Source organism: Zingiber officinale, chromosome 7A (genome assembly GCF_018446385.1).
Source record: "Zingiber officinale cultivar Zhangliang chromosome 7A, Zo_v1.1, whole genome shotgun sequence".
NCBI classification, from domain to species: Eukaryota; Viridiplantae; Streptophyta; class Magnoliopsida; order Zingiberales; family Zingiberaceae; genus Zingiber; species Zingiber officinale.
This window is the reverse complement of record NC_055998.1, coordinates 70697754-70841932: the sequence shown is the minus strand read 5'-3', so window position 1 is coordinate 70841932 and position 144179 is coordinate 70697754.

Here is a 144179-nt window from a genome sequence, read left to right as displayed (position 1 = left end):
GACCTCAGCCTTCCGCCAGCTCTGTCAAATTGAAAACATACGGTATATCTCAAATACTTGCAACCTAAACCCTGCGTAAGAAAGCTCAAGTTGCTAAACCTTATTTCGGAAGCCCTAACGAGGAAACCTTCGTCTCTGTTGCCTAAGACTCCAAATCGGAAGCCCTAACGAGGGGGAACGGAGAGGACTGAAATGAAGGGGAAGGAAGAGGAGGTCCAACGTAACAACTCAATTTCGGCAGAGGGAAGCCCTAACCTAAGAAAATGAAAAAGTGGGGGGAAATAAAAGTGGTCTCAAAATAAAAGTTAACTCTTGTACTATTACTTCGGAGTAAACACTAAAAATTGTATTCACGACGTTACTACTTCGGTATTTAACAACTTTCCGAAGTAATATCTTATTTCAGTTTAAAGCGAAGCCCGTGTTTTTAAATCTGCGAAGTCTATATTTGTATATACTTCGTCGATTTTTTCAACGAAGTTTCTTATACACTTTTACTTCGTATATTTAAATTGACGAAGTAAATTGTGGCGAAGTAAAAAGTCATTTTTCACATAGTGTTTGGACTACCCAGGGTAATTGTTAGTGATCAAGGGTCCCATTTCCACAATAGACATATGAAGACTTTGCTTAACAAGTACGGTGTAGTGCACAAAATATCTACTCTCTGTCATCCTCAAACAAATGGATAAGCAGAGGTTTCAAATAGGGAGATTAAGCAAATCTTAGAGAAAATAGTGAGACCAAACAGGAAGGATTGTAGCAAAAGACTAGAAGATGCTTTGTGGGCTTATAGGACTACTTATAAAACACCCATAGGAATGTCAGCATTCAGGATTATTTTTGGTAAGTCATGTCATTTACTAGTAGAAATAGAACATTAGGTATATTGGGCGGTTAAAACATGTAATTTAGACATGGATCAAGTTGGGATTGAAAGGAAGTTACAGTTGCAAGAGTTGGACGAACTTTGGTTAGAAGCCTATGAGAACTCCCAGATTTACAAGGAGAAGACCAAAATTTTCCATGATAATCACATTTTAAGGAAGGAGTTTCAAGTAGGTGACAAGGTTTTGTTGTATAACTCTAGACTCAAATTGTTTTCTAGTAAGTTGAGATCAAGGTGGGAAGGTCCTTTTTGCGTTTCTCACATGTTTCCCTATGGTGTGATTGAGTTACATGAAAAATTTGGGAAAAATACTTTCAAGGTAAATGGACATCATCTCAAGATATTTCGTAAATGAGTAGAAGAGAGGATGGAGGAGAGGATGAAGCTTGATGTGCATAGATTATATATACTTTTATGCATGCTTTAACGCACATTCATGTATTTTATTTGCACTTGATCTGTACATTTCTATAGCTCTTATTATATTTTTAGCATAATTACTCTTCTCTATCGGAGATCTGCTCTTTGTGTATTTTTCTATTGACAGGAGCCACTTTTGGGATGAAAATGATGCTCGTAGACGATTCAGAGAACAAACAAAGACAAAGGGCTTGGTCGCGTGAAGTTCACACAGCCGTGCCACTTTACCAGAGGTGGAGAAGACTCTAGCCGTGTAATTCCACACGGCCATACCAAGAAGCAGAGAAGGAGATGGCCCCGGCCGTGTGGATCCACACGATCGTGTGGCCTTCTAGAGGAGGAGCAAACTTTGGCCGAGTTGAATCCACACGACAATGTGGATCGTCCAGAGACCAAACAGAACATGGCCGTGTGAATCTACATGGTCGTTCCAACTGACCATAGGCCAAGTTGAGGGTGGTCGTGTGGATGCCACACAACCATGGTATGGGCCGTGGCAGGATAGTGCCCAACACTATTTAAGGAATTTCTTCCCCTTTCCAAATTTAGGAAGGTTCTCCCTTCGGGAGATCCATCTTGGTACCGATCTACATTCTCCCCACTCTCCATTAGATGATCCAAGGCTGTTTTCATCATCTCATCGACTCTGGAAGTAAAAGATTGGATCTGAACATCACTCAATGCAATCGGATAAACTTCTTCTCCCTTCCTCTTCTAGTTGGGTTTTGATGCTTTCAATTCTTATGTATTTGGATTCTCCCCTTCGTGCCATGGAGTAGATCTATTTTTCTAAGATTAAGGGAGTAATTGTGATGTGGATTAATGTAAGAACTCATGGATATGACAATTTCCTATCTATATGACATTATCATGCCTTGTATCAATTTGATCTTATGTGTATGTATTGTGTTTAAGCTTAATTCTCATGTTTGATTAAATGTTTGTGTATAATTGTTGATCCCCTTGGGGGAATGCTCTAGATTGTATGACCGAGGGGTCCTAGTGACAGGGGTAACCTGTTTTCAGACATCCAGGGCATTATCTTGAAAGGAGAGCAATTCCCCATGAGGAAGTAGGGAATTGGATGTAATTGTTATCTCTATATCTATGGTTATTGAGTATAAGTGCATTCTTGTGATTTATGACCAAGGGGGCCTAGTGATAGGGGTGACTCATTACCGTACTTCATAAGAATCATTTCCATTTAATAGCATGGGATATAGATCCAAATAGCATTTCAACTTGACCACTGCAGGAAAGAGCCGATAATGAATCTTACTTCCCACAAGTGTATGGGAATTGAGGATGGACAATTGGTGAACCATAATACACTAATAAACATCACAATAAAATCTCTGTACAAAGCTCTGCAACCCCACATACACGACTTGAAAGGGAATTTTGTTCTTTGTTTTTTTATTTTCACTTCATACTTTTCATTATTTCTACACTTTTCTCTCATAGTTTGCTTTACACTTTGCATTTTGTTGGTTCATATTTCATTTTGTTTTGAATAAATAACTCCCTATGCATTCCTTCATAATTCTTTGAGAGTCATAAAAAAATTTGACAGTTGATTTTTGGGGATATTTTTTTTTTCATGAGTGAGTCTCTTACTTGCATTTGGTTGTGTGTGGTGATGGATTCTATCTTGATTGATTGAATGTGATAGATAAAATTACCTAGTGAGGACCATTTTCATGCCTATTAGTGATATTTTCTTTTGTGTGATGACACTCATAGCAATTAAAACTCTAGAACTTGCTTTGCTTCTTCTTGAAACCATAGTAACATATGCATGCATGAAAATGATGAAGGATATTTTTCAGTCTCGTTTCCTCATAATTTCCAATTTCTTTCCCCACAATTTTCTTGAAATAATTTAATCTAGCATTTTCATCTTCTACCACCCTTGCTTTGCCTTAATTCGATTGAGAGTTTGGTTGATAACTTGATGAGTTAGATTGCCTTGGATGGATGAGAAGTTTTAAGTGCGGGGGAGGATTGCTTATGGTTGAGGTCATGGAGTTCCCTAATACAAGTTGATTGAAATTTTAGAATTGTGAAATCAATTCATTGTTTCATGAGTGCTGAATTTTGGTTTGGAAAATGATCTATTGATGTTTGATACTTGTTCAGCTGCAAGACAATGCATTGAATGAAAATAAAAAAATTCTTAACAGAGTGGCTTTATTTGTGATCAGAACATAAATTAAACTCTATATGAATTTGGGACTGTTGTGTACCAAGTTCTATTGTAATCTTTTGCAAAAGATGACATCTAGAGTAGTTCATACCCTTTCAATATCATTTGGTGTTAATTTCTCTTCAATCTTCTCATGATTGGAAACCTGAAAAGTCTTGGAGCTAACTTTACTTGAGCGTGGAGTTTAGATTTGCATCTTTATTGACATTTGATGTGGTTACTACATATGGGAAGAATCAAAACAAGAGAAGAAAAGGAAAAGAGTTGCTTAATTAGTTGAATGGTGTGAAGTCTGAAAGGAATGATCTGAAGTTGAAGTAACAACTATGTGCCAAATCTTTATGTTGTTTCTTACTAATAACAACTTGAATTTGAGCTCCTGTTTAACTTTTACTAGTTCATTGCCAATTGGTTTCTTTCCTCTTCTTCATGAAGCTTGGCCTTAAATAATTCAGATTCATGAGTCAAAGCCAAATTATCTTAGAATCTGAGTTCTGGAACTTAAGCTTGAAAAGGAATGTTGGATATCTGATTTAAATCTGTTGTGAGAAGAAGATTTTGGTGTTTGATTAGAATGTTTAAAGCTACTGAATCAAAGCGTTGTGTGACCAGATAAACTAAGTTGTTTTTCACTAATTAGCAGTGATGATCTCTGCAATAGAGGTGTAGGACATGATATGCAGAAGTGAGTAGAAGATGAGGAGAGTGGTGCATTAAGAGAGATACTTGAACTCAATTTCGTCCCTGTTAAGGAAATTTTGGAACTCTATGAAGCTTGGAACCTAATTCTGATTGCCGAATAGTGAATCTGAGGTTATGAATATGGACTCATCTTCTACATCTGATATAGCTAAAGAATGCAGAGTTGAATAAGCTTGTGTCTAATGGGCTAATGATGTGACACCAAACTTGTTTGCCTCTCCACCCAAATCAAAATGAGTGTATCTTCTTAGATTATCAGGGAATAAGTACTATATATAAATTGAGAAAACATATTTAAAGAAGGGATTCAGGAATCTGGAAATTGAAAAAAAATATTGAAACTGTAAAAAGCTATGGAGCCAGAAAGTGTCCATTTATGAGGAATTAATTCTAAATTGCTGCAGCAAACTTTGTTGGTTCTCAAGCAATGCAATATGGATACATCTCTCAAGCTGAGAGGCATTGAGTGTTAGCTGCAGGGAAAAAAAAGAAAAGAGAAGAACTCGAGGAAGGGTTTCAGAAATGCAGAAATGTGAAATCTGCAGTGAGGAACTGCAATTATGTATCAGTTTTGTGCCAAAATTTTGTTGCAGTTCTTACCAGTAAATATTTCAATTGAAGCTCCTATCATTTCATTGCTAATTGGTATCATCTTCTCTGCAAAACTCTTTGTGACACAGGTTGATATTTGTAAACCCTTTAAATCTGAATTCCGGAGGCTGACACTCTCGAATGGATTGCTGGAACTAAATTATGAAGCTGATTTCTAAAAAAAAAATCGAAGCCATCTATATCAAGTTAATACTACTCTCAAGTTATCCATAGAGTGAAAATGTTCTGCAAGGTAAAAAGAAAGGTTGTCTTCCACACCGATCCAATCTCTGAACCACCCAAGGATGTTTGCAATTTATTAAAGAGAGAATTCTGATTACAATCAGACAGGGAATTGCAGGATCATTTGGGGCTAGTAAAGAGTAAATTTTCTTGAGATGTTGAACAAATGGTGTTAACAATTAATTATGGAATGTTGAACAAAGAGAGAAGTAGAACATTCTCCATTGGTGGTAAAATAGGTCCAAAAATTAGTTGCAACTTACTTATCAGGTTTATTCTTCCAATATTCTCACTCACTCATTGTTTCTTTCTTCTCATACTCATTTTGTTTCCTTCACTCAGTTTCTCTTTGATTTCATTTCAATTCCTAATAAATCATTTTGATTCATGTATACTATGTATTTACAGTGGTAGAGAATAGATAATAAGCAAACTTATAGTAGTGAAATGTTGTGAGTAGCCTTTGAGTGAAACTCCATTTTACACATACTTTTGATCTTTTCATGCTTAGTCTACTCAAGTAGCTTGATATGACCATGCTTGTTTGACTGGTCTGAGTTTGGATTCATGAATGCTTTGATCCTTGTAAATTTGATGGTCCTAGGTAATTATCTTATACTTTCTTCAAGGTATTGCAAGGAATTTGTTTGGGAATCATTGGTTATTTCTTAGCTTTGTTTGCTTGCTCGAGATGCAAAAGAATAAGTGTAGGGGAATTGATAAATCATCATGTTGATCTAGTGTTTATAATTCAACTTGCAAATTTTAATTCTTTTAAAGGACTAAATCATGGGTATTAATATGTTTTGCAAGTGAGACTTGATTTTTGGACTAGAATTAAATTCTTTCTATATTTGTGGATTTATATTAAATTGGTGCGAATCTGATTTTGTAGGTGCTCGGTTCGAGCTAAATTAGAATGAAGGAGAGTGTAGTTCTGGTGTGATCCGAGCCTTTAATTTTGATCAAGAATAATCCAATCAAAAGGGATCAGATCTGTCGAATCCTAGCCGTTCAATTCAAAAGAGGCTTGATTTGAACAATTTGAGTCAGATAAAGATAATCCAGACCATGCATTCAGAGCGAAAATCTCAACCCTTGCTCCAGATCGAATTGATCTGAATCACTCATCCGGATATAATCTCATCCGTGTAGGATCGTTGTGTGCTAGAGGAGGGGGGTGAATAACGCTCGTGGCTTTTACATTTATTTTAAAAATAATCGGAGAGGTAAAAGGCAGCGGAATAAAGACAAAAAGAAAATAAGACAATGTTAACACTTTGATTTACTTGGTTCGGAGCCTGTGACGATTCCTACTTCAAGGATTGCACGTGAGAGTGCTTTTGATAGACAAATACTATTAATTCGAACAAGTTACAAATGCAAATAAGTAATTAAGTACAAGTAACTTGACACTTAAACAATACTGATAACTTTAGAAACAAATCTTGAATGTAGTTACCATCGGAGCAGCTTTTAGGTGTCAAAGAGGCATTTTCTAAGTAGCACGCAGAAGCATAAGTTGTTTGGAATGCTGTGTTTTAGCGTCTCGTTGAAGCCTCCTTATATAGTCCATTTCGAGTGCCTGGACCACCCTTGGGCACCCAGACCGTGACGTAGACCCATCCAATCAGCATGCTCTAGCTTGGCAACCAGATAAACTTTGGCGTTCCGGGTGCTCGGACCAGTTTCGGGTGCCTAGACCGCAAAGGCGCTCGCTTAAGCGCCTCGCCCGGGTGAAAGCTTCCCGAGCGCCCAGACTCCCTCTGGGCACTCGGACCACCAATTTCTACTACTTCAATTTTCTACAAAATAAGGTTAGTCCAGGTAGTAATATATAACAAAATATATGTTTTAACAGTCTTCAAACTGTCCGGTCCTAATTTTGAGTTTCGTTGAAACTCTAGGTTGGACTAACGCCTACTATTCCCTCTTCGGGGAACGCATCCTCACCTACTTCTCTCAAGAGAAATTACCTTTTGCCAGATCAGTTCTCCAGACTGTCTGGACTTCTGCTTAGCATCCGAAGCTTTAGGACTTTTCCACTGGTCGTCCGATCCTCAACCCATCCAATTTTCCACCTCGTGTCCGCATCCCCCAAAACTTCCACCTAGAATCATCGATCCTAGGATTTTTCCTAATGCCCTCAACCTACTAAGACTTCACCCAGTTCTCTAGACCAGGACTTCAGTGCCTAACTGCAACTAGGACTTTTCATAACCTAGGGTAACCTCCCACTAGGATCTAGGGTTACCTCCTCCTAGGGTTTATCACCTGCCTAGAATCCACTAGGACTTTTTCCTAAGAACACTTAGGATTTTCCTGCAAGCTCATTCATACTTGTTCGACAATAAGTAACCTTAACTTTGAACCCTTTACCATTATCAAAATACTGGTTCGATCATTTGGTGCTCCTTGCACCAACAATCCGTTGTCTCAGATCTAGGGAAACAACCACTAAGGACTGGGGGAGAAGTAGTGGATTTTACCAGCGATTCTTATTGTCTATGGTGGAATTCGTCAAGGAAGGAAGATTGTCAGAGGGGGTAACTCTTTCTACTTTCCAATTCCAAGATTCTCCCGTTGATCATTCCATCCATCATTGCTAATTTCTGGCAGTGCTATGCATTTCCGCCAATTCTGCATTTCTGTTCTGATCTGCTTTCATCTCGTAGCTAGGAGAAATCAAGGGAGTTCTTAGTCATCTCTTAGCTACATATCAAATGCCTTCCAAATCTGGTCGATCACTTCTTTCATCAACACAGATCGCTTCCTGTTCATTAGATGCATCATACTAGAAGAATTTGTATTGTTTAGTGAGCATTTCTTCCTCATTGAACCTCTTTATGCACTAATTTGGTGTGAATTGATCTACAGAGGTCCTTATGTTTAAATTGGAGTCTAATTCCCGTGATACAACTTTTATATGTGCTATTACTATTGTAGCTTGTGCCAGGATTTTGATGGACGTTACTAGAGTTAGCTTGTTGTTTCCAATTGCTTTCTGCATTGCAATCAAATTCAGTTAAGTGATCTTTATAGTATCATTGATTTAGATTTATTCCTAGTATAGAATTAAAGATCTATGTTCCCTGATCTTGTCCGAAATCTGAGTCAGATGAAGGCTGGATGAGCTGTTGTTGGCCTTAACGGAGAGGCTACTAGGACATCCTTCTAGTATGTGCTCGCAAGAACGGACCCCCACGTCGCGCTGACGGACAACGATGACTGAGCCGGCGGTACTTGAGCTCTGCGCACACTCAGACAGGCACCCAGAACATTAGAGGCCAGAAACTAGGAAAAAAGTCCCTGGAGTAGGTCCTCCGACGCTCAATTCAGGTACTTTTTCCCCAGAAGAAAAGATGCACGAAGGAAAAAGAACAGTAGAGAACGAAAGCAGAAGTGCTCGCGTACATGCTTAAGGGCGAGGACCTCCCTTTTTATATGATCGTGCGTATCTCTGGAGCTTGACCAATGTCAGAGAATGTCGGGTGTCAGGACTTGTAGGGTAATGGAGGACGCGTGGTATCCTTCTATGGGACGGAAGAAGGTTCCACTCGCAGATGATAACCGACACTTGGAATATTCCCTGACATATAGCAATTATTTTCTCACAGACAGTTACGATTCCCTGACCTTGTTGTCGCCTAGTGCCTTTTGTCCCGCCCAGGTATGATTAGGGTCAACTTGGGATGATCTATCAGGCATGATGCCTGACTTGAGTCTTGAGGGGCAGGGAGAGCTGTGGTGATATCACTCAAGAGCTGACTGGGAGTTGGCCTACTGAGAGAACCAGACCTGGATATAACTGAGTTATGAAAACCTGACCAGTCGAAGCACATCAGGCATCACCCCTATTGCACATCCTGATTAGGATCTAGGATCCTGATATGTAAGCACCTGACCGGGCATCATGCGGCTGATGACACCAGGCGGTCCTATCGCTTCTTTCCCTAATTGTTGACTATTACGTCCTCCTGACTGTTATCTGTCACTTCTCCTTGACTTTTGACTACCACGTCTCCTTGACTTCCGACGGCTAGGCCCTACCATTATGCACCGTATCACAATCCTTCCCCCAAGTCTAGTCGAAGGAGGCTCAGGTCCGACTGACTAGACTCAGACCCTGGTTTCATTTATTTCGCCATTATGTCCTTAAATGTTGCTCATTTTCCTAGATCCTCAATCGTATAACTTGTTTAACTACTCAATCAACCTAGGAAGAAGGGTCATTTTAACATCTCATAAGTTGCTTTCCCCTTCTCCTCTTGTTTAAAAGGAGGCCAATCACCATCCATAGAGTCATACTTTCTTTCTACTGACACCCCTTACCCATGGATGTGAATTCCAAGTCGAATGAACTGAGTGTCTCCATCAATAATTGGATCAGACGACTCAACTGCTTACCCAAAGGGGTACTGCCTTAGCCGAGATGACACAGGATAGAGATCTTCAATCTTCTCTTCGCCAAGAAATTGAGGAACTTTGGTTAGCTGCTAAATCCCGGGCCCGGGCTGAAGTAGCGTTGAAACAGAAAGCTTATTCAGACCTGGAGAGCCAAGCCCAATTCCTGATCTATTTGAAAGAGAAACATGCCTCTTCCATAGCCCTTCTTCAAGAAGAAATCCGGCACAAAGAGGAAACCATTTCTCAGTAACGTTGCATTATTCAGTCCACCAAGGCGGAGCTGATTCATGCTAGAGATTATCTGGAGCAAGTAGGTCAAGCGGGACACTTTTTCCCTTGGTGCCAACTGGCTGTTCATACTAGAAGAGAACTATGATCGCTTAGAAGTCCTAAATGCAAAAATGATCATTTGAGGAGTGTTTCCTGTATTTTATCAAATAAATGCAAATCTGGTTGGGCTTTGGTATTCGTTCATGTTTCCTTTTTCCTTGCCTTCCTGACACTTCCTTACTTTATGCAGACCCTGAGGGGGGTTAGTGAAGGCTTTGCTTGCTGATAACTCACTCGGGAACAAGACTGTAGAAAGCTGACCCATGAGTTGTTAAGTGCAGGAGTATGCTTGCGTATAACTCATGCTAGGGCAAGAGTCTAAAATCCTAACCGAGAGGTCATTGGCCGTGAGAGCATGCTCACTTCTAACTTGCGCTGGGGTGAGAGTTGGGAGGCTTGAGAGCATTCACACTTATAACTCACACGGGGGTGAGAGTCTGGAATCTCGACCGAGAGGTTGTTGGTTGTGAGAGCATGCTCACTTATAACTCGCGCTGGGGCGAGAGTCTGGAGGCATGCGAGCATGCTCACTTATAACTCACGCTGGGGTGAGAGTCTAGAGGCGTGAGAGAATGCTCACTTATAACTCGCGCTGGGGCGAGAATCTGGAATCTCGACCAAGAGGTGATTGGTCGTAAGACAGGCTCACTTATAACTTGCGTTGGGGTGAGAGTCTGGAGGCGTGAGAGAATGCTCACTCATAACTCATGCTGGGGTGAGAGTCTGGAATCCTGACCGAGAGGTCGTTGGTTGTGAGAGCATGCTCACTTATAACTCGCGCTAGGGTGAGAGTCTGGAGGCGTGAGAGCATGCTCACTTATAACTCGTGCTAGGGTGAGAGTTTGGAGGAGTGAGAGCATGCTCACTTATCACTCGTGCTAGGACGAGAGTTTAGAATCCCAACCGAGATGTCGTTGGTCATGAGAGCAGGCTCACTTATAGCTTGCACTAGGGCGAGAGTCTGGAGGCATGAGAGCATACTCACTTATAACTCACACTGGGGTGAGAGTATGGAATCCCGATCTAGAGGTAGTTGGTCGTGAGAGCATGCTAACTTATAACTCACGCTGGGGTGAGAGTCTGGAGGCATGAGAGAATGCTCACTTATAACTAGCACTAGAGCGAGAGTCTAGAAGAGTGATAGCATGCTCACTTATAACTCGCGCTAGGGCATGAGTCTGGAGGCGTGAGAGCTTGCTCACTTATAACTTGCGCTTGGGCGAGAGTCTGGAATCTCGACCGAGAGGTCATTGGTCATGAGAGCATACTCACTTATAACTCGCGCTGGGGCAGGAGTCTGGAGGTGTGGAGCATGCTCACTTATAACTCGCGTTGGGGCGAGAGTTTGGAGGCATGAGAGCATGCTCACTTATAACTTGGGCTGGGGAGATTGTCTGGAGGAGTGAGAGTAGGCTCACTTAAAACTCATGCTGAGGCAAGAGTCTGGACTCCCGACCGAGCGGTCGTTGGTTGTGAGAGCAAGCTCACTTATAACTCATGCTGGGGTGAGAATCTGGAGGCGTGAGAGTATGCTCACTTATAACTCGCGCTGGGGCAAGAGTCTGGAATCCCGACCGAGAGGTTGTTGGTCATGAGAGTAGGCTCACATATAACTCGCTCTAGGGCGAGAGTCTAGAGGCGTGAGAGCATGCTCACTTATAACTCGCGCTGGGGTGAGGGTCTGGAATTCTGACCGAGAATTGGTTTGGAATGTTGATCGGGAATTGGCCTGGAAGCCTGATCGAGAATTGGTCTGGAAGCCTAACTAGGAATTAGTCTGGAAGCCTGATCGGGAATTGGTATGGAAGCTTGACCAGGAATTGGTCTGGTAGCCTGACCAGGAATTGACTTGGAAGGGCAGCTTATGGCTCGGAAGGAGTTGGGCTAGTGGACTTAGCCTAATGCTCCTACGATCACAAAGTGCATTACATAAGACTTTAGTCAAATTTGAACCTTACTCTAATTTCGAGGATGGGTGGAGACGTCAAATTTTGATCAATGTTTCCTGCTGTCTCTTGCTTAATTTCCCAAGGCCGCCCCTTGGAATCTTCGGTCCTCGAGGCATGGTCGTCATGAGGTAGGGTGCTACTATTTGCATATCACCTCCATGATTTCTCTGTCATGTCCATCATAAATGCCCTTTCATAGGGAGATGACACGTGCCCCCTGACACACACTTTCTGCACACGACCCCATGGCGCTTCTATCCCTTGATCTGATGGTCATAGTATGCTCTGCCGTTTCGATTGTTTGTTTCGACTCCCGATGCTCCTTAAGAGTTTTAGTTTAAAAACCCTAAAGGCCTCTTGTAGTGGCTCACTAGCGTATCGTCTTCCTCCTATCTCTCTTCCCTTGCTCATTTCTGCTTGCTAACCTTCCCTTTCGTGTAAGTACTTCTCCTTCTTCCTTCATTACACCTTCGTTTGTTGATTAGATAATGGCCGGAGATATGATAATGCCTTGGTATGCCTATTTTCATTCAGATTTGGACAGGAGTGACATTAAATTTGTATGATTCATCATGAGGCTATCTGAAGTATATCAACTACAACTCCCTGGGCCTGATGACCATCCATATCCTTCCCCCACCGACTTCATGACCTTCTTCAAAGATCAACTTCTTGGCGGTCTATGATTTCCCATTCCTTCCTTCTTCTCATCCTTGAGTCAGTATTTCGGTATCCCTTTGTCCCAATTTGCTCCCAATGCCTTTCGCGCCATGTGTGGAATAGTGATTCTTTGTCTCTTATATCATGTTCTTTTGACTCCTCAACTTTTCCACCACTTCTAGTGTTCTGAACCCGACGTCTTCATGGTGCAATTTAGGACTGGGTATAAGTTTTTTGAGGGCATGCCTTCTTTTAATAAAGGCTGGAAGTCCCACCTTTTCTACGTCCAATTGCCTGACGCCGTGACCTGGCATGCCGAATGACGCCTCTATCTTCCTTCTCCCTTTGAGTTGTGGGATCATCAACACCAACCTGCTTGCTTGACCGCCTCCAAAAAACTGGAAGGAGTGTAATTACGGCTCCCTTCTTTGCTATGGGAGAGTGTGCTATATACCTTTGGGCTAAGCCCCATCCAGACATCCTTGAGCGCACCTTTTTGATTTCGTGACTCTATTTATACATATCCACTAACTGAGGTATTCTATTTTGCTTGCAGAAGTCGTCATGTTTCGAGCCTTCACTCTTGACTCTTTTGCGATGCCCAACGACATCTTGCAGAAACGGGGTCGAGAGATTTTGGTAGGCTAGGATGTTCCTCAGGCCCCTTAGGCTAGCGCCTCAACAGGCTTCTTTGCATCAATCTAGAGAGCCCAAGGCCCCTATAATTAAATCCCTCCCTACCGGGGCCACTGCTGGAGAGAGGGCTCCTTCTCCAGCTCCCAAGTAGCATTTATGCCTTCAGCGCAAAAGGCGACGTGTTACCCCTGTTAGGATGTATACTAAAAGCCCAGCTTTTGGTATAAACATTTATCTAGAAATAAGAATCACATTGGTCAAATGTCAACATTTATGATAAATGTAATTGTTTAATTAATTTATATTGTAGATAACATGGTATGTGGTGTTACACACAGAAGATCATGTTATCGGTTCCTTATAAATTATAAACAGTAGCTCACGACCAAGATGGAAAGGAACAAACCATTGGAAGGTTGTAGTGTAATTAGGTATTAGTTTATCTTAACTATATAATTACACTAGTACACTTAGAGTGTATTGAGTAGGACCATTTGAGGTCGTTTCTTTTATACTAACTTTATAAAGGAACAAAGACCTCAGTTATTATGGAAGTGTGTGCTCTTAATCCTAATATAATAACAAGCACATATATTTGATATTCATTTCTTTAATTTATCAATGGGTGAGATTTATTCGATAAATCAATAAGCCCGATAAGTTGGGAAATGATATCACTTATAGTGTGTGTTGTTGATTATAGAAGGAAACTATGTCCTAGTGATCTAGGTTGAAAATGTCCCCAAGAGGAGCTCATAAGGATTGTCATGTTAAACCCTGCAGGTGGACTTAGTCCGACATGACGATGAAGTTGAGTGGTACTGCTCTTGGAGCTAGATATTAATTAAGTGAGTTGTCAGTAACTTACTTAATTAGTGGGCATTCGACATCTTAAACACAGGGAGACTAACACACTCATAATAAGAAGGAACCCAAAATATAATTTGGGATTGGTGCGGTAGTTCAATAATAGTTCTCTAGTGAAATGAATTATTATTGATAAAATTAAGTTGTGTGTTCGGGGCGAATACGGGATACTTAATTTTATCGGGAGACCAAAACCAATTCCTCCTCTCGGTCCCTATCGTAGCCTCTTAATTATAGAGTACTATACCCACCTATTCCCACCTTCTTACCCATCCCATAGGGGCCGGCCAAGCTAGCTTGGAGACCAAGCTAGGGCCGATCAAAGTTTGGTTCATGGGTGCTTCAAGGTGGCCGACCCTAGCTTGGGTTCAAGCTTGGTGTGACCGGCCCAAATTTAAAGGATTTTTATTTTTAAAATTTTTCTTATGTGGATAACATGATTTAAAAGAGAGTTTAAAAATTTAAATCTTTCCTTTTATAAAATTCTACAAAAGATTAAGAGAAGAGCTAAATCTCTTTCCTTATTTGTAGATTAAAAGGTTGATTTTAATTTTGATAAAAACTTTCCTATTAATCATGTTTATTATTTAAAAGAAAGTTTAAAAATTAAAAATTCTCTTTTATTAGTTTCTACAAAAGATTAAGAAAAGATTTAATATCTTTCCTTATTTGTAGATTAAAAGAGATTTTAATTTTTAGAGATAACTTTCTTTTTATCCACATGTTAAAAGAAAGATTTTAATTTATAAAATTTACTTTTTATTTACCAATCATGAAGGGAAAAATTATTGGAGAAATTTTTTATAAATTTCCGGAAGCAAATAAGGAAGTTTTAATTTGTGTTTAAAATTTTATTTGCTTGGAAATTTTATGGTGTGGCCGGGCATTGTAAATTGAAAAGAAAAAATTATTTTTAATTAAATAAATTTTCCTTTTCAATGGCAAAAGAATTAAGGAAGTTTTTATTAAATTTTCCTTATTTGCCAAGACCAAGGATTATAAAAGAGGGGGTAGAGAAGGCTTCATGGTGAACAACTCTATTATATTTTCTCCCTCTTTTTCTTCCTTGGTGTGGCCGGCCATCCTCTCCTCCTCTCTTCTCTTTGATGGCCGAACCTCATCCTTCTTGTGGAGATTCATATGGTGGCCAGATCAAGTTTAGAGAAGAAGATGAAGAAGGAGAGAAAGAAAGTTTTGTTTCTAGCATCCCTTGGAGCATGGTGGTGGTGGCCGAACCTCTTCATCCTAGGAGAAGTTTTGATGGCCGAAACTTGTAAGGAAGAAGAAGGTGCTTGGTGGTTCTCATCTCGGAAGATCGTTGCCCACACAACGTCCGAGTTTAGAAGAGGAATATGGTAGAAGATCAAGAGGTCTTTCTAAAAGGTATAACTAGTATTTTTCCTTTCCGCATCATACTAGTTATTTTTGAAAATAATACCAAATATAAGAGGAATGCGATTCTAGTATTTCGAATTTATTTTTGATGTTGTGTTCTTTTATTTTTTTTCTTGTGATTTGATTATTTTTTTCGGTTGACCTAAAGTTTTTTAAGGAAATTAAATATTAGTTTTCCTTAAAAGGCTTTGTCTAGTCGGTGGTGGTTGCTCCCGTATCCAAGAAGGCCATGTGCCTCGCCACGTCAGTACTGGAAGCCAATTTTGAAAATTAATATTTAATAGAATTAATAACCTAGGTGATTTGGATCGAAAGTGTTAAGTTCGACACTACAACAAAAACCCTCATAGACATCGGTTTTCCGCCGGTGTCTATTTCATTTTCGACCGATGTCTATGAAGCCGATGTTAAAAGTCTGCCATTTTAGACATCGGGTTAAAACCGATGTAGTATCACTTAACGACACCGGTCTTCGAATCAGTTATTAACCGGTGTAGTATCACTTAACGACACCGTTTCATCAACGGTGTAAAACCGATGTAATATTGTATGTTAATAACACCAGTTTTTGCAGCGGTAAATGACCGATATAATATTAGTTAATAACACCGGTTTTGCAGCGGTGGAAAATCGATGTAATATGTATATTTTTTAACTACACAAATTTGATTTCCGAAACAATGAAAAACCGACAATATTAAAAAAAAAATACACAAATATTCACAAATTATACAAATATTCTTCATTCAACAATATCCATAAAATACACAAATATTCACAAATTATATAAATAATCTTCTTACAATAGTATCCATAAAATACCCAAACATTCTTTTTACATCAAAAGCTAGCTAATAGATATCAAAATCAAGGTAGAACATTCTTTTAACACATCAAGGTAGAACCGCACTTCAAATGTAATCTAACAGACATTCAACCCACTCGAACCGCACTTCATCAATTTCAACTCTGGAGTACTTGAGATTTGTAAACTGTAAAAACACATAAATAATATATTAGTAAATCAAGACCAAAAATCATAGTTGAAAAAGCAGTAAGAGCACTAGGTAACAAGATGAGTAATTGGAATGCTTAAAAAGAGAAACATTCATCAATTATCTCAACCACAAATAAATAGAAAGAAGAATCATAGATGTAAGATACTGATATAGTCCAACACCGGCACATATTCAAAGAAGAGATTACCTATCTTTGTAAGCTGAAGCCAAATTTGCATGGGCTTCAGGCATAGTTAGTCTGATATTCACAGCACGTATATAATCCTGAATTGCTTCAGTAACTCTACCAATCTCCTTAAATGTGTTCCCTCTATTGACAAGACCATCAGTAGCAGTCTGCGAAGAACTAGCAGAAACCAGCAATTCTCATGATTGAATATCCACACAGGAAGCAAAGGTTGAACTAGTTGTGTAGGTGCTGCCTAGTATCTACCAAATTAACAAAATTAGCCGAAGTATCTTGCCAATATAAACAGACAAAAATCTCATGATTGAATAAGGAAGAAATAAAAGCGAGAAGTGATTTTTACAAAAATTCCACATAGTAAACTGGAATTCATATCCCTAAGAAAAGTTTGATCCAATAAAATATTTTAAATTGTATTTGTCAAAGCCAATGCAGATGCTTCCCCACTAAAATGAGAGGTAGTTGCACTAAATGGTCAACGACCATCCATCACTGATGATCCTTCTCACTTCAATCTCATAGTAGTCTAGATGGCATTCTAACTGTATCCTGTTAAAACATAAACGTGTTGTAGCCAACTTTTTGACAAAAAACCAAGCATGATTGCGAGGGCGTGATGGCAATGAACATGTTGTTAGTACATGATTGCAATGAAAAAGACAGATATAGTACTCTACCTGTTGCTTGTATATAATAGCCAAGTTGTTGAAGGGCACAAATATCGCTGTTGTAACTGCTAAAGTTGCCTTATAGAATGATGCAGGAACACTCATCATGTTGCTGCATGAAGAGAAGTTTCATTAAGGAACAAAAATAAACTATTCGCACAGTTGCCATCAAACATTTCTAAAGCTTACCAATCCATGTATATGCTGCCAAGGCTTGACAATGCTTGTGGATGGTTAGGTTGTAAAGCAAAGCATGACTTGGGACAAATTATTAAAATGAAGTTATTCAACAAGGAAAAAAAACTTAAGAGAATAAAAATCTCCAAATTAAAAAGTCACCCTATAATGTCCAACGTCTTTGAGAGCATGTCCAGCGTCTTTGAGAGCATTCCCCTTTTAATGTGCAAGAAAGTTGATCATTAACTAACCTGGCTCACCATCAAGAAGGATACCACATTTTGACATATTAGACCATTATCAACTTACCAGATTATTGTAAGCTTCAATAAAGGTAGAATCACAGTTGATAGCTTGCTTGTAATGCAGAATTGCCATGTCAAGTTGACTTTGTTCATAATAGATGCCAGCAAGGTTTCCTGCGTCCAGATATCCCCAATGCATAGTTGACATAATAAACTCTCTTCAGAGCATAGTTTGCATCAAAGTTATCCACAAAATCAAAAAGAGATTAACAGTCCAGTGGAAAAATAGGAGTTATTGAATCACGTAGCATATTCCAGTGAAAGTATTTTGCAACAGTAATGTTATGAAGAACCTGAAATAAATAGAAAATGATTAAGAGTTCACACAAACAAGAACTACACATAGTAAATAAACTTCTCTTCTTTTGTCTGCAAGTCAATAACAAATCATCATGTACTTCAAAAATCTACAATATCCACAGTTAACAACAAATTAACCATGCTTTTTTAGCGCATAACTTGTGGCAGAGAACAATACCACACAGCATCCTACCAAAAACTATTATATGATTCCTCAAGTCAAAGATGTCACAATAGTTCATATTTATACTCTATCAACCTGCATCCACAAGACCTACTAAAACAATGAAGAATGGCAATAAACCATTTGTCTTCCAAAAAAGAAGCAACTCAATCAAGACTTCAAACATCGAGGCCTTGTTCAGACTCCCAACATCATTAGCAGCTAACCGAATCACATCAATCAAAGCTAACCGAATCACAGTGTTAATGCTAGTAGAACAATTATCAGTTGGTTCGCAAGAAGTGAAGGCTGTTGCAGCCCATGAACTCCGATTAATGGCAAAAACCGGGAAGGAGAATAGGTCTTTCATTGCAGAGGGTGGAACAATCCCAGCTCTCTACCGGCTTTTCCGGTCTACAAATCCAGTTGCTCAAGAGAATGCCCTGACTGCAATATTGAACATATCTATTCATGATGAAAACAAGAGAAAGATTATGGAGGAGAATGGTTGTTTGGAATTAATAGTATATGTTCTGAGATATGGGTTAACTACTGAGGCAAGGGAGAATGCAGTTGCTACATTGTTCAGCCTCTCTGCTGTCCATGACTTCAAGAAGATGATTGTGGATGAGCATGGTGCTGTTGCAGCACTAGCTGATTTGCTGATGCAGGTAAGCCCAAGGGGAAAGAAATGGGCTGATTGTCTCAAGCAAGAGAGCAATGCATCCTCGGTAATTCTCCAACCAAAAGTAAGATTAATTCACAAATTGTGCATAACACACAAAAAAAAAGTATTGCAGAACATCTGGAAGCTCACTACTCTGAAAGTTATGTAGTGTGGTCAATAATAATGAAAATCCAGTGGCATCTCCAAATACACGTTGTGCTGCATTATTTGCTCCAAGGACACACCAAAGTGAACCTAACATATCACATTTCGCATCATTTTGAAGTTTGTATTGAGATCCAGAAACACTTGTTATCATATCACTCTTGAGAATCTCAATTAGTGCGCCTAGCTCTTCTGGATGAACCTGGTAAGATATAAACTTCAACTTATGAGATGAAAGAATCAATTTGGGTAATATTCCAAACTTCTGTAAAGAATAGGGTAATTAAGTTCCACATGGAAACATTCATCCTTTTAAGAAGAATCAGATACTAATACATACCTGAAGAACATCTTCAATGATCAAACAAGATAACAGCTGAAGAACACCAGCTCGGTGGTGATCAGATATCAGGAATGGTAGAATGATGCTGACCCCATTAGATGCTCGAAATGCTTGTTGGTTGGCTTCAGCTTTCCTCAACAAAGAAAAAAGACAATCTCATGCTATCAATATCGTACTCTCATCTTCAAATATAGAATATTTTCATGAACCAGAACCTACCGGTTTTGGTGAAGAAAGAATAAGATCTTTGTTGTCAACATGTTTCTTGAAGTTTGCAGTATTTGAGTTGGTCCCTAAGCCACTAGAAACCGTGTTTTGCTGCTCTGGACCAGAAAAATACCTATCCTTGATGAGCTGGATCACGGGGAAGAAGAGGAGGTTCTCGTAGACTCCGTCGAAGATGACGTAGCAGCAGAGGCGCATGTCGCCGCGGACCTTGGAGGCGAGCAAGGCGAGCTCGACGTTGAATCCCATGGGAAACTTGAGGAAGCCGTAGGGGCTGGAGGGGTTGTCGGGAGGGCGAGGGTCCTCCTCCTACTTTCCATCGGCGAAGAGGGATCCGTACTCGATGTCGGGGTCCTCTCCGCAGTCGAAGGGGTCGAGCCAAGGGTTCTTCTTCTTCTTCACGGCGGTGGCGACGAATCGGAGCCGTCCTCGCTGAGGATGGTACGCCGAGGAAGAGGATAGGGCATGGGTGTGGATTGGGGAAGGGAATGTGTGGGAGATGGGGAAGGAAAAGCTACAGAATGAGAAGAAGGTCTCCTCTTCTCACCGGAGTTGGAGGAGATGCGGTGTGGTTGGATGGAGAAGGAAGGGGCGTCGGGGAAGAGGGAGATGAGGTTGAGAGAGATGGTCAGTTTAGGTTTAGGTTTAGGCTGAGAGAGATGGTCGGAGGAAGAGGCACGATATAGGTTTAGGTTTGGAGGGAACTTTGTGTAGTGTTGCAAATTTTGGCTAGTGGAAAAATTAAAATATTTTATTTTGGTTCATTAACACCGGATTTTAAAAACCGCTGTTAAAACTGGTGTCTATTAACGAAAAAAATGGCGCTCATAGACATCGGCTAAAAAACCGATGTCTATGAGCAAAAATCTGCGCTGATAGACACCGATTTTTGGAAAAACCGATGTAAAATACTCAAAGACATCGATTTTTGCTTAAAACTGTTGTTGTTCCACCGATGTCTATGAGGGTTTCTCTTGTAGTGTTCCGCAGGAGATCCAAGTCTAAACTTAAAAGAACAAATAAATTAAATTTTGGATCAAACGTGTTAAGTTCCGCAGGCGATCCAAGTTTAATTTAAAAGAACACATGGTAGCTAGGAAAAAGGTTCTGACCTTTGTACAAAATTTTTGTACAGTGGAACCATTAGGTTTTCCGAGTAGCAACCAACAATTGGTATCAGAGCTAGGGTTTTGCCTCTGTGTATTTGGTATTAGTTTAATTATGCACATGTCATACATAATTTAGGCAGGTTAATAGTAGGATGTGCTAACTTTGTGGATGCAAGATCCAACTATTATGGCTTATAGTTATTATGTGTGTGATTGGACCCTTGGACATGTCAAGGGCATTTTATTGTGTGTGCATGATTATATTATAAAATACAGCAAGAGCTGTATTTAGTTTTATTAGGATTTTATTTTTTGATCTAGTTACATGTACATTCCTTTTATGGAATATAGGATCGATGGATGTAAATTTTATTTTATGTTCGATCTATTTTACATGTACATTCCTTCGAGGAATATAGGATCGAAAAATATAAAATTCTATTTATGTCGCGGATCGAATCTTGCAAGGCGTGGATCCTTTTGAGGACCAGAGGCGCAGCGGAACAAGGAGCAAGATGGATGCAACAACTAGACCCGGTGGCAGTGGCCAAAGATGGCAGCAGCTAGTGTTGGCGACGCACGGAGGACAGCAATAGATAAAAGCGATAATAGTTGAAAATTAGTTTTTCTGTTTATTGCTTTTTATGTTGTGCTGTGTGTGCTTGTTAGTATGCATGTTAAGTAGGCTAGCATAGTCAAAATTCCTCACTTTAAATAACTAAGTGTGAGAGGGATTTATTTTTTAAATAAATTTCACGGTCTTCATTACTGGTTTATAAGTGATGCAACAAGCTTGCGCGTTGGCTCTGAGTGCCTTCCTCCATATCGGATGAGTTGTTTGCAGATCACTAGATTAAACTTCCATTTTGGATGACTATAGGAAGTTAATTAAGAGCGTGTGATCTTCCCCTTCGGAAGGGGCACAATCTTATTAATGGACTTAGTGTCAAGTAATGGTATACACTTAGGCATGTCTAATAGTATCCTCCCCATCGGAGTCACTGCTATTATTTGTGTGACCGAAGAAAACCAACTATTGATTTGTCAAATAAATAAGTTGACAAGATAATAAAATTAAAAAAACCCCTCTTACAAATGTTTGATTTTGTATACGTCCACACTATCGTGGCATACAAAATTCACGGTGTTTGAGGTAATTTTATTTGTCATAAAGATTTATTGACAAGATAATTAATGGGTAAACCCCTCCTCTTACAAATGTTTAATTTTGTATACGTCCACACTATCGTGGCATGCAAAATTCACGGTGTTTGAGGTGTTGGTGAATTTAAATAATATTGCTTGAGGAATCAATGTTATTTTAAATTCAAAAGTTTTGACCAAATATTTGATCAAAGAAAGATTAACTATTAATTTTATTCGTCATAAAGTAAAGTTGACGAGATAATAAAATTAATGGATAAAATCTCTTCTTTGATTTTGTATACGTCCACACTATCGTGGCATACAAAATCATGGGGATTTTAAGGAATTGATCTTGACCAAATATTTTTGTGATTCTTAGGATTTAAAATGTTTGTCAATTCCCTAGTTGTTATACTATAGAAAAGACTTAGTAGTCCCGATTGTAAAAATTGGAAATAGGACTTGGACATTAAGGTAGTCTGTCTTTTTAGAACTAAAGAACAAAATAGGTGTATTTAATTCATTAGTTGAAACATGTTTAGTGGTGTTATCTATCAGAACCTGGAGTGTAGATACAGATGCCATTAATCATGTTCGTAATTCATTGCAGGGTTCCAGGAAACCCGACAAGTAAATGAAAATAAAAACACCGTCCACATGGGCACTGCTGTAAAAGTGGCAGCTGTTGCAGGGGGAGATGTTTATCCTTTAATTTGGATTATTAGGAATTGTCTTTACGTACTAAGTTTAGAAAGAACCTTATTTTAGTTTCTAAACTATTATAGAATAGATATTGTGTCTATTTTGATAACAAAGCTGTTATCAAGAAAAATAGAGAAGTTATCTATTCTGGTATGTTGGTTGACAATTTATAATCCAATAACTCCCACGATGCAATAAATGGAAATTATAACACATCTTCTAACTTTAAGAGAAAGCAACCTTCAGAAATGAACCAATTATATCTTTGGCATCTAAGGCTAGGTTATATTAACTTGAGTAGGATTCATTGGTAGCTGATGAACTTTCGGGTTCATTGATAGTGGAAATCTTTCCAACCTGCGAGTCTTACTTGGAAGGAAAAATAACCAAGAAGCTTTTAAGTCTAAGGGGTATGAAGCCAAAGATATGTTGGAACTGTTTCATTCTGATTTGTGTGATCCTATGACTATCCAGACAATAGGTAGTATCGAATATTTCATCTATTTTATAGACAACTATTCAAGATACAAATACATTTACTTAATGTGCCGCAAGACTAAGTGCTTTGATTAGTTCAAAGAGTACAAGGCTGATGCGGAGAAACATCAAAGTAAAAGTATCAAGACACTACGGTGAGATCGTAGTGGCAAGTACCTCTTGGGAGAATTTAGGAGTCACTTATCAAAAGTAGGGATTCAATCCCAACTAACTGCACCTGGTACACCCCTACAGAATGGTGTAGAAAAAGGAAGGTATAGGACTCTTATGAAAATAAGTAGATTGATGATGAGTTATTTGGAAAATTACCAAATTCATTTTAAGGATATACTCTGGAAACGGAAGTGAACATAGTACCTTCTAAAGTCAGAACTCTCTACTCATATAGAATTGCTAAATAGGCATAAGCCTATTTTGAAGCATATTCGGATTCGGGTAGTCCAGCACATATGCTGAAGAGAGACAATGATAAGTTGGACAGGAATTCACTTGTTTGTAAGTTATCATAGAGAAATGAAAGTAGGTTTATAGTCTTAAAAATCAGAAGGTCATTGTTAGCATCAATGATCGATTTTTAGAAAAGGACTATGTAATAAACCACAAACCCATAAGTAAATTTGTTCTTAAAGAAATTATAAAGGACATGTCTAATCTAGTACCAACTGTACAAGATGAAATATCACAAGAAACTGCGACACGTATCACAATTGATACACAATTATAGACAGTACATCATCGTAGTGGGAGGGTTGTCAAACAACCAAAATGATCCATGTTTTGGGAGAGTTTTTGGACTTGATCCCAAATGAACATGAGTCTGATCCCGGAAATATGATGAAACACTCCAAAATAAAGATGCAGCATCTTGGCAAAGAGCAATGAATACAGAATTAGAATATATGTATTCTAATCAAATCTGGAAGCTTGTAGAACCACCAGATGGTGTAAAAGCCATTAGGTGACAATATGTCTACAATAGGAAAAGATAGATAGACAAGAAGGTGGAAACTTTCAAAGCAAGGCTTGATGAAAAAGGAAACTTTTTCACTGGTAGTCATGCTTAAGTCTAACCGGATTCTTTTATCTATTTAGCAAGTGGATGTCAAGACAACATTCCTTAATGGAAGTCTTAAAAAAAAAAGCATCCATACAAAGCAACCAGAAGGGTTCATTGCAAAGGGCAAAGAGCATCTTGTGTGCAAGCTCAATCAGTCTATGGACTGAGGTAAAGCTTCAAGGTCTTGGAACATCCGGTTTGTCAAAATAATCCAGACCCATGGATTTATTTAGTAATCGGATAAGTCTTGTGTATACAAAAAGTGTGATGGAAACGTGGTGGTATTTCTTGTACTATACGTAGATAACATTTTTGGTAGTTGGAAACAATATCAAAATGTTGTCAGAAGTAAGGGTATGGTTGTCCAAACAATTCGATATGAAGGACTTGGGAGAATGTTTATATTCTTGGGATCAAAGTAATAAGGGATCGCAAGAAAAGAATATTTTACTTATCTCAAGCTTCATATATTGAAAAAAAAATCCTTGCTCGTTTTAAGCATGCAACACTCCAAGAAAGGTTTCTTACCTTTTTAGCATGGAGTAACTTTATCTAAAGAAATGTCTCTGTAGACATCAAAGGAGATAGAGGAAATGAAGGCGGTTCTTTATGCTTCGGCTGTTGGAAGCCTAATGTATGCTATGCACGAGATCAGAAATCTATTTTCCAAGGGCATAGTTAGAAGATATTAAAGTAACCCTGGACAAGGACAATGGACTGCAGTAAAGCATATATTGAAGTACCTTAGAGGCACTAGAGATTATATGCTAGCTTACAAGGTAGTTAATTTGGTCCCTGTAGGTTGCACGGATTTTGACTTCCAATCGGATAGGGATAATAGTAAGTCAACCTCGGGATTTTGTGTTTTCTTTAGGAGGTAAAGTCATAACTATGGAAGAGCGATAAGCATAGGTGTTTTTCTGGACTCTACCATAGAAGTTTAGTATATGACAAGCCTCTGAGGTAGCCATAAAAGTTGAATGACTCAATAACTTCAAGATAGACTTAGATATGATTTCTGGTTTGTCCAAAGATTATTACAATTTATTGTAATAATATTGGTGCAGTAGCAAACTCGAAGAAACCATAAGTCTATAAGGCAAGTAAACACAATAGAGCGCAAGTACCACCCAATACGAGAAATTGTATAAACGAGGAGAAGTTGTTGCTGCCTAGATTACATTAGAAGATGACCTATAGATCTTTTCACTAAGGGCTTTAAGGCAAGAGCTTTTGATGAGCATGTTGAAGAGTTGGGAATCAGATGTATGGCAGCAGATATAGCAGCATAGTCTTTTAGTATAAGTGGGAGATTGTTAGGATGTATACTAAAAGCCTAGCTTTTGGTATAAACATTTATCTAGAAATAAGAATCATATTGGTCAAATATCTACATTTATGATAAATGTAATTGTTCAATTAATTTATATTGTAGATAACATGGTGTGTGGTGTCACACACAGAAGATCATGTTATCGGTTCCTTATAAATTATAAACAATAGCTCACGACCAAGATGGAAAGGAACAAATCATTGGAAGGTTGTAGTGTAATTAGGTATTAGTTTATCTTAACTATATAATTACACTAGCACACTTAGAGTGTATTGAGTAGGACCATTTGAGGTCGTTTCTTTTATACTGACTTTATGAAGGAACAAAGACCTCAGTTATTATGGAAGTGTGTGTTCTTAATCCTAATATAATAACAAGCACATATATTTGATATTTATTTCTTTAATTTATCAATGGGTGAGATTTAGTTCGATAAATCAATAAGTCCGATAAGTTGGGAAATAATATCACTTATAGTGTGTGTTGTTGATTATAGAAGGAAACTGTGTCCTAGTGATCTAGGTTGAAAATGTCCCCAAGAGGAGTTTATAAGGATTGTCATGTAACCCTGCAGGTGGACTTAGTCCGACATGACGATGAAGTTGAGTGGTACTACTCTTGAAGCTAGATATTAATTAAGTGAGTTGTCAGTAACTTACTTAATTAGTGGACATTCGACATCTTAAACACAGGGAGACTAACACACTCATAATAAGAAGGAGCCCAAAATGTAATTTGGGATTGGTGCGGTAGTTCAATAATAGTTCTCTAGTGGAATGAATTATTATTGATAAAATTAAGTTGTGTGTTCGGGGTGAACACGGGATGCTTAATTTTATTGGAAGACCAAAACCAATTCCTCCTCTCGGTCCCTATCGTAGCCTCTTAATTATAGAGTACTATACCCACCAATATCCACCTTCTTACCCATCCCATAGGGGCCGGCCAAGCTAGCTTGGAGACCAAGCTAGGGCTGGCCAAAGTTTGGTTCATGGGTGCTTCAAGGTGGCCGACCCTAGCTTGGGTTCAAGCTTGGTGTGGCCGACCCAAATTTAAAGGATTTTTATTTTTTAAATTTTCTTATGTGGATAACATGATTTAAAAGAGAGTTTAAAAATTTAAATCTTTCCTTTTATAAGATTCTACAAAAGATTAAGAGAAGAGCTAAATCTCTTTCCTTATTTGTAGATTAAAAGGTTGATTTTAATTTTGGTAAAAACTTTCCTATTAATCATGTTTATTATTTAAAAGAAAGTTTAAAAATTAAAAATTCTCTTTTATTAGTTTCTACAAAAGATTAAGAAAAGATTTAATATCTTTCCTTATTTGTAGATTAAAAGAGATTTTAATTTTTAGAGATAACTTTCTTTTTATCCACATATTAAAAGAAAGATTTTAATTTATAAAATTTACTTTTTATTAACCAATCATGAAGGGAAAAATTATTGGAGAAATTTTTTATAAATTTCCGGAAGCAAATAAGGAAGTTTTAATTTGTGTTTAAAATTTTATTTGCTTGGAAATTTTATGGTGTGGCCGGCCATTGTAAATTGAAAAGAAAAAAATGTTTTTAATTAAATAAATTTTCCTTTTCAATGGCAAAAGAATTAAGGAAGTTTTTATTAAATTTTCCTTATTTGCCAAGACCAAGGATTATAAAAGAGGGGGTAGAGAAGGCTTCATGGTGAACAACTCTATTCTATTTTCTCCCTCTTTTTCTTCCTTGGTGTGGTCGACCATCCTCTCCTCCTCTCTTCTCTTTGATGGCCGAACCTCATCCTTCTTGTGGAGATTCATATGGTGGCCGGATCAAGTTTAGAGAAGAAGAAGAAGAAGGAGAGAACGAAAGTTTTGTTTCTAGCATCCCTTGGAGCATGGTGGTGGTGGCCGAACCTCTTCATCCTAGAAGAAGTTTTGATGGCCGAAACTTGTAAGGAAGAAGAAGGTGCTTGGTGGTTCTCATCTCGGAAGATCGTTGCCCACACAATGTCCGAGGTTAGAAGAGGAATACGGTAGAAGATCAAGAGGTCTTTCTAAAAGGTATAATTAGTATTTTTCCTTTCCGGATCAAACTAGTTATTTTTGGAAATAATACCAAATACAAGAGGTATGCGATTCTAGTATTTCAAATTTATTTTCGATGTTGTGTTCTTTTATTTTTTTTCCTTGTGATTTGATTATTTTTTTCGGTTGACCTAAAGTTTTTTTTAAGGAAATTAAATATTAGTTTTCCTTAAAAGACTTTGTCTAGTCGGTGGTGGTTGCTCCCATATCCAAGAAGGCCATGTGCCTCGCCACGTCAGTACTGGAAGCCAATTTTGGAAATTAATATTTAATAGAATTAATAACCTAGGTGATTTGGATCGAAAGTGTTAAGTTCCGCAGGAGATCCAAGTCTAAACCTAAAAGAACAAATAAATTAAATTTTGGATCAAACGTGTTAAGTTCCGCAGGCGATCCAAGTTTAATTTAAAAGAACACATGGTAGCTAGGAAAAAGGTTCAGACCTTTGTACAAAATTTTTGTACAGTGGAACCATTAGATTTTCCGAGTAGCAACCAATAACCTCGTCAGTCCAATCTTCACCCTAGAGGCTACCAGACTCTCTGGCCTCCTCCAAAGCCAAAACTCCTGCCTGTGTGAACACTCCCCCTGCAATAGAGGTTGCGGTCTCTTCTCCTATTCCAGTCCTCATCCCAAAGTATACTATCTCCCGAGCGGGAGACTAGCCCGAGGCTTCTACGCCTTCCGCTCTGCCATCCTCGAGCCAGCTACCCGCTTCGACTTCTTCTCCTTCTCATCCTAATTAGCGGTTTAAGAGTCGGTACACCTTCACCTCTGCCTTACAACTACCCTCCTTACAGGTGTTGGGCTCCATTCCCTCTACTAGTATGTCTCCCAATTGTGGTTAGGTGCAACTCCATGGGGCTCTAGATGACTCATGGAAAAGCACCACCGACCAAGTTTTGGAATGCCCTCGACTAGAGTTGGCCGACCTATTCTCTCAACGGCTAGTGTCGTTGAGTTGTATCTATTCCTTTCTCATGTCTTTGAAATAATGCTAATCCTCCTTCCACTCTTGACAAACTTGTGCCATGGGGCTAAGCTGTTGGATCAAAAGCTCTAGAGGGGGGGGGGGGGGGGGGGGGTTGAATAGCGCTCGTGGCTTTCACTTACGTTTCAGAAGATTAAGAGTAAAATGCAGTGAAAATATATAAGATAATTACAAACACGTAAACACTAAGTTTTTTACTTGGTTCGGAGCCTGGGGCGACTCCTACTCCAAGGCCCACGCTCATTGAGCGTTTACTTTGGGCAATCACTATAAGTTCACAAAAGTTACATTTTAGAGTACAATAATTAAGTACAGTAAGAAAATATACCAACAACTTAAGAATAGGAAATTCAAAGTTTCAGGTCGTCGGTGTCTTGCTACAGCTTTATTGGATGGTTCTTTGAGCAGTGCACGAAAGATGGATCGTGTTTTTATTGTTGTTCCAAGTTGTTGCTCGAGATTGCCTTATAAGGCCCGTGGATGAGCTCCAACCAAATCGCTTCCTATCCACTTGAGGGCACCTCCAAGCCCATGGAGGGCACCCTCATGCCAGGTCCAGGGCACCCTCAAGCTCCATGAGGGCACCCTCGCGCCTTGCTGCGAGGTCATCTCTGTATGCGACCCGAGGTGCCTCCAAGCTCCATGGAGGGCACCTTGGGTACTGTTCATCCGAGGCAAGGATGTCTAATTCACTTCTTACAAAATACGTTAGTATAACAAACCAACATACCCTGCAAAACAAAGTTAGAATAATATAGACATGTAAAATAAAGTATTTGATAGTCATCGGACTGCCCAGTTCTGACTTCAGATTCCCGTCCAGAAATCCTAGGTCGAACCGACGCCTACTGATCCCTCACCGGGAACACGTCTGATGTGCGTAGATTGTATACACTTGTTTAGCATGTTTTGACGCACATTCACATATTTTGTGCATGCTTTATCTATGCATTTTCATACTTCCAACTTTGCTTTTAGTATATTTACTCTTTTTGTTAGGAGATATGCTTTTGTGCATTTTCTGTATGCAGGAGTCGTATTTGGAGAAAAATTTATGATCGAGGCCAAATATGTAAGCTAACGAAAGGAGGAAGACACCATCTTGGAGTGCCACACGACCATGTCTGGGAGAGTGACCTAGGCCGTGTGGTGATGCTCACCCATGCAGCATTGGTAGAGTAGGGCAGTGTCTAGGTCGTGTGGTGATGATCACCTGTGTATCTTCTACAAAAAAGAAAAAGGCCACGGTCGTGTGTGCATCACAAGACCGTGCCAATTTTGAAGCCTTCAAGAGCCAAAGCAGTACACGGCCGTGCAATTTTCCCAGAAGCCAAACAAGCCCTGGCTGTGTCCCTGACACGGGCGTGCATGAGTTCTAGAGCTGGAGGCAGCACAGGTCGTGTAGATCTACACGGCCGTGCAAGGATGGCAGTGGCTGAACATGTCACGGCCGTGTGCATCGCACGACCGTGTGAGATGGGTAGTGAAGAGAATGACCTAGGTCGTGTCTCACACATGGCCAGGTCTCGGGGTCGTGTGGCACCCAAAATCTCTGCTCTATATAAGGGTTTCTTTCACCATTTGAAGAGGGAGTTCCCCCTTTTCAGAGAAAACAAGATTTGGGGTGATTCCCTACCTTCTTGGAGGGATTTTTCGGCGATCTAAGGGCAGATCTTCAATGAATCAACTCCTAGAACGAGGATTGGATCCGAAGATCGTTCTTCATCGTAGATAAGCTTTTCTTCCCTTTCTCTTCATGGATTTTGGGATCAAGATGCTTGCGATCTTCTTGTCTTTGGGTTTCTTTTCTTGTTTTATGGATTAGATCTCCTTGTTCTAGGATGGAGGGAGTATTTGTAATATGATTTGTGTAAACTCTTGTGGATTTGCCAATTTCCAATTTCTATGATTTTGTCCTGTTTGTAACTATTTGATCTTGTGTGAATTGTTGTGATTAGACTTAATTACCATACTTGATTAAACGTTTGAGTATCTTGTGAATCTTGTTGAGGTAATTCCTCATTCGATTATCCGAGGGACGTACGTGACATACAAGCCCGTGTAAGGACGATTGAGGGATAATCTTGAAGGTGAAATAAGGTCATTCAAGGGGATAGGATAGATTGTATGCATTAATCCTTTATATCTCGATATGGCTGAGAAGTAATGAATTTCTATATTGATTATCCGAGGGGAGCACGTGACAGGCAAGCCCGTGTAAGGACATCATAGGAATCATTCCTAATTGATCACATTAGATATAGATTTTAGTCCTAGGTCGATTGTCTATTGCAAGAGAGAATCGACAATCTTCTACAAATGATGGACAATTGAGGATTAAGATTTGGTATATCATTTACATTGAACAACATTACAAAGAAACCAAAACTCCTAGAACAACTAATTATCATTGCCCTTATTCTTGTTTCTACGCTTTTACTTCTAAGCGTTACTTTTCATAGTTGCACTTAGTTTTATAAATCAATTGATTAGTTGTTTAGCTAATTTATGTTGAGATATCTTTAGTGGTTATAACCAGTCCCTGTGGATACGATATCTTCCTTTATTACTGACGACGTATCCGTACACTTGCGGAACGTTAACAAGTTTTTGGTGCTGTTGCCGATGACTGCGTTTATAACATTAGAGATTATCAATTGAGTTAGATTAAACATAACTTTTCTTTTCTTTTCATTAGCATAGTTGTAATTAATCTTTAGAATTTGCTTTAATAATTTTATTTTGTATACCTATTACTTTTTCTTTGTAATTACAATTTGTATCTCCTAATATTCTTCTTTTGCAACTTAAACATGGTATTTAGATCCTTAGAAGATTATACATTTTTCTTTCTCTTTTTGCATTTCCTTTCTTGTTTCCATTATGCATTTTATTCCTTGTCTTTAATTTTTCTTTTTTAGTTTTTCTTGTAATTTTGTTTAGATATCTTGAGCACTAACATGTCAAGCAGGGCTTCAAGAGAATTTTTCACACCCATGAGCGCAAGAGCAAGATCTTCCATTGATGAATATAATGATTCAAATGACTATGAATTTGAATTCCTTTGTGGAGTGTGTGGTAGCACATCTCATCCAACCGCTATTTGCCACTTTTTCCAAAAATCTACTAATACGCTGGAACTTCAGTATTTGTTTCAATCTCAACATCAAAATATATATGAGCAAGTTCCTAATACTTATGGCTTTGACTGGGAAGATCATCAAATTCAGAACCTTCAACCCCAGCTAATTCTAGAGCAGAGTGAGCAGTCATTATTCCTGCAGCAGATCTCTGACCCGCCTCAACATTACAATCAATTTAGGATGGACTATCAAAATTTAGACTTTGATTGCATACAAAATATTGAGCATACTTCCCATATATATCAGAGTCCGTCAGAGTTTTAGGATGATTTTTCATTAGATGGACCACATCATTCACTACAAGATGAGTCGACTGACTTGGAGGACTCCCAAGACTCAAATGTTCCTGCTGCAAGTCAGATGAAGACCACAATACATGATTCTGAAGAGCTAATGGTGCAACGGGGGATCCTAGCTCTACGGTTATTACTACAAATTTCTAATGAAGCTATTGATCCTTCTATTGATGATATTGATGTTAGTAGATTCTTCACTACTTATGGTGATGATGTGGTGGATAAAAGTGTAGGGACATGCATTATGGAGGAAATGTCCCAAGAATCACTTCCTTTGGTCATACAACCAATTGATATAATGGAATTGGTTGATGATAAATGTGTATGGACTTATGCAATGGAAGCAAAGTCCCAAGAATCACCACTTTTAGAGCCATTTCTATCTGAGTCAGAGCTAGAACCAATTCTTAATTCTGAAGAAGTTACATCCGATTGTTTAGAACTTTCAGGTACATCTCAATAATGCAAGGTAAGTATTTCTAGTGATCTTTTAGAAAATTTCATAAAGATACTTATAATTGATTTTGTTGGATGTGATTCAATTTTTAATACATATTCAGTCAATACTAATACAGTTCTAGTCTCTTCTTATATTACATGCTTGTGGGAGGTTTGCCTTTCTTTTGGGCGTGTAGGTTTTCAAGAGGCCAATAATTGGAAGCTCATACTGAACCGTCTTCGACCACCTGAAAGAACTTCAAAGAAGATGAAGATGGAGAGAGCGATACTTCACTTTATATCTCATATATTGAAAGCTCCCTCCATAATAAAAGCCCTTGGTAGGAGGGTGTTGAAATATCTTACCCCTCCAAGAGCGAGATTTTGATGAATTTAATGAGGTGGTCGAGTTAATGACCTTAAATAAACGCTTCTTGGGAGGCAACCCAATTAAGTTCATTCATGTCTTTAATTCTTTCTAGTTTTATTTCTTTCGTTATAATAAACTTGTATTCTCTACTGAATTTTTGTTGTCTATCTTCTTTTATAGGATTCTAAGGTAAGGAGGAGTGCAACTACATAATGGAAAAGTTATTAACATGGGCATTTGACATGCGTCATTTGGTAACTTCTCTTACTTTTAATCTCCTCTGCATTATTTTAGTTTTCATTGGGACAATGAAAAGCTTAAGTCTGGGGGGATGCATTAGATGCATTTGATTTGCTTTGTTTGTTTTTGTTTTTGCTTATGTCTTGCATTTTGTTTTGATTTTTCATGGCATACATCTTGAGAATATCAAACTTCACTTATATGCTTTCTTGTCTTTTAGTAAAAATGTTAGCACATTTATTATCTTGATTCATGATGTTTTGAATGATGCTAGTAGTTTGCTTAGTGTATTTCTTTTCTCTATCTTGAGTAGCATGAAATAAGCTAAGTATCATATGGAGATAAGTTTGAAATTTGGCTTGACTTTAAGGATCTTACCTTCATTATACTTGAGCTTGGATAGTTGATATCATTGAAATAGTCATTGTTCATCTTGTTTGTTTAGTACTTGGTTTCCATGGTGATTTCTCAAACTTCATTTTGGTTACTGGATGATGTTCAAATCATGTAAGCTCATTTGGAAAAATCAAAATATCTCAACATTTGTGCTAAAAGTACATTTGTAAATAAGTTTTGCATAATGTAAATTCTTATATATATATATATAAAGTTAATAAGGGATATAAAAAATAATTGTCGTGAGTGGAATCTAGTAAATCACCACTTTGAGACTGAGTTAGGTTACTGGGGAAATGACTGCTTAGCTTCTCTTGAGATTGAGCATGCCTTTGAGACCCTAGGTTGGTTGAGAAATATGAACAAAGTGTGTGGCAGGTAAGTGCCTATCACTGGAAACATTAGGAACTCATCTAGATGATGACTTGACTAGGACATAGATTGAAACTTGAAAAGTTTAGGTCATTTTTTGCACTGTGCACAAGAGACTTATGCTTGAGCCATACTTGACTTGTTTCCATGATCATGCTTGTTAATGAAACTTTTTGATAGAGTTAGGAAAATACACAAAAAATTATGAATGCATTATAGAGCATGTAAATTAAGATTGCGACATTTTTGCTTTAGGGCAAGCAAAAGTCTAAGTCTGGGGGTGTGATGTGCGTAGATTGTATACACTTGTTTAGCATGTTTTGACGCACATTCACATATTTTGCGCATGCTTTATCTATGCATTTTCGTACTTCCATCTTTACTTTAAGCATATTTACTCTTTTTATTCGGAGATATGCTTTTGTGCATTTTCTGTACGCAAGAGTCGTATTTGGAAAAGAATTTATGATCGAGGCCAAATCTGCAAGCTAATGAAAGGAGGAAGACACCATCTTGGAATGCCACACGACCATGTCTGGGAGAGTGACCTAGGTCATGTGGTGATGCTCACCCATGCAGCATTGGCAGAGCAGGGCAGTGTCCAGGCCGTGTGGTGATGATCACCCATGTAGCTTCCGAAGAAAAGGAAAAGGCCACGACCGTGTGTGCATCACATGACCGTGCCAATTTTGAAGCCTTCCAACGCCAAAGTAGTACACGACCGTGTATATATACACGACCGTGCAATTTTCCCAAAAGACAAACAAGCCCTGGGCGTGTCCTAGACACGATCGTGCATGAGTTCCAGAGCTAGAGGCAGCACAGGACATGCAGATCTACACGGCCGTGCATGGATGGCAGTTGCAGAACATGTCACGACCGTGTGCATCACACGGTCGTGTGAGATGGGCAGTGAAGAGAATGACCTAGGCTGTGTCTCACACACAGCCAGGTCTCGGGGCCATGTGGCACCCAAAATCTCTGCTCTATATAAGGGTTTCTTTCACCATTTGAAGGGGGAGTTCTCCCTTTTGGGAGAAAACAAGATTTAGGGTGATTCTCTACCTTCTTGGAGGGATTTTCTGATGATCTAAGGGCAGATCTTCAACGAATCGACTCCGAGAATGAGAATTGGGTCTGAAGACCATTCTTCATCGTAGATAAGCTTTTCTTCCCTTTCTCTTCTTGAATTTTGGGATCAAGATTCTTGCGATCTTCTTGTCTTTGGGTTTCTTTTCTTGTTCTATGTATTAGATCTCCTTGTTCTAGGATGGAGGGAGTATTTGTAATATGATTTGATGTAAACTCTTGTGGATTTGCTAATTTCCTATTTCTATGATTTTGTCCTGTTTATATCTATTTGATCTTGCGTGGATTGCTGTGATTGGACTTAATTACTATACTTGATTAAATGTTTGAGTATCTTATGTGTCTTGTAGAGGTAATTCCTCATTCGATTATCCGAGGGACATACGTGACAGACAAGCCCATGTAAGGACGATTGAGGGATAATCTTAAAGGTGAAATAAGGTCATTCAAGGGGATAGGATAGATTGTATGCATTAATCTTTTATATCTCTATATGGTTGAGAAGTAATGAATTTCTATGTTGATTATCCGAGGGGCGCACGTGACAGGCAAGCCCGTGTAAGGACATTATAGGAATCATTCCTAATTGACCACATTAGATATAGATTTTAGTCCTAGGTCGATTGTCTATTGCAAGAGAGAATTGTCAATCTTCTACAAATGATGGACAATTGAGGAATAAGATTTGATTGATTATTTACATTGAACAACATTACAAAGAAATCAAAACTCCTAGAACATCTAATTATCATATCATAGCCCTTATTCTTGTTTCTACGCTTTTACTTCTAAGCTTTACTTTTCATAGTTGCACTTAGTTTTATAAATCAATTGATTAGTTGTTTAGCTAATTCGTGTTGAGATATCTTTAGTGGTTATAACCAGCCCCTTGGATATGATATCTTTCTTTATTACTGATGACGTATCTGTACACTTGCGGAACGTTAACAATGTCCTCACCTACTCCACTCAGGAGAGTATACCTGTTGCCAGACCGATCCTCTAGACCGACTGGACTTTTGCTCAGCGCCCGAGGCACTAGGACTTTCTGCTTGACGTTCGCTCCATGACCCATCCAGTCTTACACGTAGTTCGTGATACTAGGACTTTCCACCTAGGGTTACCACCTCCTAGGACTTTTGCCCGAATCGCTTGATCCGCCAAGACTTTCCACCTAGGGTTACCACCCCCTAGGACCATGGGTTACCGCCCCCTAGGATTTTACCTTTGCATAACCGCAGCTAGGACTTTTCCACACTTTGGGTTACCACCCCCTAGGACCTAGGGTTACCACCCCTACGATTTTCCACCTGCCTAATCGTAGCTAGGACTTTTGCCTAAGTACACTTAGGACTTTCCTGCAATCTCAACAAACTTGTTAGATAACAAAACAACTTTACTTTGGACCCTTTACCATAATCAAAACACAGGTTTGACTGTCAGATGCTTCCTGCACCAATAATCTCTCCTTTTTTGATTATGGTAACACGGTTCAAAGTTAAGTAAAATATAACAATAAAATGAAGGAATTTAAGTATAAGTATCATGAGTAAAAATAAAAAAAAATTGTGCTCCCCCTTAGTTATGCTCCCCCTTTTATAAAAATTATGTTTGAATTCTTAACTTTCTTAACTTTGACTTCTCTCCCCCTTTGACATAAATCAAAAAATCATACTAAGTAGAGAGAGGATTGTAAATAATTTATTCTTTTTAACTTTAAGCTCCCTCTGAAGAGTAGCATTCAGCGAAATTTAGCTTTGAAAATAATTTCTATTAAAAAAGGTTAGATAAACGTAAGTTCTGAAACTGTCATAGGATTTCCAAAGAAAACTTAGCTAAATTTTTAGTTTTTAAAATACTTAGATTAAAAAATACTTTGATAAATTTAGTAGTTAGCTTTCAAAACTTAGCTTTTAAAAAGACTTTGATAAATTTAGTATTTAGCTTTCAAAACTTAGCCTTTTAAAAAGACTTTGATAAATTTAGTACTTAGCTTTAAAAATAAAGGGTTTGAAAAAAAACTTAGTTATAAGTACTTGATATGCGTAGATTGTATACACTTATTAGCATGTTTTGATGCACATTCACATACTTTGAGCATGCTTGATCTATGCATTTTCGTACTTTCAGCTTTCCTTTTTAGCATATTTACTCTCTTTATTCGGAGATATGCTTTTGTGCATTTTTTGTACGCAGGAGTCGAATCTGGTGAAAGATGTGTGTTCAAGGCCAAATCTGCAAGCAAAGCGATGGAGGAAGCCATAACACCTGAACCCTACACGGCCCTGCCATGGGGGGTTGCCTAGGCCGTGTAAGGATAAGAGGTCGTGTAGCTGCACCAGAGAAGGAAGATGGCATGGCCGTATGAACCTCACACGGCCGTGCCAAGTTTTGAAGCCCAAGGAAGCCTGGGTCGTGTACACCACACGACCATGTCAATTTTCCAGAGAGCAGGAGAGTGTTGGCCGTGTGCACCACACGACCGTGCCAGGTTTCCAGAGGTGAAGGCAGTGCAGGCCGTGTGGATCTACACGGCCGTGAAAAGGGGGTGTTGATAGAGGCAAGCCACGACCGTGTGAGGTTAGCAGAGAAGAGAGTGGAGCAGGCCGTGTGAATCTCACACGACCGTGCCTCGGGGCCGTGTGGCGCCCAAACCCCTCTTCTATATAAGGCCTCCTTCAAGATTTGAAAGGGGATCTTCTCCCCTTTGGGAGAAAGGAAGATTTGGGCGATTCCTTCCATTCTTGGGTGGATTTCTGGGCGATCTAAGGAAAGTTCTTCACCGATTCGACTCCGGAAGTGTGGATTGGATCCGAAGATTGTCTTCTTTCTAGATAAGTTTTCTTCTTTCCTCTTCTTGTATTGGGGGATCATGAATGCTTGTGATTTGTATTTCTTTGGGCTTTTCTCTATGAGTCATGGAGTAGATCTTTTTGTTCTAGGATGGAGGGAGTATTTGTAAGAATTTCTTGATGTAAACTCTTGTGGATTTGCCAATTCCCTATTTCTATGATTTTGCCCTATTTGTATCAATTAAATCTTGGATGTATTGTTGTGATTTGGACCTAATTCACATTCTTGATTGATTGTTTGATTGTCTTGTGGATCTTGTAGAGATTATCTCTCACTCAATTTTCCGAGGGAAGCACGCGAAAGGTGCAAGCCCGTGTAAGGACGTTTGAGGGATGAGCTTTAGGGGGGAGATAGGATAATTCAAGAGGGTAGGATAGATTTATGCATTAATCTTTATATCTTATGGGTTGAGAGGTAATGATTTCTATATTGATTTTCTGAGGGATCTTCGTGACAGGAACATGCCCATGTAAGGACAACATAGGCTCATATCTAATTGATCGCATTTAGATATAGATTTCAGTCCTAGGTCGGTTGTCTATTGCAAGAGAGAATCGGCAACCTTCTACAAATGGTAGACAATTGAGAAATAAGATTTGGTAGATCATTTACATTGAAGAACCTTACAAAGAAACCAAAACTCCTAGAACATCCCTTATCATTGCCCTATTCCTTGTTTCCTATTCTTTTATTTCTTTGTTACTTTTCATAGTTACACTTAGACTTTGTCAATCTATTGATTTGTTGTCTAGCTAATTCGTTTTGAGACATTCTTAGTGTTTATTCCAATCCCTGTGGATACGATAATCTTTTATATTACTTGCGATATTTTCATACACTTACCGAGGTCAACAGTACTCAACTTTAAAAAAGATTTTGATAAAAGCTTAGTTTTTTTAAAATTTTAATAAAAGCTTAACTTTAAAAATATTTTCTTGTAAAAATACTTGGAAATATTTTAGAAGATACTTAGTTTCTATCAAAGATAATTCATTTTTACAAAAAATTGAACTTCCTTTTAAGAAATATTAACTTTGAAAATCAATGTTTTAAGAAAATAAAGATAAAAATTAATGTCTTAAATTTCTTTACACTACCCCTTAATTAATGCCAAAACAAATTTTTAGGGTCCTAGAGTCCATGCAAGTAAATAAAAAAACATAAAAGTTACTATTTATTTTCCTAATTTTCTATCTCACACATTCTAGGTTATCAAGCATGTTCAGCTTATGAGTGTGTGTGAGTCAAAGTTAATTTTAAAAAAATATTGAAATTTAGATTTAAAATATAAGTTTGAATTTTCAATGAGTTTGAATTTCAAGTTTTAAAATATAAGTAAACATTTTAAAATTTTGAAGATTTTTAAAATATATTAAAAGTTAATTAAGTTTAAAATTATAATCTTATATATTAAATATGATTTGAAAATTAATTATCATTTAGAAATAATTATGATTTTGGAAATAATTTGAAATTTAATTATGATTTAAAGATTAATAAAAAAAATTTATTAAAATTAATTATGATTTTGAAATTATGATTTTGAAAATAATGATTTTGAAATTAATCATAATTTTAAAATAATTATAGTTTAATTATGATTTGAAAATAATTAACTTTTTAAATTTAAAATTAACACTTGACAATAATTAAAATTTTGAAAATCTAGGAGTTAATAATTTGAAATTTAATTATAATTAATGATCAAATAATTGAGATGTTTGAAATTCATTATGATTTAAAAATAATTATAATTTACCATTTTGAGTTTAATTATATTTGAAATTAAAAATTTTATAATTAATTATATTTTAAAATTAATCATGATTTTAGAATTAATTATGAATTTTAATTGAGTTAGCTTTAATTTAATTCATTCAGGTTTGGTTAACTACTTTAAGCCTAGGTTCATCTCACCCTTTTCTAAATTTTCAATCAAGGAACCTTATATGTTTTTGTGAGATGGTTAAATTAATCTTTGATTTAGGTTATTATCTAAGCATTAATTTACATTTGAGTTAGACTTAGGTTTTTCAATTAGTCAATTAAATATTTATTTCAAAGATTAACTTTCAGGCTGTGGTGAGGCACTAGGCCTTCTTGGGTATGGTATCATCTACCACTTCTAGACAAAGCCTCTCAACGAAATTGGATATTTAATTTTCCTTTTGAAACCCTTAGGTCTAACTGGTTAAGTGTAAATTACGCCTTGGTCCTTATCTAGCCTAATCTAAGCATGTATAATAAAGGCAAGAAAAATAAGCATCAAACAGTTCTATTTATTAATAAAAATAGTCTTTCTATTGGCTCTCCCTAGATCATAACCTCGATAAGGTCTATCAAGGTAATGAACCTGATCCTTGGGGATCCAATATTGACCAAGTCCAACTTGATTAATCAAGTTTGAGTTGGGGACCCATGCATGGACTAAGTTTCTATTTGAGCATTTTAATATAGAAAAATAAGATCTATATTTTTGTTTGGCCTTAAATCCAAGTCTGGATCTATTGAAAACGGCTCTCTGTTTTCCAAGAATTAGATCAAGATTCTTGGAACCCTTAGTAAACCATTCCAACGTGTCATTTAGTTCCTTGACTTGATTTTTCAGGTTAGAATTCTCTTCTTCAAGCTTTTAGACTTGAGTTAAGGTTTTAGTTTGAATGGGATCAGTCAAGGAGCTAGGGTTAGTCACTTCTTTAAGGGATGTTACCTCCTTTTGAAGTGATTTGACTCAAAAATTTGATTTAGCTAACTTACGCATTAAATAATTAATTAAATTGTAAAGTTTATCTATTTGACAAGTACTTACAGTGGGTTTAGGCCCTTCGGAAATGGATATGGATCCGTGGCTTCGTTCCGACTCAGCTTCCGATTCGCTCTCGGTTTCTGATTCATCGACTTGTTCCCGGGTTGTCAGTGCAAGAAAGCTTGTCTACTTGAGCTCTTCGTCGGAATCTTCTGACGAGGATTCATCCTAAGTTGCTTGCAGTGCTTTCTTTTTCCTCTGTTTCTTTGCTTCCTTTTGGTTTGGACAGTTGCCTTTTACGTGTCCCTTTTGGTTGCAGCCATAACAAGTTACTTCGAACTTGGCTCTTGGACTGGCTTGCACCATCTTGGATTGAATCGCCATTTTAATGTCCTTCTTTGTGAATCCCTTCTTTCTATAGAGCTTGCATACTAGGTTGATGAGTTCGGCCGCAATCTCATCGTCGTCATCTTCTGAGTCCGGTTCTTCTTCTGACTCTGGTTCAGTTTTACACATTGTTTTTGCTTCTCTGGTTCTGCTTGTACCTGCAATCAAGGCAATACCCTTCTTGGCTGAGTCTGCATTAGTTTGTTCATGAAATTCAAATTCGAAAAAAAGTTCGTCTAACTTATATAAAGAAAGATCCTTAGATACCTTGTAAGCATCTACCATGGATGCCCACAAGGTATTCCATGGAAAAGCGTTTAACACATAGCTAATTATGTTGAGATTCTCCACCTTCTATCCGATGGCATGGAGGCCATTGAGGAGGTCTTGTATACGAGCATGAAGTTGGCTCGCTGACTCACCTTCCTACATTTTCATATTAGACAATTTATTCAAAAGCAAATCACGTTTGCTTACCTTTGTATCAGAAGTGCCCTCGTGCAGCTCGATTAGTTTTTCCCATACCTCTTTCATGCTTGAGAACGGGCCAACTCGGTTTAACTTTTCCTTTGTCAGTCCGCATTGATGAGTGCATGTTGCTTTGGAGTTGGCTTCAATCTTCTTTATTATGCTTGCATCCCAATTCTCACATGAAACTAGTTTTCCCATGCCATCGAGTGGGAGTGTAATTCCAGTTTTGATGATCATCCATATCTTGAATTGGGTTTGAAGGTACGACTCCATTTGAACTTTCCAGTAGTCAAAATCCTCACCAGTGAAGAGCGAAGGTTGGGCTGACCATCTTAAAATAGAAAAATAACTTGCACACAATGAAACAAGGAAACTTGTTCCAAGACTTGGTCTTAGATTAGTAGTGCAGGAAAAAAAGAATAAAGATGCGAACTCGAGTGGTGTTGCACCAACATCGAGAGTAAAACTTGATTGTGATAAAAATAGATCGAAAGATGGCAATTTTACCGATTTTGATCGACTCCAAAAAATTGAAAACTACCACGAAAAATTGTTTGAATGGTGGATTCACCAATTCAAAATGACTTCGCTCTGATACTAATTGTTGGATTGAAAGTGCTAGATGGGGGAGGGGGGGGGGTGAATTGTAACGCCCAGCAATTTCATATGAATTTCTTTTAAGAATAAGAGAAAATGGAACCAAAAAGAAAAGAAAAAAAAAGGAAAAGAAAAGAAGAGTTGTCAAGGCTTGAACCTTGAACCTCTTAACAAGTGGCAAGTTTTAAGTAGTATGGGATAACCAATAGCCCAGGAGAAAGTATTGGTAGGAAGGAAAGGGGAATTATAGTTAAAGGTAGGGATGGTAAAGGGACACCTTTCCCCCTTCACTTAGAAGAAAAGTTTATCTTTTCTTTCTCAACTTCATTTAGCATGAAGAGTTCATTTTCCCTTCTCCCTTCATTTAGAATAAATGAAGAGAAGAATGAAAAGGTGTTTTCCCTTCACCCTTTCATGGAGAATAAATAGAAGAAAGGGAAAGAAAAGCTATTATTTTCCTTCTTCCTCCTTCTTCTTCATTCACCGAAAATCCAAATTTACCCTCTCCCATTTTTGAACCCAAGCTAAAGGTTTCCTTCCTAGGAAAACTTCACAAGGAGAGGTCCTTAAAACACACTTCTTCTTGCAAGAAAAATAAGGAAAAGGGAGTTCTAGAGGCGAAAAGGCTTTCTTCTTCTTCTTCACCAAGGGTATTTTCTTAGAAAACCAAGCAAGAGGATGTAAGTATTCCCCTCACCTGCAGTACAAGTAGTTTTTCTTTGTTGTGGTTTTTATGTTGCTTAACAAAAACCTAGGAATCTACTCTTGAAGTTTCGGCCAAGAAGGATTAAAAGGTCTAGAGAAGTTTACTCGAATTTGTCTAGCTTATGTTTTCTCTCATGATACCTAATATGTGATATGATGTTATTAAGATGTTATTCAGGATTTATGTAGCTCAAAACCCTAGAGTCATGCCTTGAAGTTTCGGCCAAGAAGGATTAAAAGGCCTAGAGAAGTTTAAACTCGAATTTGTCTAGCTTATGTTTTCCCTCATGATACCTAATATGTGATATGATGTTATTAAGATGTTATTCATGATTTATGTAGCCCAAAAAACCCTAGAGTCATGCTTGAAGTTTCGGCCAAGAAGGATTAAAAGCCCTAGAGAAGTTTAAACTCGAATTTGTTTAGCTTATGTTTTCTCTCATGATACCTAATATGGGATATGATGTTATTAAGATGTTATTCATGATTTATGTAGCTCAAAACCCTAGAGTCATGCCTTGAAGTTTCGGCCAAGATGAATTAAAAGGCCTAGAGAAGTTTAAACTCAAATTTGTCTAGCTTATGTTTTCTCTCATGATACCTAATATGTGATGTGATGTTATCAAAATGTTATTCATGATTTATGTAGCTTAAAACCCTAGAAACATGTCTTGAAGTTTCGGCCAAGAAGGATTAAAAGGCCTAGAGAAGTTTAAACTCAAATTTGTCTAGCTTATGTTTTCTCTCATGATACCCAATATGTGATATGATGTTATTAAGATGTTAGTCATGATTTATGTAGCTCAAAAACCCTAGAGTCATGCTTGAAGTTTCGGCCAAGATGAATTAAAAGGCCTAGAGAAGTTTAAACTCAAATTTTTCTAGCTTATATTTTCTCTCATGATACCTAATATGTGATGTGATGCTATCAAAATGTTATTCATGATTTATGTAGCTTAAAACCCTAGAAACAAGCCTTGTAAGTTTCAGACAAGAAGAAAATGAAAAGGCTTAGGGAAGTTGAACTCCAACTAGACGTGCTTAGGTTTCCTTCTATGTCATGCTATGTATCATATGATATTAGTTTAAAGTTCATGCTTGAAGTTGCTTAGAAGAAAACCCTAGATTCATGCTTATAGGTTTCAGCCAAGACTTGGAATTAGGGTTGGAAATTTCATGTATGCTTGCTAAGAGTCTCACTTGCTATGCCATGTACCATGTGATACTAGTTCAAAGTTTCATGCTTAATGTGCTTAAAAGAAACCTAGATTCATGCTCTATAGGTTTCGGCCAAGACTTGGAATTAGGGTTGGAAATTTCATGTATGCTTGTTATGTTAAGAGTCTCACTTGTTATGCCATGTATCATGCGATATTAATTTAATGTTTCATGCTTAAAGTTGCTTAAAAAACCCCTAGAATCATGCTTATAGGTTTCGGCCAAGATATGGAATTAGGGTTTGTAGAAAGATCAAGACCCCAATTATGCATGATAATGACTCTTCATGATATGTTATGTGATATGTGAACTTTATGCTACCATGTTATGCTTATGCAAGGCCTATGTATGAGAAAATGCCTAAGAGTTGCTTCCCTATAAGTTGGGATTAAGAACACTCTTCATGATATGACAAGTAATATAAGACCTAAGAGATGCTTCCCTATAAGTTGAGATTAAGAGCACTTTTCATGATATGACAAGAAACATGATATGCTATTTTACTTTTGTATGGCTTGTACCGGACCCTAAGAATGGTCCATGGGATGGGCTCCTAAGTTGCCCCTAGGTCGAAGCACGGCCCCTAAATTTTTATATGCATGGATGCTAGCATGTTCACATGTCTTGTTTATATGATTAAGTCTTAAGTGTTTTTTTCTTCCGCTGCAATGATTGCATATGCATGTATGTATGTTCGCGTGGCGCCGCCCTTGCTATCAGTAGGGGAAGGGCGGGCGTTACATGAATAGCGCTCGTGGCTTTCACTTACATTTTGAAAGATTAAGAGTAAAACGCAGTGGAAATATATAAGATAATTGCAAACACGCAAACGCCAAGTTTTTTACTTAGTTTGGAGCCTGGGGCGACTCCTACTCCAAGGCCCATACTCGTTGAGCGTTTACTTTGGGCAATCACTATAAGTTCGCAAAAGTTATAGTTTAGAGTACAACAATTAAGTACAGTAAGAAAATATAACAACAACTTAAGAATAGGAAATTTGAAGTTTCAGGTCGTCGGTGTCTTGCTACAGCTTTATCGGATGGTTCTTTGAGTAGTGCATGGAAGATGGATCGCGTTATCATTATTGTTCCAAGCTACTGCTTGAGACTGTCTTATAAGGCCCATGGAGGGTGCCTCCAACACCCTGGAGGGTGCCCTCATCCTCACCGAATCCGCAGCGTGGATGAGCTCCAACCAAGTCGCTGCCTATCCACTTAAGGGCGCCTCCAAGCCCATGGAGGGCACCCTTGCGCCAGGTCCAGGGCGCCCTCAAGCTTCATGAGGGCACCCTCGCGCCTTGTTGTGAGGTTATCTTTGTATGCGACCCTAGGCACCTCCAAGCTCCATGGGAGGACACCTCAAGTACTATTCATCCGAGGCAAGGATGTGCAATTCACTTCCTACAAAATATGTTAGTCTAACAAACTAACATACCCTACAAAACAAAGTTAGCACAATATAGACATGTAAAATAAAGTATTTGACAGTCATTGGACTGTCCGGTTCTGACTTCAGATTCCCGTCCGAAAATCCTAGGTCACACCGACGCCTATTGCTCCGTCACCAGGGAACATGTCCTCACCTACTCCACTCAGGAGAGTATACTTGTTGCTAGATCGATCCTCCAGATTGACTGGACTTTTGCTCAGTACCTGAAACTCCAAGACTTTCTGCTAGACGTTCACTCCATGACCCGTCCAGTCTTCCACCTGGTTCGTGACACCAGGACTTTCCACATAGGGATATCACCCCCTAGGACTTTTGCCCAAATCCCTTAACCCGCCAAGACTTTTCGCCTAGGGTTACCACCCCCTAGGACCATGGGTTACCACCCCCTAGGATTTTACCTTTGCCTAATCGCAGCTAGGATTTTTCCTCACCTAGGGTTGCCACCCCCTAGGACCTAGGGTTACCGCCCCCTAGGGTTTTCCACTTGCCTAACCGCTGCTAGGACTTTTACCTAAGTACACTTAGGGCTTTCCTGCAATCTCATCAAACTTGTTAGATAACTAAACAACTTGGCTTTGGACCCTTTTCCATAATCAAAACACAGGTTCGACTGTCGGATACTTCTTGCACCAACATAAGCCTCTCACAATACGTGGTCAGTTTGCATCAAGAGAATGAGTCTCTGTGGGCTCGCCTTTGGGAGATGGAATCTCCTAAGACCTCCCGCCGTGTTTTTGACCTGACCACCACTGACAGCCTGATCCAATCCTATTTATAAACTATTGAGGAGAATACCCAAGCCTCTAGAGGCATGGCCCATGCGGAGTTAGAGAAAATACAGACCCTGTATATCGCCCTGAAGACTAGCGCGTCCAAACTCAATTTTGAGGGCTTGCGGCGTGCCGAGATCTTATCTGACCTAGAGGATGTTGGGACTTTCGGGCCGCAAAAACCGCTTTTTGTGTTGCGGAAACCCCGAAGTCTTGCCGCGGATCCGTGCGAAGATATAAAAATTTACATGTACATGTTTCCTATCCTAGATCTACACTAGATCTACAAGAAAGTGAGATATACCTTTGAAGCGGAGCCCTTCGCAAATCCCGCTCGTCCAAGGTCTGTCAGATCTCAAGTGTGTTCAAGTGTACACACCTCTAGAAGTATTCATATGAACAAGAGATGGAGAGGAAACCTTAGAGTGTGCTAGCACCCCAAGGAGTCTCAACAATGGAGGAAGAGTGGGAGAGCAAGAGAGGAGAGGAGGAAGAAGAAGATAGCTTGAATGCACACTAATGTGATCACTTAATGTGGTCGGCCACACATGGAGGTTTTTAAACCTCCATGTAATACCAAGAGTCATGACTCTTGGTCTCTCTCATGAAGTGGCACACCTTGATGATGTGAAACATCATCATTGGCCGGCCCATGCCAAGTGGCATTTGGTCAAGTCAAACTTGACCAATGAAGTGGCATTTGGTCAAGTCAAACTTGACCCTTCATCTTCCTTCTCAAGTCAAGTCAAACTTGACCACTTATCTCCGATGATTGATCAAATCTATCCATTTAATTCAAACGAATTTAATTTAATGAATCTATATTCATTGAATTAAATCGACTCAATGAATCCAAGTCTAAATTAGACTCATTCGAGACATGAATCAAATTGAATCAAACTCAATTAATTTATTTTGGATTACTCTTAATCCAATTTGGTTCATCACATGAACCTAATACTCTTGGTCCATCATATGAACCTAATCTCCATCTAATTGCCCTTTGTGTGTGACCCTATAGGTTCTTGTAACGTTGGCAATGTTCCTAAACCCATTTAGAAACATAAGTAATGAGCGGTATCTTGCAACACATCATTACTACCCAAGTTACAAGAATGTTGAGATCCAACATCACCTTGTGACTACTAATTGTGACCCTCACAATATATGATAATGTCCTTCTATCCTTGACATCTAGATTGATTAAATTGAGGCATAGACCGTGTCATCCTCTAATCAATCTATATCTTGAACTCCAAATAGACTCACTCTAAACAAATGAGCTCAATATCTTATATTGACTCATTTGGGCATGACCTTGCACTTGGTGGTCTCACTCTATCAAGAATGATGATGTCTCTCCCATCATATAGGAGGGATAGATCCCATATACATCACTCACATCCCTCCGCATAATTTGTTACAAACCCAGTAATCGCCTTTATAGTCCACCCTGTTACGGGTGATGTTTGACGAAGCCAAAGTATGCAACTCCTTATGTAGGGAATCATGGTGACTTCAGGTCCAAGGACTGATAGTCATACTAATAGTCAAATGAGAAAGTATATGACACTTATATACTGATCCATGATACATTCTCATGGCGGGTCATTCAGTATACATTCTCCAATGCATACCCATGTGTCAACTTGATATCTATATATCCATGACTTGTGAGTTCAAGTCATCGAGTTGACCTACATGCTAGTCTCATCGCATTAACATTGCCCTTGAATGTTAATACTTGACTAGGAATGATTAAGAGTAGAGTTCTCTATATCATCTCACTATCGATTCAACCAATCGATTGATATAGATAAGAACCTTCTACTCAAGGACGCTATTATACTTAGTTATTTGGCACCAATACAAGTATGTATAATAACCATAAATAAAATGCCTTTATAAACATATAGGAATATGATACATCAAGTCCATACAACAATCGTCACATGATTGGCTCTAGGGCTCTAACTAACAATCTCCCACTAGCACTAGTGTCAATCAGTGTAGGCTCTAAGGCCCAATGACCTAGTGTGACCATCATGCTTTCTCTGTGCCAAAACCTTGGTTAAGGGATCTGCGATGTTAGCCTCTGTAGGTACTATGCAAATCTTCACATCTCCTCTATCGATAATCTCTCGAATGAGATGGAAGCGCCATAGTATGTGTTTGGTCCGCTGGTGTTAGCGAGGTTCCTTAGTCTGTGCAATTGCTCCATTGTTGTCACAATAGAGCTCTATAGGATTAGCTATGTTAGGAACCACCCCAAGCTCAGTAATGAACTTGCGGATCTAAACTGGCTCCTTTACCGCTTCTGATGGAGCAATATACTCGGCCTCTGTTGTATAATCAGCAACTGTGTCCTGCTTCAAACTCTTGCAGCTCACAACACCACCATTTAAGCAAAACATGAACCCAAACTGCGATCTATAATCATCCTGGTTAGTTTGGAAGATGACATCATTGTAACCATTTAAAGCAAGCTCGTCATCGCCTCTGTTGGAGTGTATACTGAAAACCTAAGCTTTGTAAACATTCATTATGAATAAAGAATCACATTTGGTCAAATTGTCTACATTTAGTTGTAGTTGTTCAATTAATTTATACTATAGATAACATAGTATGTGGTGCCACATGCAGAAGATGATGTTATCAGTACCTTATAAATTATAAACAGTAGCTCACGACCAAAATGGAAAGGAACAAACCATTAGAAGGTCATAGTGTAATTAGGTATCAGTTTATCTTGACTGTATAATTACACTAGTACACTTAGAGTGTATTGAGTAGGACCATTTGAGGTCATTTCTTTTATACTGATTTTATAAAGAAACAAAGACCTCAGTTATTATGGAAGTGTGTGCTCTTAATCCTGATATAATAACAAGCACATATATTTGATATTTATTTCTTTAATTTATTAATGGGTGAGATTTAGTTCGATGAATCAATAAGCCTGATAAGTTGGGAAATGGTATCACTTATAGTGTGTGTTGTTGATTATAGAAGGAAACTTTGTCCTAGAGATACTAGGTTGATAATGTCCCCAAGAGGAGCTCATAAGGATTGTCATGTTAAACCCTGCAGGTGGATTTAGTCCGACATGACGATAAGGTTGAGTGATACTACTCTTGGACTAAGATATTAATTAAATGAGTTGTCAGTAACACACTTAATTAGTGGGCATTCGATATCTTAAACACAGGGAGACGAACACACTCATAATAAGAAGGAGCCCAAAAATGTAATTTGGGATTGGTGCGGTAGTTCAATAATAGTTCTCTAGTGGAATGAATTATTATTGATAAAATTAAGTTGTGTGTTCGGGGCGAACACGGGATGCTTAATTTTATCGGGAGACCAAAACCAATTCCTCCTCTCGGTCCCTATCGTAGCCTCTTATTTATAGAGTACTATACCCACCTATACCCACCTTCTATACCCACCAATAGGGGGCCGGCCAAGCTAGCTTGGGAACCAAGCTAGGGCCGGCCTAGGTATAAGATTGGGTGGCCCAAGCTAGTGGGGGCCGGCTAAATTAAATTAAAAAGAAATTTAATTTTAATTTTTATTATGTGGAAGATATAATTTATTAAAGAGAATTAAAATTAAAATATCTCTCTTGTAAAAGATCTACAATAGATTAAAGAAAGAGATTAGATCTCTTTCCTTATTTGTAGATTCGTGAGATATTTTATTTTCTCTTTAAAAATTATTCACATGTTGTAAAATTAAAATTATGGAAATTTCTTTTTATCAACCATGAAGAGATTTTTGAAGAGAAATTTTAATTTTAAAATTTCTGGAAACAAATTAGGAAGTTTTAATTGTTGATTGAAACTTGTCCAATTTGTTCTTCAAGATGTGGCCAGCCACTTGAATTTAATTGGGGAAATTTTATTTTATTTTTCTCAATTAAATCATGTCAAGGAAATTAAGAAAATTTTATTGTAATTAAATTTCCTAATTTGCCTAGGCCAAAGAATATAAAAGAAGGGGTGAGGGTGCCTTCATGAGATACAACCTCTATTATTTCTCTCCCTCTTTTGTTCCTTGGTGTGGCCGGCCATCCTTTCCCTCTCTTCCTCTTGTGGTGGCCGAACCCCTCTCTTTCCTTGGAGCTCTTGTGGTGGCCGGATACTACTTGGAGAAGAAGAAGAAGAAGAAGGAGAGGAAGCGAGCATCTCTTGGAGCTTGGTTAGTGTTTTGATTTTCTTCCTTGGTGAAGCTTCTTTCTTTGTGGCCGAACATAGCTAGGAGGAGAAGAAGGTGGTTGGTGGTTTCTCATCTCGGAAGATCGTTGCCCACACAACGTTCGAGGTTAGAAGAGGAATACGATAGAAGATCAAGAGGTCTTTCTAGAAGGTATAACTAGTAGTTTTTCCTTTTCCGCATCATACTAGTTATTTATGGAAATAATACCAAATACAAGAGGCTTACGATTCTAGAATTTCGAATATGTTTTTTGATGTTGTGTTCTTTTGTTTTTTCTTTTCCTTGTGATTTGATTGTTCTTTTCGGTTAACCTAAAGTTATTTTAGGAAATTAAATATTAGCTTTCTATAAAAGGTTTTGTCTAGTCGGTGGTGGTTGCTCCCATATCCAAGAAGGCCATGTGCCTCGCCACGTCAGTACTGGGAACCGATTATAGAAATTAATATTTAATGGAATTAATAACTTATGGTGATTTGGGTCGAACGTGTTAAGTTCCGCAGGAGACCCAAGTCAAAACCTAAAAGAACGAATAGAATAAGTTTTGGATCAAACGTGTTAAGTTCCGCAGGCGATCCAAAATTTAATTTAAAAGAACACATGGTAGCTAGGAAAAGGTTCGGAAAATTTTTGCACGGTGGAACCTCTAGGTTTTCCGAGTAGCAACCATCAATTGGTATCAGAGCTTTTGCCTCCGTATTTGGTATTAGTTTAATTATGCACATGCCATACATAATTTAGGCAGGATAATAGTAGGATGTGCTAACTTTGTGGATGCAGGATCCAACTATTATGGCTTTTAGTTATTATGTGTGTGATTGGACCCTTGGACATGTCAAGGGCATTTATATGTGTGCATGATTGTATTATAAAATACAGCAGGCTGTATTTAGTTTTATTAGGATTTTATTTTGATCTAGATACATGTACATTCCTTTTATGGAATATAGGATCAAAATGTAAATTCTATTTATGTCGCAGATCGAATCTTGCAAAGCGTGGAACCTTCTAAGGACCAGAGGCGCGCGGAACTAGGAGCAAGATGGATGCGACAGCTAGACCCATGGCAGCAGCTTGGGATGACAACACACGGAGGACAACTAGAGATAAAAGCCATAATAGTTGAAAATTAGATTTTCTATTTATTGCTTTTATATTGTGCTGTGTGTGCATGTTAGTTTACATATTTAGTAGGCTAGCATAGTTAAAATTCCTCATTTATAAATAACTAAGTGGGAGAGGGATTTTTAAGTAAATCCCATGGTCTCCATTACTAGTTTGTAAGTGATGCAAACAAGCTTGCGCGTTGGCTCTGAGTGCCTTCCTCCATAACGGATGAGCTTGTTTGTGGATCACTAGAACAGACTACCATTTTTGGATGACTATAGGAAGTTAATTAAGAGCGTGTGATCTTCCCCAACGGAAGGGGCATAATCTTATTAATGGACTTAGTTGTTGGTTGCTACTCGGAAAGCCTAGAGGTTCCACTGTACAAAAATTTTGTACAAAGGTCTGAACCTTTTCCTAGCTACCATGTGTTCTTTTAAATTAAATTTTGGATCGCCTGCGGAACTTAACACGTTTGATCCAAAACTTAATCTAGTCGTTCTTTTAGGTTTTAACTTGGGTCTCCTGCGGAACTTAACACATTCGACCCAAATCACCTTAAGTTATTAATTCCATTAAATATTAATTTCCATAATTGGTTCCCAGTACTGACGTGGCGAGGCACACGGCCTTCTTGGATATGGGAGCAACCACCACCGACTAGACAAAACCTTTTATGGAAAGCTAATATTTAATTTCCTAAAATAACTTTAGGTTAACCGAAAAGAACAATCAAATCACAAGGGAAAGAAAAACAAAAGAACACTATATTGAAAACAAATTCGAAACTCTAGAATCGTAAGCCTCTTGTATTTGGTATTATTTCCAAAAATAACTAGTATGATGCGGAAAGAAAAAAATACTAGTTATACCTTCTAGAAAGACCTCTTGATCTTCTACCGTATTCCTCTTCTAACCTCGGACGTTGTGTGGGCAACGATCTTCCGAGATGAGAAACACCAAGCACCTTCTTCTTCCTTCTAGGTTTCGGCCACCAAAATTCTCCAAGAGAAGTAGAGGTCCGGCCACCACCACCAAGCTCCAAGGGATGCAAGAAACAAAACCTCCTTTCTCTCTTTTTTTCTCCTTGCTAGAACCGGCCAAGATTGCCGCCGGCCACAAGAAGAAGAGAAGAGAAAGAAGCTAGGGCCGGCCACCAAGGAGGAAAAGAGAGGAAGAATAGAATAGAGTTGTTCACCATGAAGCCTTCTCTACCCCCTCTTTTATAATCCTTGGTCTTGGCAAATAAGGAAATTTAATTAAAAACTTCCTTAATTATTTTGCCATGAGAAAGAAAATTTTATTTAATTAAAAATAATTTCCTTTTTACAAATACAATGGCCGGCCACACCATTCCACAAATCAAGGAAATTTTAATTCACACAAGAATTAAAACTTCCTAATTTGCTTTTGGAAATTTATAAAAATTTCTCAAATAATTTTTCCCCTTATGGTGGTTAATAAAAAGGAAATTTTATAAATTAAAATATTTCTTTTAAACATGTGGATAAAAAGAAAGTTATCTCTAAATATTAAAATTTCTTTTAATCTACAAATAAGGAAAGATATCAAATCTTTTCTTAATCTTTTGTAGAAACTTATAAAAGAGAATATTTAATTTTAAACTCTCTTTTAAATCATGAACATGATTAAAATTGAATGTTTTCTTAAAATTTAAAATCCTCCTTTAATCAACAAATAAGGAAAGATTTCAAATTTTAAACTCTCTTTTAAACATGTAGATGATGTACAAATAAGGAAAGTTTTTACCAAAAATTAAAACCATCCTTTTAATCTACAAATAAGGAAAGAGATTAATCTCTTCTCTTAATCTTTTGTAGAAAGTTATAAAAGGAAATTTTTAATTTTTTAAACTCTCTTTTAAAATCATGATATCCACATAAGAAATAATTTTAATAAAAATCCTTTTTAATATTCTAGTGGCCGGCCACCTAAGCTTGGGACCCAAGCTTTGGCCGGCCACCTTCATGGCTCATCCACTTGGACTTGGCCGGCCCTAGCTTGGGTTCCAAGTTAGCTTGGTCGGCCCCATTGGATGGGTAAGAAGGTGGGTATGCGGTGGGTATAAATCTCTATATACTTGAGGCTACGATAGGGACCGAGAGGAGGAATTGGTTTTGGTCTCCCGATGAAATTAAGCATCCCGTGTTCGCCCCGAACACACAACTTAATTTCATCAATAATAATTCATTCCACTAAAGAACTATTATTGAACTACCGCATCAATCCCAAATTACATTTTTGGGCTCCTTCTTATTATGAGTGTGTTAGTCTCTGTGTTTAAGATAACAATGTCCACTAATTAAGTTACTGACAACTCACTTAATTAATATCTAGCTCCAAGAGTAGTACCACTCAACTTCATCGTCGTGTCGGACTAAGTCCACTGCAGGGTTTAACATGACAATCCTTATGAGCTCCTCTTGGGACATTCTCAACCTAGATCACTAGGACACGCTTCCTTCTATAATCAACAACACACACTATAAGTGATATCATTTCCCAACTTATCGGGCTTATTGATTCATCGAACTAAATCTCACCCATTGATAAATTAAAGAAATATAAATATCAAATATATGTGCTTGTTATTATATTAGGATTAAGAGCACACACTTCCATAATAACTGAGATCTTTGTTTCTTTATAAAGTCAGTATAAAAGAAACGACCTCTAATGGTCCTACTCAATACACTCTAAGTGTACTAGTGTAATTATATAGTTAAGATAAACTAATACCTAATTACACTACGACCTTCCAATGGTTTGTTCCTTTCCATTATGGTCGTGAGCTACTGTTTATAATTTATAAGGTACTGATAACATGATCTTCTGTGTGTGACACCACACACCATGTTATCTACAATATAAATTAATTGAACAACTACATTTATCATAAATGTAGACATTTGACCAATGTGATTCTTATTTCTAGATAAATGTTTATACCAAAAGCTAGGCTTTTAGTATACACTCTAACAATCTCCCACTTATACTAAAAGACTAAGTCGCCATATTGCTGCCATACATCTGATTCCCAACCCTTCAACATGCCCATCAAAAGCTCTTGCCTTAAGGACCTTAGTGAAAGGATCTATAGGTCATCACCGATGCAATCTGGGCGGCAACAACTTCTCCTCGTTTATACTATTTCTCGTATTGGGTGGTACTTGCGCTCTATTGTGTTTACTTGCCTTATAGACTTATGGTTTCTTTGAGTTTGCTACTGCACCAACATTATTACAATAAATTGTAATAATCTTTGGACAAACCAGAAATCATATCTAAGTCTATCTTGAGAGTCATTCAGCTTTTATGGCTGCCTCAGAGGCTTGTCATATACTAAACTTCTATGGTGGAGTCCAGAAAAACACCTATGCTTATCACTCTTCCATAGTTATGACTTTACCTCCTAAAGTAAACACAAAACCCCGAGGTTGACTTATTATTGTCCCTATCCGATTGGAAATCAAAATCCATGTAACCCACAAGGACCAAATTAACTGCCTTGTAAGCTAGCATATAATCTCTAGTACCTCTAAGGTACTTCAATATATGCTTTACTGCAGTCCACTGTCCTTGTCTAGAGTTACTTTGATATCTGCTAACTATGCCCTTGGCAAAACAGATTTCTGATCTCGTGCATAGCATACATTAGGCTTCTGTCAGCCGAAGCATAAAGAACTGCCTTTATTTCCTTTATCTCCTTTGATGTCTACAGAGACATCTTTAGATAAAGTTACTCTATCCTGAAAAGGTAAGAAACCTTTCTTGGAGTTTTGTATGCTTAAAACGAGCAAGGATTTTTTCGATGTATGAAGCTTGGGATAAGTAAAATATTCTTTTCTTGCAATCCCTTATTACTTTGATCTCAAGAATATTTACATTCCTTCATATCGAATTGTTTGGACGACCATACCCTTACTTCTGACAACACTTTGATATTGTTTTCAACTACCAAAAATGTTATCTACGTATAGTACAAGAAATACCACCACGTTTCTATCACGCCTTTTGTATACACAAGACTTATCCGGTTACTAAATCCATAGATCTGGATTACTTTGATAAACCGGATGTTTCAAGACCTTGAAGCTTTGCCTTAGTCCATAGACTAATTGAGCTTACACAAGATGCTCTTAGCCCTCTGTAATGAACCCTTCTGGTTGCTTTATATGGATGCTTTCTTCAAGACTTCCATTAAGGAATGCTGTCTTGACATCCACTTGCCAAATAGATAAAAGAATCCGGATAGATTTTAGCATGGCTACCAGTGAAAAAAGTTTCCTTTTTCATCAAGCCTTGCTTTGAAGGTTTCTACCTTCCTGTCTATCCTTCTTTTCCTATTATGGACATTTTACACCCAAAGGCTTTTACACCACTTGGTGGTTTTACAAGCTTCCAGATTTTATTAGAATACATATATTCTAATTTTATTATTCATTACTCTTTGCCAAGATGCTGCATATTTATCTTGGAGTGCTTCGTCATATGTCCGGAGATCAGGTTCATGTCCTTCAGGGATCGAGTCCAAAAACTCTCCCAAAACATGAATCTTTTAAGGTTGCTTAACAACCCTCCCACTATGACAAGACATTTTCTGCAATTGTGTATCATTTGTGATACGTGTTGCAGTTTTTCTTGTGGTATCTCATCTTGTACAGTTGGTACTAGATTAGACATGTCTTTTATTATTTCCTTAAGAACAAATTTACTTATGAGCACGTGGTTCATTATATAGTCCTTTTCTAAAAAACAGTCAATGACCTTCTGATTTTTAAGACTATAAACTTACTTTTGTTTATCTAGGATAACTTACAAACAAGTGAACTCCTATCCAACTTATCATTATCTCTCATATGTGCTGGATTACCCGAATCTGAATATGCTTCAAAATAGGCTTACGCCTATTCAGCAACTCTATATGAGTAGAGAGTTATGACTTTGGAAGGTACTACGTTTACTTCCATTTCCAGAGCATATCCTTAAAACAAATTTGGTAATTTTCTGAATAACTCATCATCTATCTAATTATTCCATAAGAGTCCTATACCTTCTTTCTACTACACCATTCTGTTGGGGTGTACCAGATGCAGTTAGTTGGGATTGAAATCCAACTTTTGATAAGTGACTCCTAAATTCTCCCAAGAGGTACTTGCCACTACGATCTTACCATAGTGACTTTTACTTTAACATTTCTCCGCATCAGCCTTGTACTTTTTGAACTAATCAAAGTACTTAGTCTTGCGGCACATTAAGTAAATTTATTTGTATCTTGAATAGTTGTCTATAAAATAGACAAAATATTCAATACTACCTCTTGTCTGGATAGTCATAGGATCACACAAATCAGAATGAACCAATTTCAACATATCTTTGACTCCATACTCTTTAAAAGCTTCTTGGTTATTTTCCTTTTAAGTAAGACTCGCAGGTTGGAAAGATTTCCACTACCAATGAACCCAAAAGTTCATCAGCTACCAATGAATCCTACTCAAGTATAACCTAGCTTTTAGATGCCAAAGATATAATTGGTTCTTTCCTGAAGGTTGCTTTCTCTTAAAATTAGAAGATGTGTTACTAATTTCCATTTGTTGCATCGTGGGAGTTATTGGATTATAAATTGTCAACCATCATACCAGAATAGATAACTTCCCTATTTTTCTTGATAACAACTTTGTTATCAAAATAGACACAATATCTATAATAGTTTAGAAACTGAAATCAGGTTCTTTCTAAACTTGGTATGTAAAGACAATTACTTAAAATCCATATTTTATTCTTATCAAAGGATAAACATCTCCCACTGTAACAGCTACCACTTTTACAGTAGTGCCCATGTGGACGGTGATTTATTTAGTTGTCGAGTTTCTTGGAACCCTGCAATGAATTGCAGACATGATTAATGGCATCTTGTATCTACACTCCAGGTTCTGGTAGATAATACCACTAGACATGTTTCAACTAATGAATTAAATACACCTAAATTGTTCTTAGTTCTAAGAAGACAGTCTACCTTAATGTCCAAGTCCTATTTCTAATCATTACAATTGGGACTACTAAGTCTTTTTCTATAGTATGACTATAGGGATTGACAAACATCCTAAGAATCACAAAAATATTTGGTCAAGATCAACTCCTTAAAATCTCCATGAATTTTGTGTATACAAAATCGAAGAGGAGATTTTATTCATTAATTTTATTATCTCGTCAACTTTACTTTATGACGAATAAAATTAATAGTTGATCTGTCTTTGATCAAATATTTGGTCAAAACTCTTTGAATTTAAAATAACATTGATTCCTCAAACAATATTATTTAAATTCACCAACACCTCAAACACCGTGAATTTTGCATGCCACGTTAGTGTGGACGTATACAAAATTTAAACATTTGTAAGAGGAGGGTTTTACCCATTAATTATCTTGTCAATAAATCTTTATGACAAATAAAATTACCTCAAACACCGTGAATTTTGTATGCCACGTTAGTGTGGACGTATACAAAATCAAACATTTTTAAGAGGGGTTTTTAATTTTATTATCTTGTCAACCTATTTATTTGACAAATTAATAGTTGGTTTTCTTCAGTCACACAAATAATAGCAGTGACTCCGATGGGGAGGATACTATTAGACGTGCCTAAGTGTATACCATTACTTGACACTAAGTCCATTAATAAGATTATGCCCCTTCCGTTGGGGAAGATCACACGCTCTTAATTAACTTCCTATAGTCATCCAAAATTGGAAGTCTGTTCTAGTGATCCAAAAACAAGCTCATCCGTTATGGAGGAAGGCACTCAGAGCCAACGCGCAAGCTTGTTTGCATCACTTACAAACCAGTAATGGAGACCATGGGATTTATTTAAAAATCCCTCTCCCACTTAGTTATTTATAAATGAGGAATTTTAACTATGCTAGCCTACGTAAACTAACATGCACACACAGCACAATATAAAAGCAATAAATAGAAAATCTAATTTTCAACTATTATAGCTTTTATCTCTAGTTGTCATCCCAAGCTGCTGCCATATTTGGCCACCGCCACCGGGTCTAGCTGTCGCATCCATCTTGCTCCTTGTTCCGCTGCGCCTCTGGTCCTTAGAAAGTTCCACGCTTTGCAAGATTCGATCCGCGACATAAATAGAATTTTATAATTTAGATCCTATATTCCATAAAAGGAATGTACATGTATCTAGATCAAAAATAAAATCCTAATAAAACTAAATATAGCTCCTGCTGTATTTTATAATACAATCATGCACACACATATAAATGCCCTTGACATGTCCAAGGGTCCAATCACACACATAAAACTATAAGCCATAATAGTTGGATCCTGCATCCACAAAGTTAGCACATCCTACTATTATCCTGCCTAAATTATGTATGACATGTGCATAATTAAACTAATACCAAATACACAGAGGCAAAACCCTAGCTCTGATACCAATTGTTGGTTGCTACTCGGAAAGCCTAGAGGTTCCACTGTACAAAAATTTTGTACAAAGGTCTGAACCTTTTCCTAGCTACCATGTGTTCTTTTAAATTAAATTTTGGATCGCCTGCGGAACTTAACACGTTTGATCCAAAACTTAATCTAGTCGTTCTTTTAGGTTTTGACTTGGGTCTCCTGCGGAACTTAACACATTCGACCCAAATCACCTTAAGTTATTAATTCCATTAAATATTAATTTCCATAATTGGTTCCCAGTACTGACGTGGCGAGGCACACGACCTTCTTGGATATGGGAGCAACCACCACCGACTAGACAAAACCTTTTATGAAAAGCTAATATTTAATTTCCTAAAATAACTTTAGGTTAACCGAAAAGAACAATCAAATCACAAGGGAAAGAAAAAGAAAAGAACACTATATCGAAAACAAATTCAAAACTCTAGAATCGTAAGCCTCTTGTATTTGGTATTATTTCCAAAAATAACTAGTATGATGCGGAAAGAAAAAATACTAGTTATACCTTCTAGAAAGACCTCTTGATCTTCTACCGTATTCCTCTTCTAACCTCGGACGTTGTGTGGGCAACGATCTTCCGAGATGAGAACCACCAAGCACCTTCTTCTTCCTTCTAGGTTTCGGCCACCAAAATTCTCCAAGAGAAGTAGAGGTCCGGCCACCACCACCAAGCTCCAAGGGATGCAAGAAACGAAACCTCCTTTCTCTCTTTTTTTCTCCTAGCTAGAACCGGCCACCATCAAGAGCTCCAAGAGGGATTGCCGCCGGCCACAAGAAGAAGAGAAGAGAAAGAAGCTAGGGCCGGCCACCAAGGAGGAAAAGAGAGGAAGAATAGAATAGAGTTGTTCACCATGAAGCCTTCTCTACCCCCTCTTTTATAATCCTTGGTCTTGGCAAATAAGGAAATTTAATTAAAAACTTCCTTAATTATTTTGCCATGAGAAAGAAAATTTTATTTAATTAAAAATAATTTCCTTTTTACAAATACAATGGCCGGCCACACCATTCCACAAATCAAGGAAATTTTAATTCACACAAGAATTAAAACTTCCTAATTTGCTTTCGGAAATTTATAAAAATTTCTCAAATAATTTTTCCCTTTATGGTGGTTAATAAAAAGGAAATTTTATAAATTAAAATATTTCTTTTAAACATGTGGATAAAAAGAAAGTTATCTCTAAATATTAAAATCTCTTTTAATCTACAAATAAGGAAAGATATCAAATCTTTTCTTAATCTTTTGTAGAAACTTATAAAAGAGAATATTTAATTTTAAACTCTCTTTTAAATCATGAACATGATTAAAATTGAAAGTTTTCTTAAAATTTAAAATCCTCCTTTAATCAACAAATAAGGAAAGATTTCAAATTTTAAACTCTCTTTTAAACATGTAGATGATTTACAAATAAGGAAAGTTTTTACCAAAATTAAAACCATCCTTTTAATCTACAAATAAGGAAAGAGATTAATCTCTTCTCTTAATCTTTTGTAGAAAGTTATAAAAGGAAATTTTTAATTTTTAAACTCTCTTTAAAATCATGATATCCACATAAGAAATAATTTTAATAAAAATCCTTTTTAATATTCTAGTGGTCGACCACCCAAGCTTGGGACCCAAGCTTTGGCGGCCACCTTCATGGCTCATCCACTTGGACTTGGCCGCCCTAGCTTGGGTTCCAAGCTGGCTTGGTCGGCCCCATTGGATGGGTAAGAAGGTGGTATGGTGGATATAAATCTCTATATACTAGAGGCTACGATAGGGACCGAGAGGAGGAATTGTTTGGTCTCCCGATGAAATTAAGCATCCCGTGTTCGCCCCAACACACAACTTAATTTCATCAATAATATTCATTCCACTAAAGAACTATTATTGAACTACCGCACCAATCCCAAATTACATTTTGGGCTCCTTCTTATTATGAGTGTGTTAGTCTCCCTGTGTTTAAGATAACAAATGTCCACTAATTAAGTAAGTTACTGACAACTCACTTAATTAATATCTAGCTCCAAGAGTAGTACCACTCAACTTCATCGTCATGTCGGACTAAGTCCACCTGCAGGGTTTAACATGACAATCCTTATGAGCTCCTCTTGGGGACATTCTCAACCTAGATCACTAGGACACAGTTTCCTTCTATAATCAACAACACACACTATAAGTGATATCATTTCCCAACTTATTGGGCTTATTGATTCATCGAACTAAATCTCACCCATTGATAAATTAAAGAAATATAAATATCAAATATATGTGCTTGTTATTATATTAGGATTAAGAGCACACACTTCCATAATAACTGAGGTCTTTGTTTCTTTATAAAGTCAGTATAAAAGAAACGACCTCTAATGGTCCTACTCAATACACTCTAAGTGTACTAGTGTAATTATATAGTTAAGATAAACTAATACCTAATTACACTACGACCTTCCAATGGTTTGTTCCTTTCCATTATGGTCGTGAGCTACTGTTTATAATTTATAAGGTACTGATAACATGATCTTCTGTGTGTGACACCACACACCATGTTATCTACAATATAAATTAATTGAACAACTACATTTATCATAAATGTAGACATTTGACCAATGTGATTCTTATTTCTAGATAAATGTTTATACCAAAAGCTAGGCTTTTAGTATACACTCTAACATTAGTGTCAAGTAATGGTATACACTTAGACACATTTAATAGTATCCTCCCCAACGGAGTCACTACTATCACTTGTGTGACCAAAGGGAAACCAACTATTGATTTGTCATAAAACTAGATTGGCAATATAATAAAATTAATAAACCCCTCTTACAAATGTTTGAATTTGTATACGTCCACACTAACGTGGCATACAAGATTCATGGTATTTGAGGTAATTTTATTTGTCAAAAAGTTATATTGACAAGATAGTCAATGGGTAAAACCCTCCTCTTACAAATGGTGAATTTGTATACGTCCACACTAACGTGGCATGCAAAATTCACGGTGTTTGAGGTGTTGGTGAATTTAAATAATATTGTTTGAGGAATCAATGTTATTTTAAATTCAAAGAGTTTTGACCAAATATTTGATCAAAGACAGATCAACTATTAATTTTATTCGTCATAAAGTAAAGTTGACGAGATAATAAAATTAATGAATAAAATCTCCTCTTCGATTTTGTATACACAAAATTCATGGAGATTTTAAGGAGTTGATCTTGACCAAATATTTTTGTGATTCTTAGGATGTTTGTCAATCCCCTAGTAGTCATGCTATAGAAAAGGCTTAGTAGTCCCAATTGTAATGATTGGAAATAGGACTTGGACATTAAGGTAGACTGTCTTCTTAAAACTAAGAACAACATAGGTGTATTTAATTCATTAGTTGAAACATGTTTAGTGGTGTTATCTACCAGAACCTGGAGTGTAGATACAGATGCCATTAATCATGTCCGTAATTCATTGCAGGGTTCCAGGAAACCCGACAACTAAATGAAAATTAAAACACCGTCTACATGGGCACGACTGTAAAAATGGTAACTGTTGCAGTGGGAGATGTTTATTTTTTGATAAGAATAAAACATGGATTTTTGAGTAATTGTGTTTACACACCAAGTTTAGAAAGAACTAGTTTTCAGTTTCTAAACTATTCAAAGAACTTGATATTCTGCCTCTTTTAAATAACAAAGTTGTTATTAAGAAAAAGAGGGAAGTTATCTGTTCTGGTACGTTGGTTGGCAATTTATAAATCCAATAACTCTCACGATGCAACAAATGGAAATTAGTAACACATCTTCTAACTTTAAGAGAAAGTAACCTTCGAAAATGAACCAATTATATCTTTAGCTTCTAAGGCTAGGTTATATTAACTTGAGTAGGATTCATTGGTAGCTGATGAACTTTTGGGTTCATTAGTAGTGGAAATCTTTCCAACCTGTGAGTCTTACTTGGAAGGAAAATAACCAAGAATTTTTTAAGTCTAAGGGGTATGGAGTCAAAGATATGTTGAAAACGGTTCATTCTGATTTGTGTGATCCTATGACTATCCAGACAAGAGGTAGTATTGAATATTTTGTCTATTTTATAGACAACTATTCAAGATACAAATAAATTTACTTAATGTACCGCAAGACTAAGTACTTTGATTAGTTCAAAGAGTACAAGGTTGATGCAGAGAAATGTTAAAGTAAAAAGTCACTATTGAAGATCGTAGTGGCAAGTACCTCTTGAGAGATTTTAGGAGTCACTTATCAGTAGTTGGATTTCAATCCTAACTAACTGCATCTGGTACACCCCAACAGAATGGTGTAGTAGAAAGAAGGTAAAGGACTCTTATGGAATAATTAGATAGATGATGAGTTATTTAGAAAATTACCAAATTTGTTTTAAGGATAAACTCTGAAAACGAAAGTGAACATAGTACCTTCCAAGTTAGAACTCTCTACTCATATAGAATTGCATAATAGGTGAAAACCTATTTTGAAGCATATTCGGATTCGGGAAATCTAGCACATATGTTATAGAGAGACAATGATAAGTTGGATAGGAGTTTACTTGTTTGTAAGTTATCCTAGATAAACAAAAGTAGGTTTATAGTCTTAAAAATCAGAAGGTCATTGTTAGCATCAATGACTGATTTTTAGAAAAGGACTATATAATGAACCACGTGCTCATAAGTAAATTTGTTCTTAAGGAAATAATAAAGGACATGTCTAACCTAGTACCAACTGTACAAGATGAGATACCACAAGAAAACTGCAACACGTATCACAAATGATACACAATTGCAGAAAGTGCCTTATCGTAGTGGGAGGGTTGTTAGGCAACCTAAATAGGTTCATGTTTTGGGAGAGGTTTTGGATTCGATCCCTGGAGGACATGAACCTGATCTCCGGTCATATGATAAAGTACTCCAAGATAAAGATGCAAGCATCTTGGCAAAGAGTAATGAATAACAGAATTAGAATATATGTATTCTAATAAAATCTGGAAGATTGTAGAACCACCAAATGGTGTAAAAGTCTTTGGGTGTAAAAAGGTCAATAATATGAAAAGAGGGATAGAAAGGAAGGTAGTAACTTTCAAAGCAAGGCTTGATGAAAAAGGAAACTTTTTCACTGGTAGCCATGCTTAAATCTATCCGGATTCTTTTATCTATTTGGCAAGTGGATGTCAAGACAGCATTCCTTAATGGAAGTATTGATGAAAGCATCCATACAAAGCAACCAGAAGGGCTCAATAAGGGTTCATTGCAAAGGGCTAAGAGCATCTTGTGTGCATGCTCAATCAGTCTATGGACTGAGGCAAAGCTTCAAGGTCTTGGAACATCCGGTTTATCAAAGTAATCCAGACCTATGGATTTATTGAGTAAACGGATAAGTTTTGTGCATACAAAAGGTGTGATGGAAACGTGGTGGTATTTCTTGTACCATACGTAGATAACATTTTTGGTAGTTGGAAACAATATCAAAATGTTGTCAGAAGTTAGGGTATGGTTGTCCAGATAATTCGATATAAAGGACTTGGGAGAATGTATATATTTTTGAGATCAAAGTAATAAGGGATCGAAAGAAAAAAAATATATTTTACTTATCCCAAGCTTGATACATCAGAAAATCCTTGCTCGTTTTAAGCATGCAAAACTCCTCGACAGGTTTCTTACCTTTTAAGCATGGAGTGTCTTTATCTAAAGAGATGTCTCAGATGACATCAAAGGAGATTGAGGACATGTAGGGAGTTCTTTATGCTTCGACAGTTAGACAACCTAATGTATGCTATGCACGAGATCAGAAATCTGTTTTGCCAAGGGCATAGTTAGCAGATATCAAAGTAACCCTAGACAAGGACATTGGATTGCAGTAAAGCATATATTAAAGTACCTTAGAGGCGCTAGAGATTATATGCTAGCTTACAATGCAGTTAATTTGGTCCCTGTGGGTTACACAGATTTTGACTTCCAATCAGATAAGGACAATAATAAGTCAACCTCGGGGTTTTGTGTTTACTTTAGGAGGTAAAGTCATAACTATGGAAGAGCGATAAGCATAGGTGTTTTTCTGGACTCTACCATAGAAGTTTAGTATATGACAAGCCTCTGAGGTAGCCATAAAAGCTGAATGACTCAATAACCTCAAGATAGACTTAGATATGATTTCTGGTTTGTCCAAAGATTATTACAATCTATTGTAATAATGTTGGTGCAGTAGCAAACTCAAAGAAACCATAAGTCTATAAGGCAAGTAAACACAATAGAGCGCAAGTACCACCCAATAAGAGATATCGTATAAACGAGGAGATGTTGTTGCCGCCTAGATTGCATCAGGTAATGACCTATAGATCCTTTCACTAAGGTCCTTAAGGAAAGAGCTTTTGATGGGTATGTTGAAGGGTTGAGAATCAGATGTATGGCAGCAGATATGTTTTAGTATAAGTGGGAGATTGTTGGAGTGTATACTGAAAGCCTAAGCTTTGTAAACATTCATTATGAATAAAGAATCACATTTGGTCAAATTGTCTACATTTAGTTGTAGTTGTTCAATTAATTTATACTGTAGATAACATAGGATGTGGTGCCACATGCAGAAAATGATGTTATCAGTACCTTATAAATTATAAACAGTAGCTCACGACCAAAATGGAAAGGAACAAACCATTAGAAGGTCGTAGTGTAATTAGGTATCAGTTTATCTAGACTGTATAATTACACTAGTACACTTAGAGTGTATTGAGTAGGACCATTTGAGGTCATTTCTTTTATACTGATTTTATAAAGAAACAAAGACCTCGGTTATTATGGAAGTGTGTGCTCTTAATCCTAATATAATAACAAGCACATATATTTGATATTTATTTCTTTAATTTATCAATGGGTGAGATTTAGTTCGATGAATCAATAAGCCCGATAAGTTGGGAAATGATATCACTTATAGTGTGTGTTGTTGATTATAGAAGGAAACTGTGTCCTAGAGATACTAGGTTGATAATGTCCCCAAGAGGAGCTCATAAGGATTGTCATGTTAAACCCTGCAGGTGGACTTAGTCCGACATGACGATAAGGTTGAGTGGTACTACTCTTGGACTAAGATATTAATTAAATGAGTTGTCAGTAACTCACTTAATTAGTGGACATTCGATATCTTAAACACAGGGAGACTAACACACACATAATAAGAAGGTGCCCAAAAATGTAATTTGGGATTGGTGCGGTAGTTCAATAATAGTTCTCTAGTGGAATGAATTATTATTGATAAAATTAAGTTGTGTGTTCGGGGCGAACACGGGATGCTTAATTTTATCGGGAGACCAAAACCAATTCATCCTCTCGGTCCCTATCGTAGCCTCTTATTTATAGAGTACTATACCCACCTATACCCACCTTCTATACCCACCAATAGGGGGCCGGCCAAGCTAGCTTGGGAACCAAGCTAGGGCCGGCCTAGGTATAAGATTGGGTGGCCGGCCCTAGCTTGAACCCAAGCTAGTGGGGGCCGGCCAAATTAAATTAAAAAGAAATTTAATTTTAATTTATATTATGTGGAAGATATAATTTATTAAAGAGAATTAAAATTAAAATATCTCTCTTTTAAAAGATCTACAATAGATTAAAGAAAGAGATTAGATCTCTTTCCTTATTTGTAGATTGGTGAGATATTTTATTTTCTCTTTAAAAATTATTCACATGTTGTAAAATTAAAATTATGGAAATTTCTTTTTATCAACCATGAAGAGATTTTTGAAGAGAAATTTTAATTTTAAAATTTCCGGAAACAAATTAGGAAGTTTTAATTGTTGATTGAAACTTGTCCAATTTGTTCTTCATGATGTGGCCGGCCACTTGAATTTAATTGGGAAAATTTTATTTTATTTTTCTCAATTAAATCATGTCAAGGAAATTAAGGAAATTTTATTGTAATTAAATTTCCTAATTTTCCAAGGCCAAGGAATATAAAAGAAGGGATGAGGGTGCCTTCATGAGATAACCTCTATTTTATTTCTCTCCCTCTTTTGTTCCTTGGTGTAGCCGGCCATCCTTTCCCTCTCTTCTTCTTGTGGTGGCCGAACCCCTCTCTTTCCTTGGAGCTCTTGTGGTGGCCGGATACTACTTGGAGAAGAAGAAGAAGAAGGAGAGGAAGCGAGCATCTCTTGGTGCTTGGTTAGTGTTTTGATTTTCTTCCTTGGTGAAGCTTCTTTCTTGTGGCCGAACCTAGCTAGGAGGAGAAGAAGGTGGTTGGTGGTTTCTCATCTCGGAAGATCGTTGCCCACAAAACGTCCGAGGTTAGAAGAGGAATACGATAGAAGATCAAGAGGTCTTTCTAGAAGGTATAACTAGTAGTTTTTCCTTTTCCGCATCATACTAGTTATTTATGGAAATAATACCAAATACAAGAGGCTTACGATTCTAGAATTTCGAATATGTTTTTCGATGTTGTGTTCTTTTGTTTTTTCTTTTCCTTGTGATTTGATTGTTCTTTTCGGTTAACCTAAAGTTATTTTAGGAAATTAAATATTAGCTTTCTATAAAAGGTTTTGTCTAGTCGGTGGTGGTTGCTCCCATATCCAAGAAGGCCATGTGCCTTGCCACGTAAGTACTGGGAACCGATTATGGAAATTAATATTTAATGGAATTAATAACTTAAGGTGATTTGGGTCGAACGTGTTAAGTTCCACAGGAGACCCAAGTCAAAACCTAAAAGAACGAATAGATTAAGTTTTGGATCAAACGTGTTAAGTTCCGCAGGCGATCCAAAATTTAATTTAAAAGAACACATGGTAGCTAGGAAAAGGTTCAGACCTTTGTACAAAATTTTTGTACAGTGGAACCTCTAGGTTTTCCGAGTAGCAACCATCAGCCTCCATATATCAAGAAATATTTTTTAGTCCTTCTCAAGTACTTAAGAATATTCTTGACCACTATCCAGTGACCTTCACCTGGATATGACTGGAATCTGCTCGTCATGCTCAAAGCATACGAAACATCAGGACGAGTACATAGCATGGCGTACATAATTGATCCTATGGCTTAAGTATAAGAGATCTTATCCAGGCGGTCTCTCTCTCCTCTCTAGAAGAGGGACCTTGAGTTTTCGAAAGATTCATACCATGTGACATCGGTAGAAATCTTTTCTTGGAATTCTGCATGGCAAACCGTAGTAATACCTTGTCAATATATGTACTCTGACTTAGGCCAAGCAATCTCTTAGATCTATCTCTATAAATCTTTATGCCTAGAATACGGGCTGCTTCACCTAAGTCCTTCATTGAGAAACAATTCCTTTGTCAAGTCTTTACAGACTGCAGTAAAGGGATGTCATTCCCAATGTGTAGTATGTCATCCTCATACAATACATGGAAGACAACTGTGTTCCCTACAACCTTCTTGTAGACACAGGGTTCATCATCATTCTTGATGAAACCAAACTATTTGATTGCATCATCGAATAGAAGATTCCAGCTCCGAGAAACTTGCTTTAGTCCATAAATGGACTTATGTAGCTTGCATACTCTGCCAGCATGCTGTGGATCTACAAAACCCTCAGGTTGTGTCATGTACACATCCTCGAGACAGTTTTCATTCAGAAACATGATTTTGACATCCATCTGTCAGATCTCATAATCGTGGTATGCTGCAATAGCAAGCATGATCCAAATTGATTTAAACATCGCTACTAGAGAAAAAGTTTAATCATAGTCAATACCATGAATTTGCTTGAAACCTTTAGTTACCAGACGCCCCTTATATATAAGTTCATCCATGTCAGTCTTTCTTTTAAAGACCCACTTACACCCAATGGGTTTGACCCCTTCAGGTGGATCAACCAAAGTCTATACTTGGTTGGTGTACATGGATTCCATCTCAAATCTCGGGGCCTCTAGCCATTTCTCATAATCTGGTCTCATCACAGCTTCCTGATAGGAGGTAGGCTCATTCTCAATGAGCATAACGTCATCATGGTCAGACAAGAAAAATGAGTATCTCTCAAGCTGACGATGTACCCTATCAGACCTGCGAAGAGGTATGTCTACTTGAATTGGCAGTTGTTCCTCAACTCCTTGTGGAACAATCTCATCATCCACAACACTTTGTGGTTCCAGTTCAACTTCTATCAAGGCTTCAGTGCTATGGTCCATATCTTGAACTTCTTCAAGATTGAACGTACTCCCACTAGTTTTTCTAGAAACAAAGTCCCTTTCTAGAAATACCCCAGTCTTAGCAACAACTACTTTGTGTTGACTGGGAATGTAGAAGTAATATCCCTTCGTTTCCTTGGGATATCCAATAAAATAACACTTATCGGATTTGGGTCCCAGTTTGTCCGAGACCTGACGTCGAACGTAAGCCTCACAACCCCAAATCCTCATAAAAGACACCTGGGCATCTCTCCCAGTCCATATCCTATATGGTGTCCTTATCACAGCCTTGGATGGAACACGGTAAAGTATGAAGGATGCTGTGTCAAGAGCGTAGCCCCAAAGAGATATAGGAAGATCTGTGTGACTCATCATAGATCGTACCATATCTAATATGGTACGATTTCTCCTTTCAGATACACCATTACACTATGGTGTTACAGGAGGAGTGAGTTGGGATAGAATCCCACACTTAGCCAGATAGTCACGAAACTCATGGCTAAGGTATTCACCCCCTCGATCTGATCGAAGTATCTTAATACTTTTGCCAAGCTGGTTTTGTACTTCATTCTTGAATGCTTTGAACTTTTCAAAGATTCAGACTTATGTGTCATCAAATACACATAAACATATCTACTGAAGTCATCAGTAAATGTAATGAAGTACCTATAATCACCTCTGGCAGTGACATTGAAAGGGCCACATACATCACTATGTATAAGTCCTAACAAGTTAGTCGCTCTTTCGCTGTGTCCACTAAAGGGAGTCTTGGTCATCTTGCCCAGTAGGCATCACTCGCATGTCTCATAAGATTCAAAATCAAATGAGTCCAGCAAACCATCTTTATGGAGTTGGGATAAGCGTCTGCCATTTATATGACCTAAGCGACAATGCCAGAGATAGGGTTAGTTCATTTCATTTGACTTGAACCTTTTGGTATTTATGTTATAGATGGGGTTCTCTAAGTCTAGAATATAGAGTCCGTTCATGAGAGGTGCACTACAATAGAACATATCGTTTAAATAGAAGGAACAACATTTGTTCTTTATGATAAACGAAAAACCTTTCTTATCCAAACAAGAAACTGAAATAATGTTCTTAGTAAGAGCAGACACATAACAACATTCATCTACTTCTAGTACAAGCCTAGAGGGTAGAGATAGATAGTAAGTCCCTACAGCAACAGCAGCAACCCGTGCTCCATTGCATACACGTAGGTCCACCTCGCCCTTTGTCAATGCCCTGCTATTTCTCAGCGTCTGCACATTAGTAGAAATGTGAGAATCATCCGGTATCTAATACCCATGATGCAGAAATAGAGAGATTGACTTTTATAACATATATACCTGAAGTAGAAGTCTCACTTATCTTCTTCTTGAGATCTTCCAGGTAAACTTTGCAGTTCCTCTTCCAGTGCTCGGTCTGACCGCAGTGGAAGTAGGTAGCATCCTTTGCAACCCCTCCTTTGGGTTTCAGTGCCTCGCCTTTGCCCTTGGCTTGAGACTTTCCTTTGCCTTTAGGCTTACCCTTGCCCTTATGCTTTTGTACCATCAAAATGGAGTTGGGCTTAACCTTCTTAAGGTTGAGCTCAGCAGTTACAACATGCTAAGTAGCTCGGGTAGTGGCTTATCAATATCGTTCATGTTGTAGTTCATGACGAATTCATTGAGCTCTCTAGCAAGGATTGCAAGATCAAATCAGTGGCCAGCTCTTGGCCAAGTGGGAATCCCAACCTCTGTAGGTTTTCTATGTACCCAATTATCTTGAGCACATATGGTCCTACGGGAGTCCCATCTTGAATCTTGCACTGAAATAGTGCCTTGGAGATCTCGAATCTCTCGTGCCTCACTTGTCCTTGATATAGTTGACGAAGATGTTCAACCATATCATAAGCACCCATCAACTCATATTGCTTCTGAATCTCAGAGTTCATGGTTGCGAGCATGAGACATGACACATCTAATGCGTCGTCTTGATGCTTCTTATAAGCATCTCGGTCAGCTCGCGTGGCAGTGGCAGGAGGTGCCTCGGGAATGGGCTACTCCAGGATGTACAATTTTCGTTCTTGTGTGAGAACAATTCTCAGATTCCTATACCAATCTAGGAAATTAGCTCCATTGAGCTTGTCCTTATCAAGGACATGTTGGGACTTTCGGGCCGCAAAAACCGCTTTTTGGGTTGCTGAAACCCCGAAGTTCCATGCCACCGGATCTGTGCGAAGATTAAAATTTTTCGTGTACATGTTTTCTAACCTAGATCTACTCTAGATCTACATGGTAGGGATTTATACCTTTGATGCAAAGCCCTTCGCTTATCCCGCTCGTCCAAAGTTTTCGGATCTCGAGAGTGTTCAAGTGGACACTCCTCTATATGTATCCACACGAACAAAATAGATGGAGAAGAAACCTTAGAGTGTGCTAGCACTCTTGGAGGTTTCGGCCAAGGAGGAGGAGAGGGTGAAAGATGAGAGGAGGAAGAAGATGGAGTTACACAAGCACACCAATTGCACACATAAGTGGCCGACCACTTAATGGAGGAGTTTTTATCTCTATGGTATACCATGGGTCACAACTCTTGGTCTCCCTCATGAGGTGGCACACACCCATGTAACCTTTGATGATGTGGCACATCATCATTGGTCGGCCCTATGCCAAGTCACAATGACATGGCATTTAGTCAAGTCAAGGTTAAGTCAAACTTGACTCTTCATCTTCCCTCTCAAGTCAAGTCAAACTTAACTTAAATTCTCCCATGGTTGATCAAATCTAACCTTTGATTCAAGTCAATTTAATTTAGTGAATCTCTATCCATTAAATTAAATTGATTCAATGAGTCATAATCTAAATTAGACTCATTGGACACATGAATCAAATTGAGTCCAACTCAATTAGTCTAATTTCGATTACTCTTAATCCAATTTGGTTCATCATATGAACCTATTCTCCATCTAATTGCCCTTTGTGTGTGACCCTATACGTTCTTGTAACGTTGGCAATGCTACTAAACCCATTTAGAAGTATAAGTAATTAGAGGTATCTAGCAACACATCATTACTACCCAAGTTACAAAAATGTTGAGATCCAACATCACCTTGTGACTACAAATTGTGACTTTTCACAATATATGACAATGTCCTTCTATCCTTGACATCTAGATTGATCAATGTGAGGCATAGACCATGTCATCCTCTAATCAATCTAAATCTTGAACTCCAAGTAGACTCACTATAATCAAATGAGCTCAATATCTCATATTGACTCATTTGGGCATCGCCATGCACTTAGTGGTCTCACTCTACCAAGAATAATGATGTCACTCCTGTCATATAGTAGAGATAGATCTCATCTACATCACTCACAACCCTCCGCATAATTTGTTACATACCCAGTAATCGCCTTTATATTCCACCCAGTTACTGGTGACGTTTGACAAAGCCAATGTATGCAACTCCTTATGTAGGGAACCATGGTCACTTTTGGTCCAAGGACTAATAGTCATACTAATAGCCACATGAGAAAGTATATGACATTCATATAACGATCCATGATACTTTCTCATGGCGGGGCATTCAGTATACATTCTCCAATGCATACCCATGTGTCAACTTGATATCTCTATATCCATGACTTGTGAGATCAAGTCATCGAGTTGACCTACATGCTAGTCTCATCGCATTAACATTATCCCTGAATGTTAATACTTGACTAGGAATGATTAAGAGTAGTGTTCTCTATATCATCTCACTATCGATTCAACCAATCGATTGATATAGATAAGAACCTTTTACTCAAGGACGCTATTATACTTAGTTATTTGGCACCAATACAAGTAAGTATAATAACCAAAACAAATGCCTTTATACGCATAGGAATATGATACAACGAGTTCATACAATAATCATCATATGATTGGCTCTAGGGCTCTAACTAACAATCTCTCACTAGCACTAGTGCCAATAAGTGTAGGCTCTAAGGCCCAATGACCTAGTGTGACCATCATGATTTCTCTAAGCCAAAGCCTTGGTCAAAGGATCTGTGATGTTAGCTTTTATTGGTACTCTGTAAATCTTCACATCTCCTCTATCGATGATCTCTCGAATGAGATGGAAGCACCGTAGTATGTGTTTGGTCCGCTGGTGTGAGCAAGGTTCCTTAGCCTGTGCAATTGCTCCATTGTTGTCACAATAGAGCTCTATGGGATCGGCTATGCTAGGAACCACCCCAAGCTGAGTAATGAACTTGCGGATCCAAACTACCTCCTTTGCTGCTTCTGATGCAGCAATATGCACGACCTCTGTTGTTGAATCAGCGACTGTGTCTTGCTTCAAACTCTTCCAGCTCACAGCACCACCATTTATGCAAAACACGAACCCAGACTGCGATCGATAATCATCCTGGTCAGTTTGGAAGCTAGCATCACTGTAACCCTTTATAGCTAGCTCGTCATCGCCTCCATATATCAAGAAATATTCTTTAGTCCTTCTCAAGTACTTAAGAATATTCTTGACCGCTATCCAGTGACTTTCACATGGATCTGACTGGTGTCTGCTCGTCATGCTCAAAGCATACAAGACTTCAGGACGAGTACATGGCATGGCGTACATGATAGATCCTATGGCTGAAGCATAAGGGATCTGATCCATGCAGTCTCTCTCCTCTCTCGAAGAGGGACTTTGAGTTTTTTAAAGACTCACACCATGTGACATCGGCAGAAATCCTTTCTTGGAATTCTGCATGGCAAACTGTAGTAATACCTTGTCAATATATGTACTATGACTTAGGCCAAGCAATCTCTTAGATCTATCTCTATAGATCTTTATTCCTAGAATGTTGGCTGCTTCACCTAAGTCATTCATTGAGAAATAATTCCCCAGCCAAGTCTTGACAGACTGTAGAAAAGGAATATCGTTCCCAATGAGTAGTATGTCATCCACATACAATACAAGGAAGACAACTGTGTTCTCAACCACCTTCTTGTAGTCACAGGGTTCATCTTCATTCTTGATGAAACCAAACTATTTGATCACATCATCGAATCAAAGATTCCTGCTCTGAGAAGCTTGCTTTAGTCTATAAATGGACTTATGCAGCTTGCATACCCTGCCAGTATGCTGTGGATCTAGAAAACCCTCAGGTTGTATCATGTACACATCCTCGAGCAAGTTTCCATTCAGAAACACGGTTTTGACATCCATCTGCCAGATCTCATAATCGTGGTATGCTACAATAGCAAGCATGATCCAAATGGACTTAAACATTGCTATTGGAGAAAAGGTTTCATCATAGTCAATACCATGAATTTTCTTGAAACCTTTTGCTACCAAACGACCCTTATATATAAGTCCATCCATGTCAGTCTTTCTCGTAAAGACCTACTTACACCCAATGGGTTCGACACCTTCAGGTTGATTAACCAAAGTTCATACTATTAGCTAGAGCCCTAGAGCCAATCATTTGATGATTGTATTTTGGACTTATTGTATAATTTCTATATAAGTAAAGGCATTTGGATTTTGGTTATTATACTTACTTGTATTGGTGCCAAATAAACTAAGTATAATAATGTCCTTGAGTAGACGGTTCTCACCTTTATCAATCGGTTAGTTGAACCGATAGTGAGATGATATAGGGAACACTACTCTTAATCATTGCTAGTCGAGTATTAACATTCAGGGACACTGTTAATGCAATAAGACTAGCATGTAGGTCAACTCGATGACTTGATCTCACAAGTCATGGATATAGAGATATCAAGTTGACACATGGGTATACATTAGAGAATGTATACTGAATGACCCGTCATGAGAAAGTATCATGGATCGTTATATGAGTGTCATATACTTTCTCATGTGGCTATTAGTATAACTACTAGTACTTAGACCTGAAGTCACCATAGATCCCTACATAAGGAGTTATGTACTTTGGTTTCGTCAAACGTCACCCGTAACTGGGTGGACTATAAATGTGATTACTGGGTATATAACAAATTATGCAGAGGGATGTGAGTGATGTAGATGAGATCTATCCCGCCTATATGACGGGAGAGACATCGGTATTCTTGATAAAGTGAGACCACGAAGTGCATGGCCATGCCCAAATGAGTCAATATAGGATATTGAGCTCATTTGATTTAGTGAGTCTATCCCTCCTATAGGATATTATGCAGAGGGATGTGAGTGATGTAGATGGGATCTATCCCTCCTATATGACGGGAGAGACATCGGTATTCTTGATAGAGTGAGACCACGAAGTGCATGGCCATGCCCAAATGAGTCAATATAGGATATTGAGCTCATTTGATTTAGTGAGTCTACTTGGAGTTCAAGATTTAGATTGGTCAGAGGATGACACGGTCTATGCCTCACATTGACCAATCTAGATGTCTAGGATAGAAGGACACTTGTCATATATTGTGAGGAGTCACAATTAGTAGTCACAAGGTGATGTTGGATCTCAACATTCTTGTAACTTGGGTAGTAATGATGTGTTGCTAGATACCGCTCATTACTTATGCTCCTAAATGGGTTTAGGGCATTGCCAACGTTACAAGAACCTATAGGGTCACACACTAAGGACAATTAGATGGAGATTAGGTTCATATGATGAACCAAGAGGATTAGATTCATTTGATGAATCAAATTGGATTAAGAGTAATCCTAATTGGGCTAACTTGAGTTGGACTCAAGTGGATTCATGTATTCAACGAGTCTAATTTAGATTATGACTCATTAAATTAACTTAATTTAATGAATTAGATTCATTATATTAAGTTGGCTTGAATCAAATGGTTAGATTAGATCAACCATGGAAGAGATTTGGTCAAGTTTGACTTGACTTGAGAGGAAGATTAAAAGTCAAGTTTGACTTGACTTTATGCCACCTCATTGGTGAGTTGGCATTGATGTGGACCAATGATGTTACTCCACATCATCATGGGTGCCACCTCATGGAAGTTACAAAGCCATTTTCTTTAATAGCTTCACATTAATTGCACTTAATGGAAATTTTTGGGAGTTACACTTTGAATTGGCCGGCCACTTTTGAATGCGAAAGGAATTGATTTTCCTCATTCAAGTGCATTATTCCTTCTTCTTCCACTTGGAGCTCTCTCCCTCTCCCTCTCCTCCTCAACTTGGCCGAACCACACATAGGTCCTAGCACACCTTTTTGTGTGGTTTTCTCCACCTACGTGTTCGTGTGGATACTTCTATAGGAGTATCTATCTTGATACTCTTGAGATCCGGCACCGTTTGGACGAGCGGGAACGCGAAGGGCTTCGCTTCAAAGGTATAACTTTTTCATGTAGATTTAGAAGTAGATCTAAGTAGAAACTCGTACTTGTAATTTTGTTTTGAAATCTTTTCTTTGCACGAGATCCAGTGGCATGGGTGATTCGGGGTTTCCACGACGCGAAAAAGCGGTTTTCGCGGCCAAAAAAACCCAACAGTGGTATCAGAGCCACGTGCGAAGCTTGTACGAGTTTAGTTTTTGTTTTTATGAAAAAAATTCAATTCTGTGATATTCTGTAATTTTATGGTTTTTAGAGTTTTATGGGTATTTTTCTCGTAGAAGCGAAGCACAAGTGTTTCGGCACTTGTAGGCTTCGACTACCGAGAAGAATTTTTCCAAAACGGCAAAGTTTCGCCCCAAAATTTTTTGGGACAGTGGGCTAAGGCACTCTTGGATCACTTAGGAACAACTCGCGATGGTTAGATCGCGGGTAGGGGTACTGCCCCTAACCCCGCAAGGGGATTTGCTCCGCGATTGCGCCCGAAATCGCTAATCGGGACCGCCGGAAAAAATTTACTCATAAAATCTGTAAAATTATGAAAAAGTACAAAAAATTATGAAACATATATAATTTTGAATTATATATTAATTTTGTGATAGTCATGGCCCAAATGACCCAAATTGGATTTGGAAATGTGTTGTAATTCATAATACGGCCTACGTGTCGTTATGTGATGTGAGTGTTGTATCTTATTTTTATTTATTTTATTTTTCGCTACTTGCGTGTCATGCCTTCCTTTTATTCTGGTTGTAAATTAGATTTAGACTCGAATGTAACTCGAGTTTCAAAATTGTAATGTAATTTTGAAGCGGTGGAAGGTCCACACGAGACGGAGTTACGAGGAGGGCGCGAGCAACACAAGGTGGTCAAAGGAAGAAGCTTGAGAAGCTGTTGACCTTAGGTTGACCATCCGATCTTCTCATTGGCTTGAGAAGATCGTAGTAGGGCCATGACACAATCACAAAATAATTTAATTAATTGCTTATATGTATGTGATGCATGTTTAATTAAGTAGTTAATTAGTGCCTAGCGATTAGATAAGATCTAAATCGTGCACATGATGCACCCCACGATTAGATTAGATCTAAATCAAGTATTTGATACGCATCATCATTTAGATTAGATCTAAATCAAAACAACTCTAATGCCTACTGTGCCGTGATACCTACTACTACCTCGATCGCATGTAGTTGTTGAATATGCCAAAGCAGAGCAAACATACTATCTTGGTAGGGTACGGAGGGACAATCTTGGTCCCGCCTATCAACGCATGGGTGAGTACAACTCAATTAGATTGGGTATTCCTAGTTAACTCGGTTGGATCGAGTATAACTATAGGCATTCTTCCAACGGTTGGAAAGTTAGGTCAAAATCACATATATATTAACTCTCGGGCATATTAGCCAAAGCTAACTCGAGTTTTAATATAAATGCGGATTTTTGATTCTATAAACAAGAGTTGCATAGAGATGTAATTGGTAATCGTTACCTACCGATCATACTAAGTCTTGGGCGTATTAGCCAAAGCTAACTCAAGGGTTAGTATGATGTGGATCTTGCCCCACATGAATTATAGAATTCAATGGGAGCATCATTTAGTTAAAGGCCTAATTAAATGATTAAGAATATGATATTTATTTCTGCTTTCATTTCTGTTGTAGATTACCATGACGTCGAATACGAACATCTTCTCCCTGCGATCTGTCCTCGAGAAGGACAAGCTCAACGGAGCAAACTTCCTGGACTGGTACAGGTAGTTACCCAGAAAACTGTACGTTCTGGAGCAGCCCATTCCGGAGGCTCCTCCTGCCACTGCCCCGCGAGCTGACCGAGTTGCTTTCAAGAAGCATCAAGATGATGCATTAGATGTGTCTTGTCTAATCCTCGCGACCATGAACTCTGAGCTTCAGAAGCAACACGAGTTAATGGGCGCTTACGATATGGTTGAACATCTTCATCAGCTGTATCAAGGACAAGCGAGGCATGAGAGATTTGAGATCTCAAGGGCACTGTTTCAGTGCAAGATGTCAGACGGGACTCCCGTAGGCCCATATGCACTCAAAATGATTGGGTACATAGAGAACCTATAAAGGTTGGGGTTCCCTCTTGGCCAAGAGTTGGCTACTGACCTGATCTTGCAATCCTTGCCGGATAGCTACAGTCAATTCATTCTAAACTATAATATGAACGAGATTGACAAGCCACTGCCCGAGCTGCTTAGCATGTTAAGAACTGCTGAGCTAAACCTTAAGAAGGCTAAGCCCAACACTGTTCTGATGGTTCAGAAACATAAGTGTTGGTGCAACCTTAGGTCAAGGTTGACCTGGTTGACCCGACTCGAGTTGACTTGACTCGAGTTGTATTTTGATGTTTGACTTGGGAAGATTGTTGATGCAACCTTAGGTCAAGATTGACCTAGTTGAGTTGCATGTTGATGTTTGACACTCGTGGAAGAGTTGTATTCTTGATGTGAGACAAGAATAGATGGTTGGGAGATTATTGGTGCAACCCTAGGTCAAGGTTGACCTGGTTGACCTGAAAAGTCCAAGTATGGAGACTTGGCACTGGAAAGGTCCAAGCAGGGAGCTTGGCATGCGAAAAGTCCAAGTATGGAGACTTGGCACGGGAAAAGTCCAAGTATGGAGACTTGGCACGGAAAAGTCCAAGTATGGAGACTTGGCACGGAGAAGTCCAAGCAGGGAGCTTGGCACGAGGAAAGTCCCGTGAGTGAAGCCAGGCGGTGGGAAAGTCCTAACTGGATGTTAGGCGGTGTGGAAAGTCCCGTGAGTGAAGCCAGGCATCGGAGAAGTCTGTGAGTGAAGCCGCGGTGGGGAAAGTCCTAACTGGATGTTAGGCGGTGGAAAGTCTCGGTGAGTGAAGCAGGCAATGGAGAAGTCCCGGTGAGTGAAGCCAGCAATCGGAAAGTCCCGTGAGTGAAGCCAGCGGTCGGAGAAGTCCCTGGTGAGTGAAGCGGCGGGAAAATCTGGTGAGTGAAGCGGTGAAAATCCTAGTGAGTGAAGCTAGGTGAAAGTGGAAGTCCCGGTGAGTGAAGCTAGGTGAAAGTCACGGTGAGTGAAGCCGGGCGGTGAAAGTCCCGTGAGTGAAGCCAGCAGATTGAAATCTGGTGAGTGAAGCGGTGAAAACCCTAGTGGTGAAGCTAGGTGAAAGTCCCGGTGAGTGAAGCGAGCAGGAAAAATCCAGATGGATCAAGGGTGATCGGACATCCGGTGTTGGGAAGTCCAAGTAGATCAAGGGAGTGATCAGATACTTGGCACGAAGAGGAAAGTCCAAGTGGGTCAAAGGGATTGACCGGACACTTGGTGGAGAGTCTTAGCAGGTCAAGGGACTGACCGGATGCTAAGCATGATGTACCAACAGGTCAAGATTGACCGGATGTTGGTTTGAACTTGGTTTGGGCGAAAACCATGAGCCGGATCGATCGGTGATCGATCCGATGATCTGAATATTCGACGATGCGGTGACCGATCGGAATACATCGATAGCATATCGTGTGATAACCGATAGGTCGGTGACCGATCGAGTCGATCAAGCGAACAGAGCGGGCGCGAGAGGGCTGATCGGTCGTGGACCGATCCAGCTGATCGGTCCCGGACCGATCAGGAAGTTCCCTGATCGGTCTATGGACCGATCAGGAGGTTCCCTGATCGGTCCATGGACCGATCAGGGACGGAACAGAAGCAAAGCTTCTTCCCTGATCGGTCCCCAGACCGATCAGGAAGTTCCCTGATCGGTCTGTGGACCAATCAGGGACGGAACAGAAGCAAAGGCCTCTTCCCTGATCGGTCCACAGACCGATCAGGGTTCTAGCCGTTGCGACGCAACGGCTAGTTTCTTCTGTCTTCTTCGCAGGTTATAAAAGAGGTTGAGAAGCTACTGTTGAGCTTCTTCTTCTTCTTCTCTTTGCCCCTGCTTCTTGCTGTGCTTGAGCTTTGCTGAGCTCTCTACTTCGTGAAGCTTCGTGTGAGCTTCCCCGGCTGGTCAGCTGCTGCTATCGTTCCGTGAAGTTGCTGCTTCGTCAACGGAAACCAGTCGAAGGCAAGATAGTGTGTGTTTTTACATTCTTATTGTTCTTGCTTCTTGTTGTATTTCTTGTACACTTATCTTGCTGTTGCAAGAGACTTTGTGGCGAGGTTTCTCCACCCAGAAGGAGTGTTTGATTTAGCCGGTTTTCCGGGGACTCATCCACCGACGGATTGATAGGGCTCGTCCACCTTACGGACACGCCGAGGAGTAGGAGTTTCATCTCCGAACCTCGTTACATCGATGCGTTGAGGTTTGATCTCTTTCTTTGTCGTTTCTACATTGTATTTTCCGCTGCGCTAACCCTAATCGTAGGAAGAAACGCGAGAATTTGGGGCGGCTATTCACACCCCCCTCTCTAGCCGTACGAAAGATCCTAACAAGTGGTATCAGAGCGAGGTCGCTCTTCATCGGATCAACACCCGTGGGAGCAAAGCTAGAGATGGATCAATTCGGAGAAGACATCACCATTCCACCCTTCTACAATGACAACTTCGCATATTGGAAGGTAAGGATGATGTATTTTCTTAGGACTAATATGTGGAACTGGTTTTGTGTACAGGAAGGGTTTACTCCTCCAATGGATAAAGAAGGAGAGCCTCTAGAGAAGAACAAGTGGACAAAGGAACAAGTCCATCAATCCACGATCAACAATGAGGTAACTAAAACAATTGAATTTTCATTACCTACTAATATTTTGCGTAAGATAGGTGAATACAACAATGCCAAGGAATTATGGGATAACTTGGCCAAGTACCATGAGGAGAGCTCCACTTCAAGCCATGAAGAGGAGCCTAGTGAGCCAAGTAGCTCACATCATGGAGGGAGCGAATTGGGAGTTGAGGGCTACTCAACATCCAAGGAAGAAGAGGAGGAGAGTTCCTCTTGTTCAAGTTCGGAGCAAGAAGAAGAGACATCTACCTCCGGAAGGGATGAGGAAGAGAGCTCACACCCATCCCCAAACCTAGGTAACTCAAGCATTTCAATTTCAAATAAGTTACATATAATATGCTTTGAGTGTAGGGAATTTGGGCACTACAAGAGTAAGTGTCCAAAGAGGGTAAGGAAGACTCCACCGGCGCCAAAGGTCAAGGTAGCCGGAGTCCCGACACGCAAGGGCAAGGAGCACGTGGTGTGCTTCCAATGCAAGCGAAGGGGACATTATCGGAGTCATTGTCCGAGGGGGAGGCAACCTCACAAGGGCAAGAAACCGAGCACTTCTATAGGGGGAGCTAAGGCAAACCCTAAGGTATCATTTAAGTCTCATTCGTGCAATACTAGTAAGATACATGCTAGAAATTTTATTGCACTAGTCAATAATGATAAGCATGATAACATTAGAAATCAATACACATGCTTAGGTGCCAAACATGTGAGCCTAGATAAGGATAACCCTAGGAAAGCCAACCCTAGAATTACCTCATCTAAGGTTAAGGAGAACCTAGGTAGGAATCCCAAATCAACTAGACACATGCCTAGGAATGCCTCAAAGAAAAATGACAAATCAAAAATTGAGGTATTAGAGAAGGAGAATCAAGTCTTGAGGTCAAGACTTGATACTTTGGAAAAGGCTCTTAAGAACTTGGAGAAGTCATCTCTAGGGTTTAAGGGTCAAAAACCAATGTCCAAGGACAAAAAGGGTTTGGGTCACAAACCTAAGTCCCAAGTGGTCAAGCCCACTTATCATAATGTTCCATTCAATTATGGAACAAAACCTAGGGCTAGGAAGACCACCACCAAGGTCACAAGGAGTCACCCTAGAGTTGATCTTGATGAGTCCCAAATGACCAAGGCTTTAAAGCCTAAGAGGGTCATTAGGAGAGTTGCTAGGGAAGTCATCCCTAGTGAATATTTAGTGAACCCAATGAGCTCTAATAGGTATTGGGTTCCTAGGAGCATCTTCTCTACCCCATAGATGGGTTAGAGAGTGTCAACTCAATTAGAAGGGTAGTTAACCCAACTTTGAGGAAATTGACACTCAAGGAGCATTTTCAAGGTCTTGATAACCTTTGGAAATGAAAAAGAATTATTATTTACTCCTTAAAGAGTAAAATGTGCCATTATGGAAAAGAATGATTTTAATTGGCACAATTTGAGGAAAACCTAGAGAAATACCATAATTGGGATTTTGGTTTCTCTTAGGGATATATGGGCAATCTAGGGTTAGATTTTAAGTTAGCTAAGGCTAAGGATACTTAGATACGGATTTAGGTATTTTATTTGAGCTAACTTGCCATGATTGGTTGCCATATGCCATGCCATGACATCATATTTATTTTATTATCATTTGAAATGTCATGATAATACTTAGGCTAGTTTATATGTCATGTGTTAGTTTAGTTTCAAACTTTATGCCATGACATCATGACATTGGCACATGTTCTCATTTATGATACCATTTTATGCCATGTCATCATCTCTTGCATTAATAATCAATTGAATTGATTTAAGGATGAAAATCATATTTTGATATTGAGATCAAATTTGTGTTTAGAAAATGCATGAGACCTTAGCCTAAGATACCTAAACCCATATCTCACATCAAAATTGACATGGATGTGCTTGATACACTTTAGATGTGTGTGAGATATTAGGATCATGAATTAGGATCAAGGTGCATAGTTCTTGTACCTAGATGAGCCTAATTCAAGATATGGAGGATCATAGGGAAAGCTTGTGTACAAGTTATGTGCATATAGCCCTAAGATTATGGTCCTAAATTCAAATGGTTTTAAAAGCATTTTAAAATTGATTTGAAAACCTTGATGAAGCTTTCCTAGTGATAGCATTCATCATTGAACATTGTGATACAAAGTTGAGTTAAACTTGAACTTTTCAAAGTTTTTGAACTTTGTATCAAGATTGAAAAATGGAAACTACTTTCATAGAAAACTATTTTCCATGGTAGTATATGTTATGAGGAATGTATCCTCAAATTTCACATTTTTCGAATTTTCTGGAATTTTCTAGGAGTTTCTGAATTTCGGAAGGAAAATTCTGATTTCAGTGTCTGGATCGGTCCGGGGACCGATCCGGTAGAATCTGATCGGTGCGGACCGATCCGATGCATGGATCGGTCGCAGACCGATCCAAGAGGTTCGATGTGCACAGGTGCGATCGGTGAAGGCTGATCGGTGGGACCGATCCATGGGTTTCGATCGGTCCGGGGACCGATCAGAGCGTAGGCTGATCGATTTCACTGTTGGTCTGAAATTTCAGCTGGAAGTTGGGTTTTGTAGATTTCTAAAGGTTTGGAACTCCCAAAGACATTGTTGGTGCAATGGTCAAGGGGAGTTGGCTTTTAGGGGAGTTTTACTCCTTAAGATTTTTAAGGATTAGTGATATGGGATTATCACTAAGTTGATTGTTGAGTTTAGTATCAAGGGGAAAATAAGAGTTTCAATGAAAGGTATGGGACTTTCATTAGGAAGAAACTCTTGACCTTGATACTCTCCTTTTTCTTTTTGATGTGTGTCAAAAAGGGGAGAGTGCTCATTGGAGAGTTATTGGAGAACCCAAGTTAGGTTATCGGTTTAACCTAAGCTAGGGGAAGAATGTCAAGGAATGTTCGAGGAAGAACATTGGAATTCTTTTGATGTGTGTCAAAAAGGGGAGAATTATCGAGAACCCAAGTTAGGTTATCGGGTTAACCTAAGGGGAGAATGTCCGGAGAATGTTCAAGGAAAGAACATTGGACATTGGAAGATGGTTGGAAAACCTAAGTTAGGTTATCGGGTTAACCTAACTTGATTATAGTTTTGTCAAACATCAAAAAGGGGGAGATTGTTGGTGCAACCTTAGGTCAAGGTTGACCTGGTTGACCCGACTCGAGTTGACTTGACTCGAGTTGTATTTTGATGTTTGACTTGGGAAGATTGTTGATGCAACCTTAGGTCAAGATTGACCTAGTTGAGTTGCATGTTGATGTTTGACACTCGTGGAAGAGTTGTATTCTTGATGTGAGACAAGAATAGATGGTTGGGAGATTATTGGTGCAACCCTAGGTCAAGGTTGACTGGTTGACTGAAAAGTCCAAGTATGGAGACTTGGCACGGAAAGGTCCAAGCAGGAGCTTGGCACTGAAAAGTCCAAGTATGGAGACTTGGCACGGAAAAGTCCAAGTATGGAGACTTGTGGAAAAGTCCAAGTATGGAGACTTGGCGGAGAAGTCCAAGCAGGAGCTTGCACGAGGAAAGTCCCGTGAGTGAAGCCGGCGGGGGAAAGTCCTAACTGGATGTTAGGCGGTGGGAAAGTCTGGTGAGTGAAGCCAGGCGGTGGAGAAGTCCCGTGAGTGAAGCCGAGGCGGTGGGAAAGTCCTAAGCTGGGATGTTGGCGGTGTGGAAAGTCTGTGAGGAAGCCGGCAATCGGAGAAGTCTGGTGAGTGAAGCCAGGCATGGGGAAAGTCCTGTGAGTGAAGGCAGATCGGAGAAGTCCCGTGAGTGAAGCCAGGCAATGGAAATCCTAGTGAGGAAGCGGTGAAAATCCTAGTGAGTGAAGCTAGGTGAAAGTGGAAGTCCTGGTGAGTGAAGCTGGCATTCGGGAAAGTCACGTGAGTGAAGCAGGCGGTTTGGAAGTCTGGTGAGTGAAGCCGTGCGGTGAAATCCTGGTGAGTGAAGCGGTGAAAACCCTAGTGAGTGAAGCTAGGTGAAAGTCCCGGTGAGGCAAGGGAAAATCGAGATGGATCAAGGGTGATCGGACATCCGTGTTGGGAAGTCCAAGTAGATCAAGGAGTGATCGATATTGGCACGAAGAGAAAAGTCAAGTGGGTCAAAGGGATTGCCGGACACTTGGTGGAGAGTCTTAGCAGGTCAAGGGACGGACCGGATGCTAAGCATGATGTACCAACAGTCAAGATTGACCGGATGTTGGTTTGAACTTGGTTTGGGCGAAAACCATGATGGATCGATCGGTGATCGATCCGGTGATCCATGAATATTCGATCGATGCGGTGACCGATCGGTGCTATCGATAGCATCTCGTGTGATGATAGGTCGTGACCGATCGGAGTCGATCGAAGCGAGCAGGGCGAGGCGCGAGGGGCTGATCGGTCGGGGACCGATCAGGCAAAAGCCCGATCGTCCCCGCACCGATCAGAAGTTCCTCGATCGGTCTATGGACCGATCAGGAGACCCGATCGGTCCATGGACCGATCAAACAAGGTAAAGCTTCTTCCGATCGTCCCCGGACCGATCAGGAGTTCTGATCGATGCGTGGACCAATCGTGGACGGAGCAACAAAGCCTCTTCACCGATCGGTCCACTGATCAGAGGAGTTCTAGCGCATGCAACGGCCAGTTTCTTCATCTTCTTCGCAGGTTATAAAGAGGTTGAGAAGCTACCGTTGAGCTTCTTCTTCTTCTTCTTTTGCCTCTTCTTCTTCTTGAGCTTTGCTGAGCTCTCTACTCGTGAAGCTTCGTGTGAGCTTCCCGGCTGGTCCCGTGAAGTTGCTGCTTCGTCAACGGAAACCAGTCGAAGGCAAGATAGTGTGTGTTTTTACATTCTTATTGTTCTTGCTTCTTGTTGTATTTCTTGTACACTTATCTTGCTGTTGCAAGAGACTTTGTGGCGAGGTTTCTCCACCCAGAAGGAGTGTTTGATTTAGCCGGTTTTCCGGGGACTCATCCACCGACGGATTGATAAGGCTCGTCCACCTTACGGACACGCCGAGGAGTAGGAGTTTCATCTCCGAACCTCGTTACATCGATGCGTTGAGGTTTGATCTCTTTCTTTGTCGTTTCTACATTGTATTTTCCGCTGCGCTAACCCTAATCGTAGGAAGAAACGCGAGAATTTGGGGCGGCTATTCACACCCCCCTCTCTAGCCGAGTACGAAGAGATCCTAACAATAAGGGCAAGGGCAAGCCCAAAGGCAAGAGAATGTCCCAAGCCAAGGGCAAAGGCAAGGCACTGAAGCCTAAAGGAGGGGTCGCCAAGGATGCTACCTGCTTCCACTGCGGTCAGACCGGGCACTGGAAGAGGAACTGCAAGGTATACTTGGAGGATCTTAAGAAGAAGCGAAGTGAGACTTCCACTTCAGGTATATATGTTATAGAAGTCAATCTATCTATTTCTACATCATGGGTATTAGATACTGGATGTGCTTCTCACATTTGTACTGATGTGCAGGCGCTGAGAAATAGCAGGGCATTGACAAAGGGCGAGGTGGACCTACGAGTAGGCAATGGAGCACGGGTTGTTGCTATTGTTGTAGGGACCTACTTTCTATCTCTGCCCTCTGTGCTTGTACTAGAGTTAGTTGATTGTTGTTATGTGCCTGCATTAACTAAGAACATTATATCAATTTCTTGTTTAGACAAGAAAGGTTTCTCGTTTACTATAAAGAACAAATGTTGTTCCGTCTATTTAAATGATATGCTCTATTGTAGTGCACCTCTGATAAACGGACTCTATATTCTAGACCTTGAGAGCCCTATCTATAACATAAATACCAAGAGGTTCAAGTCAAATGACATGAACCAAACCTACCTCTGGCACTGTCGCTTAGGTCATATAAATGACAAGCGCTTATCCCAGCTCCATAAGGATGGTTTGTTGGACTCATTTGATTTTGAATCATATGAGATATGCGAGTCATGCCTACGAGGCAAGATGACCAAGACTCCCTTTAGTGGGCACAGCGAGAGAGCAACTGATTTGTTAGGACTCACACATAGTGATGTATGTGACCCTTTCAATGTTGCTGCTAGAGGCGGTTATAGATACTTCATCACATTTACTGATGACTTCAGTAGATATGGTTATGTGTACTTGATGACACATAAGTCTGAATCCTTTGAAAAGTTCAAAGAATTCAAGAATGAAGTATAGAACCAGCTTGGCAAGAGTATTAAGATACTTCGATCCGATCGAGGTGGAAAATACCTTAGCCATGAGTTTCGTGACTATCTAGCAGAGTGTGGGATCCTATCCCAACTCACTCCTCCTGGAACACCACAGTGGAATGATGTATCCGAAAGGAGGAATCATACCCTATTAGATATGGTGCGATCTATGATGAGTCACACAGATCTTCCGACATACCTTTGGGGCTATGCTCTAGACACGGCAGCTTTTATACTTAACCGAGTTCCATCCAAGGCCGTGATAAAGACACCATATAGGATATGGACTGGGAGAGATGCCCAGGTGTCTTTCATGAGGATTTGGGGTTGTGAGGCTTACGTTCGACGTCAAGTCTCAGACAAGATAGGACCCAAATCCGACAAGTGCTATTTTATTGGATATCCCAAGGAAACTAAGGGATAATACTTCTACATTCCCAGTCAGCACAAGGTAGTTGTGGCAAAGACTGGGGTCTTTCTAGAAAGGGACTTTGTTTCTAGAAAGACTAGTGGGAGCGCGTTCGATCTTGAAGAAGTTCAAGATGTGAATAATAGCACTGATGCCTCGATGGAAGTTGAACTAGAACCACAAAGTGTTGTGGATAATGTTGTTCCACAAAGAGTTGAGGAACAACAACCAGTTCAAGTAGGCATACCTCTTCGCAGGTCTGATAGGGTACGTCGTTAGCCTGAGAGATACTCATTTCTCTTGTCTGACCATGATGACATTGTGCTCATAGAGGATGAGCCTACCACCTATCAGGAAGCTGTGATGAGACCAGATTCCGAGAAATGGCTAGAGGCCATGAGATCCGAGATGGAATCCATGTACACCAACCAAGTATGGACTTTGGTTGATCCACCTGAAGGGGTAAAACCCATTGGGTGCAAGTGGGTCTTTAAGAGAAAGACTCACATGGATGGACTTATCTATAAGAGTCGCTTGGTAGCTAAAGGTTTCAAGCAGATTCATGGTATTGACTATGATGAAACTTTTTCTCCAGTAGCGATGTTTAAGTCCATTCGGATCATGCTTGCTATTGCAGCTTACCACGATTACGAGATCTGGCAGATGGACGTCAAAACTGCGTTTCTGAATGGAAACCTACTCGAGGATGTGTACATGACACAACCTGAGGGTTTTGTAGATCCACAGCATACTAGCAGAGTATGCAAGCTGCATAGGTCCATTTATGGACTAAAACAAGCTTCTCGAAGCTGGAATCTTCGATTCGATGATACAATCAAGCAGTTTGGTTTCATTAAGAACGAAGATGAACCTTGTGTCTACAAGAAGGTTGTAGAGAACACAGTTGTCTTCCTTATATTGTATGTGGATGACATACTGCTCATTGGGAAGGACATCCCTATGCTTCAGTCTGTCAAGACCTGGCTAGGGAGTTGCTTTTCAATGAAGGACTTAGGTGAGGCATCCCGCATTCTAGGGATACAGATCTATAGAGATAGATCTAAGAGATTTCTTGGCCTAAGTCAGAGTACATATATTGACAAGGTACTCCTTCAGTTTGCCATGCAGAACTCCAAGAAGGGATTTCTGCCGATGTCACATGGCGTGAGTCTTTCGAAGACTCAAGGTCCTTCTTCTAGAGAGGAGAGAGACCGCATGGATCAGATCCCTTATGCCTCAGCCATAGGATCGATCATGTACGCCATGCTATGTACTCGACCTAATGTCTCGTATGCTTTGAGCATGACGAGCAGATACCAGTCAGATCCAGGTGAAAGTCACTGGATAGAGGTCAAGAATATTCTTAAGTACTTAAGAAGGACTAAAGAATATTTCTTGATATATGGAGGCAATGATGAGCTAGTTGTAAAGGGTTACAGTGATGCTAGCTTCCAGACCGACCAGGATGACTATAGATCGCAGTCGGGGTTCATATTTTGCATTAATAGTGGTGTTGTGAGCTGGAAGAGTTTGAAGCAGGACACAGTAGCTGATTCTACGACAGAGGCCGAGTATATTGCTGCATCAGAGGCAGCAAAGGCGGCAGTTTGGATTCGCAAGTTCATCACTGAACTTGGGGTGGTTCCTAGCATTGCTGACCCTATTGAGCTCTATTGTGACAACAATGGAGCTATAGCACAGGCAAAGGAACCACGCTCACACCAGCGGACCAAACACATACTACGACGCTTCCATCTCATTCGAGAGATCATCGAGAGAGGAGATGTGAAGATTTGCAGAGTACCTACAGAGGCTAACATCGCAGATCCCTTGACCAAGGTTTTGGCATAGAAGAAGCATGATGGTCACACTAGGTCATTTGGGCTTAGAGCCTACACTGATTGGCACTAATGCTAGTGGGAGATTGTTAGCTAGAGCCCTAGAGTCAATCATTTGATGATTGTATTTTGGACTTATTGTATCATATTCTATATAAGTAAAGGCATTTGGATTTTGGTTATTATACTTACTTGTTTTGGTGCCAAATAAACTAAGTATAATAATGTCCTTAAGTAGACGGTTCTCACCTATATCAATCGGTTAGTTGAACCGATAGTGAGATGATATAGGGAACACTATTCTTAATCATTCCTAGTCGAGTATTAACATTCAGGGACAATGTTAATGCTATAAGACTAGCATGTAGGTCAACTCGATGACTTGATCTCACAAGTCATGGATATAGAGATATCAAGTTGACACATGGGTATACATTAGAGAATGTATACTGAATGACCCGCCATGAGAAAGTATCATGGATCGTTATATGAGTGTCATATACTTTCTCATGTGGCTATTAGTATGACTACTAGTACTTAGACCTGAAGTCACCATAGATCCCTACATAAGGAGTTATGTACTTTGGTTTCGTCAAACGTCACCCGTAACTGGGTGGACTATAAAGGTGATTACTGGGTATATAACAAATTATGCAGAGGGATGTGAGTGATGTAGATGGGATCTATCCCTCCTATATGACGGGAGAGACATCGGTATTCTTGATAGAGTGAGACCACGAAGTGCATGGCCATGCCCAAATGAGTCAATATAGGATATTGAGCTCATTTGATTTAGTGAGTCTACTTGGAGTTCAGGATTTAGATTGGTCAGAGGATGACACGGTCTATGCCTCACATTGACCAATCTAGATGTCTAGGATAGAAGGACACTTGTCATATATTGTGAGGAGTCACAATTAGTAGTCACAAGGTGATGTTGGATCTCAACATTCTTGTAACTTGGGTAGTAATGATGTGTTGCTAGATACCGCTCATTACTTATGCTCCTAAATGGGTTTAGGACATTGCCAATGTTACAAGAACCTATAGGGTCACACACTAAGGACAATTAGATGGAGATTAGGTTCATATGATGAACCAAGAGGATTAGATTTATTTGATGAATCAAATTGGATTAAGAGTAATCCTAATTGGGCTAACTTGAGTTGGACTCAAGTGGATTCTTGTATTCAATGAGTCTAATTTAGATTATGACTCATTAAATTAACTTAATTTAATGAATTAGATTTATTATATTAAGTTGGCTTGAATCAAATGGTTAGATTAGATCAACCATGGAAGAGATTTGGTCAAGTTTGACTTGACATGAGACGAGGATTAAAAGTCAAGTTTGACTTGACTTTATGCCACCTCATTGGTGAGTTGGCATTGATGTGGACCAATGATGTTACTCCACATCATCATGGGTGCCACCTCATGGAAGTTACAAAGCCATTTTCTTTAATAGCTTCACATTAATTGCACTTAATGCAATTTTTTGGGGGTTACACTTTGAATTGGCCGGCCACTTTTGAATGGGAAAGGAATTGATTTTCCTCATTCAAGTGCATTATTCCTTCTTCTTCCTCTTGGAGCTCTCTCCCTCTCCCTCTCCTCCTCAACTTGGCCGAACCACACATAGGTGCTAGCACACCTTTTTGTGTGGTTTTCTCCACCTACGTGTTCGTGTGGATACTTCTAGAGGAGTATCTATCTTTATACTCTTGAGATCTGGCACCGTTTGGATGAGCGGGAATGCGAAGGGCTTCGCTTCAAAGGTATAACTTTTTCATGTAGATCTAGGAGTAGATCTAAGTAGAAACTCATACTTGTAATTTTGTTTTGAAATATTTTCTTTGCACGAGATCCAGTGGCATGGGTGATTCGGGGTTTCCGCGACGCGAAAAAGCGGTTTTCGCGGCCCGAAAAACCCAACACATACTTGGTTGGTGTTTATGGACTCCATCTCGGATTTCATGGCTTCTTGCCATTTCTCAGAATCTGGTCTCATCACAGCTTCCTGATAGGAGGTAGGCTCATTCTCATTGAGCATAGCGTCATCATGGTCAGACAAGAGAAATGAGTATCTGTCAGGCTGACGACGTACCATATCAGACCTGCGAAGAGGTAGGTCTACATGAACTGGTTGTTGTTCCTCAAATCCTTGTGGAACAATTTCATCATTCACCACACTTTGTGGTTCCAGTTCAACTTCCATCAAGGCTTCAGTGCTATGGTCTATATCCTGAACTTCTTCTAGATTGAACGTACTCCCACTAGTTTTTCTAGAAACAAAGTCCCTTTCTGGAAATACCCTAGTCTTAGCCACAACTACTTTATGTTGATTGGGAATGTAGAAGTATTATCCCTTCGTTTCCTTATGATATCCAATAAAGTAGCACTTATCGGATTTCGATCCTAGTTTGTCCAAGACTTGACGTCGAACGTAAGCCTCACAACCCCAAATCCTCATAAAAGACACCTAAGCATCTCTCCCAGTCCATATCCTATTTGGTGTCTTTATCACAACCTTGGATGGAATACGGTTGAGTATGAAGGCTGCTGTGTCTAGAGCATAGCCCAAAGAGATATAGGAAGATCTGTGCGACTCATCATAGACCGTACCATATCTAATATTGTACGATTCCTCCTTTCGGATACACCATTCCACTGTGGTGTTACAGGAGGAGTGAGTTGGGATAGAATCCCACACTCAGCTAGATAGTCACGAAACTCATGGCTAAGGTATTCACCCCCTCGATCTGATCGAAGTATCTTAATACTTTTGCCAAGCTGGTTTTGTACTTCATTCTTGAATGCTTTGAACTTTTCAAAGATTCAGACTTATGTGTCATCAAATACACAAAAATATATCTACTGAAGTCATCAGTAAATGTAATGAAGTACCTATAATCACCTCTGGCAGTGACATTGAAAGGGCCACATGCATCACTATGTATAAGTCCTAACAAGTTAGTCGCTCTTTTGCTGTGTCCACTAAAGGGAGTCTTGGTCATCTTGCCTAGTAGGCATGACTCACATGTCTCATATGATTCAAAATCAAATGAGTCCATAAAACCATAGGATAAGCGTTTGTCATTTATATGACCTAAGCGACAGTGCCAGAGATAGGTTTGCTTCGTTTCATTTGATTTGAACCTTTTGGTATTTATGTTATAGATGGGGTTCTCTAAGTCTAGAATATAGAGTCTGTTCATCAGAGGTGCACTATAATAGAACATATCATTTAAATAAACTGAATAACATTTGTTCTTTATTATAAATGAAAAGCCTTTATTGTCTAAACAAGAAACTGATATAATGTTCTTAGTAAGAGCAGACACATAACAACATTCATCTAATTCTAGTACAAGCCCAGAGGGCAGAGATAGATAGTAAGTCCCTTCAGCAACAGCAACAACCCGTGCTCCATTGCCTACTCGTAGGTCCACATCGCTCTTTGTCAATGCCCTGCTATTTCTCATCACCTGCACATTAGTAAAAATGTGAGAAGCACATCTGGTATCTAATACCTATGATGAAGAAATAGAGAGATTAACTTCTATAACATATATTGTAACACCCACTAAGATTTTAAGATAAATATGAGAATGATGAATTTACCTTAGAAAAATATTAGTAGAATGTTGAACCAAAAAGAAATAAAAAGAAATAAAATAGGGAGTTGTCAAGGATTGAACCTTGAACCTCTCATGATGTAAATGATAGGATTAATGGGTAATAACCAGTTGGAATAGGAATAATATATTGATAGCAAAGGAGGGAAACTCATGATAAGGGTGAGAGTAAAAGCTAGCCAAAAGAAAACAAGAAAAGAACAAGAGAAAGGCAACTTGCCTTCCTTCTTTTCTCTCCCTCTTCTTCATTCTTTGCCGTGACTTAAAGAGGAGAATTAAGGGGATTCATTCCCCCTTGTTTCATCATGAATGATGAGAACAAATAAATAAATAAAAATAAAAAGGAAATGAAAAAAAAGGGCTAAGGGAGAAGGAAAGCAAAAACCGATTTTGATACCTCTTCCCCCTTAACATAAAAGAGAGTATGTAAAGAGGAGATTCTATTTTTCTCTCATTTTCCCTCATCCTCCCTCTCCCTCACCGAACCCTCAGTCCCCTCTCCTCCATCTTCGGCCCAAGCCAAGGTTTTCTCCTAAGAAAGCCTAAGATACAAGGAGGACTGATCCGTTAAAAAGTCAGTTAACGAAGCCGTCAAAAAGTTCAACCGCCTAGCACGTCTGTGCCCAGAACTGATCCGTACCGAAAAAGAAAGGGTCCAGTTAATGTTAAAGATGCTCCGACCTGAGATAGCTCTAAACGTAGCCGGCGGAGTTAATAGACCGCAGACTGCAGAAGAGCTAGTCAGCAGTGCCCTGATTACCGAGCACTACCAGAAAGCAATGAATGAGGGCAAGAACCAAACACTGACCGGAGGACAAAAATCGCACAATACCAGAACTGGCTGGAAAGGAAACTAAGGTGGAAAGAGGAAACAGTGGAACAACACAAAAGGTGGTCCGGCTAATAAGCAAACCAAGTACCCTCAGTGTGCCACATGTGGAAAGATGCATTCTGGAGTATGTCTCCTAAGCACCAGAAAGTGCTACAACTGCGGAAAGGAAGGACATTTGGTAAGAGATTGCCCTACTCAGCCTCAGGCACTACCTCCGTAGAACAACCAGAATAGGAGTACCCCTGCACAGCTTCACCAGATGCATACTGCTATAGAAGGGACTTCAATCAGCCAAGGAAGATTGGAGGCCCCTCCCACTATGACCAATGCCAGAGTCTACTCTCTCGCTCAGGATGACATGGCGAACGCCTCTGCCATCGTCTCTGGTCAGCTACCTAATTTCAATCAATATGCTAAAGTTTTACTTAATGCTGGAAACGAACCAATATGGGAATCCATCGAGGAACCGAGACGTGTTTCGTATCCTTGGGTCGAAACTATGTCTGGGTGGCTTTCTACCCTCACCATAACACCGACGTTATTTGAGAGTATACTGGAAAAGCAAACCAGTGACCAAAACCTCCAGAGAATCAAACAAGAGACTTTGGAAGGGAAGAATGACGGGTTCCGTATCGCGGAAAACGGGGTATTATACCTCAGGGATCGGTTATGCATTCCAGAAGACCCTTGGCACGAAGTTGTTATTTAGTACAGCTTTCCACCCGCAGACCGATGGGCAGACTGAAAGCGTGAACCAAATATTAGAAGATATGTTAAGAGCTTGTGCCCTGGACTTCAAGGGAAGCTGGTGTCGATATCTATACCTGGCAGAATTCGCCTACAATAATAGTTACCAAGCTACTATTAAAATGGCACCTTACGAAGCTCTGTATGGGAGAAAGTGTAGATCCCCTATATGCTGGTATGAAAGTGGTGAAAAGAAGGAAATGGGGTTCCGAACGGAACTTATTGATGACACCACCCGAGCTATACAGAAGATCCGCCAACGAATAGAAACTGCTCAGAGTTGGCAGAAGAATTATGCCGATAAACGGCGCAGGCCGCTAGAATTCAACATCGGAGATTTGGTATTCCTTAAGGTATCCCCCATGAAAGGGATAATGAGGTTCGGAAAGAGGAGCAAGTTAAGCCCACGATACGTAGGACCGTACCAGATTTTAGAAAGAGTGGACCAAGTCGCATACAGACTAGAACTACCTCCAGACATGGCAGCCATTCACAATGTGTTCCATGTATCGATGCTCAAGAAGTGTACTCCCAGCACAGATCAAGTAATTGAGCCACAGTCGGTACAGGTTCAAGAGGACCTAAGTTACGAAAGTAGACCTATTCAGATCTTGGACCGAGAAGTCAAGAGGTTAAGGAACAAAGAAATACGCTTAGTAAAGGTTCTATGGCGGAATCAACGATTTGAAGAAGCCACCTGGGAACGCGAGGACGATATGAAACAAAAGTACCCGGAGCTATTTTAAAGTTCGAGGACGAACTTTTTATGAGGTACGGGGTACTGTAACACCCACTAAGCTTTTAAGATAAATATGAGAATGATGAATTTACCTTAGAAAAATATTAGTAGAATGTTGAACCAAAAAGAAATAAAAAGAAATAAAATAGGGAGTTGTCAAGGATTGAACCTTAAACCTCTCATGATGTAAATGATAGGATTAATGGGTAATAACCAGTTGGGATAGGAATAATATATTGATAGCAAAGGAGGGAAACTCATGATAAGGGTGAGAGTAAAATCTAGCCAAAAGAAAACAAGAAAAGAACAAGAGAAAGGCAACTTGCCTTCCTTCTTTTCTCTCCCTCTTCTTCATTCTTTACCGTGACTTAAAGAGAGGAATTAAGGGGATTAATTCCCCCTTGTTTCATCATGAATGATGAGAATAAATAAATAAATAAAAATAAAAAGGAAATGAAAAAAAAGGGCTAAGGGAGAAGGAAAGCAAAAACCGATTTTGCTACCTCTTCCCCCTTAACATAAAAGAGAGTATGTAAAGAGGAGATTCTATTTTTCTCTCATTTTCCCTCATCCTCCCTCTCCCTCACCGAACCCTCAGTCCCCTCTCCTCCATCTTCGGCCCAAGCCAAGGTTTTCTCCTAAGAAAGCCTAAGATACAAGGAGGACTTAGCAAGGAATCAAGGGAAGGGAACTAGAAGAAGAGGCTACTTCTTCCATCACCACACCTTAGATCCACAAGCGAAAAGGAAGTAAGCTTCCCATCACCTGTGGTACAAGGCGTTTTATGTGCTTTTCTGATTTTATGAGGATTAGAAAACCTAGAATAGAATTTAAGAAAAATTCGGCCAAAGAAGAGTTTTCAAATCTAGGAAGGTTTAAACAAGTCCTCATTTCATGATATTTTTCTATGCTATGTAGGAAGGTTTTCCTTCATGTTTTTATACCTATATGATGCTTGGTCAGAGGAGTACCTAACCCTAGAATTTCGGCCAAAAATACTTTAAAGAGGTTAGGGAAATCATTGTTTAACCAAACTAGTACAAGATTCCCTCCATGAATTACTAAGGGTCTTTTGTTGGTTTTTCTTGCTTAAAATTTACTTGGAACCAAAAGAAATCCACTCATATGTTTCGGCCAAGAAAAGAGCTTAAGGTTAGGAAGACCTTTAAATTTAAGTAATCATGTTTATATGATAGAATATAGAGTTCTCTTAAAGAATTGCATGTTGAATATTGCTAGAAATTCATAAACTCTTCATTAAGATTTTCGGCCATGATAAGATGGATAGCTTAGAAAAGCTTAAACAAAATTTTAACATGCTCAAGACCTCTGTGATATTAAGATATGAAAGTTGTTTAATGCTCTCATGCTTAATTAGGGTATAGAGAATTTAGTTACATGATATATGACATGTAAGATCACAAGGGTCCTAGCTTGTTTATGAACCCAATTTGTATATGATGTTCTTAGTAATTTTTGCCATGAAACTTATTTAGGTTTTCCATGCTTTAGGCCACTTAAAACCTAGTTTAGAGATTGGTAGGTTTCGGCCATGAGGAAAAATAAAAGAAAAAGGAAAGAAACCTAGGAAGCCTAAGACACAATTCACATGTATGTTTATTATGCTTGTCTTTATACATGCTATGAAACTTGTATGACTTCCTATGCTTTTAGGCTATTTGAAGCAAATTTAAACACTGATGAGTCTCGGCCAAGTAGGGTTTAAATGACCTAGAGGCCTTAGAATTGAAACCAATTGTGTTAAAAAAATGCTTCTTATGGAAATATGATAATATGTTGATTGAGTCATATGCTTGTATAATTTTTCCATGAGCTAAATGGACCATTGTATGTTTCATCCATGAAGGGATAGATGCCCTAGAAACCCTAGAACAAAAATAAATATGCTCATGTCACTCTACATGAAATATGATAAGTAGAAAGCCAAAGTTCTCATGCTATATGTTGTTTAATGACCTAAAATGAGGCTAGGGTAAGTTTCGGCCATACCCATTGTATGATGTCTTATTATAAATTTATACATGATGTTAGTTCAAGTTCACATGCTTGTATGCTTGCTTTTAGCCCTAATGAATACTTGTTAAATTTCGGCCATGACATATGTTAAGGGCTTGAAGAACTTAGGAACTAGCTCAAATATGCTTACTATGTTACTTGGAAAAAATGCTATAAATATGGTTTAAGGTTTCCATGCTTTCATGACATTTGGGACCTTGTTTCACACCTGATAGGGTTTGGGCCTCATGAACTTTAGGGACTTGGAGAACTTAGAAACCAAGTTAATCATGCTTATAACGCTTCCTATGAAATTGATGTGATTATAATTTAGGTTCCACATGCTTGGAGGTTGTTTTTACCTAAATTGAGATCTAAGGGGGGTTCAGCCATGATTAGAATCCAAGGGATTAGGAAGCTTAGAACCCAAGCTAACTATGTTACCATGTTTCTTATGATAGTATAATCACATGATACACCCTTATGCTTAAACATGTATGCTTGTGATTTATACTTTCCATGATATGATATGTGCTTAGAAATATGCATGCTTTGATGATATGCTATGTGCTTAGAATATGCATGCTTTCATGATATGCTAGGTGGATAGAAATATGCATGCTTGGATGATATGCTATGTGCTTAAAATATGCATGCTTTCATGATATGCTATGTGGATAGAAATATGCATGCTTTAATGATATGCTATGTGCTTAAAATATGCATGCTTTCATGATATGCTAGGTGGATAGAAATATGCATGCTTGGATGATATGCTATGTGCTTAAAATATGCATGCTTTCATGATATGCTATGTGGATAGAAATATGCATGCTTTGATGATATGCTATGTGCCTAAAATATGCATGCTCTCACGATATGCTATGTGGTGAAAATATGCATGCTTTTATGACATGATGTATGCCTAAGTGATGCATACTTTTTATGACATGATGTATGTCTAAGTGATGCATACTTTTTATGACATGATGTATGCCTAAGTGATGCATACTTTTATGACATAACGTATGCCTAAGTGATGCATACTTCTATGATATGCTATGTGACTAAATGATGCATTTTTATACATGCTACTTTACTTTGTAAGGCTAGTACCAAGGGTGGGCTCCTAATCAACCCCTAGGCCTTTGGCTGTGTGATCCAGGCTAGTAGAAACAAAGGGATGGGCTCCTTAGTACGCCCCTAGGTCTATGGCTGTGTCATCCGGACCTAGTTCTTAGTATGATTCAAGACTTGCTACCTTGGATATACTTAGGATGCGCGCATATCTACGTGATTTATCTATGTGTGGTACAAGCCGGGGCCCTGATTATGTTGATATTATGTTCAAGTATATATGTAAGAAGAAATGGTTTTAAAGATCATGAGACATACACATGTTTTTCGGATACATGTTTTCAAAATCATATTGTATATACCTTATGATCATGCTGTGATGATGCTATGATTTATGATATGCCATGATTAGATACGATTATGTTATGTTTCATGCTATGCTTTAAGAGCTTGATATGTCATGCCACCTTATGATGATACTATGATATGCCATGATTAGATATGATTATGTTATGTTTCATGCTATGCTTTAAGAGATGATATGCCATGACTAGTTATGATTTTGTTATGTTGCATGATATGCTTAAAGAGTATGATATGTTATGCCATGACTAGTTGAGATCATGTTATGTTGAGACATTCTTTGATCATGTGATGATTTTTGGTTTTAGTGAGTAGGAAAGGAACTTACTGAGCCATGAGTGCTCATAGCTTACTTTCCTTGTACCACAGATAAAGGAAAAAGCTGGATGAGCTAAAGGAGCAGCAGGAGAGGCAAGGAGATGTGTGTGGCAGTGGCTAGGCAACCAAATAAGAACCTTCTTTAAAAACTTTTAAAGAACTATGCTTTGGTATCATGAATTGTAGTACCGTATGTGTGACTTGATGTTATGTTTCTACTAATTTTGATATAATGTTATTGATGCCATGATAGTGTAGTTCAGATTTGATGAAAAGAAAAACAAAAGAAAAGTTTTTATTAAACTAAGAAAAATTATTTTAAGACTTTCGCTGTTTTAAAAAGAAAAATTTGTACATGGAGTATCGTAGCCCCGTCCCTTAGGGTTAGCAGGGAGGGCGGGCGTTACAGGTTGGTATCAGAGTCAAAGTTTTTGCCAGCTCACTACACACACATCAAGCCTCCGACCTGCGGCTCCAAGTAAGAATGTTTATGCTTAATTTTATATGCTCATGCTTATTTTCTTGTGTTATATTATTTGCTTGATTTATTCTTTGAATTTCTTATATTGGTTACGCTTAAATTTCTTGTTATATGTTTATGCTTTATTTGCTTTATTGCTTGTGTCACATTATTTGCTTGCTATTTATTACTTTGCTTTATTATATTGCTTATGCATTATTTATGATGCATGGTTGCTACCTTATTCTTTATTTTTAGTTATAGTCTTAGACTAGGATTGCATCTTGGTAGGTTAGGAATAATACCAGAACAATCTCACAAATGGATAGAAACAAACAAAACAGTACGTTAGGTTGGCTAAAAAAAAAACGATAACCACTTACACTAGTCTATTTGTCATTATTTAGATCAACATGGTTAGGACACGCAATGCCCGAACCGAGGGGACAGTGACTCCACCAGACCTGACACAGGTAGTCGCAGACCTCCAGCATCAGATCACAGAACAACAGCAGCTGATCACTACCTTAATGGGTCAGCAAGGCAACCCGGTTACCCCACCGGCAAATCAGAATACACTACCGGTTATACCTACAGCCGCACCAGTACCCCCGGCAGCCCCTATTCCGATGGTCCGACAAGAGGCCTATCTGATTCAGTGGCAAAGGCTTAAGCCGGAAGCATTCTCGGGAAACTGCGAACCATGGGATGCACAAGCCTGGCTTAAGACCGTGGAGAGCATAATGGAACTACTGGACTGGCCTGAACACGAGAAGGTCAAATGCGCGTCATTCTGCCTTACCGGAGATGCCCGGATGTGCTGGGACCGAGTAAAGGCGAAAAGACAAATAAACCAGATGCAGTGGACAGATTTTGAGACAGAGTTCTTAGAAGAATTCTTCCATATGCAAGTGACCAACAAGCACTATGATGAGTTCACTGAGTTCCGCTAAGGTGATCTGTCAGTTAACGAAGCCGTCAAAAAGTTCAACCGCCTAGCACGTCTGTGCCCAGAACTGATCCGTACCGAAAAAGAAAGGGTCCAGTTAATGTTAAAGATGCTCCGACCCGAGATAGCTCTGAATGTAGACGGCGGAGTTAATAGACCGCAGACTACAGAAGAGCTAGTCAGCAGTGCCCTGATTACCGAGCACTACCAGAAAGCAATGAACGAGGGCAAGAACCAAACACTGACCGGAGGACAAAAATCGCACAATACCAGAACCGACTGGAAAGGAAACTCAGGTGGAAAGAGGAAACAGTGGAACAACACAAAAGGTGGTCTGGCCAATAAGCAAACCAAGTACCCTCAGTGTGCCACATGTGGAAAGATGCATTCTGGAGTATGTCTCCTAAGCACTAGAAAGTGCTACAACTGCGGAAATGAAGGACATTTGGTAAGAGATTGCCCTACTCAGCCTCAGGCACTACCTCCGCAGAACAACCAGAATAGGAGTACCCCTGCACAGCTTCACCAGATGCATACTGCTATAGAAGGGACTTCAATCATCCAAGGAAGATTGGAGGCCCCTCCCACTATGACCAATGCCAGAGTCTACTCTCTCGCTCAGGATGATGTGGCGAACGCCTCTGCCATCGTCTCAGGTCAGCTACCTAATTTCAATCAATATGCTAAAGTTTTACTTAATGCTGGAAACGAACCAATATGGGAATCCATCGAGGAACCGAGACGTGTTTCGTATCCTTGGGTCGAAACTATGTCTGGGTGGCTTTCTACCCTCACCATAACACCGACGTTATTTGAGAGTATACTGGAAAAGCAAACCAGTGACCAAAACCTCCAGAGAATCAAACAAGAGACTTTGGAAGGGAAGAATGACGGGTTCCGTATCGCGGAAAATGGGGTATTATACCTCAGGGATCGGTTATGCATTCCAGAAGACCCTCGGCACGAAGTTGTTATTTAGTACAGCTTTCCACCCGCAGACCGATGGGCAGACTGAAAGAGTGAACCAAATATTAGAAGATATGTTAAGAGCTTGTGCCCTGGACTTCAAGGGAAGCTGGTGTCGATATCTATACCTGGCAGAATTCGCCTACAATAATAGTTACCAAGCTACTATTAAAATGGCACCTTACGAAGCTCTGTATGGGAGAAAGTGTTGATCCCCTATATGCTGGTATGAAAGTGGTGAAAAGAAGGAAATGGGGTTCCGAACGGAACTTATTGATGACACCACCGGAGCTATACAGAAGATCCGCCAACGAATAGAAACTGCTCAGAGTTGGCAGAAGAATTATGCCGATAAACGGCGCAGGCCGCTAGAATTCAACATCGAAGATTTGGTATTCCTTAAGGTATCCCCCATGAAAGGGATAATGAGGTTCAGAAAGAGGAGCAAGTTAAGCCCACGATATGTAGGACCGTACCGGATTTTAGAAAGAGTGGACCAAGTCGCATACAGACTAGAACTACCTCCAGACATGGCAGCCATTCACAATGTGTTCCATGTATCGATGCTCAAGAAGTGTACTCCCAGCACAGATCAAGTAATTGAGCCACAGTCGGTACAGGTTCAAGAGGACCTAAGTTATGAAAGTAGACCTATTCAGATCTTGGACCGAGAAGTCAAGAGGTTAAGGAACAAAGAAATACCCTTAGTAAAGGTTCTATGGCAGAATCAACGATTTGAAGAAGCCACCTGGGAATGCGAGGACGATATGAAACAAAAGTACCCGGAGCTATTTTAAAGTTCGAGGACGAACTTTTTATGAGGTACGGGGTACTGTAACACCCACTAAGCTTTTAAGATAAATATGAGAATGATGAATTTACCTTAGAAAAATATTAGTAGAATGTTGAACCAAAAAGAAATAAAAAGAAATAAAATAGGGAGTTGTCAAGGATTGAACCTTGAACCTCTCATGATGTAAATGATAGGATTAATGGGTAATAACCAGTTGGGATAGGAATAATATATTGATAGCAAAGGAGGGAAACTCATGATAAGGGTGAGAGTAAAAGCTAGCCAAAAGAAAACAAGAAAAGAACAAGAGAAAGGCAACTTGCCTTCCTTCTTTTCTCTCCCTCTTCTTCATTCTTTGCCGTGACTTAAAGAGGAGAATTAAGGGGATTCATCCCCCCTTGTTTCATCATGAATGATGAGAACAAATAAATAAATAAAAATAAAAAGGAAATGAAAAAAAAGGGCTAAGGGAGAAGGAAAGCAAAAATCGATTTTGCTACCTCTTCCCCCTTAACATAAAAGAGAGTATGTAAAGAGGAGATTCTATTTTTCTCTCATTTTCCCTCATCCTCCCTCTCCCTCACCGAACCCTCAGTCCCCTCTCCTCCATCTTCGGCCCAAGCCAAGGTTTTCTCCTAAGAAAGCCTAAGATACAAGGAGGACTTAGCAAGGAATCAAGGGAAGGGAACTAGAAGAAGAGGCTACTTCTTCCATCACCACACCTTAGATCCACAAGCGAAAAGGAAGTAAGCTTCCCCTCACCTGTGGTACAAGGCGTTTTATGTGCTTTTCGGATTTTATGAGGATTAGAAAACCTAGAATAGAATTTAAGAAAAATTCGGCCAAAGAAGAGTTTTCAAATCTAGGAAGGTTTAAACAAGTCCTCATTTCATGATATTTTTCTATGCTATGTAGGAAGGTTTTCCTTCATGTTTTTATACCTATATGATGCTTGGTCAGAGGAGTACCTAACCCTAGAATTTCGGCCAAAAATACTTTAAAGAGGTTAGGGAAATCATTGTTGAACCAAACTAGTACAAGATTCCCTCCATGAATTACTAAGGGTCTTTTGTTGGTTTTTCTTGCTTAAAAGTTACTTGGAACCAAAAGAAATCCACTCATATGTTTCGGCCAAGAAAAGATCTTAGGGTTAGGAAGACCTTTAAATTTAAGTAACAATGTTTATTGTTAGAGTGTATACTAAAAGTCTAGCTTTTGGTATAAATATTTATCTAGAAATAAGAATCACATTGGTCAAATGTCTACATTTATGATAAATGTAGTTGTTCAATTAATTTATATTGTAGATAACATGGTGTGTGGTGTCACACACAGAGGATCATGTTATCAGTATCTTATAAATTATAAACAATAGCTCACGACCATAATGGAAAGGAACAAACCATTGGAAGGTCGTAGTGTAATTAGGTATCAGTTTATCTTGACTGTATAATTACACTAGTACACTCAGAGTGTATTGAGTAGGATCATTTGAGGTCGTTTCTTTTATACTGACTTTATAAAGAAACAAAGACCTCGGTTATTATGGAAGTGTGTGCTCTTAATCCTAATATAATAACAAGCACATATATTTGATATTTATTTCTTTAATTTATCAATGGGTGAGATTTAGTTCGATAAATCAATAAGCCCGATAAGTTGGGAAATGGTATCACTTATAGTGTGTGTTGTTGATTATAAAAGGAAACTGTGTCCTAGAGATACTAGGTTGATAATGTCCTCAGGAGGAGCTCATAAGGATTGTCATGTTAAACCCTGCAGGTGGACTTAGTCTGACATGATAATAAGGTTGAGTGGTAATACTCTTGGACTAAGATATTAATTAAATGAGTTGTCAGTAACTCACTTAATTAGTGGACATTCGATATCTTAAACACAGGGAGACTAACACACTCATAATAAGGAGCCCAAAAATGTAATTTGGGATTGGTGCGGTAGTTCAATAATAGTTCTCTAGTGGAATGAATTATTATTGATAAAATTAAGTTGTGTGTTCGGGGCGAACACGGGATGCTTAATTTTATCGGGAGACCAAAACCAATTCCTCCTCTCGGTCCCTATCGTAGCCTCGTATTTATAGAGTACTATACCCACCTATACCCACCTTCATACTCATGATTAGGGGGCCGGCCAAGCTAGCTTGTTGTTCAAGCTAGGGCCGGCCAAGCCTTGGTTCATGGGTGGTCGGCCCTAGCTTGAACCCAAGCTTAGGTGGCCGGCCCCCATTAAATTAAAAATAATTTTAATTTTAATTTTTATTATGTGGAAGATATAATTTATTACAGAGAATTAAAATTAAAATATCTCTCTTTAAAAAGATCTACAAAAAGATTAAAATAAAGAGATTAGATCTCTTTCCTTATTTGTAGATTGGAAAGATATTTTATTTTTTTCTCTGAAAAATTATTCACATGTTGAAAATTAAAATTATAGAAATTTCTTTTTATCAACCATGAAGGGATTTTAAAAGGAAATTTTATTTTTTAAAATTTCCAAAGACAAAAAAGGAAGTTTTAAATGTTGATTAAAATTATCCTATTTGCTCTACATGAGGTGGCCGGTCACATACAATTAAATAGGAAAATTTATTTATTTTTTTCTTAATTAATTGTTGTCAAGGAAAGTTAAGGAAATTTTATTATAAATAAATTTCCTTATTTGCCAAAGCCAAGGAATATAAAAGAAGGGGTAGGGGTGCCTTCATGGTGAACAACCTCTATTATTTTTCTCCCTCTTTTCCTTGGTGTGGTGGCCGGCCCTTCCCTTTCTCTCTTCTCCTCTTGTTGGCCGAAACCTATCTTCTTGGTGGAGCTTTTGTTTGTGGCCGGATCAAGGAAGGAGAAGAAGGAGATAAAGCAATTCTCATCTCTAGCATCCCTTGGAGCATTGGTGGTGGCCGAAATTATTCATCCTTGAAGAAAATTATTGTGGTCGGCCATCCTCTTCCTTTCTTCCTCTTTTGTGGTGGCCGAAACTTATCTCTTTCTTGGATTTCTTGTGGTGGCCGGATACTACATGGAGAAGAAGAAGAAGAAGGAGAGAAAGCTTGTATCCCTTGGAGCTTGGCTGGTGTTTTATTCTTCGTCCTTGGTGAAGCTTCTTTATGTTGGCCGAACCTAGCTAGGAGAAGAAGAAGGTGCTTGGTGGTTTCTCATCTCGGAAGATCGTTGCCCACACAACGTCCGAGGTTAGAAGAGGAATACGGTAGAAGATCAAGAGGTTTTTCTACAAGGTATAACTGGTAATTTTTCTTTCCGCATCATACTAGTTATTTATGGAAATAATACCAAATACAAGAGGCTTACGATTCTAGCATTTTGAATATGTTTTTTGATGTTGTGTTCTTTTGTTTTTTCTTTTCCTTGTGATTTGATTGTTCTTTTCGGTTAACCTAAAGTTATTTTAGGAAATTAAAAATTAGCTTTCTATAAAAGGTTTTGTCTAGTCGGTGGTGGTTGCTCCCATATCCAAGAAGGTCGTGTGCCTCGCCACGTCAGTACTGGGAACCAATTATGGAAATTAATATTTAATGGAATTAATAACTTAAGGTGATTTGGGTCGAACGTGTTAAGTACCGCAAGAGATCCAAGTCAAAACCTAAAAGAACAAATAGATTAAGTTTTGGATCAAACGTGTTGAGTTTCGCAGGCGATCCAAAATTTAATTTAAAAGAACACATGGTAGCTAGGAAAAGGTTCAGACCTTTGTACAAAATTTTTGTACAGTGGAACCTCTAGGTTTTCCGAGTAGCAACCAACATTTATATGATAGAATATAGAGTTCTCTTAAAGAATTGCATGTTGAATATTGCTAGAAATTCATGAACTCTTCATTAAGATTTTCGGCCATGATAATATGGATAGCTTAGAAAAGCTTAAACAAAATTTAACATGCTCAAGACCTCTGTGATATTAAGATATGAAAGTTGTTTAATGCTCTCATGCTTAATTAGGGTATAGAGAATTTAGTTACATGATATATGACATGTAAGATCACAAGGGTCCTAGCTTGTTTATGAACCAAATTTGTATATGATGTTCTTAGTAATTTTTGCCATGAAACTTACTTAGGTTTTCCATGCTTTAGGCCACTTAAAACCTAGTTTAGAGATTGGTAGGTTTCGGCCATGAGGAAAAATAAAAGAAAAAGGAAAGAAACCTAGGAAGCCTAAGACACAATTCACATGTATGTTTATTATGCTTGTCTTTATACATGCTATGAAACTTGTAAGACTTCCTATGCTTTTAGGCTATTTGAAGCAAATTTAAACACTGATGAGTCTCGGCCAAGTAGGGTTTAAATGACCTAGAGGCCTTAGAATTGAAACCAATTGTGTTAAAAAAATGCTTCTTATGGAAATATGATAATATGTTGATTGAGTCACATGCTTGTATAATTTTTCCATGACCTAAATGGACCATTGTATGTTTCGGCCATGAAGGGATAGATGCCCTAGAAACCCTAGAACAAAAATTAAATATGCTCATGTCACTCTACATGAAATATGATAAGTAGAAAGCCAAAGTTCTCATGCTATATGTTGTTTAATGACCTAAAATGAGGCTAGGGTAAGTTTCGGCCATACCCATTGTATGATGCCTTATTATGAATTTATACATGATGTTAGTTCAAGTTCACATGCTTGTATGCTTGCTTTTAGCCCTAATGAATACATGTTAAATTTCGGCCATGACATATGTTAAGGGCTTGAAGAACTTAGGAACTAGCTCAAATATGCTTACTATGTTACTTGGAAAAAATGCTATAAATATGGTTTAAGGTTTCCATGCTTTCATGACATTTGGGACCTTGTTTCACACCTGATAGGGTTCGGCCATATGAAGTTTAGGGACTTGGAGAACTTAGAAACCAAGTTAATCATGCTTATAACGCTTCCTATGAAATTGATGTGATGATAATTTAGGTTCCACATGCATGGAGGTTGTTTTTACCTAAATTGAGATCTAAGGGGGGTTCGGCCATGATAAGAACCCAAGGGATTAGGAAGCTTAGAACCCAAGCTAACTATGTTACCATGTTTCTTATGATAGTATAATCACATGATACACCCTTATGCTTAAACAAGTATGCTTGTGATTTATACTTTCCATGATATGATATGTGCTTAGAAATATGCATGCTTTGATGATATGCTATGTGCTTAGAATATGCATGCTTTCATGATATGCTAGGTGGATAGAAATATGCATGCTTGGATGATATGCTATGTGCTTAAAATATGCATGCTTTCATGATATGCTATGTGGATAGAAATATGCATGCTTTGATGATATGCTATGTACTTAAAATATGCATGCTTTCATGATATGCTAGGTGGATAGAACTATGCATGCTTGGGTGATATGCTATGTGCTTAAAATATGCATGCTTTCATGATATGCTATGTGGCTAGAAATATGTATGCTTTGATGATATGCTATGTGCCTAAAATATGCATGCTCTCATGATATGCTATGTGGTGAAAATATGCATGCTTTTATGACATGATGTATGCCTAAGTGATGCATACTTTTTATGACATGATGTATGCCTAAGTGATGCATACTTTTTATGACATGATGTATGCCTAAGTGATGCATACTATTTATGATATGATGTATGCCTAAGTGATGCATACTTTTATGACATAACGTATGCCTAAGTGATGCATACTTCTATGATATGCTATGTGACTAAATGATGCATTTTTATACATGCTACTTTACTTTGTAAGGCTTGTACCAAGGGTGGGCTCCTAATCAGCCCCTAGGCCTTTGGCTGTGTGATCCAGGCTAGTAAAAACAAAGGGATGGGCTCCTTAGTACGACCCTAGGTCTATGGCTGTGTCATCCGGACCTAGTTCCTAGTATGATTCAAGACTTGCTACCTTGGATATACTTAGGAAGCGCGCATATCTACGTGATTTATCTATGTGTGGTACAAGCCGGGGCCCTGATTATGTTGATATTATGTTCAAGTATATATGTAAGAAGAAATGGTTTTAAAGATCATGAGACATACACATGTTTTTCGGATACATGTTTTCAAAATCATATTGCATATACCTTATGATCATGTTGTGATGATGCTATGATTTATGATATGCCATGATTAGATACGATTATGTTATGTTTCATGCTATGCTTTAAGAGCTTGATATGCCATGCCACCTTATGATGATACTATGATATGCCATGATTAGATATGATTATGTTATGTTTCATGCTATGCTTTAAGAGATGATATGCCATGACTAGTTATGATTTTGTTATGTTGCATGATATGCTTAAAGAGTATGATATGTTATGCCATGACTAGTTGAGATCATGTTATGTTGAGACATTCTTTGATCATGTGATGATTTTTGGTTTTAGTGAGTAGGAAAGGAACTTACTGAGCCATGAGTGCTCATAGCTTACTTTCCTTGTACCACAGATAAAGGAAAAAGCTGGATGAGCTAAAGGAGCAGCAGGAGAGGCAAGGAGATGTGTGTGGCAGTGGCTAGGCAACCAAATAAGAACCTGCTTTAAAAACTTTTAAAGAACTATGCTTTGGTATCATGAATTGTAGTACCGTATGTGTGACTTGATGTTATGTTTCTACTAATTTTGATATCATGTTATTGATGCCATGATAGTGTAGTTCAGATTTGATGAAAAGAAAAACAAAAGAAAAGTTTTTATTAAACTAAGAAAAATTATTTTAAGTCTTCCGCTGTTTTAAAAAGAAAAATTTGTACATGGAGTATCGTAGCCCCGTCCCTTAGGGTTAGCAGGGAGGGCGGGCGTTACAACCTGAAGTAGAGGTCTCACTTCTCTTCTTCGTAAGATCTTCCAGGTACACTTTGTAGTTCCTCTTCCAGTACCCGGTCTGATCACAGTGGAAGCAGGTAGCATCCTTGGCAGCCCCTCCTTTAGGTTTCAGTGCCTTGCCTTTGCCCTTGGCTTGGGACTTTCCCTTACTTTTAGGCTTGCCCTTGCCTTTGTGCCTCTACACCATCAAAATGGAGTTGGGCTTAACCTTCTTAAGGTTTAGCTCAGCAGTTGTCAACTTGCTAAGCAGCTTGGGTAGTGGCTTATCAATTTTGTTCATGTTGTAGTTCATGACGAATTGACTGTAGCTTTCTGGCAAGGATTTCTAGATCAAGCCAGTGGCCAGCTCTTGGCTAAGTGGGAATTCAACCTCTGTAGGTTTTCTATGTACCCAATCATCTTGAGTACATATGGAGCTACGGGAGTCCCGTCTTGCATCTTGCACTGAAACAGTGCCTTATAGATCTCAAATCTCTCGTGCCTAGCTTGTCCTTGATATAGTTGACGAAGATATTCAACCATATCATAAGCACCCATCAACTCGTGTTGCTTCTGAAGCTCAGAGTTCATTGTTGCGAGCATGAGACAGGACACATCTAATGCGTCATCTTGATGCTTCTTGTAAGCATCTCTGTCTGCTCGCGTGGCAGTGGCAGGAGGTGCCTCGGGAATAGGTTGCTCCAGGACGTACAGTTTTCGTTCCTGTGTGAGAACAATTCTCAGGTTCCTGTACCAGTCCAGGAAGTTAGCTCCATTGAACTTGTCTTTATCAACGACAAAACACAGGGAGAAGGTGTTCGTGTTTGACGATATGACAATCTACAACAGAAAATGCAGAAAATAAATATCATATTCCACTAATCATTTAATTAGGCCTTTAACTAAATGATGCTCCCACTGAATTATAGAACTTTTGTAGAATCAAGTCATGGATGTGGTCAAACCACACCTACTAGATTCTTACTAACTAGCTATAATTCTTGCAGGACAAGATCCACATCATACTACGCCTTGAGTTAGCTTTGGCTAAATCGGCCAAGACTTAGTATGATCGGTAGGTATCTAATTACCAATTACATCTCTATGCAACTCTTGTTTATAGGATCAAGATCCGCATGTATGTTAAAACTTGAGTTAGCTTTGGCTAAATCGCCCAAGAGTTAATATAAATGTGATTTTGACCTATCTACCAACCCTTAGAAAATGCCTATAGTTAAACCCGATCCAATTGAGTTTAACTACTTTTACTCAATCTGATTGAGTTTGTACTCACCCAAGCATTGATAGGCGGGACCAAGATTGTCCCTCCGTACCCTACCAAGATAATATGCGTTGCTCTGCTTTGGCAGATTCAACAACAACATGTGATCGAGGTAGTGATGGGTATCACGGCATGGTAGGCATTTTGAGTTGATGTGATTTAGATCTAATCTAATCGTTAATGTGTATCATATATGCGATTTAGATCTAATCTAATCGTGGTTCATCATATGCTCGATTTAAATCTAATCTAATCGTTAAGGCTCTTATTTATTACTCTACTTTAGCATGCATCACATACACACACACAAGTAATTAATTAAATTGTGATTAGGTCATGGCCCTACTATGATCTTCTCAAGCCAATGAGAAAATCAGACAGTCAACCTAGGGTCAACAGCTTCTCCAAGCTCCTCCCTTTGACCGCCACGTGTTGCTCGCACCCTCCTCGTAACTCCTCCTCGAGTGGACCTTCCACCTCCTCATTTTGTACATTACAAAAGGTGAAACTCGATTTACATTTGAGTCTAAAACTATTTTACAATAGGAATATTAAAATAGAGAAAGGCACGACACGCAGGTCGCATAGCAAATACAACACGCACATCACACAAAATGGCGCACAGGCCATAATATGAATTACAACACATTTTGTCTTATTGGGTATTTGGGCCATGCCCATCACAAAAATTATACATAATTCTAAATTATGTAATTTCCATAAATTTTAGTAATTTTTTCTACTATGTTTTACAATTTTATGAATTACAACTTCCCGGCGGTCCCGTTTAGCGGTTTTCAGGTGCGATCGCGGGACAATGCCCCTTGCGGGGTTAGGGTAAGCACCCCTTCTCGTGAAATGAGTCTCACGAGTATCCCACGATGATCTTACAGTGCCCTAAGCCGCTGTCCCAAAATATTTTGGGCGAGACCTTGCCGTTTCGGAAGGTGTTTCTTGGTAGTCGAAGCCTACAAGTGTCCAAACACTTGTTGCTTCACTTCTACGAGAAAAATACTCATAAAATACATAAAAACAGTAAATATACAGAAACTTATAGATCTATAGTTTTTCATAAAACCCAAAATAAAACACGTACACGCTTCACACATGGCTGTGATACCACTGTTGGGACTTTCGGGCCGCAAAAACCGCTTTTTTCCGTTGCGGAAACCCCGAAGTTTCATGCCACTGGATCTGTGTGAAGATTAAAATTTCTTGTGTACATGTTTTCTAACCTAGATCTACTCTAGATCTACATGGTAGGGATTTATACCTTTGATGTGAAGTCCTTCGCTTATCCCGCTCGTCCAAAGTTGCCGGATCTCGAGAGTGTTCAAGTGGACACTCCTTTATATGTATCCACACGAACAAAATAGATGGAGAAGAAACCTTAGAGTGTGCTAACACTCATGGAGGTTTCGGCCAAGGAGGAGGAGAGGGAGAAAGATGAGAGGAGGAAGAAGATGGAGTTACACAAGCACAACAAATGCACACATAAGTGGCCGACCACTTAATGGAGGAGTTTTTATCTCCATGGTATACCAAGGGTCACAACTCTTGGTCTCCCTTATGAGGTGGCACACACTCATGTAACCTTTGATGATGTGGCACATCATCATTGGCCGGCCCTATGCCAAGTCACATGTCATGGCATTTGGTCAAGTCAAGGTCAAGTCAAACTTGACAATTCATCTTCCCTCTCAAGTCAAGTCAAACTTAACTTAAATTCTCCCATGGTTGATCAAATCTAACCTTTGATTCAAGTCAATTTAATTTAGTGAATCTCTATCCATTAAATTAAATTGATTCAATGAGTCATAATCTAAATTAGACTCAATGGACACATGAATCAAATTGAGTCTAACTCAATTAGTTTAATTTGGATTACTCTTAATCCAATTTTGACTCATTTTGGCATGACCATGCACTTAGTGGTCTCACTCTATCAAAAATAATGATGTCACTTCCATCATATAGGAGGGATAGATCCCATCTATATCACTCACAACCCTCCGCATAATTTTTTACATACCCAGTAATCGCCTTTATAGTCCACCCAATTATGGGTGACGTTTGACGAAGCCAAAGTATGCAACTCCTTATGTAGGGAACCATGGTTACTTCAGGTCCAAGGACTAATAGTCATACTAATAGCCACATGAGAAAGTGTATGACACTCATATAACGATCCATGATACTTTCTCATGGCGGGTCATTCAGTATACATTCTTCAATGCATACCCATGTGCCAACTTGATATCTCTATATCCATGACCTGTGAGATCAAGTCATCGAGTTGACCTACATGCTAGTCACGTCGCATTAACATTGCCCCTGAATGTTAATACTTGACTAGGAATGATTAGGAGTAGTGTTCTCTATATCATCTCACTATCGATTCAACCAATCGATTGATATAGATAAGAACCTTCTACTCAAAGACGCTATTATACTTAGTTATTTGGCACCAATACAAGTATAATAACCAAAATAAATGCCTTTATATACATAGGAATATGATACAACGAGTTCATACAACAATCATTATATGATTGGCTCTAGGGCTCTAACTAACAATCTCCCACTAGCAATAGTGCCAATCAGTGTAGGCTCTAAGCCCAATGACCTAGTGTGACCATCATGCTTTCTCTATGCCAAAGCCTTAGTCAAGGGATCAATGACGTTAGCCTCTGTGAACTCTTCCAACTCACAACACCACCATTCAAGCAAAACACGAACCCAGACTACGATCTATAATCAACTCCTTATGTAGGGAACCATGATGACTTCAAGTCCAAGGATTGATAGTCATACTAATAGTCACATGAGAAAGTATATGACACTCATATAACGATCCATGATACTTTATCATGGCGGGTCATTCAGTATATATTCTTCAATGCATACCCATGTGTCAACTTGATATCTCTATATCCATGACTTGTGAGATCAAGTCATCGAGTTGACCTACATGTCAGTCTCATCGCATTAACATTGTCCCTGAATGTTAATACTTGACTAGGAATGATTAAGAGTAGTGTTCTCTATATCATCTCACTATCAATTCAACCAATCGATTGATATAGATAAGAACCTTCTACTCAAGGATGCTATTATATTTAGTTATTTGGCACCAATACAAGTAAGTATAATAACCATAAAGAAATACCTTTATAAGTATATAGGAATATGATACATCGAGTCTATACAACAATCATCATATGATTGGCTCTAGGGCTCTAACTAACAATCTCCCACTAGCACTAGTGCCAATCAGTGTAGGCTCTAAGCCCAATGACCTAGTGTGACCATCATGCTTTCTCTTTGCCAAAGCCTTGGTCAAGGGATCAATGACGTTAGCCTCTGTGAACTCTTCCAACTCACAACACCACCATTCAAGCAAAACACGAACCCAGACTACGATCTATAATCATCCTGGTTAGTTTGGAAGCTAGCATCACTGTAACCCTTTACAGCTAGCTCGTCATCGCCTCCAAATATCTAGAAATATTCTTTAGTCCTTCTCAAGTACTTAAGAATATTCTTGATCGCTATCCAGTGACGTTTACCTGGATCTGACTGGTATCTGCTCATCATGCTCAAAGCATACGAAACATTAGGACGAGTACATAGCATGGCGTACATAATAGATCCTATGGCTGAAGCATAAGGGATCTTATCCATGCGGTCTCTCTCTTCTCTAGAAGAGGGACTTTGTGTTTTCGAAAGACTCACACCATGTGACATCGGCAGAAATCCTTTCTTAGAATTCTGCATGGCAAACCATAGTAATACCGTGTCAATATATGTATTTTGACTTAGGCCAAGCAATCTCTTAGATCTATCTCTATAGATCATTATGCCTAGAATATAGGCTGCTTCACCTAAGTCCTCATTGAGAAATAATTCCCCAGCCAAGTCTTTACAGACTGCAACAAAGGGTTGCTATTTCCAATGAGTAGTATGTCATCCACATATAATACAAGGAAGACAACTGTATTCCCAACAACCTTCTTGTAGACACAGGGTTCATCTTCATTCTTGATGAAATGAAACTGTTTGATCGCATCATCGAATCGAAGATTCCAGCTCCGAGAAGCTTGCTTTAGTCCATAAATGGACTTATGCAGCTTGCATACTTGCCAGTATGCTGTGGATCTACAAAACCATCAGGTTGTGTCATGTACACATCCTCGAGCAAGTTTCCATTCAAAAACATGGGTTTGACATCCATCTGTCAGATCTCATAATCATGGTATGCTGCAATAGGATGCATGATCCAAATGGATTTAAACATCGCTACTGGAGAAAAGGTTCATCATATTCAATACCATGAATTTGCTTAAAACCATTAGCTACCAAGCGACCCTTATAGGTAATAAGTTCATCCATGTTAGTCTTTCTCTTAAAGACCCACTTACACCCAATGGGTCTGATGCCTTCAGGTGGATCAACCAAAGTCCATACTTTGTTGGTGCACATAGATTCCATCTCGGATCTCATGGCCTCTAGCCATGACTCAGAATCTAGTCTCATCACAGCTTCCTGATAGGAGGTAGGCTCATTCTCAATGAGCATAATATCGACATGGTCAGGTAAGAGAAATGAGTATCTCTCAGGCTGACGATGTATCCTGTCAGATCTGCGAAGAGGTAGGTCTACTTGAACTGGTTATTGTTCTTCAACTCCTTGTGGAACAATCTCATCATCCACAACAATTTGTGGTTCCAATTCAACTTCCATCAAGGCTTCAGTGCTATGGTCCATATCTTGAACTTCTTCAAGATCGAACATACTCCAACTAGTTTTTCTAGAAACAAAGTCCCTTTTTAGAAATACTTCAGTCTTAGACACAAACACTTTGTGTTGACTGGGAATGTAGAAGTAATATCCCTTCGTTTCCTTGGGATATCCTATAAAATAACACTTATCATATTTGGGTCCCAGTTTGTCTGAGACTTGACGTCGAATGTAAGTCTCACAACCCCAAATCCTCATAAAAGACACCTGGGCATCTCTCCCAGTCCATATCTTATATGGTGTCTTTATCACAGCCTTGGATGGAACACGGTTAAGTGTGAAGGTTGCTGTGTCTAGAGCATATCACCAAAAGGATATGGGAAGATCTGTGTGACTCATCATAGATCATACCATATCTAATAGGGCACGATTCCTCCTTTCGGACACACCATTCCACTGTGGTGTTCCAGGAGGAGTGAGTTGGGATAGGATCCCACACTCAGCTAGATAGTCACGAAACTCATGGCTAAGGTATTCACCACCTCGATCTGATCAAAGTATTTTAATACACTTGCCTAGCTGGTTTTGTACTTCATTCTTGAATTCTTTGAACTTTTCAAAGGATTGTGATTTATGTGTCATGAGATACACATAACCATATCTATTGAAGTCATCAGTAAATGTAATGAAGTATCTATAACCACCTCTGGCAACCACATTGAAAGGGCCACATACATCACTATGTATAAGTCCTAACAAGTTAGTTGCTCTCTCGCTATGTCCACTAAAGGGAGTCTTGGTCATCTTGCCTAGTAGACATGACTCGCATGTCTCATATGATTCGAAATCAAATGAGTCCAGTAAACCATCTTTATGAAGCTGAGATAAGTTATTCTCATTTATATGACCTAAGCGACAATGCCAAAGATAGGTTTGGTTCATTTTATTTCACTTGAACCTTTTGGTACTTATGTTATAGATGGGGTTCTCTAAGTCTAGAATGTAGAGTCCGTTCATCAGAGGTGCACTATAGTAGAACATATCTTTTAAATAAACAGAACAACATGTGTTCTTTATTACAAAAGAAAAGCCTTCTTGTCCAAACAAGAGACTGAAATGATGTTCTTTGTAAGAGCAGGCACATAACAACATTCATCTAATTCTAGTACAAGCCCAGAGGGCAGAGATAGAAAGTAAGTTTCTACAGCAACAGCAGCAACTCGTGCTCCATTGCCTACTCGTAGGTCTATCTCACCCTTTGTCAATGCCCTGCTATTTCTCAACGCCTGCACATTAGTACAAATGTGAGAAGCACATCCGGTATCTAATACCCACGATGAAGAAATAGAAAGATTGACTTCTATAACATGTATACCTGAAGTAGAAATATTATTTCCCTTCTTCTTAAGATCTTCCAGGTATCTTTTGCAGTTCCTCTTCCAGTGCCCTGCTTGTCCTTGATATAGTTGATGAAGATATTCAACCATGTCATAAGCAGTCATCAACTCGTGTTGCTTCTGAAGCTTAGAGTTCATGGTTGCGAGCATGAGGCATGACACATCTAATGCGTCATCTTGATGCTTCTTATAAGCATCTCGGTCAGCTCGCGTGGCAATGGCAAGAGGTGCCTCCGGAATGGGCTGCTCCAGGACGTACAGTTTTCTTTCTTGTGTGAGAACGATTCTCAGATTCCTGTACCAGTCCAGGAAATTAGCTCCCTTGAGCTTGTCCTTGTCAATGACAGAACGCAGGGAGAAGGTGTTCGTATTTGTCGACATGACAATCTACAACATAAATAATGCAAAAAGTAAATATCATATTCCATTTATCATTTAATTAGTTCTTTAACTAAATGATGCTCCCACTGAATTATAGGACTTTTGTAGAATCAAGTCATGGATGTGGTCAAACCACACTACTGGATTCATACCAATTAGCTATAATTCTTGCGGGACAAGATCTACATCATACTACGCCTTGTGTTAGCTTTGGCTAAATCACCCAAGACTTAGTATGATCGATAGATAACGAATTATCAATTACATCTCTATGCAACTCTTGTTTATAGGATCAAAAATCTCATTTATATTAAAACTTGAGTTAGCTTTGGCTAAATCGCCCAAGATTTAGTATAAATGTGATTTTTATCCTATCGTCCAACCGTTGGAAAATGTCTATAGTTTTACTCGATCCAATTGAGTTAACTAGTTGCTTAATCTAATTGAGTTTGTACTCACCCAAGCTTTGATAGGCAGGACCAAGGTTGTCCCTCCGCACCCTACCAAGATAATATACGTTGCTCTACTTTGGCAGATTCAACAACAACAAATGATCGAGGTAGTGATGGGTATCAAAACTTGGTAGGCATATCGAGTTGACTTGATTAAGATCTAATCTAACCGTGGATTCGTATCTTATACGCATCAAGGCACTAATTATCCTATATTATCATGCATCACATACACAAGCAATGATAGATAACTAATTATTTTGTGATGAGGTCATTGCCCTACTATGATCTTTTCAAGCCAATGAAAAGATCGGATGGTCAACCTAGAGTCAACGACTTCTTCAAGTGCCTCCCTTTGACCGCCATGTGTTGAAATCACCCTCCTCGTAACTCCTTCTTGAGTGGACCTTCCACCGCTTTATTTTGTACATTACAAATGTGAAACTCAAGTTACATTCGAGTCTAAATTCTATTTAGAACAAGAATATAAAAGAGAAGGTACGACACGCAGGTCGCATATCAATACAACACGCACAACACAAAAATGGCGCGCAGGTCATATTATGAATTACAACACATTTTAACCAATCATATTGGGATTTTGGGCCATGACCATCACAAAATCACACATAATTCTAAATTATGTATTTTATATAAATTTCTATAATTTTTCTACTGATTTTATCGATTTTATGAGTCACAACTTCCCAGCAGTCCCGTTTAGCGGTTTTCGGGCGCGATCGTGGGACAATGCCCCTTGCGGGGTTAGGGGCAGCGCCCCTTCTCGCGAAATAAATATTGCGAGTGTCCCATCTTGATCTAACAGCGTCTTAAGCCGCTGTCCCAAAATTATTTGGGCGAGACCTTGCCGTTTCGGAAGATTTTTCTCGGTAGTTGAAGCCTACAAGTCTCCTAGCACTTGTTGCTTCGCTTCTACGAGAAAAATACTCAAAAAATATTTAAAAATAGCAAACTTACAGAAACTTACAGATCTGAAATATATTCATAAAAATAAAATACAAAGTTGTACATGCTTCACACGTGGCTCTAATACCACTGTTGGAACTTTCGAGCCACAAAAACCGCTTTTTGCGTTGCGGAAACCTCGAAGTCTTGCCACAGATCCGTGCGAAGATAAAAAAATAAATCATGTACATGTTTATAACCTAGATCTACCTTAGATCTACATGAATAAGAAGCGTTACCCTTGTTGCGAAGCCCTTCGCTTATCCCGCTCGTCCAAAAGGTTGCCGGATCTCGAGAGTGTCAAGCATACACTCCTCTATACAAATCCACACGGACAATAGGTGGAGAAACACCACTTAGAGTGTGCTAGCACTCTTGGGTGGCTCAGCAATGGAGGGGAGGGAGAGAACTAGAAGAGAGGAAGAATAATGATGATTCATTCATGAAAAATAAGAGTAAATTGAGAGTAAATTGGCTTTAAGTATTTTCATCTAATGAAAATACTTAATACTCATTAACTTCATTAATGAGCCTCATTAATGAGTCTTAATGAGTATTTAATGAATATTCTTTCTTCTTTAAATAGCCATTTTGAAACTCCTCTTCTCTTCATAATTTGAACTGAAATTTGAATCTAATATTCAAATTGAATTCATAATTCAATGAATGTCACCATTTATCATTGAATTCAAAATTCAATGAATATCATCATTAAGCCTCACTTGAGTGTAACTCAAGTCTAGCCTCACTTGAGTCTAATTCAAGTCTAACTCAATCGAGTCTTACTCAATTAATCTAATTTTGATTACTCTTAATCTAATTTGGTTCATCATATGAACCTAATCCTCTTGGTTCATCATATGAACCTAATCTCCATCTAATTACCCTTTGTGTGTGACCCTATAGGTTCTTGTAACGTTGACAATGCTCCTAAACCCATTTAGAAGCATAAGTAATGAGCGGTATCTTGCAACACATCATTACTACCCAAGTTACAAGAATATTGAGATCCAACATCACCATTGTGACTACTAATTGTGACTCTCACAATATGTGACAATGTCCTTCTATCCTTGACATCTAGATTGATCAATTGAGGCATAGATCGTGTCATCCTCTAATCAATCTATGTCTTGAACTCCAAGTAAACTCACTCTAAACAAATGAGCTCAATATCTCATATTGACTCATTTAGACATGGCCATGCACTTAGTGGTCTCACTCTATCAAGAAATATGATGTCACTCCCGTCATATAGGAGGGATATATCCCATCTACATCACTCACATCCCTCCGCATAATTTGTTCTTTATAGTCCACCTAGTTACGGGTGACGTTTGACGAAGCCAAAGTATGCAACTCCTTATGTAGGGAACCATGGTGACTTCAGATCCAAGGACTGATAGTCATACTAATAGTCACATGAGAAAGTATATGACACTCATATAACGATCCATAATACTTTCTCATGGCGGGTCATTCAGTATACATTCTCCAATGCATAGTCATGTGTTAACTTGATATCTCTATATCCATGACTTGTGAGATCAAGTCATCGAGTTGACCTACATGCTAGTCTCATCGCATTAACATTGTCCCTGAATGTAAATACAGTTGGTGCAAGTTGCACCAGAATCAAACCTAAGTTTTGATGTTGTCAAAGGTTCAAGTTAAGTCTTGTTATGATCTAACAAGTTAACTGAGTGTGCTGGATGTTTACTCAACCGAGAAAGATCTAGTTGGAGGCAAGGCAGGAGAAATCTTAGCAGATCATGGAACCTAGGTGCAAGTCCAAGAAGGTCGAGGGGACCTGAAGCTTGGCAGTGTGATCGAGAGGTCTGGAGGACCGAAGATCGAGAGAAAAGTCTTGGGGAGTCGATCAAGGCTGAGTGAAAAGTCCAAACTAGATCTGGAGGTTCAAAAGTTTGGCAGGTAAGATGAGGTAAACAAACTGGAGGAGCGACAGTGAGGTTGGATTTCTAAAGGGAACAACCTTAGGTCACTGATCCAACTAAAGAAACCGGGAAGGTTTTCATGTTGAGATCAAGACAGTTTTACTGTCTTTCATATTACTCATGTATTTTATATTACTGTACTAGTCTCAATTTTGCAGGGTGTTTTGCTTAACACTGTTTTGCAGGTTCTGCCAGATCGGTCGACTGAACCACCTGATTGGTCGACCGAACCAACCAAGTCCAGTTCAGTATTTAGATCGAACCAAAATAGAGTACGAGCCCGATCAAAGCTTGATCGGTCGACCGAACAGCAAGATCGATCAACCGAACCATGGTGACTCAGGACAGAACAGATCATCAACATCGATCAACAGAAAAAGGAAAAAGGCTGATTAGTTGACCGAACCAGAGGATTGGTCTATTAGGATCGACGGTCGCGGCTAGAGAGGGGGGGTGTGAATAGCCGACCCCAAATTGCTCGTTTCTTCCTACGATTAGGGTTAGCGCAGCGGAAAATAAAACAAAGAAACAAAGACAAGAAGATCAAACCTTAACATGCAGCGATGTAACGAGGTTCGGAGATGATACTCCTACTCCTCGGCGTGTCCGTAAGGTGGACGAAGCCAATCAATCCGTCGGTGGATGAGACCCCGGAAAACCGGCTAATAATCACTCCTTCTGGGTGGAGAAACCTCGCCACAATAGTTTGCAACAGCAATATGGAAATACAAAGAAGAGCAAGAACAAAATACACAATGAATGTACAAATACTCGCTTGCCTTCTCGTCGACTGAAGTCCCGGATGAAGCACCAACTTCACGGACGAATGCCAACAAGCGACTCATCAAAGAAGCTCACCGAAGCTTGAGCTCGCAAAGCTCAAGAACAGCTTCGAAAACGGCTCGATTCGAGAGGAAGAAGAAGTGTAAAAAAGAGCCCTGTAGAAGCCCTCGGCCTCTTTTATATCGCATCCACCGCAAAGAAGAAGCCGAAGAAGAGTAAGGCCGTTAGAGCCAACGGATAGTTACCGATCAGCCAACTGATCGGTCCACTATCCCCGATCGGTCTTGGGACCGATCAGCTAGCACGGATCGATCGAGCTATGTCGATCGGTCGAAGACCTGATCGGTCCGGGACCGATCGAGCTTCCTCGATCGGTCCAGGACCGATCGATGCATGTCCTTTCCTTTTTTCCCGAACTTCTTGCCTTCGATCGTTGTTTCTGATCGGTTTGCGGACCGATCGATAACACTCGATGAGGCTACTTGTTACCGATCGGTCACCGGACGATCCAGATACCATGTATCCTGGATCGATCCACCGTCGATCCGAGCTGGTTTTGCCCAATCCAAGTCCCAAGCCTTCCAAACCAACATCCGTCAACCTTGACCTGTTGGTACATCATGCTTAGCATTCGGTCACCCTTGACCTACTAAGACTCCCCACAGTGTCCGGTCAATCCTTTGACCCACTTGGACTTTTCTTCGTGTCAAGTATCCGGTCACTTGACCTACATGACCTTCTCAACACGGATGTCCGATCACCCTTGATCCATCTGGATTTTCCCTTGCCCGCACTCACCGTGACTTTCACCTAGCTTCACTCACTAGGATTTTACAGCTTCACTCACGGGATTTCAATGCCCGGCTTCACTCACGGGACTTTCCAACCGCTTCACTCACGGACTTTCCCTTGCCTGGCTTCACTCACCAGGACTTTCCATCTGCCTGGCTTCACTCACCAGGACTTTCCACATCCGGTCCAGAGAACGAGCTACCGAGCCCTCTCTGACCACAGTTCGGGGAACGAGCTACCGAGCCCTCTCCGACTTCCATCCGGTCCAGAGAACGAGCTCCTGAGCCCTCTCTGACCACAGTCCGGAGAACGAGCTACCGAGCCCTCTCCGACTTTCCATGTGCCAAGCTTCCATACTTGGACTTCTCCGTGCCAAGTCTCCATACTTGGACTTTTCCTGTGCCAAGCTCCCTGCTTGGACTTTTCACCATGCCAAACTCCCTGCTTGGACTTTTCACCATGCCAAACTCCCTGCTTGGACTTTTCCCATGCCAAGCTCCCTACTTGGACTTTGTAAAACATCAAGATACAACTTTTCTGTAATGTCAAACATTGTCAAACATAACTCGTCAAACATCAAAACACAACTTGAGTCAAGTCAACTCGAGTCTTGTCAACCAGGTCAACCTTGACCTAAGGTTGCACCAACAATCTCCCCCTTTTTGATGTTTGACAAAACTCATAATCAAACTTAGGTTTTCTAATGTTCTTCCTTGAACATTCTCCCCAAACCTACACTCTCCCCCTTTTTGACACACATCAAAAAGAGTGAATCAAGGTCAAGAGTTTCTCTCTAATGAAGGTCTCATACCTTTCATTGAAACCCTTAATTTCCCCCTTGATACTAAGGTCAACAACTAACTTAGTGATAATCCCATATCACTCAAGTCTAGGAGTAAAAACTCCCCCTAAAAGTCAACTCCCCTTGACTAATAGGTAAAATTCTCCCTAAAGGTCAACTCCCCCTTGACCATTGCACCAACAATGTCTTGGAGAGTTTCAAACCTTCAAAATACCAACTCCCGAGCTGAAATTTCAGACAACCAGTCGAATTTCAGCAATTTGGCACGCCCTGATCGGTCACCAGACCGATCAGGCTCCCTCTGGATCGGTCCAGTGACCGATCCACACAGACCTGGACCGATCAGGGAACCTCCTGATCGGTCCACGACCTCTGATTTCTGAATTTTTCTTCTCCCGAAATTCAGAAACCTCTAGAAAATCACAGAAAATTTCAAAAATTGTAAAATTTTGAGGATACATTCCTCATAACATATACTATCATGAATAAATAGTTTTCTATGAAAATAGCTTCCATTTTTCAATCTTGATACAAAATTCACAAGTCTTTAAAATAGCTCAAAGTTAACTCATCTTTGTATCACCTTGTTCAATGATGAATGCTATCACTAGAAAAGCTTCATCAAGGTTTTTCAAATCAATTTTGAAATGATTTTAAACCCTTTAATTTAGGATCACAATCTTAGGGCTAAATGTACATGACTTGTACACAAGCTTTCCCTATGATCCTCAATTAGAATTAGGCTCATCTAGGTACAAGAACTATGCACCTTGATCCTAACTCACAATCCTAATATCTCACACACATCTAAGGTGTATCAAACACATCCAAGTCAATTTTGATGTGAGATATGGGTTTAGGTTAGCTTAATCTAAGTTCTCATGCATTTTTCTAAATAACAATTTGATCTCCATATCAAATTGTGTTTTAGTCCTTAAATCAATTTCATTGATCATTAATGCACAAGATGATGACATGGCATATAATTGTATCATAAATGGAACCATGTGCCAATGTCATGATGTCATGGCATAAAGTATGAAACTTAAATAAAGCATGACATTTAACTAACCTAAGCATTATCATAACATTTTAAATGATCATAAAATAAATATGATGTCATGACATGGCATATGACAAACAATATATGGAAAATAGCACATAAAGGTATAGAAAATACCTAATTCTAGCCTTAGTTGCCATTTTTGATAATTTTGATCATTTTTCCATAGGTTCTATATTCCTAAGTGTAATAGACCTAGCATCTTATACCAAAGATTTTTAGATCACTATGTGCCAATTAGATTGACTCTAGAAAACTCCTCAAATTTGATTGGCACATTCTAATCTCCTTAGGAATAATTCTTAATTTCATTTTCAAGGCTTGATTATACCTTGAAAAATCCTAAAGTGCCACCTTTTGCCATTATTAGGTTAACTACCTATTCAAGTAAGGTTGGTACACCCTAACTAATCTAGCGTGATGAAATCATGCTCCTAGGAACCCAATACCTATTGGAGCTCATTGGGTTCACTAAGTATTCACTAGGGATGACTTCCCTAGCAACCCTTCTAATGACCCTTCTAGGTTTTGAAGCCTTGATCATTTGGGACTCATCAAGATCAACTATAGGGGTGACTCCCCTTGTGACCTTGGTGATGGTCTTCCTTGCCCTAGATTTTGTTCCATAATCTAATGGAACATTGTGATAAGTGGGCTTGACCTCTTGGGACTTAGGTTTGTGACCCAAACCTTTCATGTCCTTGGGCTTTTGTTTTTGCCCCTTAGACCCTATATTTGACTTTTCCAAATTTTTAAGGGTCTTTTCTAACATGTCAAGTCTTGACCTCAAGACTTGATTTTCCTTCTTTAATACCTCAAGACTTGATTTGTCATTTTTCTTTGAGGCATTCCTAGGCATGTGTCTAGTTGATTTGGGATTCCTACCTAGATTTTCCTTAGCCTTAGATGGGTTAATTCTAGGGTTGACATTTCTAGTATTATCCTTATCTAGGTTAACATGTTTGGCTCCTAAGCTCATGTATTGGTTCCTAAAGTTAACATGCTTATCATTATTAACAATTGCAACAAGGCTACTAGCATGTGTCTTATTATTATTGCAATAATGTGCCTTAGAGATTACCTTAGGGTTTGCCTTAGCTCCCCCTATCTATGTGCTCGTCTTCTTGTCCTTGTGAGGTTGCCTCCCCCTCGGACATTGGCTCCTATAGTGTCCCCTTCGCTTGCATTGGAAGCACACCACGTGCTCCTTGCCCTTGCGTGTTGGGACTCCGGCTTCCTTGACCTTTGGCGCCGGTGGAGTCTTTCTAACCCTCTTTGGACATTTACTCTTGTAATGTCCAAATTCCCTACACTCAAAGCACATTATGTGTAATTTGCTAGAAACTAAATGGCTTGAGTTACCTAGAGTTGAGGATGGATGAACGCTCTCTCCTTCATCCCTTCCGGAGGTAGAAGCTTCTTCTTCTTGCTCCGAACTTGAAGAAGAACTCTCCTCCTCTTCTTCTTTAGATGTTGAGTGTCCCTCAACTTCTAAATCCATTCCTCCATGAAGTGAGCTACTTGGTTCACTTGACTCCTCTTCATGACTTGAAGTGGAGTTCTCCTCATGGAACTTTGCCAAGTTGTTCCACAACTCCTTGGCATAATTATATCCACCTATCCTACACAAAACATCATTAGGTAAATAAAATTCAAAAATTTTCAATACCTCATCGTTGACTAGGGATTGGTGGACTTGTTCCTTGGTCCACTCCTTCTTCTCTAGGGTTTCTCCTTTCTTGTCCATCGGAGGCTTGAAACCTAATTGAACACAACTCCAATTTTCAAGGTTAGTCATAAGAAAGTACTTCATTCTTACCTTCCAAAATGCGAAGTCGTCGTGATCGTAGAAAGGTTGAATTGTGACGTCTTCTCCAAATAATTCCATTCTCTAGCTCGTGCTCCCCCGGGTGTTGATCCAACGAAGAGTGACCTCGCTCTGATACCACTTGTTAGGATCGACGGTCGCGGCTAGAGAGGGGGGGTGTGAATAGCCGACCCCAAATTGCTCGTTTCTTCCTACGATTAGGGTTAGCGCAGCGGAAAATAAAACAAAGAAACAAAGACAAGAAGATCAAACCTTAACATGCAGCGATGTAACGAGGTTCGGAGATGATACTCCTACTCCTCGGCGTGTCCGTAAGGTGGACGAAGCCTATCAATCCGTCGGTGGATGAGACCCCGGAAACCCGGCTAATAATCACTCCTTCTGGGTGGAGAAACCTCGCCATAATAGTTTGCAACAGCAATATGGAAATACAAAGAAGAGCAAGAACAAAATACACAATGAATGTACAAATACTCGCTTGCCTTCTCGTCGACTGAAGTCCCGGATGAAGCACCAACTTCACGGACGAATGCCAACAAGCGACTCAGTCAAAGAAGCTCACCCGAAGCTTCGGAGCTCAGCAAAGCTCAAGAGCACAGCTTTCAGAAGAACAGCAGCTCAGTTCAGAGGAGGAAGAAGAAGTGTAAAAAAGACAGCCCCTCTGTAGAAGCCCTCAGCCTCTTTTATATCTGCATCCACCTGCGAAGAAGAAGCTAGAAGACAGCAGAAGACAGAATACCGTTGTGAGCCAACGGATAGTTCTGGATCGATCAGGCTCCAACCTGATCGGTCCACACTATCCCTGATCGGTCTTGGGGACCGATCAGGCTAAGCCTGGACCGATCAGGCTATGTCCTGATCGGTCCAGGAAGACCCTGATCGGTCCTGGGGACCGATCAGAGCTTCCTCTGATCGGTCTAGGGACCGATCAGCATGCATGTCCCTTCCTTTTTCTCCCGAACTTCTTGCCTTCTGATGGTTGTTTCCTGATCGGTCTGCAGACCGATCAGATAACACTCAGTAGGCTACTGCTTGGTTACTGATCGGTCACCAGACCGATCCAGATACCCAATGTATCACTGGATCGATCCACTGATCGATCCAGAGCTTGGTTTTTGCCCAATCCAAGTCCCAAGCCTTCCAAACCAACATCCGGTCAACCTTGACCTGTTGGTACATCATGCTTAGCATCCGGTCATTCCCTTGACCTACTAAGACTCCCCACCAAGTGTCCGGTCAATCCCTTTGACCCACTTGGACTTTTCTCTTCGTGTCAAGTATCCGGTCACTCCCTTGACCTACTTGACCTTCTAAACACCAGATGTCCGATCACCCTTGATCCATCTGGATTTTCCCTTGCCCAGCTTCACTCACCAGGACTTTCACCTAGCTTCACTCACTAGGATTTTTACCTAGCTTCACTCACCAGGATTTCCAATCTGCCCGGCTTCACTCACCAGGACTTTCCAACTGCCTGGCTTCACTCACCAGGACTTTCCCATTGCCTGGCTTCACTCACCAGGACTTTCCGTCTTCCTGTCTTCACTCACCAGGACTTTCCACATCCGGTCCAGAGAACGAGCTACCGAGCCCTCTCTGACCACAGTTCGGGGAACGAGCTACCGAGCCCTCTCCGACTTCCATCCGGTCCAGAGAACGAGCTCCCGAGCCCTCTCTGACCACAGTCCGGAGAACGAGCTACCGAGCCCTCTCCGACTTTCCATGTGCCAAGCTTCCATACTTGGACTTCTCCGTGCCAAGTCTCCATACTTGGACTTTTCCCGTACCAAGCTCCCTGCTTGGACTTTTCACCATGCCAAACTCCCTGCTTGGACTTTTCACCATGCCAAACTCCCTGCTTGGACTTTTCCCATGCCAAGCTCCCTGCTTGGACTTTGTAAAACATCAAGATACAACTTTTCTGTTCATGTCAAACATTGTCAAACATAACTCGTCAAACATCAAAACACAACTCGAGTTAAGTCAACTCGAGTCTGGTCAACCAGGTCAACCTTGACCTAAGGTTGCACCAACAATCGGTCGACCGATCCAATCAACATTAATGGGGCAATAAATAAAGATCTCGGTAGATTTCAGCGAATAAGGAAAAAGCTTGTTCGGTCAACCGAAAGGCATGATTGGTCGATCGAACAATTAAAGATCAGTTAATGAAGATTTCCGAGCCAGCGTCAGACTCCAGCCAGGAAGGAAGGAGGGAGCGGGTTCGGTCGACCAAACAGTGGGATCGGTCGACCGCCCAAGGCCTATAAAATAGAGCTCGAAGTCTGTGGCCGGAAGAAAATTTTTCTGATCAAAAATTATATTCTGCAAATGACTCATCTTCATCAGCCCAGCAAGCTACAGCATCCGGAAGTACTAACCTAAGCCTCATCTGCAATTTACTTTTCGGTATAATTTAAATTAACTTGCATTGTAATTTCATTTAAGCAAGATAGTAGGGTGTTACAATCTTGCTCCATTGTACGATCTACTTCTTTCTGAAGGATTTTGGAAAGAAGAGTTATAGTGCTTTATCCATTGGTGTGGTCAAGGACTGCGGACCTTCGAGTAGGAGTCGAGCTAGGCTCCGAACGAAGTAAACAAACGTGTCTCTTTCTAATTTCCGCTGCTTAACTTTGTGTTTTAAAAAGAAAAGTAAGTTTTAAAAGAAGAGATATTCACCCCCCCCCCCCTCTCTATTGCTCGCATCCGATCTATCAATTGGTATCAGAGCTTCATTAGCTCTGAAATAACTTAATCATTTTTGAAAGCATTTTTAAAACTTCATCTTTTCTTTAATATTATTTCCTTTTAATATTTTTTTTCTATTATTCTTTCAAGCACTACTAACCCCAAGACGAAAGTCTTGGAAATATTTTTCTTTTAATTTTTGTCTTGCAAGGATGTCGAATTCGTATCAAGAAGGATACTGTATTGTCCGACCTCCACTATTCAAAGGAGAAAATTTTAGTTATTGGAAGAATAGGATGGAGTGTTACTTGAAATACGACATCGAGCTCTAGTTCATAGTTTTGAAAGGCTATACTCCCCCAACAAAGGACGGAACAACACTAGAACCAGATGAATGGACTCCCCAAATGATCAAGAAGGAACAAATGAACTACAAGGCGATCAACAACATTCAGTGCGGGCTTACAATGGAGGAATTCGAGTCGGTCCCTACGACAACGCTAAAGAATTGTCGGACTCTCTAGTCAAATTACACGAAGGAACCGATGACTCGAAGGTAAATAAACGGGACCTACTTTTAAATAATTTATTTAATATAAAAATGTTTACTGGAGAGATGGCCTCGCAACTACACGCTCAACTGAAGGACATACTTAACGGCCTCCACCTGATTGGACACAACCTGGAAAACCGCGACACGATAAGGTATGCTCAGAATGCTTTTCTGAGGAATGCTTTGTGGGCATCAATTGTAGATGAGTACAAAGTTTCCAAAGATCTTTCAATTCTTAAGTTAGAAGAGTTATTTTGCGAATTGGAATTACACGAACAGTCTAACATAAGCCATGTTGAGAAAGGTGTAGCGTTGTATGCATGTCCAAGCAAGGAGACAAAATCATAAACCAAGATCACGTTTGAAGGCGAGACAGACTCTGAATCAACAAATGAAGAAGAGTTGGTGAACATGGTGTCGGAGACTTCTGACAAAGAAGAAGTTCAGAAGAAATATCAAGAAGACTCCACTCAACCAGACTCAAAACAAATCTAAAGTGATTTGTTATGGGTGCAACAAAAAAGGACATTTCAAAATCGATTGCTCGAACCGGAAGGAAGAAAAACCCAAATCGACAAGATGAAAGAAGGCTCTTCAAGCGACATGGGACGAGACTTCTTCTGACGAATCCGACGCGGAGCAAACGAAGCACTCGAGTCATCTTGCATTTATGGCAAGAAACGAAGATTTTGACTCTGAGTCTGATGAAGAGTACGAGTCCGAGATCGACCTCGATTCCGACAAAAGCCATGGATCAGAGGATCCAAATATGGTAACAATTTATTCTAAGTCTAATTTTCTTAAAGTAGTTAAGGTTTTAGTTAAGGTTTTTAAAGTAGTTAAAAACAGAAAAACAAAATAACTTGTTACTTAAAGAAATAGACCACCTTAAGCAACAAGGTAACTTGAGTGACTCGACTAACCAAGTTCAAGTCAGAACTTCAACTCAAGTTGAAAAACTTGAGGAAGAAAATTCTAATTTGAAAGGTCAAGTTGAGCGACTCAAGAAAATGTTGGAAAGGTTTGAATTGGGATCCAAGTGTATAAATATGGTACTTGGATCGCAACGAGCCGTATACAACAAATCAGGACTCGGTTACAGACCCAAACAAACAAACAAATCATACTTATCCTTAATTAGTCAAAATACTAGAGGTCAAGTCCAAGCATGAATTCAAATAAAACTTTTAACCAAATAAATTGAACCAAACCTATACTTAATCCCCAAGAGTCATATTCATTACTTAGATAGACCTTATCTAAGTTATGACTCAGGGGGAGCAAGTAGAAAAATAATACAACCAACTTGATTAACCAAACTCAACACTTAGGATTATGTTTATTTTCTGCTTAGAATGGTTAGATGAAAAAGGTTTACCAAACCCTACAACATAGCATCGGAATGGATTGGGATAATAGTACGTCAAGGAAACTTTGTTGAAGTCATGTCTAGGCTGAATATGAAATTCTACCTAGCGCACTAGACTTAGTGGATCTGACCGAAGCTACCCTAGTCAAACATGGGCTAGTTAGACCAAAATTTAGTATTAAGTTTTTTGGATGGGAACAATTTGGAAAGTCTTCAACAAGTGGTCCACCGTTGATACACAAGAAGGTCATATGCCTTGCCACTGAACTGAAAACTTATCCTTATGAAGTCTGCTTGATTAACCCAAAGCTAAATTTGAATCTAACATGGGTTCAATAACCTTTATCAAACCTAATTAAATTTCAAACATAATTAATTATCAAACCTAATTGAATTTCAAACCTAATTAATTATCAGACGAAATTAATTATCAAACCTAATTGAAATTTAAAACTTAATTCCAAACCTAATGAAATTTAAAACTTAATTTCAAACCTAATTTAATTAAAAACTTTTTTACTTTATTAAAACTTAATTAAAATTTTTTTTACTTTATTAAAACTTATTTTAAAACTTAATTAAAAACTTTTTTACTTTATTAAAACTTATTTTTAAACTTATTTTCAAACTTAATTAAAAACTCATTTTAAAACTTAATTAAAACTTTTTAAACTTAATTAAAAATTATTATTTAACTTAATTTTTTTATTAACTTAAAAATCAAAAGACTCATTAAATCATAAGACTTAAATGCAATCCAAAACCTTACCCACTTAATTTCATCCTTTAATCGAACTTTGGTTCAAATCCTACGTTTTGTAGGAATCCAAAGCTCTGGAAAAATAGATCTTGGACAGCGGTTGCTCTAGACACATGACTGGGGATCAGCATAAATTTACCAACATTGAATTCAAAAACTTAGGATCAGTTGCCTTTAGAGACAATGGTAAGCTAAAGGTAATTGGTACAAGTGAAATTCAATTACAGTCCAACATTTCAATTAAAAAGGTTTTACTTGTTGAACATTTTAATTATAATTTTCTTAGTATAAGCCAACTCTGTGATTCAGGATTTGAGGTTAAATTTTTTCCTTCTGAATGCTTGATAAGCTACAATGACTCAACTAATATATTACTAAAAGGCTTTAGAGATAAAAATATTTACTCCATTCATCTACTTAAAACAATACCCAAATGTTTTCTAGCAAATGATGATGAAACTTGGTTATAGCATAGGAGATTAGCACACACTCACTTTAGAAATCTACTACTGAAATTAAGAAAAAATGGTTTAGTAAGAGGTTTTCCAAAATTAGGGAATCCTATAGATAAATTTTGTAATTCTTGTCAACAAGGAAAACAAATTAAATCAACTCATAAACTTACCAATCAAAATAGAATAAATAGAATACTTGACCTAATACATTTAGATTTATTTGATTCTCATGGAATAAAATCCTTGAATGGAAATCTTTATTGCTTAGTAATCATTGATGACTACTCTAAATATACATGGGTGAAATTCTTACCTAATAAATATGATACCTTTAAAACATTTAAAAATTTCTGTAAACAAGTAGAAAATGAAAAAGATATTAAAATTAAGAAAATAAGAAATGATAATGGAGGTGAATTCAAAAATCAAAACTTTAATAATTTTTGTCTAGAAAATGATTATCACCATGAGTTCTCATGCCCTAAAACTCCACAACAAAATGGCTTAGTAGAACGAAAGAATAGAACTCTACAAGAAGCTGCCCGAACAATGTTAAATGAATATAATATACCAAAATATTTTTGGGCTGAAGCTGTTAATACAGCTTGTTATGTCCAAAATCGAATTATAATTAACAAAGATAAAAATAAAACATCTTATGAAATTTACTTTAACAAAATTCCTAACATAAAATATTTTAAGGTATTTGGTTGTAATGTTCACATTTTAAATCTTAAAGATTACTTAGGCAAATTTACTTCAAAAACTAACCAAGGAATCTTTCTTGGGTATTCCTCTACAAGTAGGGCCTATAGAGTTTACAATAAATCTACTTTGAAAATTGAGGAAACCACCAATGTAACCTTTAATGAAAATGATCATATTAATCAACATGGTTCAAATCCTAATCATCCAGTTCATCACAAAGAAGAAGAAGACTTAACACAATCTAAAGAATCTGACAACCCTATTCCAAGAATAATAAAATCTAACCCTAATCATCCAATCAGCCAAATCATAGGAAACCCTGAATTGAGAGTTCAAACAAGATCTGCCTTTAGAAATTGAAGTCAAATAGAATTAATATCTAAAATTGAACCTAACAACATAGGTGATGCATTAACTGAACCTGACTAGATAATTGCAATGCAAGAAGAGTTAAATCAATTTGAAAGGAGTCAAGTTTGGGATTTAGTACCTCCACCAAAAGATAAGACAATTATAGACACCAAATGGGCATTTAGGAAAAAATTAGACGAACAAGGTGAAATCCTAAGGAATAAAGCTCGTCTAGTAGCCAAGGGGTTCAGTCAAGTCGAAGGACTAGATTACGATGAGACTTATGTCCCGGTAGCCAGACTTGAATCAATTAGATTGTTTCTAGCCTATGCAACTTTTAAAGGTTTTAAGTTATATCAAATGGATGTTAAATCAGCTTTTCTAAATGGCTACATTAAGGAAGAAGTCTATGTTAGTCAACCACCCAGATTTGAGGATCTAGAAAACCCAGCCTATGTATTTAAGGTAAAAAAAGGCTTTATATGGACTTAAGCTGTAAGATATCGTAAAATTAAATAATAAAAATTATTGGACGAAAAATCTTATTGGATTTTTCAGGAATTTTTAAAAAAAATTTGGGAATTAAACGGGGTCCGTATGACTCATTTTGAGGGGATAAATCGTGGGGCTTGTGGAGACCTATTTGGGATACCCAAAATAAGTGGGAGTTGATCGAGGAATTAAATTAGTACTTAATTCAACTAACCTAAGTTTAATTAATCTAGGTTTAAAATCCCTCTCCTTTAAACCCGATGCATCTCTCCCGACCCTCTCCCCCCCGGTTCCCATCGCGCGATCTCCGGCGATTAGGCGTCGACGCCGACGACCATCTCCTCGCGCTACCGCCTCCTCTCCACTCTCCCTCCTTAGGCGTGGGATCTTCCTTCCTCTCCTTCCCCGATTCCCTCTGCCCGAAACCCCTCCCTCTCCGACGATTTATTCCAGCGACGTCGAGCATGCCACCGTCCGCCGGTGTAACTTCGGCCGAGCCTCCCTCTTTCCTCTCCCTCTCAAGGTGTGGAGCCTCTTCCCTCTTGCTCCGACTCCTTCCCCCACTTTCGGCCGATCGAAGCCGACCATCCTCAGATCCTCGGCGTGGACGACTCGAGCTCCGATCCGGTTGTCGCCTTTCTAACCCTAGTCGCGGACATCAGGGACTCGTCGAAAACCGAGCACATGAGCCGGTGATAGTAGGTTTCTTGAGCCTTTTGCCCTTTCTTGTGATTTCGCTGATTCTTGATTTTTGATTTTTGATTGGTCGCCATTTCTTCCGATCGATTGAGGTTGAAGCAGCACGGCCTCGTCGTCGCCTCTTTCTCTATCACCCCTTCTCATCACCGAATCTTGGATCATGAAGATTCATTGCCCTAACTCCCAATTATACTGCTTCTTCGATCAGTTACTACCAGCATCCAAACACACCTGATCTGGGCATTCAAGCACTGTTAGCCGAAGACCCACAGCTCCGGTCATACTCTTCTAACAGTGGATTACTCTGGTTGTGATCTACTAGTGATCACCTTGAGCTCGGGTAAGTCTTGGAGTGGATTCATTATGGTTATTGGGTGCTTGATTGATGTAGTGGTTGCATGATCTTGTAGTGGCTACGCTTGGTTTCAGCAGCAAGTTCTCCGACTAAATTGACGACGAAGTCTTTGGATTCAGGTAAGTTTGGATAATGGTTTATGCTTGATGTAATGATACTTGTTTATATTTGATTGGGAGGTTAATTTAAGTTTATTATGATTGATAATAGAATGGATTGATTCATGGGTGTGGGGTTTTGTGCTTCCTTAGATTTATGAGTGATGTGATGTAGATTGGAGGAATTATTGTGGTTAGATTAATCGAGGTGGACGAACTATTTAGATTTCATTCCTGAAGTTAGTAGATGATACATAGATTAAATCATGGGATGTTGGAGTTTGTGATTTAATTGATGGTTGTGGATTATGTTTGGTTTAGAAGGAGTTGGATTAAGGATGGATTTAATATCGTATTGGATTTGGATCACTAGGTGGAGTTAAACATGATCATTATTGGTATGTGTTGGATTGATTGAGGATTGTTTGGAGGATTATTCAGAGATCAGATTTGATTGGAGTGATCCTATTGGGTTAGAGATTTTATTTAGCTATTTAATTCATATGAATTTAGCTAAATAAAATATAAATATATTGATTTCTGCAGGACTTGGATTCGGGACGAGCGTCTCGACGCGGGATTACTTGGCATGATCTATATTTAAGGCGGGTATTTCTTTCTTGGCCTCTATGTAGATTTTCTTGTACTTAGTTCATGGTTATTATTGGATGAATTAGGCTGCTTTATCTTATATCATGATCGGTTGTTGTTTTTCCTGCATGATACTTATGCTTGACCCTTGTGATGATCTATTTAATTCATATACAGTCTCCACTCTTGATATCTACTCTGCTATGTTCACACGTGTAGGGTATGTATTGTAGGGATTGTCGGGTTGTTTGTATTATCCTGCTGATTGTGTGTATGACCAGGATTGCACGAGGATGATATGTGTTTTAGGAGACATCATGTTGACCGTACATTTGCATGTTGTATGTGCACACGTGTTTGGTTATGTACTTTTGGAGGAGTTGTGTTGATTGTATGTTTGTGGTTTATACACGTGTCTGATGTATTTATTATTGGAGGATACATGTTGATTGTACTTACGTTTTGTGTATATGTGTCCAGTGGGATTATTGGAGATTTTTGGTTGATTATACGTGTGTAGTTGTGTACATGTGTTTGGTGGGATATCTGGAGGTATCATGACGATTATACTCTTGTTGGAGGTATTTATGAGGTTTGAGGTTGTTACATGGATGATGATTATATATATATATATATCATGTTCATCATTCATTGCATCTGATGACCATTATCTCCCTTGTGGTTGAGAGAGTCATCAGTTGGTTTGGTAATAGCACCGCACACTCGGCCACTCATGGGTAGTGGTAGCTGGAGCAGTTGCTGCTAGTCCTGTCGTGCCACCCGTTCACGAGGTTTTTGTGAGATCCGGCGTTGTGAGCAGTCAGGGACCCTGATGCTATGTAGCTAGATAGCTATTAGCGGACTGTCCGCCTCGACCACTATATAGTGGGCTGGAGGGTAGTACAGTCGTCACAGACCCAAGCCTCTAGCCCAAATAGGGGTCGTGGTATCTGGAGAGGTGGCGGGGGTGACCATGGAGCATGCATGCACTTTTGCATATGATGCGCGGTGCATCTGGGGGTTATATTTGCATACATGCCTAGTAGATACTAGTTGCATGTGATTGTCGTTGTTGCACTTGATTGAGATATGGTTGTTGCATTTGATTGCCGTGCTGCATACATGTCATTTATTTAACATGTATTTGCAGTCGTATTTATATTGCACAGGTGTCACGAGTAGGTCTGTTGTAGATCTGGTGAGTTTACTTGTAACGCCCCCCCTCCCTGCTAACCCTAAGGGACGGGGCTACGATAGTCAACGTACATATTACAGCGGAAGACTTAAAATCATTTTGTTCTTGGTTTAATAAAAACCGAACTACACTAATATGGTTTCCATAACATGATAACAAGTTAAATAAAAACATAACATCAAGTCAACCATGTAGTACTACAATTTATGAAACCAAAGTGTAATTCCTAAAAGTTCTTAAAGCAGGTTCTTATTTGGTTGCCTAGCCACCGCCACACACATCTCTTTGCCTCTCCTGCTGCTCCTTTAGCTCATCCAGCTTTTTCCCTTATCTGTGGTACAAGGAAAGTAAGCTATGAGCACTCATGGCTCAGTAAGTTCCTTTCCAACTCACTAAAACTAAAAATCATTACATAATCAAAGAATATATCAACATAACATGATCTCAACTAGTTATGGCATAACATATCATACTCTTTAAGCATATCATGCAACATAACAAAATCATAATTAGTCATGGCATATCATATCATACTCTTTAAGCATATCATGCAACATAACAAAATCATAATTAGTCATGGCATATCATCTCTTAATGCATAGCATGAAATATAACATAATCATATCTAATCATGGCATCTCATCTCTTAAAGCATATCATGAAACATATCATAGTCATATCTAATCATGGCATATCATAAATCATAGCATTATCACAACATGATCATAAAGTATATGCAATATGATTTTGAAAACATGTATTCGAAAAACATGTGTATGTCTCATGATCTTTAAAATCATTTCTTCTTACATATATACTTGAACATAATATCAACATATTCAGGGCTCCGGCTTGTACCATACATACATAACATAAATGCGCGCGTCCTAAGTATATCCAAGGTAGCAAGTCTTGAATCATACTAGGAACTAGGTCAAGATCACAAAGCATGGCCTAGGGGCATACTTAAAGAGTCCATCCCTTATCAGCTAGATCACAAAGCAAGGCCTAGGGACGTACTAAGGAGCCCATCCCTTATTAGCCTAGATCACATAGCAAGGCTTACGGGCGTACTAAGGAGCCCATCCCTTATTAGCCTAGATCACAAAGCAAGGCTTGGCCTAGATCACAAAGCAAGGCCTAGGGGTGTACTAAGGAACCCATCCCTTATTAGCCTAGATCACAAAGCAAGGCTTAGCCTAGATCACAAAGCAAGGCCTAGGGACTGATTAAGAGTCCACCCTTGGTACAAGCCTTACAAAGTAAAATAGCATGTATAAAAATGCATCATTTAGTCACATAGCATAGCATAAAAGTATGCATCACTTAGGCATACTTTATGTCATAAAAGTATGCATCTCTTAGGCATACATCATATCATAAAAAGTATGCATCACTTAGGCATACATCATGTCATAAGAAAGTATGCATCACTTAGGCATACATCATATCATAAAAAGTATGCATCACTTAGGCATACATCATGTCATAAGAAAGTATGCATCACTTAGGCATACATCATATCATAAAAAGTATGCATCACTTAGGCATACATCATGTCATAAGAAAAAGTAGGCATATTTTAAACACATAGCACATCATAAAAACATGCATATTCTAAGTACATAGCCTATCATTAAAGCATGAATATTTCTACTCACATAGCATATCATAAAAGCATGCATATTCTAAGCACATAGCATATCATTAAAGCATGCATATCCCTATCCACATATCATCTCATAAAAAGGTATAAATCACAAGCATACATGGTTAAGCATAAGGGTATATCATGTGATTAAACTATCATAAGAAACATGGTAACATAGTTAACTTGGGTTCTAAGCTTCCTCAACCCTTGGGTTCCTATCATGGCCGAACCCCCTTAGGTCTCAATTTAGGTAAAAACAACCTCCAAGCATGTGAACCCTAAATCACCATCACATAAATTTCATAGGAAGCATTATAAGCATGATTAACTTGGTTTCTAAGTTCTCCAAGTCCTTAAACTCATGTGGATGAACCCTATCAGTATATAAACAAGGTCCCAAATGTCATGAAAGCATGGAAACCTTAAACCATTTTATAGAATTTTTTTCAAGTAACATAGTAAGCATATTGAGCTAGTTCCTAAGTCCTTCAAGTCCTTAACGTATGTCTTGGTCAATCTTTTAACAAGTATTCATTAGGGATAAAAACAAACATACAAGCATGTGAACTTGAATTAACATCATGTATAAATTCATAACAAGACATCATACAATAGGTATGGCCGAAACTTACCCTAGCCTCATTTAGGTCACTAAACAACATATAGTATGAGAACTTGGTTTTCTACTTATCATATTTCATGTAGAGTGACATAAGCATATTTAATTTTTGTTCTAGGGTTTCTAGGGCATTTATTCCTTCATGGCCGAAACACACAATGATCCATTTAGGTCATGGAAAAATTATACAAATATGTGACACAATCAACACCTTATCATATTTTCATAAGAAGCACTTTTAACACATATGGTTTCATTTCTAAGGTCTCTAGGTCTTTTAAACCCTACTTAGCCGAAACTCACAGAATATAAACTTGCATAAAATAGCCTAAAAGCATGAGAAATTATACAAGTTTCATAGCATGTATAAAGACAAGCATATTAAACATACTTGTGAATTGTGTCTTAGGCTTCCTAGGTTTCTTTCCCTTTTTCTTTTATTTTTCTTTATGGCCGAAACCTGCCAATCTCTAAACTAGGTTTTAAGTGGCCTAAAGCATGGAAAACCTAAGTAAGTTTCATGGAAAAAATTACTAAGAACATCATATACAAAGTTGGTGCATAAACAAGCTAGGACCCTTGTGATCTTACATGTCATATATCATGTAACTAATTTTCTATACTCAATTTAAACATAAGAGCATTAAAAAACTTTCATATCATAATATCACAGAGGTCTTGAGCATATTAGAATTTTGTTCAAGTTTTTCTAAACTATCCATCTTATCATGGCCGAAAATCTAAAATAAGAGTTCATGAATTTCTAGCAATGTACAACATGCAATTCTTTAAGGGAACTCTATATTCTATCATACGAACATGGTTATTTAAATTTAAAGGTCTTCCTAACCCTAAGCCCTTTTCTTGGCCGAAACATATAAATGGATTTCTTTGGTTCTAAGTAACTTTCAAGCAAGAAAACCAATAAAAACCCTTAGTAGTTCATGGGAGAAATTTTGTACTAGTTTAGTTAAACAATATTTTTCCCTAACCTCCTTAACATATTTTTGGCCGAAATTCTAGGGTTATGTACTCTCTGATCAAGCATCATTTAAGTATAAAAACATGAAGAAAATCCTTCCTACATAGCATAGAAAGAATATCATGAAATAAGGACTTGTTTAAACCATCCTAGATTTGAAAACCCTTTCTTTAGCCGAATTTTCTTAAATTCTTTTCTAGGTTTTCTAATCCTTATAGAATCCCAAAATCACATAAAAGCCTTGTACCACAGGTGAGGGGAAGCTTACATCCTTTTCTCTTGTGGATCTAAGGTATGGTGATGAAAGAAGTAGCCTCTCCTTCTAGTTCCTTTCCCTTGATTCCCTTGCTAAGTCCTCCTTGTATCTTAGGCTTCTTAGGGGAAAAACCTTGGCTTTGGGCCGAAGATGGAGGAGAGGGGACTGATGGTTTCGGTGAGGGAGAGGAAGAATGATAGAAAATGAGAGAAAAATAAACTTCTCTTTTCTTGCTCCCTTTTATGTTAAAGGGGAAGAGGTAGCAAAGTTGATTTTTGCTTTCCTTCTCCCTTAGCCCTTTTTTTTTCTATTTCCTATTTATTTTTATTTATTCATTTATTCTTACCATTCATGATGAAATAAGGGGGAATGAATCCCCTTAATCCCTCTTTAAATTTTCGGCAAAAACAAAGAGGAAGAAGGAGAAAAAGGGAGGAAGGCAAGTTGCCTTTCTCTTGCTCCTTTCTTGTTTTCTTTTGGCTAGCTTTTACTCTTACCTTTATCATGAGCTTCCCTCCTTTATTATCAACATCTTCTCTATATCCCAATTGGTTTCTACTAATTAATTCTATGAAATATAATATAAGAGGTTCATGGTTCAATCCTTGACCACCTCTTCTTTTTATTTCATTTTATTTCTTTTTGCTTCAACTCACTTCCTATTATTCTTCTAAGGAAAAATCCCACATTCATATATTTATCTTACAAGCTTAGTGGGTATTACAGTACCCCGTACCTCATAAAAAGTTCATCCTCGAACTTTAAAATAGCTCCGGGTACTTTTGTTTCATATCGTCCTCGCGTTCCCAGGTGGCTTTTTCGAATCGTTGATTCCGCCACAAAACCTTTACTAAGGGTATTTCTTTGTTCCTCAACCTCTTTATTTCTCGGTCCAGAATCTGGATGGGTTTACTTTCGTAACTCAGGTCTTCCTGCACCTGTACCGACTGAGGCTCAATCACTTGATCTGTGCTCGGAGTACATTTCTTGAGCATCGATACATGGAACACGTTGTGTATGGCGGTCATGTCTGAAGGTAGTTCTAGTCTGTATGCGACTTGGCCCACTCTTTCCAAAATTCGATACGGTCCTACGTATCGTGGGCTTAACTTGCTCCTCTTTCCGAACCTCATTATCCCTTTCATGGGGGATACTTTAAGGAATACCAAGTCTCCGATGTTGAATTCTAGCGGTCTGCGCCGTTTATCGGCTTAATTCTTCTGCCGACTCTGAGCAGTTTCTATTCGTTGACGGATCTTTTGTATAGCTCGGGTGGTGTCATCAATAAGTTCCGTTCGGAACCCCATCTCCTTCTTTTCACCACTTTCATACCAGCATATAGGAGATCTACACTTCCTCCCATATAGAGCTTCGTAAGGTGCCATTCCAATAGTAGCTTGGTAGCTATTATTGTAGGCGAATTCTGCCAGGTATAAATATCGGCACCAGCTCCCCTTGAAGTCCAGGGCACAAGCTCTTAACATATCCTCCAATATTTGATTTACTCTTTTAGTCTGCCCATCAGTCTGTGGGTGGAAGGCTGTACTAAACAACAACTTCGTGCCGAGGGCCTTCTGAACACACTCCCAAAAGTGCGAGACAAAACGTCCATCTCTATCAGAAATAATGGTCTTAGGAATACCATGTAATCTGACGATTTCCTTAACATATATCTGAGCTAGTTGTTCAGTTGAATAAGTCATCTTGATCGCCAAAAAGTGTGCAGACTTCGTCAGTCTGTCCACGATCACCCATATAGCATCATACACGTTTGTCGTCTTGGGTAGACCTGAAATGAAATCCATGGAGATTTCTTCCCATTTCCATTCTGGAATTTGGACAAGTTGTAATAATCCGCCGGGTCTCTGGTGTTCAGCTTTTACCCTTTGGCACGTCAGACAAGTACTGACGTACTGAGCCACTTCTCTTTTCATACCGGACCATCAAAATTTCTTTTTCAGGTCCTGGTACATTTTAGTGGAACCCGGGTGCATTGCATAAGGCGTTGTATGGGCTTCTTCTAGTATCTTCTTTCGCAACTCTGGATCCTCTGGAATACATAATCGATCCCTGAGGTATAATATTCCATCGTCTGCGATACGGAACCCGTCATTCTTTCCTTCTGTGGTCTCTTATTTAATTCTTTGAAGGCTTGGGTCCCTGGTTTGCTTCTCTAACATGTTCTCGAATAACGTTGGCGTTATGGTGAGTGTATAGAGTCGTCCGGACATGGTTTCAACTAATGGATATGAGACATGTTTCAATTTCTCAATGGATTCCCTCATCAGGTTGCTTTCAGCATCGAATAAAAATTCTAGCATACTAACTGAAATTAGATAGCTGACCTGTGACAGCAGTAGAGGCGTTCGCCACGTCGTCCTGAGCGAGAGAGTAGACTCTGGCATTGGTCATAGTGGGAGGGGCCTCCAATCTTCCTTGGCTGATTGAAGTCCCTTCTATGGCAGCTTGCATCTGGTGAAGCTGCGCGGGGGCACTCCTGTTCTGGAAGTTCTGCGAAGGTGGTGCCTGAGGTTGAGTAGGGCAATCTCTTATCAAATGACCTTCCTTTCCGCAGTTGTAGCACTTTCTGGTGCTCAGACGACATACTCCAGAATGCATCTTCCCACATGTGGCACACTGAGGGTACTTGGTCTGCTTATTGGCCGGACCACCTTTCGTTTTATTCCACTGTTTCCTCTTTCCACCTGAGTTTCCTTTCCAGTCGGTTCTGGTATTGTGCGATTTTTGTGCTCCGGTCAGTGCTTGGTTCTTGCCCTTGTTCATTGCTTCCTGATAGTGCTCGGTAATCAGGGCACTGCTGACTAGCTCCTCTGCAGTCTGCGGTCTATTAACTCCGCCGGCTACGTTCAGAGCTATCTCGGGTCGGAGCATCTTTAACATTAACCGGACCCTTTCTTTTTCAGTTCGGACCAGTTCTGGGCACAGTCGGGCTAGGCGGTTGAACCTCTTAACGGCTTCATTAACTGACAGATCACCTTGCCGGAACTCAGTGAACTCGTCATAGTGCTTGTTGGTCACTCGCATATGGAAAAATTCCTCTAAGAACTCTGTCTCAAAATCTGTCCACTGCATTTGGTTTATTTGTCTTTTCGCCTTCACTCTGTCCCACCACATCCGGGCATCTCCGGTAAGACAGAACGACGCGCATTTGACCTTCTCGTGTTCAGGCCAATCCAATAATTCAATTATGTTCTCCACGGTTTTGAGCCAGGCTTGCGCATCCCATGGTTCACAGTTTCCCGAGAATGCTTCCGGCTTAAGCCTTTTCCACTGAATCAGATAGGCCTCTTGTCGAACCATCGGAGTAGGGGTTGCCGGGGGCACTGGTGCGGCTGTAGGTACAACAGGTAGTGGATTCACCGGTGGGGTGACTGGGTTGCCTTGCTGACCCATCAAGGTAGTGATCAGCTGCTGTTGCTCTGCGATCTGATGCTGGAGGTCTGCGACTACCTGTGTCAGATCTGGTGGAGTCACTGTTCCTCCGGGTAGGGCATTGCGTGTCCTAACCATGTTTATCTAAATAAGGACAAACAGACTAGTGTAAGTGGTTATCGTTTTTAGCCAATCTAATCTATTGTTTTGTTTCTATCTATTTATTCTGGTATTATTCCTAACCTACCAATATGTAATCCTAATCTAATTTATAACTAAAAGTATAGAATAAAGCATCAAGCATAAGCAAGTAGAACATGAAACTAAAGCATAAACAACATAAGGAAAAATAAGGAATATAATGACAAACAATGTAACATAAGGAAATAAAGCATAAGCAATGTAGTAAAGAAAATGAAGCATAGGCAATATAACAAGAAAGAAAAAAAAAATAAAGCATAAGTCATATAATCATGAAAATTAAGCATAAACATGTAACAAGAAAATTAAACATAAGCATATAACAAGTAAATTTAGCATAAACATTCTTACTTGGAGCGGCAGGTAGGAGGCTTGATGTGTGTGTAGTGAGCTGACAATAACTTTGGCTCTGATACCAACCTGTAACGCCAGCCCTCCCTGCTAACCCTAAGGGACGGGGCTACGATACTCAACGTACATATTACAGCGGAAGACTTAAAATCATTTTGTTCTTGGTTTAATAAAAACCGAACTACACTAATATGGTTTCCATAAAATGATAACAAGTTAAATAAAAACATAACATCAAGTCAACCATGTAGTACTACAATTTATGAAACCAAAGTGTAATTCCTAAAAGTTCTTAAAGCAGGTTCTTATTTGGTTGCCTAGCCACCGCCACACACATCTCTTTGCCTCTCCTGCTGCTCCTTTAGCTCATCCAGCTTTTTCCCTTATCTGTGGTACAAGGAAAGTAAGCTATGAGCACTCATGGCTCAGTAAGTTCCTTTCCAACTCACTAAAACCAAAAATCATTACATAATCAAAGAATATATCAACATAACATGATCTCAACTAGTCATGGCATAACATATCATACTCTTTAAGCATATCATGCAACATAACAAAATCATAATTAGTCATGGCATATCATATCATACTCTTTAAGTATATCATGCAACATAACAAAATCATAATTAGTCATGGCATATCATCTCTTAATGCATAGCATGAAATATAACATAATCATATCTAATCATGGCATCTCATCTCTTAAAGCATATCATGAAACATTTCAAAGTCATATCTAATCATGGCATATCATAAATCATAGCATTATCACAACATGATCATAAAGTATATGCAATATGATTTTGAAAACATGTATCCGAAAAACATGTGTATGTCTCATGATCTTTAAAACCATTTCTTCTTACATATATACTTGAACATAATATCAACATATTCAGGGCCCCGGCTTGTACCATACATACATAACATAAATGCGCGCGTCCTAAGTATATCCAAGGTAGCAA